The sequence below is a fragment of the Larus michahellis genome, chromosome 1 (genome assembly GCF_964199755.1).
Source record: "Larus michahellis chromosome 1, bLarMic1.1, whole genome shotgun sequence".
NCBI lineage: Eukaryota > Metazoa > Chordata > Aves > Charadriiformes > Laridae > Larus > Larus michahellis.
This window is the reverse complement of record NC_133896.1, coordinates 124,207,026-124,351,204: the sequence shown is the minus strand read 5'-3', so window position 1 is coordinate 124,351,204 and position 144,179 is coordinate 124,207,026. Positions and strand designations below refer to the sequence as shown.

General features: G+C 41.5%; 2 protein-coding genes across 3 annotated transcripts in view; one reads left to right on the top strand and one right to left on the bottom strand.

Annotated features, from left to right (window-relative positions):
- The window catches only part of DSCAM (DS cell adhesion molecule), a 466,019-nt gene extending 414,645 nt beyond the window's left edge, over positions 1-51,374 (top strand). For both annotated transcript variants that reach the window (XM_074602331.1, XM_074602342.1), the window contains exons 24-33: positions 561-659; positions 1,227-1,415; positions 3,781-4,071; positions 9,384-9,560; positions 15,363-15,393; positions 21,052-21,167; positions 23,906-24,055; positions 27,796-27,993; positions 32,113-32,415; positions 50,414-51,374. In XM_074602331.1, the coding sequence (XP_074458432.1) occupies positions 561-659; positions 1,227-1,415; positions 3,781-4,071; positions 9,384-9,560; positions 15,363-15,393; positions 21,052-21,167; positions 23,906-24,055; positions 27,796-27,993; positions 32,113-32,415; positions 50,414-50,754 (1,895 nt within the window). In that variant the 3' untranslated portion in view covers positions 50,755-51,374. The remainder of the gene's footprint in view (positions 1-560; positions 660-1,226; positions 1,416-3,780; positions 4,072-9,383; positions 9,561-15,362; positions 15,394-21,051; positions 21,168-23,905; positions 24,056-27,795; positions 27,994-32,112; positions 32,416-50,413) is intronic.
- A 34,035-nt stretch (positions 51,375-85,409) lies between these two features.
- PCP4 (Purkinje cell protein 4) lies at positions 85,410-139,385 on the bottom strand. The gene is made up of 3 exons (XM_074572863.1): positions 139,269-139,385; positions 119,347-119,398; positions 85,410-87,861 (listed from the first exon to the last, which is right to left on the bottom strand). The coding sequence occupies exons 1-3, from the start codon at positions 139,275-139,277 to the stop codon at positions 87,734-87,736; spliced, it is 189 nt and encodes a 62-aa protein (XP_074428964.1). The 5' UTR covers positions 139,278-139,385; the 3' UTR covers positions 85,410-87,733.
- Positions 139,386-144,179: the final 4,794 nt, after the last annotated feature.

The window sequence follows — 144,179 nt, the reverse complement described above, 5'->3', positions numbered from 1 at the left end:
CTTCTTTATGCCAATAGCGTCAGTGAAAGGCGGTGTGCCTCTGGTCACAGATCTACCTCTGCTACCTAGTTAGCATTCAGTTACACTTGCAGAAACTCTTGGTATGCACCAAAAGTTTGTGGGTTTTGTTTTTCTTTTGCCATAATAGAGTGTAAACACATGCATGAGTGGGACACCATTTGCAAGTGGACATCTGTTCCTGCCACTAAAAATTCAGCTTCTCCCTAAAACAGAAATGAAAAATAATGAAAAACAATGAAAAATAATTACTGGGTAGCTTATATGCCATTTAGGTCTGACAGGACAGATACAAAAAAAATCAGAGAAAAGCAAGGGTTAAAAACTGAAAGACAAAATTGTGTGGAAAATTAAATATAAAAAATGAGAGCTTGTCTGCTCTTGTCTTAACCAAGGATATCAGTTAAACAGACACTTTGACAGAAATCATTTGCATTTTTTGCAACTCAAAACAGTTATTTGATAAATGACTGTTAGAAGGGATTAAGATCATATCTAATTATTTAAATCTTATTTTCTATTTTTAACCATTTCCTATCTAGTTCCACCAGACCAGCCAAGACTCACTGTATCCAAAACTACATCTTCCTCTATCACTCTTTCCTGGATACCTGGAGACAATGGTGGCAGTTCTATACGAGGTAATATAATTCAGGTTAATTGCAACTTCTTACTAAATTATCATATGTTGATAGGATAAGTATATAATTATGAATGGCTACAAAAAAGAAAAACAAAGCATTCTGTATTGCTGTCAGTGCTTAATGTGCACTACCACAGTGATAACAGCTTTCAGTAAATTGCAGTTTCTCTTTGTGGTCGTTTAATCACAGATTTAATCACTTTCTTCCAGCGTACACTCAGCTGTTATGACAGTTAATCTCTCTGATTTTCCAGACATGTAATCTCTACCCATTCATTTTTGAGGGTGCAGGTTCATCATCTGGTCTTTGTTGCTGATTGAAGGGTGTTCAGATATGTCTATCCCTTTCTTTTCCATTTGAAGTGATCATAAAAATGGTATTTAAGCAGTTGTAAGGGTAGGCAAAATGAATTGCCTGGTATTTTTTAGTCAGGGGAGAGCTGTATGTCTTCCTGTGTATGGGATTTTTCTAGTTTTATTAGGTCTTTAAAATTACTTGTTATATTACCTGCAAAATTTGTGGTTTGTGTCAGGCTTATCATTGCCATCTGTGCTTTTCCTCCAGGTTATATTTTGCAATACTCGGAAGATAACAGTGAGCAGTGGGGTAGTTTTCCCATTAGCCCTAGTGAGAGGTCCTACCGTTTAGAAACACTGAAATGTGGCACTTGGTACAAGTTTACTCTAACTGCTCAGAATGGAGTGGGGCCAGGACGCATCAGCGAGATCATTGAGGCTAAAACGCTTGGAAAAGGTATGTTGATTTCCATCCCCTTAGCTCAGCTAAAGCTGTTGCATCCTGCTGTAGATCTTGGTTTGACGAGAAGACAGATTTGGATATTTTAATATTGTTGGCTTTGAAAATATTTCCAATTGTGTCCACGCGGCAGCAGAAGAGGCTGCTGCTGCAGAACTTGAAGCACATACTGGCTGATGTTCTTTCCTTATTTCCCAAATAATTTTTTTCTAAGATGGGTGGGTAAATATTTGGGAGGAGGATGTCTCCGCTATCATAGGCTATATCAATTCCAACTACTGCTATTGCCATTAGGAAATTGCTTTGCCTCTTGTAAAAATTCAGGTTTTTGTTTGTCTTCAATGTTGAAGAAAGATGGGGAGTGTATTTATGGGTAGAGGAAATGGACCCAATGACTCATATCTGCTCCAAGCTGGTATTGCAGGAGCCATTCAAGTAGCATCCTTTGAAGTGTCAAAAATGTCAAAAATAAAGGAAAAGTTTGCATAAAGCTCTGCAAGGCAAAACAGCAAAAATTTGTGGAATTCTTAGCTAACTCAGAAATGGGTCCCATTGTCCTGGTTGCTGAGGGTAATTCCACGTTGCAAGTATGTGTCAGGATTATGAGCAAATTAAAGACCCTCTCAAAGAGGCACTTCAGAAAAGTTTTACCCCAAAATCAACAAAGTGGAGTAGCTTCACATAATGCTCTAAAGATCACCTCATCTTGCATCTCTTCACCAGTTGTAAGAAATGTTCTGATTTGGTAGCAGTTTCATAATAGAGATGGTTTACTGTGATTGATACATCTGCCCTTCTTTATGCTATTCATCATACCTGTGGTGTTGCAAATCTCCTAAGCATCACAGCAAGGTGGACATTTAATTTGACTCTCAGTGGCATAGGGAAGATCTGATATGCAGCAGGTGTGATTGGTATGACTTGCTGAAGTGCAGGGGAGACTGCAGATCAGCTGTGTATATGCTGAGATTATCAGTAGTCAGGGAGAACAAATAATCTGCTGACCTTCAAGAAAGGGACATTTAGAGAAATAGAAGTTGGGTGTTCTAGTTTTCTTTGCATGAAAGGTAGGGTTTACACACGCTTCAGATAAAATCCAAATGGTTCGTGAGAAAGCAGATCTCCCAATCTTTTTATTTTCTCTGGGACTTGATATACATGCCTGGAAACTACCTGTGTTAGGTTTACAGGCTAAACCAGGTACCGTGTGATTTAGAATGCTGAAATCATTCTTACTCATGTGACAGCTCCAGAAGCATCTCTGTCCAAAGCTATTAACAGAGACAGTTGAAATAGTTCATAATACACAGCTGGAATCACCAGTTTCTTTTAGGTTTCTGTAGAATTTAGAGAAAAGAGTATATTTCAGTACATCATGTCAAGGCATAAGAATGGCAAAAAGACTCTCCTTTGATAAGTTATCCTTTATTATGTAGAATAAAAAAGCACATTATAGATAATTTTCATCACATTAGGTGTAACTTACAATAGTAAAAATACTTTGTTTCTGCTAAGCAAATAGCAATAATACTTTTAAGTGCACTACAGTATCATTTAATATGTTACATTTGTTAAAGACCTGTCTTGTCCACCTACTGTCATTATTTCAATTCTAAGGTGCCCTTTTTACTGTCATTACTCCTGTATTACTGTCAAATAAACTTTAATGTATATATCAACAGAAACCAATATTTTATCCCAAGGTAGGACAAGTAAATAGAAATGTCATCCCCTTTCTGAGTGGAAACATCTTAACTTTGTTGGATACAAATTTCAAAGTATATATTATTTTCAAATATATTATGTGCAATAACAACATGTTAATATTTTTTAAAAATTGATTTTTACTTGCAAGTTCTTCAAAATTGTCATTTTCTGTAAATGAAAGTCTCCATACTGTCAAACAAAATTTTGTTCAGTTACACTTCAAAAGAAGATTAGAAAGAAGACTAGAGCACCAGTGGACAATATTCAAGTGTATTTGTCTTCTATGGTATTTCTACATGGTGTTCTGAACCCTTTTTTGAATAGCAGTGAGCAGGGGCATTTACTGATATGAAGCATCTGCACTAGATTTACAAGTCAACTCATGTCAGTCCATGCAAACCGGCAAGTCAGGTCCATGCAGACATGTATGCAAATTTTTTCGCATATGGATTTGAAAATCTAAGTTTGTGAGTCTAGCACAAAGTGCGAAAAAAAAACATTTAAGAAAGCGGGGGGAAAATGTTGAATATATAGACATTGAGTTTAAGATGAAGTTAGGATTGTCCTAGAAATTATTCTCTTAATTTTATATTTTCAAGAGTCCTCTGTCAGTTATACTTAAGCATTTCACTTGAAATTGCTTCATTGCTTCTAGAACCACAGTTTTCAAAGGAACAAGAACTCTTTGCTAGTATCAACACCACAAGAGTGAGACTGAACCTGATAGGCTGGAATGATGGTGGCTGCCCCATCACCTCCTTCACCCTGGAGTACCGGCCATTTGGGACAACAGTCTGGACAACCGCTCAGCGGACATCCCTGTCAAAGTCCTACATACTGTATGACCTCCAGGAGGCAACCTGGTATGAACTGCAAATGAGAGTGTGCAACAGTGCTGGCTGTGCAGAGAAACAAGCCAAATTCGCAACACTTAATTATGATGGCAGTAAGTATATCTTTTTATTTACATGTTGAGATACTGTTTCTACTCTAGTTTCTTAAGTGATTTTTTTGCTTGTCTTTCTTTTTTTCACCTATAAAATCCTTTTTGAGTCTGCTAGCCATGCTGACAGAGGGGTAACAGTCTCAAAGACATAAAATGCCTACTGATTTCATGACAAAAGGCTGCCAGGCAGAAAAGAAAAATTGTTTATTTGTCCTCACTGAGAAAAAGCTCTGGCACCAGAGTCAATCAACCATGAGACACGTAACCATAGGACACTAGGTGTCATTAGTTCCAGTGGTCACAGAAGCACTTGCTCATATTTCATGCATCTCTTCCATGAAATTTTTGTCTCCCATACAGTTGGTTCCTGCAGCTATTCACAGTACTAACTGTCCTCATTGCTATTCCATGCAATGTCCTTGTGACACAGCTCAAAACCCATTATATGACACAACGGACCAGCTAACTAGCTTGTCTTCTGGGAAAGCCTCGGGACAGTGTCCTCCAAGGGCAAAGCAATGGCAATGCTGTTATCCCTATTTACAGACAGGGGAGAGCGAAACTAATGTCCGTGACAGATGGCCCTGTCATGCCCAGCAGCAGGGCACAGGGGATGAAGGAGTTGTTGCATCCTGCCCTTCTGCCAGGGGTTACTGCCTACCCTGCAAAGGCCAGAAAAAGAGGGCAAGAACAAACATGCCAATTTGTCAGTCACTCCAGCTCCTGTCCCTGGCATGTTTATTGAAAGTGATGGTGGCACATGTGTTGTGCCTCTGCTGGCTCTATAGTGGGAAATGGCTGTATTTCTGCCAAAATGGCAGTACAGATGGCTCCAGATGGCACTCTCTTGAATTGCTCTAATGTGAATTGCCAGAGCTTTTCTGGAGACATGCAAAATGTTGTTGTGTAGCCAGGGATATTGTGCTGTATTGTGCAACCACTTGGCAATATCTGTACTGTTAAATTAAGCAAGTGGACTAGTGAGCAAGTTCAAACAAGAACTGCTAATTGTCCAGCAACAGCACCCAGTTGCTGATTGTTCATAACTCTGTGTTGGTAACACATCTCCCTGCCACAGTTTTGTCCCACACAAACTACCACTCTTCAGGACGATACCCATGTATGGCTGAGGGAAGAGCAAGCAATAGGGACCATTCCCAGTCAGAAGTGTGGGACGTGAATCAGGCAGGGTTTAAACCTCAGCATCTTACACATCCTCTAATGCTATCCCAGTCTTTGCCCTAGGTACTCATCAGTTCTTGCAGGTAATTAACGTCATATACCCTCATGGCTCACCCTTTTGCAAATACAACATCCCCTCATGTTTTTCTGAGACAACATCATTTTCGTAAGCTGTCACGCAGTCCTCATGTTATTTTAGACAGTCTAAAAAATTAAGAGAAAGGTTTTGTCTTAGCAGTTTAGAGGCCTACAGGAACCCAAGATTGAAGCAGTGGTTATACAAATGCTGCCAGGTCTTGCCAGGTAGACTTCAGACCTGTTTTACTGAGCAGTACAGATGTTCTCAATAATTACTGTTTCAACCATTATGAGTTAATTTATTTCCACTTTACTTAGCCTATCCTGTTCTCTTTCGAGTCTCTTTATGCAGGCAGCATCCAACTTTCAGTGATCTTTTTCTTACATCCACAGTTATTTTTACATATATATGACTAGGGCAAACAGCCTTAAGCCATACTGTAAAATGAGATTATATGAAAATGCAGGTCCAGAGTCTTAAATTCCCACTGATAGCAGTGAAATCAAACGTATTCTTACAATGAACTGATTTGAAATGTTTTCAGACTCTGCTTTTTGGTTAGGTGATGATACTTACCTTGGTTTCACATACTGTGACCTGCACACCATTTGATTTTGTGTGTTGCTGTATAGCATCTTTGAAAGTGAGAAAATGAAACAGTAAAAATATTTGTAGTATTAAATTTCCTGGGCCACTGGTTATGGCCAGCTGGAAAATTTCTCGTTTATGGCATTGATGGTTTTGTTTGTCAGGCATGTTTTGCCAGGACTATATTGTGCCTTAGAGAGGCAGCATGATCTCAAATACTGACCGCAAGGTTAGGAGAGGAAAACATGGATGGAAAAGCAAATTTCAGTTTTCAAATTTTCTGAATTTGTTACATTTGCTGCAGAACTAAAATGTTAAAATAATAATGATTCTTATTAATAATAATTGTTATTATTATCAGTATTGAAAAATAAGATAGTCTTCATAGAAGAACCATTTCAGTACTTTTTAAGCAAAAGTTGTCCCCACAGAGTCCCAGCTCCCCATTCATTTGTTCCTCAGTAAGCTGCGTAGACTTAAGGCACTTCAGAGTTGGAAAATAGTACCTGATTAGAAATCAACATTTTCTGTCAATACTTCATTGTATTGCAGAGATTTTTGCTTTCATAGAGAGTGAATTTTTCATTTACAGAAAGCATGCCAGTGCAGTGGAAACTTCTTGCCAGCTCCACTTTTCAGTGATAACCCTCTGCCATTGATTTGTCTTGTGATGTGAGATTAGTTCCTTCCAGCTTCTAGGGGTCACAGCTGCCCTTAGGATAAAACAGATACAAGGGTAGTACTTTGAAGATTAGATAATACATGTATGAAAGTTCTAGGATACCAAATGCTAAGAACAAGCTTATGAGCTTTAGCAGTCTTAAGATAAAGCCTTCGTAAACTTTGTAGAAATCCTTGAGTTACGTGGCTTTTCAGACATTCTGTTTGGACTGCAGTAGCTGATTGTTATCTCTGATAGAGCTCCTGAGAAATATCATGGCTAAGTATCCTTTACCTTCAATCTCTTCATGGTGAATTAGGTCAAAAGGTTAATGACAGATCTACGTGCAACTTTTTGCTTTCTGTTCAGAGATATTTCAGCTTACAGATTTTATGACCTTCCTGCCCCTTGTTTTTCAGAACATTTGCACTCAATACTTAAGGAGATATTTTTAGCAATGTGCAGCTGTAGTGTGTAGCGCTGCAAAGGAACTTTCCAACTCAGAGATCAGCTACTCAGTAGCCCTGACATTAAATCGGATCAGGTTGGTAGCTGCTCTAAACTATGCTAATTGATTCTAGCCCACCAGGGAACTTCCTACAGTGAAGAACAGTTAGGACACAGGAAAACACTGTCTCGTCCAAAAGTCACAAGGTGCAATGGGAGACACTCAAAGGGCTGCAACATAGGGGAAACTGGGGTCAGAGACAGTCAAATTACAACTTCTGTGAAGCACTAGTAAAAGCAGGCTAACAAAGGACAATGGTGAAGACCTGGAAACAAAAACAAACCCACCTCTCAATTTGTCTGGGACTTTGTTCTGAGACAAGCTTTCACTTTTCCATTCCTAGCCAACACCTAGCATGACAACAAATGTAGAAATGGTGTTTTCTCAATGGATGGCAGGTTTGGGTTTTGGTAATTTCTAATACAATTGCTGAATATCCACAAATGGATAATGTGAAGGATATATACACTTGAAGTATGCTTTTTTAATTAAGCTTGTACTGCCTGTAGATAGCATTATAAAGTTCACACTTTACTTGGAAGAGGTATGGAAAATGATAATCATTTACCCAAATACTTGAGGTTTAACTAAAATTAAGGCCACTCTTAATTTGATTTTCATCAAACTATTAAGGACAGCAAGAAATAATTTTAGGTAATCTTAAACCAAACAGTCCTTAGGCAATGGTCTGTGGGACTTGAATTCAGAGGAAAATTTGTACCTTTGGTATTCAGGAGGGTTTAGGAGGATTTAGAGACAGTTAGCAGTATTACCTTCAGGAGCTTGAAGTTCTTTCCATTTCTTCATCTAATAATCTTCGTAGCCTTTAGAGTAGTGCAAAAACTGCAACTCACTTAAGACAAGATGAAAAAGTCCTGCGGTGTGTTTATTCCAAGAAATGGAAAATTAGAAAAAGAAGGAAAATTATGGGGAGGAACTGCAATGTAACAGTAGAAAAATATTCAAAATGCAATTGTAAGAAAATAATTTTTCCGAAGTACCTGATATAAGTTTGGATGGTTGGAGCTTTTCTGTTTATCTTCATCCCTTTAGGGAACTACTCTTCTCATTATATGCAACTCAAATAGCTCTTCTGAAAAAAACATGGCTTAAAATTCTACATTTTCACTGTGGTTATGGCACTCACATTGTACTGCATTATATCACTTTTTTTTTCTGATACTGTATGGTACATAATGAAATATAACTATATCACTCAATGCAGCAATTAAAATGTAAAAAAGGACGTGCCTGTTTTTCTATCTCACCCTCCTATCCTTTTATCGAGTAAGTAGCCACTTTTATGTTTCAGTAGCTGGTTAAAATTTAATAGCTTCCATCGAAAGTCATCACAGTTCACGATACTTGCGTATTAGTACCCATTTCAAACAAATCTGCATTTTATAGCCTCATTTGTGGTTGCATTCAGCAGTTTAATAGTAATCAGGAAATGAGTGAGAAGCCTTCCATGACTAAACAGCCTTCCAAAGAAAGTGCTGCATTCTTTTCACGTCCTTTAGAAGTAAAGAAAAAAAGAATTGAAAAGTTCGAGTTATATATATTACCAGGAAGCCAGGTATATTCAAAATGCAAATATGTCCCAAAATGAAAAAGTGAGCTGCCTGCTGATGCCAGTAGTCTGTAGATTCATTTCCCTCATTTCACTCTCAAAATCTGATTGTTTCTATCCAGTGTTACTCTCCTGTTTTACTGATGAGTATAATGTCAGACACTGTTTAGCAAAGTAGCATCAGGTTGGCTGTCTGAATTTCAGATCAGTATCATTGCTGCACCCCTAAGACGTGATATAAGAATGTTTCTGTGCGAAGGATTTACCTGATGTATGTAGCACAAAATGAACTTTGTCAAATATGCTCCTTGTAAAGAAAAGCCCAGCAGAAAGTATGAATATGTCACAGCAGCGCTATTTTCCCGTACTAAGGAGTAGTATACATAGGTAGTAATCCTGAGATCTCTTACAGCATTGTAATGATATATTATGACTTAAAATTAATTGTAGTATTTGACTGTATAATGGGCATTTCTTTAATCAATGAATGCAACTCTTCTTGATTTCTGATAACCTATGAGTCTCTGCAGTCAGTACCTTGTTACCAGTGAGACTGGTTCTGCGTGCACGGCCATTACACATGCAGACATAGCATCAACCTTGAACATGACAAATCCTTCTTAACGTTCTGCATGCAGCTGAAGCTTATAACATGCCATATTCCCTGAGAACTCAATCTTTTGTCTTCATTAATAGGCATCTAATATCATGACACTGTTTCCAGGTACAATCCCTCCACTCATTAAGTCAGTTGTGCAAAGTGAGGAAGGGCTGGCAACCAACGAAGGGCTAAAGATGCTGGTGACCATCTCCTGTATCTTGGTTGGGGTCTTGCTGCTTTTTGTGATGCTGCTGATCGTGCGGAGGAGGAGGAGGGAGCAGAGACTGAAGAGGCTGCGAGGTAAGATGAGAGCTGTGGCACTTATTTCTACATATGCACACCTCCTGAACATGAAAGTACAAGTGGGGCTGCGTGTGACCAAACTGTTCGATCCCCAGTTTGTGTTCTTTTCCTGCAATATGTAACAGACACGAGGCAACAAACCATACGTGTTTTTTACAGAAATTGCCTTGTAAAAAATAACTCTTGTATCCATTGTTATTATTTTGCTTGGAGGAAAAGAATTCTCTTGTGTTGGTGTTTGTTCGTTTTCCTTTTTTTGTTATTACTTGTTTCCCTTGTGAATGGTCTCAACAGCCTAAAATCACATTTTTTTCAAAGGGTAAAATGAGATGTTTTGAAGATGGGGGGATTTTATTTTTCCAGCAGGTGCAAGCCATGATTCCTGAATTAGAAATTAAAGTAGGCACAGGTCAGTAGGCTAGAAAACACAACCAGATGTTTTTAGATTTTTTACCACATCTTTTTCCCTATGATGTTTATAACAGAACTATTACGACAACACTTCATTGTTCACTGACCTTACACTGAAGGTATTTGGGAAAAAGCCTTTCAAATCACACACTGACCAAATAGCAAAGTGATCTATCATCCGCAAACATGAATAATCATTTCCAAGAGCCACCAGATTGTTTAGTTATTTGTATTTTAACCAAAATATGATAATGATATATATTAAAACCAGGGCCAACCCTGTGTATTTCATCTCACCTTAGCATCTACTCATCTCTCCTTTGGGTGCCATTTTGTCTTTTCTAACAAAATTTTGGATGTTTTTGCGAAAAAAAAAAAGACGGAGATACAGGGCTCTTAGGCATGGGCAAATTCGTAGATCAAAGAGGACAGCTAGCCTTATGGTTCATACACAGCTCTGGAAATCAGGGCATCTGGATGCTTTAGCTTGGTTAATAACTTTCTCATTGGGAATCTTTTAAGTCATTTACCTCTGTGCAGTTCTTTTCAATAAAAAAGTGGTGGGTTAAGGGTGAAGAAAGTGTTATCTTATCTTCTCAGAAACACTGTGGAATTTCACCCAGTAACGAGCAGGATATTTTGAGCTCCTTGGCTCCAGGAAATGATGGCTGGGCACATTTAGTTTTTCATGGTTAATTTCCAAGTATTTATAGATTCTTGAGTTATAGTCCCTTAAGGAAGACTGATGATCACTGGCCAGGATGGCTTTGGCATAGCATAAGACTTCTCTGAATTATTTCCTTTCAGAATATAGGGATTCAGAAAAAATATCTGATCTTCACTTAAATGTACACAGTGACAAAGAATTCATCAGTAGTTTTGTTAGTATTTAACTAGTATTTAACTACCATTTCTGTAAAAGTTGCGTCTCACTTCTTATCTGAATTTGTCAAGCTACAGCTCAACATCCCAGCCATCTGGTCCTGCTATACTTCTGTCTGCCGTACAGGGACTGAAATTCTTTTTTGTGTCATATTTTCAGTCTCTGAGGATATTCCTTTTACATGGTGGTAACCAAGTAATTTCCGAATGTTTTCATTGGTAAATGAAACAGATGAATCTTCTTGAATTTTTTGCTCTAGTTTTCCCATCATTTATTAATTTCAAGGCTTTTCTCTGGTCCCTTTGCAGTCTTTCAGTAGCTTTCCTCATCTGTGTGTGCTAGCATACATACCAGCACCAGATTGAGAAGTAACAGCCTTTCTTCTTTCTTAGGGTCTTCTGTCTATGTGTGCAAGGATCACCGTTGTGGGTACAGCATTATTTTAAGAGCTTGCATTTAACACCTTATCCATTGAGATCATCTGACAATTCTCTGATTACAGTGCAACGGGATAACATTCTCCATTGTATAGCTATGGCTTGTGTTCTTCATATATGGCCTTATACTAATACAGATATATTGCTAACTTGTGGTCAACCTACCTGATGATCCAGATTGTTACACCTTAGTGACCCAGCATTTTAATTATATTTTAGCTACCTAATTCTTGTGTCATTTCCAAACTTTTATCAGATATTATTTTATTTACTTCAGACCACTGATAAAAGTACCAAGAGTGTGATGTCCCATGGTGCGTGATGAAAATAAATATTAAACAATGATTCTCTGCTTAAAATTGTATTTTGAATACATTGAAATCATGTAAAATGGTTGCTGTGTTAATTTTTTGCATCATGCTACTATGTTATTAAAATATTTGAGGTACGAAAACTTTGTTTTGGGGAAATATAAATATAATATTTTAATGTTATTTAGTCATATCTCAGTGAGTTTCTCAGTTAATTTTAATCTCATTTTTTAAAAAAATCAACTTTGTTTGACATGGCTGATTGACCACAAGTCTGTATTGATTGGCCTCATTATTCCGTCTCCTTTAATTCATTTCATCAAGCTTCATTCCATTTTTTTCATGATTTTGCTCATTGCCAAGATCAGATTGATAGGACTTTAGTAATTCAGATTGGTTTTGTTCATTCTTTTTGAAGACTGATCCGGTGTTAGCCATTTTTTGCTCTTCTGGAGGTGACTTCATGTTCTAAAAGTCTTACTGACAATCAGTATTGCTGTTCCAGGGAACTCCTTAATAAGTTCCCTTAAAAAATCCTATGTGCAAGTTTTTCTGATCTATTTTTTTTGCTCTAGTGGTTGTTGTGTTCAACTTTCATCTGAATTAGTTTTGAAATGAAATCTTGCCATTATCACTTGATATGTATCACCTGCTGGGGTTTCTTTAAGGCACAGAACTCATGTTTCCTAAATCATGATTCCACCATCAACTTTCCTCTAGTCTACATCAGAAATAATAGTTTCCACAGTGGGACCTTCTAAAAGAATTTATACAAGTTACAGATGTAATTCTTGCTTTTGTGGCTCCAGGAGATGTGTTTTCTTTGAACCTGCTTGACAAAGAGGAGTGGGAATTGCAGATTTATTTGCAGTACATTCTGCCCGCAAACCTTTGTATTATAGGTGTATGCTTATAGACGATGGGTTTGTGGTTCCAGTTTCTGTGGAGCAAATGTAGCATAAGAATAGCAGTCTCTCCATTCTTAATCCTTTTACTCCTTGTTTTAGCATGTAGAGACAGGTAAACCTGTGTCTTCCTCCTGTGTCGTGCCCAGTATGATTTCTTTCTCCAGGAGTACTCTGTTTATAAAAAAAGCACAGTTTTCAGCAAAGCCCTACCTTTTGCCCAGTTTAGTAGTTCCACAGGTCAAGTCACAAGAAGGTCAATTGACTGCTGGAGTTCATGCAGGCATTCAGTAGGTCAGCATATATTATAACAGGGAAACCTGATGACTTACCACTCTTTCTTCTTACTATTAACCTAGCTCCACTACTACCATAATAGGTTTTCTTTTGTTTTTAAATTCAACTCACCCTAATCCAAGCAGAAAGCATCAGCGCGACATGAGAGTTCAGAAGTCACAGCATGCAATTTAAAACTGTATCACGGCCCCTGATTTCCCAGGGGGCAAGCCAAATGTGGTAAGAATTTTAAAGGCGGCTGCCCCAGCAAATGGAAGTGAGAGCTGTCGCTTGGTTGGTGGCTGTCAGTGCAGTCACGTGTCAAACCTGCGGTGAGGAGCAGTTTGTCTTTTTCACTAAGGCACGGGGTGATGCTTGGCTGGGGCAGGAGATTGCCCCCTTCACTCAGTCATTCATGGCCTCCCCAAGCCCTGTTTTCCCCACCTGAAAGCTGGGAGGTAGGACACTGGCAGGGATACTGACTCATTTTATGAAGTATTCTCAATTTGCTGATCAAAAGTGTAATGTAGGAAATACACATTACAATCTGTAGGCTATACGCATTGGTTTGTGAAACTAGGATTTCTCCTGTAGCTGATGTTTTGGACACGCTCTTATATTCAGCTGCTTTTAGGCTTCTAGGTTTTGCTTTGACAGATACATAAGATCCCTTGTCTTCTTGGGACGTTTGTTTTGGTCCAGTGCTACGCTAGCTTGTGTGACCGGTACAGCCATCGCTAACTGCAGTAATGCTGATAACCATTGTAACAATCTGCTTGAATAATTAGTGCATTTAAGCCCTGCTGATGGAGTTACTTTGTTTTTCTGCAGTACTTCCTCATTCAGCTTTTGCCACGTAGCATGATCTTGCATGATGCCTTATGTTGCTTTTGATTTATAATGCACAATCTTCTTTGCATGTCTTTGACCTAGAATGCGTATACGTAAATGTGCATTTGAATGTGCAGCACATACATCCAATGGTGAGAACATAACATTTTTTCCAGATGCAGCATGGAACACAGCTATATGCTGTGCAGCACCTGAGAACTTATGAAGGAGGTTCATTTAATCCTGGTAGACAAATATAAAAAGCAAACTAAATTACATTGGGCCAAGCAACCTTCAGCTTTGTCCCTTCAGCTTTTTTTTGAGTTGTGAATTACTTGCACAAGTATTCATAGTCTTCACTTAAGGAGGCAGCAAGTGGATGGTAGGGTCTTGTTGGGTTTTTTTATGGAAAAAAAAAAAGAGCCCTTTGTCCATTCCTTTTAAAAATGAATACAAATGTAGCCAGAGTGATGCATTAAGACAATGGTTTGTTTCTGCCTGCATATTCTGAATTTTAAAGGCAGGATATTTAACAGGATCACAAGCTAGGAAATTGTTGTAGGGGTAGGAGACCCAAGAAGTGATTAAGAAATGAAAAAGGTTTCAGAAGTGAGATGGTGAAAACAAAGACAAATTCGGTAAATATATTGGCAGTTGCCGGTAGATTTACAAGCGGCAGATAAAAGAAGAAATTTAAAGTTTCACATAATAAGAGAGTTCCTTGAAGACTTAGAATTTGGAATTGCTTTTTTCTCAGATTTGCTTCACTTGGTTGCACAAGAGGCTGCTTTGTTGCTGTGTGATTTACTTAAGGGCTCTGGAGTCAACATTTTTAAGTGAGTTTGTTTAGTGTCAGACTGCAGGAGAACAAAACATAGCTGACTATTTTTGCTGAATAATACTACAGAAATTCTTATATTATGTTGATAAAGTTTTACAGAAAGACACCTGAAGAACACCGGGTGAACCAACCTTCAGCTGTGTCCTTTGGTCTGATACATACCAGAAAAATTATATCCCCAAAGGATTTTATGCTAATAATAACAGCAATGGCAACAACAAGAGGAATATTTCTCCTTCAGCACCGCATCATTTTGCAGGGCTGATCCACCTGGGAATAAGCTACCTCCTGTTCTGTGTATAGGCTGTCCTCTGAAGACTCGGTAGTAGTTTTGAATTGTTGCTAGTGGGAAAGGATTCATATTTGAGAGTAACCAAACAAGTCAGTTCCTTGTGGACCTCCCTTCCTCAGACCTCTGTGCAGTCAGGTTTAGTTTGGAAATGGCAGGTTGGCAATTGCTCATCCAGTTTGGCTTTGGCTCCTGCCCAGAGATGCATGTCAACATTTCTGTCACCTTGCCTTTTCTTCCTTCCTCACCTGTTCACTTGCTAACAGTGGCACGAAGGAAGAGAGATGCCTGCTATTTGTTAAACTGTTTCTACTTCTAATAAATTTCTGTTTCTACTTCTAAGAGGTTTTTTCTAGTTAAGCCAATGGTAGCTTGTACTTCTCTAAGCATTTTTGGTGCAACTGAAGAACAGGGTTCTCTGGGGCAGAAAGCTGTAATGCAGCAAAATGCAGTTTCAGCAGAAGCAGGGACTTTTAGAGGTTATTTTGTACTTGCCACTGATCTGAGAAACAACAGTGGTCTTTCACATGGCTGATTCAAATCACTCTACTTCCTAATAATCCATCTATCAAATAGATTTTAATTTGTGATGACATCTCTTCTATTTTCTTCTAGATGCAAAGAGTTTAGCTGAAATGCTTATGAGGTAAGAATAGATTTAATGTTTTTAAATTGAAAAATGTCTGTCAACTATGGCATCATATTTAAAAATTGTAGGGACAAATGGAGAAGTAAACTTTCTATTCCTAAATCGTTTTTCAAAACACATATTTTGACTGTTTTTTAAGAACTAGGACAGACTGTTTGTTAAAAATGGGAGAAAAAAAGAATTTGTGGACAATGTCTGTGAGGGAATACAATGGTAAAAACCGAGAACTCTTGTGTTAGTAGATTAAATTATAGAAGCTATGGAGGTCCATTTGGACATTTTTCTTACTCAGAAAAATGTTTTCATAATATGTACAAAAGTAATTGGTCTTCAGAGATCATCTGATTAAACGCAATAAGTGCCTGGATGTGAATATTTCTAAACTTCACAGTTATATTTATGTAATTCACTATTGCTAGGTGCTTATACCCGAAGGTAACAGAGGAGCAGGTAAATCCATTTATTATTTTTCAGTTCTGTTCCATCAGTTCAGCATCCAGAAATCTAATTCAGTTGTTGAATTACAACAGAATGACTATTTTGGCACCACAACTCTTTCAAAGATGGGAATTTCATATCTTCAATGTTTATTGTTTTGTCTTGGGGAAAATACTGAACTTTGAAACTGCTGCAGCTATTTGAAAATGGAATCACCAAGGGATTATTTTTAAGTTCAAATGAGTTTTGGTTTGCTAGAAAATATTTTTGGTTTAAGCAACAAACTGGAGAATGTCATAGACTTTTTCCAAATGAACCCTACTCTAAACTTCCTCACCCATGATAAGCTTCACCTGCTATTCTAAGAATATACTTACCCAAGACATGGTGACAGATGGTTTTAGTGTAAACTCAGCTCTACGCCATCAGTCTGCAAATACACCTGAATAGTCCCACTGGTGTTAACAAGATGGGTCATGCAGGTCACATCATACCCTTCCTATTTGCCAGTTAGAAACCCCTGCTAGCAGCAGACTGTAGGTTTAAGCAGCTTCAGGAAGATATGCTCTGATATTTTTTGGTGTCGCAGAAAACAGCACAGATTAGCGTATGCAGCAAGTCTGTTCCCTAAAGAAACCCAGCATGGACTGGATTAAATTCTTGGATGAAGATATGCTGTCCCAGTGACAACCACATGTAACACCTCTGCAAAACTGGTAAACCTGTGCCTTAACCCTGGTTAACTTCACTAGTCTTATCATCACCTCTGCAAGGCCATTTCAGAGTCTCACTCCTCTGACGCTCAGAAAACTCTATCAAACTGCCAACATAAGTGCCCAGTTTTGACCCGTTTTTTCCTCTGCTGATGTCAACTTTCAAATTAAAGAGCTTCATTTGCCCTCCCCCCTTGAGGCACTCAGAGAGCAGTCAGGTCCCCTCCCAGCCTTTATTCAGAGCTGGTTTTCTAGGTAAGTCATCTGCCATTGTTTCTTTTCGCTTTGCCTTTCACCAGCATTGAAATATGATCACTGAGTTTATTAAAAAATAATCTTGTTCTTATTAAATAGTCGTATTTATCTTCTAAAAGATAAAAAACAAAGGCAAATGGCTACTAAAATAGGACTTTAGGGGATATAGGCCCACATTTGCAGACACATCGTAACTTGGAGCTTTCAAAGTGAGGCAGTTTTGAGGAGCCTGCTTTCTACAGGCTAAATGCTCTGTCACTTGTGATAAATCCATGACATACCTCCAATAGAAACCTGAGTTATCCGCCATCACTAGAGATTCCTGAAGATTTAGCACATTAATAATCGAAGGATAAAAAGCCCTCTCCAAAACAATAGTCACATATTATAAAGCTCCTGGTATTTTATATCTTTTAGATTTCACCAAAATCTGCAACTTTAAAAATATCAAAAAAGAAGGTATGCTGTGGGTTATGCCTTGACATTTATTATTGGGCAGAAAGCAGAAAAGATGATTCCCTGCTTGGTAGAAAGGTGTGAGGAATGGACAGAATTTTGTGTATCTTCCCCTTTGAGGAGATTTCCGTGAGCATGTGTAAAGCGGATTAAGAATGGAGCTTTGAAAGCCTTTGCTTTGAAAGTCACTGGCTTTGGTTGTGTAAGTCAAATGTCTGGGGAGCAGGATAAGCCGCAGTAGTTAGCAGTTTAATGGGAACTGCACAACTTGTTGCTGATACCTTAAACTAGCAAATAAAAATCCCTGCTGCCGTACAATCACAGCAGGTTTACATTTCTTTTGGGTGAAAGCATCAGCCCAGCCAACTTCTTTGTAACAGTTCGCTGTGAATTAGTATAGCAATCAACGGAGCTTTCTAATTTTGAGCACAAGGCAAGGAATCTTTTCTCCTCAAATACCCTCTCTCAGGCTGCTTATTTATGTGATTTAGTTTTCCATATGTTTTTACAACAACCAGCTTAGACATCAGGAAACTGTGAGGTGGCCTGACTCTCTGCCAAGGACCCAGAATGACTTTGGGTTTACAGAGCACCATATTTAATCCCTTTACATAACTAGCTTTATAGGTTTAACCCTCTCCTGTGCATACAGTCACTCAAGTAAGTATTTTTTTATTAAAAATCCAGAAAGATTATTTAAAGGGGGGTGTTCTTTTAACTATGCATACTGTACTTGCTCTGGGAAAAGGCCCATTTATCCACAGACTGTACATAAAAGCTGTACTCAATCAGACCCAAAGGCCCATGTCCCCAGCTATGTGTCTTTCACAGTGGCCAAAAGCAGACACCTGGGTAGAGTAAAAGACTACGGCAAATACATACTTGTTCCCCAGACAGGCTCCCAGTCTCTAACAATTTGGACCTCAGAGATTCATTGAACCAGAGGGAATGAATTGTGTTATACACAGATCCTTACAAGGTCTGACAGGTAAAGAACAGCCATAGCACATGTTTAAATTTGGGAATTTTATATCTGTAGGTTAAGGAAAATATAGGTAGATGTATTTCCTCTCTTTAAAGAAAAAATCATTGGACTCTTCATCCACCAGACTCTTACAATACTTTGGTGCCTGAATTTTCCTAGGTTAGAAAATACTTGAGCACCAAACTTCAAAACTGCAATCCTAAAAATCTTTGCCTTGCTGCCAAGTCCTAGAGGCGCTTAATTGCAGTTGACACTTCAGGTTTTTATAACCTGCAAGTTGAGCTATTGTGGTCTGCAGAAAATAATTCAAAATTCCTTCAGCCAGAAAGAGAGAGCATACTAATCAGCAGCAACCCTCTTGCTGCTGCCAATTGCCTGTTCAGTGTTTGGACACTCCATGTCACCATGCTGCTGAACACAGGGGAATTAATTAGGCCAGTAAGGAGGAGGAGAGAGATCACACAAAACGAGGCATAACTCTTGAGCATAGCAGGGATTTTTTCTGAATATAGAGAGGCCTGGGTTTCAATTCTGTCTTGAAGGACCTTCCATGTGTTTTGCAAAAAGCTCTACCTGGAGCCAGGAATGGGATTCAGAATTCTCTCTTGGCAGGTGAGCTATATAACTGCAAACCTGGGGAACTGTCCTCCTTCTCCCTGTGGTCCAAAAAATACTTTCTATGTGGTTGAGTACCTTGCAATAGTAGGAATATAGAGTGTTCATACTGCAGAAGAGCTTGTAGCTCTCACTGGGATTCTGGGGTCTGCATTCGCTGAGGAAGATGCCCGATTTGATCCCTTTGTCTCCTGTGTCCCTGGTGAGTGGAGGAGGCATGCAATGATACATTTATTATACTTAATTATGTATTTCACAGATTCTATATGTATCTGATTGTATGTATCCAATAACTATTGGATTATTGATTATTAATTGAAATTGGACCTCAGAAATTCAATTTCCTACTTTATAACAGGTTTGGTCTATGATCTTGGACAAGCCCAAAGTAGTCCGACTTTTCAAAGGCATGTATGCAAGCATACTTGGCATGCAGATAACATATTAATCTCTGATTCTCTTAAAATTTCAGCAACCTGAGTGGAAAACAATAGAAAAGTGGCATCTAATCCATGCAGAGACTTTGCAGAGACTTTGAGAACGTCAGTGTGGAATTTATCTGCATTTTAGGATCCTAAATGTCTTAGAAAATTTATGTGCTTAATAAAACACTGTGACTACTATTCTCCACTGATTATATATGCAGAAAAGTCTGACAGCCCTTGGGTAGCTCTCCTGATATTTTGCTTCCATAATGATTAAATGAGGCACAAGTTTGTAGGCTGTTTGAATGTGTTTCAGCTGTCCATTTGTACATGATAGCAACAGTACCACCTAACCACCTAGGTAAAGACAGAGGCGTTAAAGTTTGAGATACGTAGATAGTGTTAATGCTGGGGACCACAAAAGCAGGGAAAGCCAGAAGGTGAGGAACAGCCAGAGAGGTGTACCCGTGTGCCTTGCAGATCTCCCTCTTGAATTTGGAGCAGAATTACCCATCATGTGACAATGTAGTTTCTCCTGAAAATGACTCCAGGAGAACGGCCAAACCTGCAATAGTTAGGTCTTGCTCACCTGCAGACATAGCAGGAAGTTAAGGCAAATTGTCTAGAGATGTGGGCTCATCACACATGCATTAATCTCCTATGTAGAGGCTCTCACTCAGGGAAGAAGTGAGCTTATCATCGAGAAGCTTAATAGTCCTCTGCTGATTCCATTAACAACAATAATTCATTGCCAAAGGAGAATTAAACTGAGTGATCTACTGCTATTTTACACTAGAAAATGAGGCTCCACTTGGATTTTAAAGCTCTCTGAAGTGTGAGCACTTGGATCACACTGCTGGCTGATTTGTCTTAACTTTCCTCAGCCTCCCTGCGTAAAGAAGTATTTGCAAATATCTCCTCTCCTCCAAAGAGTAATTACATCTAAAAGGGCAAAAAGTTCCTGGGTTTTTAGTGCAGTCTGAAGGTTTCTTGGTGCAAGCTCTGTACTAGAAATGATTGTAGCACTCAGTTTTACTATCAATTTTCACTTGCTTTTGGTAGACAGCTCATTTAAGAAGTCATTTTCTGGTACACAAACTTCAAAATGAAATTGTTTCTATTTGCATGACGACAGAATAATTGGTTTATGTTCTTTTTTAGAATATTGCATCAATCAATTAGAAATAATCCATGAATGTAAACAAGATTTGCAATTTTAATCTTGGAACATCAATGGGACTAGAGCCTTTATTTATTTTATGCAATTTACTAATGGAATCCCTAGTTATTAATTTGGGGTTTTGTTTATCAATTCTAGTGATATTTGAAATTTATCTAATGAAAAATAATGAAAAGTTAAAAAAATAATTAAAATTACTTAAGACATCATTTTCCTACCAACCTGTTTGATCAGCTGTGTGCCTCTTTATTCATATGCATGAGAAATGAAAGAAAAGGTCCATCTTGCAAAGTGTTGTTACTGATTTAATTATATTAAAACACTTGAAGAAAACTATATGAAATTTTCAGGAGATCCATACTGATAAAGAATAGACCAATTCCCTCAACGCCTCCATCTGCTTGTCATGTGCATTAAATTAATACCATGCACTTGTTCTTAAGACGGGAAAATAAGATGTATGGGTATTTTGCTGATTATGGTTATATTACTTTTTGTTTGAGCTGGACAGATTTAAAATGAGGAAGTTTGCAAGTACCTTTTCATTTAGGCTGAATGTTAATGTGTTCACTTCTCTTTTATTTTTAGCAAGAACACCAGGACATCAGATACACTTAATAAGCAGCAGCAAACACTGAGGATGCACATAGACATTCCAAGAGCACAGCTTCTGATTGAGGAGAGGGACACAATGGAGACCATTGGTAAACTCTTGTCGGGCTTGTTTTCAATGGTTAATGTAACAGGCACTTTCGGTGGACTTCATTTACCCCATCCCTTTTTCCCACTGCACACATCAAGAAAAAAGAGCTACAAATTAACTTGCCACATTTGAAAACTGAACTGATTTTTTTTTTCCACCCTTTGAATCATTCCTCACTTTAAGTAATTTCAGTACAGTATTGAAAATAATGCAGGACATTAGGAAAATGAAGCTGGTGGAAAGAGCCACTTGAAGAAAATGTAAATGAAGACTGGCAGTTTTATGATTTACATTTTGATTTCTATTTTGGCTTTGACTAGACAGTTGGATTACTGACACTACTTATAAGGAAAATGACATTCTGAAACTACAATATCAGTATTTAAAGATTTGCAACAGCCAACGTCTAAAACTTACACATTGCATATTGTACCCACCTGTTCATAGCAACTGCTATTTCAACATTTTGATCAGTTTTCAGCTTTTATTTATCTATGCAAAATTCAAATCTAAACTGTTTCACACAACAGAAAACAAGATTTCTCATGCAGCTGGCACATAGCTGAACTGTCATGAAAAGCAGAATTGTTTGGTGTCAGGCTTTTTCTCAAAATAATTTAAACGCAAGGTGTCTGAAATCTCAACAGAATAAAATACAACCTGATCTTGTGCCTCTATGGGTGCATGCTGCGGCAAGACCCTCCAGAATGACTGATATTGTTAGACTTCCAACTTTTTTGGATCAAAATCTGCGTAGCAGCCTGTGATGGCTGAGAACGTAACAGCATCCCAGGGACAGTGTGGCTGGAGAGGAAAGCCCTGCAAGGTGGGAACAGCAGCTCTGCAACTCCTGTCCGTGCCTGCACTGGGGAGGGACAAGCTGCTTTAACCCCTCACTCTGTCACACTTGCTGTCAGTCTGGCATGGCAAGGTGGCATCAGGGGACATTTCACAGGTTGTGACGCGGATTTGAAAATGAGACCTATGCTTTACCTGAAATACAGACTTTTTTTAATCCTGATTTAAGCTTCCCGAAGTTGGTCTCTGTGATGCAGTCTTTTGTGCCACGCTTCATCCTAAAGACAGCTTTTACTTTTGAGTTATAGTTGCTGAGCAATAGGGGGTTATAGTGGAAATACTGTTAGTGCCTCAACTGTAGCACTAGTTAGGTCCCTTGGTAATAGCCAGCTCTCCACAAAGCACCCAGAATAAGCAGGCACTTTGGCAGTCTTTGACATAGTTTACTGCCAAGAGGCTTTATTCCCAACCTGAATAAGCGCTCATCTTTTGCCAGAGACAGAGTAATTTGATTTCATAATGCTCATTCTATTTATGGCCTTCTTTGGGTAAAAAATGCTGGTTATGTTATTGTGCAGAACTGTTCGCCTTAATGGTCTCTTGTCAAGTTAAAAAAATAAATAATAAAAACCAGGAATGCTTAGAAGTGGATCAACCTTTGCTGACTAGTAAATGCACGGAAGCCCCACTGCTGCCAGTCCCCTTAGAAATTCATTACAAAGCTATATAGCATAACAAAGAAGGAAGTTCTTGTGGCTTTTTTTACTATTATGAATGGATAAAAAGACTGTAAAGAATCCAAGAGAAAGTCTGATAGCATGTAAATAGTTCTGCAAGCACAAAGTCAGTGGAAGATTTATTGCTGTTAAACCTTCCATGATAAAGTGGACCAGATTCCTCTTTGGAGTGAAAGAAATACAATACAGAGATCACAACTGGGAAAAAAAAAAAAAAAGTGCTGTATACCACTGACTTTCTGCAGAGGTCAAGGTCTGTGTAGAAATTTGGTGCTATGTACTGCCCCATAGGGAATCAATAGGCAGCAGAACCAGACAGCAGTAAAGGGTCAGTGCTTACCTTCTCCTCCCAGTCCTTCTCAAGGTCGGGCTTCGCCTCACACCTTCTTCTGCAGCTGCAGGAAAGCCCATAGTCAGCTAGACTGACTATGTTGAGAGAAACTTATACGACTCGCATAAAGATCTCTAAAGCTTTTTCAAACTACAGCAGTGAGGTTTGGTGCAGAGAGAGCTGGTGGGACTTAGCCCTTACCTTCCAGAGCAGCAAAACACTGGACTTAAGGATGCTTAGCTGCCCTCCAAGTATATTTCCATTGTCTTCACTACAGTGCTTATGTGCTTAAAAAGCAGCTCCCTGAGAACAGTCTTGGGTCACGGCCATCCCTTCTGCAATATTCTGTCACCAGAGAAAAAGCTGACTGGTAGAAAGTTAGTTAGCAACATTGCCTAATGACCTCATTTTGGGAAGGCACGGGTGGTTTCACTGAGGACATTATTAATTATGTTTATAAAAATTAAGAAATTGAACATGTTGTTGAAAAGCTCAGCTGAGCTCTCTGAAAATGAAGGGGGAGAGGGCAGTGTTCAAAAGATGTGAGAGGAGGAATTAGGCCCAAAATTAATTACACACAAATTAGTTTTTTGGAAGGATGCTGTCTCAGTTGCACATCTCTAAGTTGAAAGACATGAAAATCACACTTATTCTGTAGTTTTGTATGAACTTTGAGCTTAAACCTGGAGGCTCCCAAGCTGTGGTACCCACTTCAAAGCCATCTTCAGCCCTGCAGAGAAGAGGGAGCTGCCACTGTCAATGGTGACGCCCACCTGAAAGTAAATAAGTCTGGGGACTTCCTGTGAAGCTCTTCTGAAAGCAGACCTGAAATTTGTTAGTCATTTTCTGATTTTATTTTTTTTTTACTTACAGATGACAGATCAACGGTTCTGCTCACTGATGCTGACTTTGGAGAGACGTCTAAGCAGAAGTCGCTGACTGTCACCCACACAGTACATTACCAGTCTGTGTCACAAGCTACAGGACCACTGGTGGATGTTTCTGATGCCCGGCCAGGGACAAGTAAGCATATAAGAGAATATGTTATCTGGAGAGGAGAAAGCTATAAGAAAATGAATAGTGTGTGCCTGCATTTGTATCCTCATGGGGTTTTTTATTCAGTCTGAAAGTTAAGAGAAATCTATTTAGGTCAGCAGAGAACACTTCTTACACACTTTCTTTCAGAGGTTCAATAAGGTAAAAATTGCACATGCATCTGAGGTATAGGTGTAATTTGAAATAATTCATACCTGGCTTTCATTAAACCAAATGCATGCTAGATTTTAATTTCTAGAATTTATTGGGTAAATTAGCTTAATGGCTTTTAGTGTCTAATATATTTTTTTCTAGGTGATCAATCTTTATTGTATTTGAAAATACATCTTCCCTCTTTACCTCTCCATCAGGCAAGAAATGCATTTCTTATTATTGCTTTTCTGAGAAAGTTGTATTTCCAGTTTTAGTAATTATGGTAAATTACTTTTCCCAGATACATTCATGCTGAGTTATTCTGATAGTCATTAAAATGCAATCATAAATTAATATACTGTTGCAATTCATTCTTCTTAGTTCTCTCATGAATGTGTTCCATATGTATGTAAATGGAAAAGAAAATCAGTAGATTGAAGGAATACTTATGAGTTAGGAATATTACTAATGTGTAGTTCACTAGCAGTGTGCAAATCTCTTGGATTATTTCTGTCCTCTGACTGTTTCAGAATTTCTTTACTTGGTGAGTTTGGTGAGCATAAATACTGAAAGCTCAGTTGCTAGAACGCAACTTATTTGAAAAATCTTCATTTCATCTCCATTTCTACCCCCGTCTTTATAAATGATAGCTGTTCTAGTCCTGACCTTGCTGCTTTTCTAACTCTGACAGTTTTAAGATATGATTAGTTATTTCTTGAGGACTAGATTAGTAACACCATTTTTTAACTATGAGGAGTCATGGCATTTGAATTAGAAGTGTCAAAATACGATATTTATTTTCTTTCTGGTACCACCCGTGTATTGCTCCTTTAGTTCATGTGCATGCTGGCTAGCCTGCTTACTAAGAGCAAAAATATCATCATATAATTTTTATCATGTTAGCAGATCAAGATGGTCTGAGCAAACAGACCCCTGCCTTTTCGAATAAGAGGCATCACCCCAAAATTGCATGCCTGTATCATACACAGCGTTTTATAGTACCAGTACCTTCCACACCTAATCCCTTTTTTGTGTGCAGTTATGTGTTTCATTCCACTGAAGTCAGGGAGAGACTTCCTTGAAATTAAACTTGGATTTAACTCATGTATAAGAGTATGATCTTTGTCCAGCTCAGCTTTGGAAACAGAAATCCATCATCACTTTTATTATGCAGTAAAGATCTGATTGCAGCAGTGGACAGGACCGGGTCAAAGACTTTTAGGTAGTGTTCTCTGGATTTAAGGCACTACTATAGCTTTGATAGAGGCTGGGCTATGAGATTTTGTCTAGACCCACAACTTTCTCTGTGAAGAGGCGGGGAGCAGTGCCCAGCTGGGTGGCTCAGAGATTGTGGATCCTCCCATTTGAGCACACTCACACTCACTGATTGACAAATATTCCCTTACAGCACTTTCTAAGTTGTTCTCTAGTTCTTTTGTATTTTTTTATAGAAGAGGTATGCTCCTTTGCCTTGTTCACCTTAGCTATCTACAGTTAAGTTTCAGCCTATGACAGCAGAACTGGCTTAAAAACCGGGGCACCAGATGTGCACTGTTTTCCATCACACGGGCAGCTCTGGAGCTTGCTGCATCTGTGCCACAGAGTCCCTTATGCAGGCACAGCACAGCTGGGGCAGAGCTACTGATCAGCACATGCTCAGCAGGATCAGCACTGACCTCCTGCGTGCTGGCAGCAGGCTCTCCCGCCTCCTTCAAATTGCTGACGAAAACCTACTGAGTCATGGGATCAGAGAACAGTTGAGGTTGGAAGGGACCTCTGGGCACTGGCTAGTCCGACCCCTGTGCTTAAAGCAAGGTCAGCTAGAGCCGGTTGCCCAGGGCCATACGCAGGCGACTTTTGAATATCTCCAAGGATGGTGACTCCCACCACATCTCTGGGCAACCCGGGCCAGTGCTCAGTCGCCCTCACAGTAAAGCGTTTCATGATGTTCAGAGGGAAGCTCTCATGTTTCGCCTTGTGGCCATTGCCTCTGGTCCTGCCACGGGGCACCACTGAGAAAAGCCTGGCTCAATGCTCTTTGCACTTCCCCTTCAAGTATTTATATACGTTGATGAGATCCGCCCAACCTTTCTCCAGACCAAGCAGCCCCAGCACCGAGCTGACAGGTTTCCCACCAGCACTCTCCTTCTGTCCTTCATGTCTTCCCCAAAAGCAGGCACGACGCTTTCTTCTGGCTACATGACAGCCACGTGCCAACTTTCCACAGCTGGTACAAGCGTTGGCTTATACTGACAGGCTGGTCATGTCGTGTCAAATGCGGTTTTGGATGTTATCCATGTGAGGTGGCTATGTGTTGCACTACCAGGAGGATCAGTTATCAATGGCACCGGGTTCATATTTTTCCACTGTTGTAGGGGGAAGATGTGAAATAGGAGATCAGACCTTAGCTGGTATTTGTAAGTAAATACCTTGTCTCTTTGAAGCAGTGGAGTACAAATTCTTACTGGGAATGCTTAGGCAGAAGCAATGCTCAGAGTCATTATCTGGGTATTGTTTTTTTCTTTAAATTGCTTCTGCTAAAGTCTCTTACCTCAAAGACTGACAACTTCACATTTGAATGTCAAAGAACTTTTGAATAGATTTGAATTTTTCATTTCTAATACCCTTTCTCTCTATTGTTAGTAATATCCTTTCAGAAGCTTCGAAGAGAAATCCTTCAGTGCTGATTTAGTCACTTTCTGTTTGCCACATAATGATTTTTCTTTTCCACTTGCTTTGTTAGGGAGTACAAGCCTCACTTTTACTCAAGAACAATTTATTAACAAAGTAATGAGGTCAGTTTTGGCAGATAGTTCTTTGGTCACCGTATTATTTTTAGGATAATAAAAAATAAAACATTGCTGACCTTAAACAAGTAGCAGATGATTTTTAAATATTAAGATATTGTATTTATTCACTAAATTTTTAAAACGGTCAAGTCTTCATGAACCTGTTCCTAGTGAAACTCTGATGGCACTATTACAGGTTATGTTTTGTCTTGTCTACTTGTTAAAAACAATAGGGAATCTGTAGCTGATTAATAATGTAATATAATAAAAGTATCAATAAAATGTCCATAATAGGAAATTACATCACCACATTTCTAAGCATGTTTTTACAAAATGAGACCATGTACCCGGTGTAGGTTGTTTCTGAGGGCACATCTACATTGGCAATTTACCTCAGACTTTGCTTGAGATGTAGCGTGAAGTCCCTGACCAGACCTACTGGCCTTGTGCTCTTTCACATCTCAAAGTGGTTTTGGTACTGGAGGAATGCTTATGTTGCAGTAAAGGGATAATGAATGTGTCGATGGGAGATTGGTAGGGGTCTCAGCTCTTCAGCTGTACCCTTTTATAAAACGGATGCTTTCATTAGAAAGAGGGTATTTCAAAAAAGTGTTAGCAGTTTGGTAATGAACAGCACTTTTACTGTTAGATTTTTTTCCCCACCAAGAATGTTTTGTGGATTTTTTTAACCAACATGATTTCAGTGTCCGTCCCCTTCTGACGGGGCTTTTTTCCTTACCAATTCAAGAGCCTAGTGGCAAAGACCCTCTCTGTTATCCATCGCAGATCCTACCACAAGGAGGAGTGCCAAAACCGGACCCACAGCTCGCAACCGCTACGCTAGCCAGTGGACCCTCAACAGACCTCATCCCACCATATCAGCTCATACCCTCACCACAGACTGGAGGCTGCCCACCCCCAGGCCAGCAGGATCAGTGGACAAGGAAAGTGACAGCTACAGCGTCAGCCCCTCGCAGGACACAGGTACGGAGCTCTCTGTAGGGCTACGGTGTGAAAATGGGACAGCAGTAGCTGCAGTAACCTTCATGGTCATTGAAGTACATCATTTGGTTCTTAGGTGTCATCTTTTTTTCCTTGGTAGGGTGTTTTTCTGCACGCTACGTATAAGGGGTGCCACAAATGCATACGGTGCTAATGATAACAAATATTGTGCGTGTGGTTTCTTGTGCCACACATGCATACTGGAGTCCTATGAACAATATGGTAGTAATTTTTCCTGCAGCTTAAGCGCTGTACTTCCTGTATCTGAAGGAAAAAGTAGGAGACTTTGCTGCATGAAATGGCATTGACCAGGAAGGGGCAGTATTAGCAACCAAGAATGTGTCTGAGTCACAGGTAGAATGGTTTTAAGGTTTGAGCCACATTGAGGTCAGTATTTTCCTTTTCCCATTCATGTAATAGGTTCATAGAGTTTATTCTAAGCAGAAAAAATGAGAGGAAAAAATCTGGAATTGGAGTCCAAGTCAAAATCCATTCATATCACTGAATACTGCAGCAGCTAGCTCTGATTTTCTTGAGAAAGAGCCTAGGTTTTATTCCTCTAGATGGTAAGTGGGGAGCCACTGAATATGTATTCTGCCTGCAGTTTTAATCTCTCCTTCATGTCTTCACATTATAAATGCAATTGTAACTGAAGAGAAAAGCTTTCCTCTCTGCCCTACACTGAACAAGTGACAAAAAAAAAATGGGGCAAATAAATTAGTAAATGATTAAGCAGAAGAATAGTCATGAAGCAAATCTATTAAAGGTTAAATATGACGAAAGGTAAAGTATTATTCAAAGGAATGCCTGGCAGAAGTGAATCCAGGCTTACTCTGGCCTCCTCAGAAGGAATTGTGTACCTTCTGTCCTGATTTTAGGGGAAAAGTATTTGTCACATAAAAAAGCTATGTGTTAGAGATACAAAGCAGTAGATGCGACTGGCCTTTCACCATGAAAACCAGTATGACTGTTTTTATTCTCTTTATAAGAACAAGCATCTGACTTCCCTTACATCCAGTAATTTATAGGTTGGAGTTCTCATCTTTTCACAATTCACCCTCCTAAGCTTGCAGACCCCTATGTTGTCTCCTTAGCATAATGGCACTCAACAGTTACCTCTAGCCGTCTGACAAACTTCATCCTGATTTCTTCAGGTAGAATTATCATAAGGTTTTAAGGATTAACTCTAATAGCTATACAGATGCAAATATTAATGGCAAATGTTATGTCAGAAACTCTTTTTGTAGACATTCCAGATCTCAGGTTCACTTGCATGTGTTCCAATGTTTTGTCACCCACAGATATTTTCCAATGCACGTGGCAAAGGGCAGCGAATTCGGTGAACACACAGTGATTTATGTAAGGGGTAGCAACTTTAGATCATGCTCAAGAAAGGTTTTCTTGTGCCAAAATGTAGCTGTATTACGCCACTTGGTTTCTGGGAAAAGAATAGAGTCAGTTTAATCTGAGTACTTCATAATCACGGAATCACGGAATCACGGAATCTTCAGAGTTGGAAGGGACCTCTAGAGATCATCTAGTCCAACTCCTCTGCTAGAGCAGGATTGCCTAAAGCACATCCCTCAGGGCTGCATCCAGGCGGGTCTTGAAAATCTCCAGAGTAGGGGACTCCACAACCTCCCTGGGCAGCCTCTTCCAGTGCTCTGTCACCCTCACTGTAAAGAAGTTTTTCTGTGTATTTGAACGGAACTTCCTATGTTCTAGCTTGTGCCCATTGCCCCTTGTCCTGTCACTGGCAACCATTGAAAAGAGCCTGGCTCCGTCCTCCTTAAACCCACCCTTTAGATACTTGTAAACATTAATCAGGTCCCCCCTCAACCTTCTCTTCTCCAGGCTAAAGAGTCCCAGCTCTTTCAGCCTTTCCTCATAAGGGAGGTGCTCCAGTCCCATAATCATCTTGGTTGCCCTTCGCTGGACTCGCTCCAGTAGTTCCCTGTCCCTCTTGAACTGGGGAGCCCAAAACTGGACACAGTACTCCAGTTGTGGCCTCACCAGTGCAGAGTAGAGGGGGAGAATGACCTCCCTCGACCTACTGGCCACAGTCTTCCCTATGCAGCCCAGGATGCCATTGGCCTTCTTGGCGACAAGGGCACACTGCTGGCTCATGGATAATTTGCTGTCTACCAGGACCCCCAGGTCCTTCTCCTCAGAGCTGCTTCGCAGCATGTCCGCCCCTAACCTATACTGGTGTTTGGCATTCTTCCTTCCCAGGTGCAGGACCCTACACTTGCTTTTGTTGAACCTCATTTGGTTCTTCTCTGCCCAGCTCTCCAGCCTGTCCAGGTCAAATAAACATTATAATAGGTATAGCTAAATTATGTGTTCAAGAATCAATTGAACTAATGTGCACATTTGATCACTTTTCCAATATGGAGCTCAGATTTATGAGTCTGGTTGATGCAGTTAGAGGAATTTAGCACTTCTTTTCAAAACAATTCCAGGTTTACAAAGTGTTAGCTTTTAAGCTTAGGAGAAATGTATTGCAGCAGTTCACATCTAACTAGAGGCCATTAGAAATTTTCTGTTGAATCTGGGTTTCATGAAGTTCACTCTGGGCTTGGTTGAATTTTCATCAAATCTAAAGTAGGTGTTCAAGCAGATTCTTCCTGGAATAGTCTCCCCAGGGCATGGGCTATGGGAAGCTGCAGGTCTTGACCTTCATGGACCAAACTGTGACCTTTGCATGACCATCATATTTACAGACACTGCTCTATGGCACTGGGCAACTGTGCAGCCTTCCAGGAATTTCCAGTTGATTAGAAATTTGGAAAGACATTATTTTGGTCTGACTTACAGATAAACAGAATTATTTTTCCTGTAGAAAAACAAAACAAAACAAAACAAAACAGTTGTCTAAGTTCTGGCCAGCTCAAAATGTTAAGCAAGTTACAGCATGTTGTAGAAGTACTTTTAAATAATGCATAGTCCTATTTACAAGTGGCAGGAGTGTTGTTCTTTCTGCACAATGAAAACTGACGCAAGGATCCTAGAAACAATAAAAAAGATAAAGATTTGCAATAACAACACAGTTGCCTCTGGCTGCTCTAGGAGTCCCATTTTTATGAATTAGCTATTACATTGTGCCTGTTTATTGAGCATCACCAACAATATCTGCAATTGTACAGATCTTGTGATGAAATATGACTTCTGCCCAAGGAACTTTTGACAGTCGTCTGCTCTTCCAGCCCACTGAAGTAGAAGTGCAATGGGTGCCACAGGCTGGTGATTTGTCCCCGCAGAAATGAGCGATGCATTTCCAGAATGCTTTTTCATATATCAGTAGCCATTTACATCATCAATAATAGTGCTTGTTTAAGAAATTTTGATATTCTCAGAAACTCATCAGCAGAAAAGAACAGCCTGTAGGTCATAATAGCCTCTGTGTCAAATATGAAGCCCCCATTAGCTTCAGCAGCATTGAAAAAAGTGCCTGAATGACTGCAGGCTGGTAGCTGCCAAACAATATTGCTTTCTTAAGACCTTTGCTCCATATGAAATGAGTTAGTATTTTACCAGTGTGTGAGACAGTCTGAGAGAATGCCTGAGAGACACTGCCTCTCTATTTGACCTTTGCCCTCAGAGCTTTCTCAAAAAAAAATATATGATTGTGACAGGTACAGAAAGATTATCCTTTCTCGCCTAGACATCACCTCACAGAAATTTTTCTGAGATGCATTAAAAAGATAACGTAAAGAAGCTGTTCCTCATTTTGCTAACTCTGTTTTGGGGGTTTCTAACATTTTTAAGGCATTTTACTTTTAGATAAATGATTTTTTTGTGAAAAAAATAACCTTTTTCATGCATTAAAGGTCATTTCTTCTAAACCACGAATTCAGTGTTAAGCCACAAAATGCTGCTAGAAGAATAAGACTTCAGTTTAGGTTATGTATAATTATCAAGTTACTGACTAAACCAAAAATTGTGCAGACATGTAAAGTGAAGCAGACTCATTTAAGTCACCTTGATAATTTCAAGGGCTCTGCATTTTATTAAGAAATACTATCACGTTCATAGCTTTTCTTCCAAAAAGGCTTATGCAGATGTTTTCTTTTTCCCATTATTTATGTTTCTGATGTTTAGATCGAGCAAGAAGCAGCATGGTCTCCACAGAAAGTGCCTCCTCAACATATGAAGAGCTTGCGAGAGCATATGAGCATGCAAAAATGGAAGAGCAGCTGAGACATGCCAAGTTCACCATTACAGAATGCTTCATATCAGACACATCGTCGGAGCAGCTCACGGCAGGGACTAATGACTACACAGACAGTCTGACCTCAAGCACGCCGTCAGAGTCGGGGATTTGCAGATTTACCGCATCCCCCCCCAAACCTCAGGATGGAGGGCGAGTGATGAACATGGCAGTTCCAAAGGCACATCGGCCAGGTGAGACATTAGAGGTAACATTTTGGTCCTTGGGGGTGAGCATTTCACTCATAGGCTGGGCAAGAGGAGAGGGCATATCACAAGGAAGACAGAAGGTGCACAATCTATCCTGTCACTACTTACAGAGATAATTGCTTTTTATCCCAGCTAATATAGTGTTTGAGTATATTCTCCCACATACAGAAAAATTAGGAACTTGGAAATCTGGGAAAAGGCAGGGACTATCTAGTCCATCAAGTCCGTTCCTCTACAGCTGCAGCCATCAGGCAATAGACCCTTCTGGGATAAATAAGACCATATGGGATACATATGCCCATCTCCAACTCAAACCACCCACTTATAAAGCGTGTCTTAGAGCAGTATTTTGTGCTTGAGAGCAAAGGTTTGCTATCAGAACAGTTCGTAAAGACAGATTGTAGAAGACATACTATCCCTTCTGCTTTGTAGCTTGTCAAAGATGTAATAACCCTTCGGTGATGTTTTTAAGCTGTTATACTCTCTCTTTGACATCTCCTAATATCGAACTAGGATTATCTAAAATGGGGAGAATTAAAAATGGAGAAACTGAAGACAGTGCAATACCTCAAGGGATATGGAGCCTTCTACCTTCAGTCAAATTTAAAACCTCTCCAGCTTCTTACTGACTCAAGGTGCCTGAGGGACATCCATCTGTTGGGCTCAATCAAATTTTCAGTTCACAAAGAATTTTGTTTCTAGTGATATGCTAGTGCACAATAGCATAGGTAGATTATTTGTGATACTCTGAGCTCAAGTACATGATAAAATAGTCTCGGAAGATTTGTCAGTCTTTGTTACAGAATACATGATGTGACATAATGGAGGAGGATTCAAATGGGAAAAGGGCACAATTATATTTGTGTACTTTTTCTGAAAACATGATTTATTTTATTTTGATTTATTTTGTTTTATTTTATTTTTAGTATATAAATTTGCCGGTGTGGGTGGGGCTACTTATATACACAGAAAGTAATCAGTAGTGCTTATATATGTAAAAAAAAGTAATGAATGAACTACAGTCTTTTGCTTAACATACACCATAAATAGGAAAACAGTTGTTGTGAGGACAGAGAAATGGAAGCTAGTCAGTGGTATCAGCAAGGTCATTCAAAAGCAGGACCTGACACTGAAAAAAAGGTATAAAGGATTTTGCAAAAGAAAGCTAAAAGAAGAACATGGGGAGAAAAAGACCATACATAAGGCAGGAAGTTAAAATAGACAAGGCAGGAAATTAGTGTATCATATAGGTAGATAAGAGGGAAAGTAAGTAGGAAATAAAATAGTGAAAGAAATGACTGATTTCTATGTAGTCACAGAGTAGAACCACAAAACCAGGAGCTGTAGAAATAGATAAAGACAGAAATAATTTTCATTTCTAGCCTGGAAAAAAGTAAGATAAATATTTGTACTTTCTCTGCTAAAGGGAAGCATCTGCATTCACAGCTAAGTCAAAATTGCAGTCCTCTCATTCCAGTCAGTCAACAAACATTTTTTATCATTTCTCTAGCAAATAGCTTACTCTCTTCCTTTCATGTTCCAAATACATTATTTATGCATATTTACTATTTGGAAATATTCTAATATATTCCATATAAAGCTGATTTTCTTGAGGGTATACAGCACCAAAATTTGGTCCCTGCGCTTGAGTTAAAAGTTTCAAGGGTTGGAACATCATCAGAGGCCCTCTAGTGAATTACAGACTTGTAGACACCTTTAGCTCGGTTAGTTTAAATGGCCCAAATTTGTACCTGCTTTTCTTGATTGGCTTTAGCTTTCCTTTGCATTAAGGAAATTAAATGGGACCTAAAAATGCAAAGATTTTGCCATGAAACAATAATGATAATTTTATAAAGAAAAATAAAGCAATCATACCTAATGTCACAGTAAATAGTAAATAAGGAGACAAAGTGATTTTGGCATACTGAATCTGAGACTTCAGACTTCACCAGGACTTCAGAATGATCTACGCATTTGGCGCGGTTATTCTTTTATAACTCAGACTGTCAAATGTATTGCATTGTAGTACACATCTCTACATTTCAGCTGAAGTTATTGCATCACAGAATCACAGAATGGTTGAGGTTGGAAGGGACCTCAGGAGGTCATTTGGTCTAACCCCCCTACTCAAGCAGGGTATGTTGTCCAGTTGGACTGTGTCCAGTTGGGTTTTGAGAATCTCCAAGGATGGAAGCTCCACAACATCTCTGGGTGCCAGTGCTAAGTCACCCTCACAATAAATAAATATTTCCTAATGTTCAGACAGAGCCTCCTGTTTTTCAGTTTGTACCCATTGCCTCTGGTCCTGTCACTGGTCACCACTGGGAAGAGTCTGGCTCTGTCCTCTCTGCACCCTCCCTTCGGGTATTTGTATACATTGATGAGCCTTCTCTTCTCCAGGCTGAACAGTCCCAGCTCTCTCAGCCTTTCCTCACAGGAGAGATGCTCCAGTTCCTTAATCATCTTAGTGGCCCTTAACCAGACTCTCTCCAGTAGCTCCACATCTTTCTTGTACTGATGAGCCCAGAGCTAGACACAGCACTCTCCAGGTGTGACCTCACCAATGCCAAGGGAAGTGTCACCTCCCTTGATCTGCTGGCAGCATGCCTATTGCAACTCAGGTACAGCTGGCCTTCTTTGTCATAATGGCACATTGCTGCTTCATGTTCAACTTGATGTCCACCAGGACCCCCAGGGCCTTTTCTGCAAAGCTGCTTTCAAGCTGGGTGGCCCCCCGCATGTACTAGTGCATGGTGTTGTTTTCCACCAGTGCATGACTTTGCACTTCCCCTTGTTGATCTGCACAAGGTTAGCGTTGGCCTGTTTCTCCTGCCTGTTTCTCCAGCCTGTTGGGGTCCCTCTAGATGGTACAAAAATCATCTGGTGTATCAGCCACTCCTCCCAGTTTTGCGCCATCAGTAAATTTGCTGCGGGTATGTTCTGACCACCATCCAGATCGTTAATGAATATGTTGAACAGGATTGGACCCGGTATTGACCCCTGGGGTACACCACTAGTTACTGGCATCCAACTCGAATTTGTTCCACTGATCACCATCCCCTAGACCTGGCTGTTCAGATAGTTTTAAGTCCACCTCACTGTCTGCTCATCCAGCCCATAATTCATTAGCTTCTCCATGAAGATCTTATGAAAAACAGTGTCAAAAGCCTTACTGACTTCAAGGTAGACAATATCCACTGACTTTCAGGCCAGTCATTTCATCACAGAAGGTTATTAGGTTGGTCAAGCACCTTCTTGTTCTTCATGTGCCTGGAAATGGTTTCCAGGATTAGCTGCTCCACCACTTTCCCAGGGAAGGAGATGAGGCTGAGTGGCCTGTAGGTTTCTGGGTCCTCTTTCTTGTCCCATTTGAAGATAGAAGCGACATTTGCTTTCTTCCAGTCTTCAGGCACTTCTCACCACCATGATCAATCAAAGATTATTGGCAATGGCCTCACAATGACATCTGCCAGTTCCCTCGGTATTTGTAGGTGCATCAAGGCCCATGGGTTTATATATGTCCAGTTTGCTTAAGTATTCCCTGACCCGATCCTTGTCCACCAAGACTAAGTCTTCCTTGCTCCAGACTCTTCCACTGATCTCTTGGACCTGGGATTCCTGAAGGCTGCTCTTGCTAGTAAAGACTGAGGCAAACAAGGCTTTCAGTACCTCAACCTTTTCCATGTCCTGTGTCACTAGGTTGTCTGTTCCATTCAGCAGCAGGGCCACATTTTCCCTGGCCTTCCTTTTGTCATCTATACACTTATAGAAGCCTTTCTTGTTGCCTTTGACATCCCTGGCCAGATTCAACTCCAGTTTGACTTTGCTAACCACATTTCTGCATGCTTGGACAGTGTCTCTGTGTTCCCTCCAGGTTACCTGTGCCTGTTTTCACCATCTGTGTACTCCCTTCCTGTGTTTGAGTTTTGACAGGACCTCCTCGTTCACCCATGCAGGCCTCCTGGCATTTTTGCCTGAGTTTCTGCTCATTGAGCTTGGAGGAGGTGATCCTTGAATATCAATCAGCTTTTTTAGACATGAGGCTACTTCTAGTTTTCAGTACAAGCAGCCGTAGATGTTTTCTGCATCATTGTCTTGACACCAGGCCAAAACTTTCAAGTATATAGACAAGTTGTTATTAAACAGCCTTCAATAAAAAAAATATTTTAAGAAGAGTTGCGTTTTTCTTAAACTTTTCAAAAGTCATAGCTACAGGGAATAGAACAGGGAAGTAAGATTTTTTTAATTAGTTCCTACATTCAGTGTTTTGAAAGCGTGTCTTATGCATCTTTGCATTCTGATCCTTACAACTCCACAGACAGATTTTTGGAAAAACATGAGATTATTTGTAGGTTTTGCTTCAGTATCAAAAATAACATCATTATTTTTCCTTTTATGATAACACATTATGAACCACCAAGCAAACTGAAACTGCTTCTTAACAACAGCTTCTGCATAGCTTTAGAAAAATGAAAGGATGGATGCAGACCTGCACATGGGTTTTCATGGACTTCACAGAGCTGGCAGACCAAATCTGCCCAGGCCTTGAAGCTGACCCACTGCAGATGGTGACATTTCTCAGTAAGCCATAAGAATAGTCATGTGTCCCAGGAGGCACGTTAAAAGAGAAAATTGTAGCGGTAGAAATAGTACAGCAGTATTTAAACATGTGGGATAAATCACATCCTTTAGAAAAGTGGGTCTTCAATTCCTAACCTCTGTGCAGTGTTAATATTCTTCATGGTATAAAAATGACGTCAGTATGTTGTTAGCATTGCATCTGTCTCAGCATCAAAAATCCCAGAAGCTGGGGATTATGATTATTGTTGTCCTCCCCACAGTTGCCACTAACTAGAAGTTTGGTTAGCAAGATCAGGTCCTCAAGGAATGGGCATACTGGGAAATCATCTCAATGGATACTAGGTCCTTCCAGATCAAAACTGAGGCACTTTTTCATATTTATATTCAGAAATTTCAACAATTGTTACCCAAAGTTTCCCTGGGAGGTTGACAAATAAGCCAGTCCTTCATCCTCCGAAGTTGTCATCCAGATCTTCCATTCAGAGGTGTCACTAGGTGGACAGGAACTGGAAAGAAATATACTCTCTTCCTACTTCCCACTGTGCCATCAAAGAGTCTGAAATGTAAAAAAGTGGAAGATAATTGTAGGGGTTGAAAAAGTTTTATAATAACATTTCTCTTTTCTGTTTCAAAAATATTAACCACAAATTGAGTTATCATAACAATTATTCTTAACTGCAATAAACATTGCAGTAGCAGTTTATTAAAAATAGATTCCCGTTATTATAATTTTAAATCTCGATAATAGCCTCAGCCAAGAAGCCTCTTGGGTTTTTTCCTCTCTGTACTCCTAAATTATTGTGCTTGAGAAAAGAGCAGCTATTATCTGGGAAATATTTTGATATTTCTGTGCTTCCCAAGTGCTATTTATGTCTTTTTTTTGTGGACAGACCACTTACTTGCATCTTTTGGCAATAGAATTCATGCTTGGAAGAAATAACATCTGACCAGTGCTCGAACAGGAAATATCTATAAAGTTTTCAGCAGGTCTCTTACTATTTGCAGAAACATCCCTTCTTTCACAGGGGTACTGCAGAACTCAGACCCCGGAATTATATTTTTCTCTGATGATAATCAGCACTAAATAAAACCTCTTCAAATATATGACATTATCCTTAAGAGTTAGCTTGACTTGGGCCAGGCAGAAACTTGTCTACCTGATGTCACAAAACAAGTGCAAGCTCATTTTGACAATCCCGATTCCTTGCCTCTTTGGAGATCATCTTAATATATAAACCCTGAAGGGCTAACAGCATCTCAGGTATGCTTCCAGAGAAGAGATATCATTCACTGGGTATATCAGACTAGGAGATTTTGAAATCCATTTAAAGCATCACAGTTTTTTATATCTCAGAATCTCCTCTACAAACTTTCAGCTGATGAAAGGAATCAGTTTGGAAAGAAGCCTGCGCGTGGGTGGGGAGAACAGGCAGTTGCAGCCAGGCAGACTCGGAAAAAAAAAAAAAAAAAGATCTTCCAGAAACTGATTTCACAGCCACAAACACCCCATTCCTCCATAGGGAATCCTTGTGCTTTCCTGAGTCCTTAACACCTGCACAAAGCAGGAAAACCAGTTTGCTAAGCCCCTGCTCCCTCCTGCTCAGCATCTCCATCCCAGAGGAGGAGATTTGGCTGTCAGCCACCACCTTCTGTCAGCAACCAGAGGACAGTCAGTCAATCTCTCACCAAGCAAGTTTGGACACATCTTTGGTCTGGGTTTTTACAGTTGGACATGTAAGTCAAGCAGACTGAGTCTAGCCCTAAGCGTACTACATATTTACTAGAAAAGATGTGAACACTGGTCTAACCTCTCCAGTGTTGCTGAATGATCAAGTTCTTTCAGTATTTAAGATGCCTTAATTAGCATTCTTGACCCAATTTACAAATTTCTTGCTGCTTTGACTAATCCTGCAGACTTGAATGGTAAAGCCTTAGCTTGTAGACAAGCCTTAAGCTACAGAATACAAATACTTTATTAAATAATTTTTTGCAAGGGTCTCTTAAAATAGAGGCTGGACATCACCTGCAGTGCATAAATGTTGTTTTAAACGCCCAAGTCAAGAAACAAATCTTCTTTTCCAGTATTCAGTCACTACAGCTAAAAATAGGTTGCTTAGCACAATAAGGAAAACATGAAGCACACAGTAATAGAAAGCACAGTATATTTCCAATGTCAGTCGTGTAACCCGAGATAAAAAGATGTGAACTCTTTTCCACTGATCAAGGGTGAAGGAGCTATTTCCCTCTTCTACCGCATGCAGACAAGTGCAACATAGTGATGGGATCTATTTAGAGACTTGCTTTCTATTGAAAAGTTGCTGACAGTGCTCTATTAGCTGCAGCAGTAACTGAACCCGATACAGATTCGGCCACTGGGGATTCAGTAATGGCTGGGACACTTGACTAAGGGCCTCCAGCTCACCTTTTGCCTCCTTTTCCCATGCCTATTATATTATTCTACATTGACTGAAAATAGAATTGTACAGTTCCACAGTTTCCAGATCCAAAACTGAATTTCTTGAAGGTATGGGGAAATCTACGTAGACCATTTTTTGTTCAGAAATCCTCCAGTAAAGTAAGAAAAGGATAACATATGGATGGTTTTCTTTTTTAGTTCCACACTTGTACTGTCTGGTTTCAAATACAATATAATATATACATATAGATATGTATGTATATACACACAACATATATAGTGTGTATATAGAAGGAAGAAATCATCATCTCGACTACACAACTAGTGACCAAGGTCCAGTTCTGAGAAAACAACATAAGGAGACAAATCAAAATAGGCAGGTGGGAAAACAGGAATATAGGCAGAACAGTTGTAAATGGAAAAAATAACTTACTGCCTAGATTTTTACTGTAGTAAATACTCTTAACTTGTATGTTAACTTACTTGTATGTATACTTACTTACACATGTGTGACATATTCTGAAATTACTCCCCTAGATGAGCATCTCTAATGTTTCCATATTGAATTCTCCTGTGCCTGGAACACATTCTGATTATTTTCTGTTGCTCTGTTGGAAAACTAGGAACATGTCACAAGTAGACTGACTGTGCCGTTTGCTTCTCACCATAGAAATGCACATCAGTGGTGAGAGTAAATTGTCTTTATTCTGTCTCAGGTTTTATTTCTGCAGACTATCAGGAGCTTTTTATCATTCTGCCGTGAAAAGCTGAACGTTCTGCGGGGATGAAAACCATTTAGTTTCGCATTTAATTTTATGTGACTACATACTTGAAATCATTGGCTTGCCTTATTTTTCTGGTGGAAGCTTCACACTGCAAGTTTTTTAACCTTGCTAGTACAATGAAAATGTAGAATAAAACCAGGTTCAGATCAGAAGCTAAAATGTTATGAGATCAGAAAGGAAAACTATATCGGTGTGAATCACAAGTTTAAAGAGGGCAGCTGTTTGGTTACAAATAGAAAGTTTCTGTGCAATTGTATTGTGAAAATTCCATTTTAGGTAGTGTACAAGATGTTTGGAAGGTAAATTCAATTCATTGATGAGAAAAGTAATTTAAATTATTTTTACAACTCTCATCTATGAATCAGTGATGCTGGTGTTTGGAAGATTTATTTGATTTTTTTTTTTATTAAAGGCGAGAAACAACTGGTACTAGTTCCTCAAGGACTCTGCTAGGAGTTTGGAGCAGCACAGTTGTCTTTTCCTATTGCTATCTAGTTTATTTGTTATTTTGATTTGAAAATTAACATTGACTTTAGAAAAATACAGTGTCCCAAACTGTGCTTGCTTGCAATACTGTTGCAGGTTTTTTGCTTTCTTCTGATTAGGAGTTGCATGTTAAGGGAAAATACCCTTCAAGAATGCCCATTTCCTATCTTTTTATTACCCCCAAAAAATTATCTTATTAAAAGTGAGATTTTTAAAAATCAGAATTTAATTTAGTTTTTCTAACCCTGATTATTTTCTTATGGTCATTTTTTTCATTAGCTTCAACTGTTAAAATAGTCTACCCGTGTTTTCTGTAGGTTTGGAGGCATCAGTTTCAACTCTGTTCAGTGAAGAGTTTTATGCCTAAAGCAAGGATTACATTTATCAGTAAATTTTCAGCTACTTTCATGTTCTTACCCAAACCACGACACAGTCATAACTGCGATGTTAAATTTCTAAAACTACCAGGAAGTGCTCCAAATAAAACCAAAGATGCTGTGTCACTTCAATTAAAATAATAGATTAGAGCAGTTCTGTTAAGAGTCCATATTTTAGACCTCACTTCTACAAAAACTAGATTTGGCCTGCTCGTGCCATTTTAATTTTGAAAACGTCAAAGCATTTCACTTGATAGTGTTGAGACATAGTGTGTGGTTTCTCTGTGGCCTTTTAGTCAGCCCAAGGTAACCAGAAGCACTTGTTTCCATACAGAGAAGAACTGACCTAGCCTTGCTTTAAGGTCCTTGCGGTCATTTATGGCTGTTATTGCTTTAATTGACTTCACACACAGCAGGCTCTGGTAAGTTTCCTTGTGCCGCAAGACCTGAATGTAATTTGAGATCTACAGGAGATCTATAGGCATCTGAAAATGTAAACCAAATTGGACTTCCAAGAAAGACCACGCTTGTGCTATTTTTTGAAAGCAGTGGCAACTGATATCACTACAGAAACAAACATTTGTTTTAACGATGCATTCTTAATCTGACTGCAATGATAGTCTTTGCCATCCATGTAAGAGCTTCTTTGTATGCTGACCTTTAAAGCACAGGTGTACGTTCATGTGGATGTGTTTCAGTACTGTTCACATTTTCATGCCAGCATCCTTAATTTAAATGGGAGAGCTGAACTTCTGGTCCCAGTGGATTAATTAACAAAAATACAATGATGCACTTTGTCAGCATCACTCAGATGATTCAAACTGATGGACCTGTGGAGGCCGAGTTACGATAATTCATCCATGAATATGTCTTCAGCAGAGCAGCAAGGCAACGCTGGTACTGGTTTCCTTGTTGTTGCTGGTTTTCTTGTTGTTGCCTGACCTCCCCGTAACCATTAGCAGATCATTACACTTATCCGTCGCATTGGCACAATCAGGTTTAGCTGTGAATTCATGGGGATGGTGCAGAGCCTGTTGAGGTCAACAGAGTGACTCCCACTGATTTCAGTGAACCGTAAGTCCAGTTCGAACACCTCCCCTCTCCAGCCTCTGTGCTGAATCTGGGCTCCCAAGATATCCCAGGAATAAACTCATGAAGGATGCCGGTTTCCATGGAGTCACGATCGATTTAACCCTCAACTGAAGTGATGTATAATTGAACAGTTTCCGTTCACTGCACCCAGGATCAGCAAACGGGTCTTAAAACTCCAGCGCTGCTAACTAGAGGCACCTGAGCAAGGGCTTTGGCACGGCTTTCCTAGCTCAGACGGTGGGCAGGAGAGCCCTGTCTCAGAGCATCCTTAAAAATGTATGAAGCAGCTTGCGTGACAAGGTGGAGATGGAAAGCAAGAGCTCCGGTACTTGACATTTCTATCATCATTTCATTATTTATTGACAATTTTTCTGCCTTTAGTTTTGGAGTGCATATTGATTTAACTTGGTGAGGTCCCTTTTACAAGTTTCTATAACTTAGGCGTTGCATTAAATCGAAACAGGAAGGCCTCGGTTCTGCAGGTGCACCGGCCCTGTGAGGCTGAACATCCACGTGGTATCTCCATAGGGTCTAAATCTATCTGGCTTCTGGGAGTTAATTGGTTTTTCTTTCTTTACACTGCCAGCTCAGCAGCAGAGAGGCCCTTAAAAATATGTCAGTTCTCCTTAAAGTTACTTCTGAAAGGTACAAAGCATCTGACAGGTCTTTTAAAAGTGCAGCACTGTATGAAACACCAAAATTCTGCTTGAGAAACACAAATGAAAAATGTGCTTCAATTCCTGTTTCATCGACCTTCCAGAAGTACCCAACAATGTGATCATCAAGTCTCCTGGCATTCAGTTAGACACAGCGTGTTACGTTGGTGGAGTACAGATGTATGATCTCAGTTAAACTATAGCAGTTTATAAACTTCTGCTTTAAAACACATTGATTAAGGCCTTTCTCTTGGAATTAGAAGGCTTAAATCTAAATAACAAAATGAATGATCTTTAAAAAAAAATTACCCACATTAGTTGGAATCCTCATTTTCAGTCATTTAAATCTAATCTCCAGTAAGTATAAATCAATTTGTAGTCCTGCTGAAATCTATATAGCTACTTTGATTTATACTAGTAGCACATTTGGCTCCTGAACTACAGTTTTACTGGTGTTTCTTGAAAGATAACTCCAATTATTGTAGTCAACAGCAACTGTTGGTTTTATTTTGTTGTGTGAAACATACCTGGTATTTTTAATGCTTTTGTGAAAGTGATGACTTTAGCAGACTGCAGCATGCAACATTTAACTAAGTGTTGTAGATCTTCAGGTTATCTATTGAGGTGCAGTTTTCATGGAGAAAGAAAAATGAAACTTGCCGATTTAAAGTACAGCCTTGCAGGGGTGATAGGGAATTCCGATTTCTCCATCTAGCAAGGGGAAACTTGGCATATTTTGGAAAGTGTTTTAGCTGTTTCCTACCTCTGTGCTCACAAACTTGAGCAGCACAAAGACGTGATTTTGTGTCATTGGCCAAAACACTGTGATAAGCCCAAATGATGTAGTGGGGCGAGTGACAAAGCCACGAAGGGCAGAGCTGTGGCGATGGCCCGTATGGCAAAGGGGACCTGATGGGCAGCTGAAATGCCCCCAAACCCGCCTTGTTGGCCTTCTTCAATGTCAACGTTATGCATTCGGTTGGTTTAAAAGTGTCTCATAGAGCACGTCGATCATTTTTCTTGGGCAGCCGAGCAGAGGCTGAAGCTACTCTGAAGAAGGGAGGAATGCCTGCCTGCTCTCACAGCAGCTTCTTTGCTAACAAGAAAGCTGTGCCCTGCCACCTCCCACCTTCTGCCACTTGGCTGCTCGCTAAGCCTGTAATCTAAGGGAATGCTTGGACCTTTTGCCTTTATTCTGGATCACCTTAGAGGGCTGCAGAATTATTAAATCCAGTCTTTGTATTGAAAAAGTGGGCTCAGAAGGCGTCTGTCAGCTCCTGAACTTGCTAATGGTGTGCTCCTGTTGACCGAGAGAGCGCTGAGGTTTGCATTCATTCAAGCAGTCAGTAATTTGCATGGGGAAATTTCACCTCCATTTCCATTACCGATCAATACTGGCTGTAGAGAACGGAGCCCTGTTATTCAACGCATCATTCAGAAATTTTTTACTGTTCAGTTGTGGCATTTCACTGCAACATTTAAAAGAAAATAATAATTATGAAACAAAGAGCATTGGGAAATCAGTTCCACACTGAACAGGTCTTGGGGAAAAAAAACCCACCACCAAACAAAAAAACCAAACACAGGCATAAGTTAAAGTCTACCTACTGCTTTGGTTCTCTTAAATTCATTATGCTCCAAGTTTTCAACAAGTATCCACCTGACCCTTCGAGTCAAGGTGGGTGCTGAGTCAAGGGAGGCACCACGAAGCACAGCTAGATGCGGGGAGCCGCTGCTCCCTGCACCCATCCCCTTCCCTGCTTCGGGGCAGGAATGACTCTGCATCTGGAAAGGATCCACTTGGTTCCCTTTAGCAGATGGCCACTTTTCCCAGCTAACCAGGCAGGAGGGCAGAGCCGGTGCCAAACTCTTCACTCTGCTTGGCTGAGCAGGACACGGGATCAAAGGGTTGGCTTTATCACTTGTTAAGTGTATTTATACCTGATGTTGCAGCGTGCTGCGAGCCTTGCGGGTCTGACTCTCAGCCTCTTGGCGTGGGAATGGTGGCAACGTGGTGCAGACCATTCTGCGTGTTCGGTCTGTGTGTGTCTGCAGGATACAGACAGAAAACGGACAGTGAAGGAGCACCAGACGGTTTCGAACGCTGACAGCAGCAACTGTAAGAAATGTTATTGCTGCTACACGTCCAGCTTCAGATCAAGCTGCCGCTGTCTAAGAAAGCTTTGCCTGCCAGCTTTTAATAGTGTGTCATTCTTGAAGTGACAAAGACCTCCGAACATTGCTTTTACTCTTTTTTCATCAAACCTCTCACCTTGGCCTTGCAGACCCTCCGCCCTTTCCCTTTTCTAATATGAGATTTTCCTATAGGTAGTCTTTTTCTTGAAAAACAGCTTGTGAGTATCAGCAAAGGCTTCACTGATTTTTTTTACTGTGCTAGTGGGCTGGAAAACCCCACTGAACTTTTTAATCAGCGTAAACCTGAATTTAAAGCTCTCTGTCAGCAGCTCTGTCTCCCTTGCTTCCTTTCAAAGGAAAACACAATATCCCATCAGTGCTTCCCCTTTCAAACTCAGGACAAGCCAGGAGGTGCCCAACACAGTGGCATTCTGTCTTTGCCAGCTCTTGTCCACCCCCCAGCACTGCACAAGGTCATGAAGAGTGATATATTTGGGTCCCAAATCAACATAACTACATCAGCAAGACGCCCTACCTGTGCTAACAGAGCTGTTTGGATTCAATTCTGGCATGATCTCCGATCCCATGAGATCGTGCCAGAAAGATCTTCGAGAGCTTTTTTTACCCACTTGCCTAATGAAGTAAGCTGTGTGAATGCACTATTACCCAGTCTTATTCTTACCTCTTTAAATTCTTACCGCTATTACCAAGTCTTATTCTTACCTCCTTACCTAAAAATAAGGACACCTCTTAAATGTCCTGTCATAGTCACCAGTCCTACTTCATAAACTTTTCTAAAATAATCTTTCAAATAGCATGGAATTTCCTTCACATAGCAACCAAATCTTGAAAGTCATCAGGCAGTCATCGTCGCTAAGGGTATCTGTGTTGGAGCGTTGTGAAGACAAATTGCTTTTGCTTTACTGGAAGTTATGATTCATGAGAAAATGCATATAGCTATCATGTGACAACTTGGTAAGAGCATCTTTTTTGCAGTCTGTGATGATCTTTGTATTGAATACAGCACAAAACCTTAGATTTTTCTGGAGCAGATGAAAGCAAAAATACATGCAAGCTCTCCGGCATTTGAAAGAGGTATGAGGTAAATCTTTGGGGAGAAAAGAGTGCATCTCAGCTTGGCTTAATTCTGCAAACAAGATCGCTATCCTGAATAAAATTCCAGAAAAGTTGAGCAGTGATATTTTGCCTTCCATGTAGCCTGTCAAATTCATCCCAGCCCTTCCCATACCTGAAGCTGAGCTCCATAAGGAGGATAAAAATATCTATTCTTTTTGCAAAACGTTTTATATCAGCGCAGTTGTGCTGAAATAAGGGTAAATAATTTTTGCACAGCGCCGCATTAACTCAGAAAATGCTCACTTTGTGGTAGAATGTGTTGCTTATGGTAAATATCATAGTAAGTGTCTTTTAGCATTTGTTTACAAATATTTATTGAAGCTAACATTTTCTTAAACGTACTATACTAAATAATTCATTAGAGGGTTGGCCACTCAGAAAAAAAAGGCTGAAGTAGCTCTGGCTTAAATTGACGCATGCACATTTTACTGGATGTGTATTATTTGTGTACAAACTCAGTGTTTCTAAATTCAGGAAACTTCTCTTTTTGAAAAATGCATCAGAAAACTATAGTTTTAGAATTCCTTTTGTACTAATTAACCCAAAATGCATGAATTATTAAACATGCTCATTTGCCAGTGCTCATGCACTTGAAAGGTTTGCTTTTGTTACTAATAAGGCACACATACAGCTGAAAAGAGGTAATTAGAGCATCAAAGGCAATGAACCATCCTGAAACTTCGTTAATGCTGTGCCTGAAAAAAATTATCATTCAGCTGAATAGCAAGAAACTAAAAAATGCCTATACTGTTGTGTCCAGAAGGGTGAGAACCAGAGTCTTTCCAAGTAACTCCATGGATATGGCAAGAGGGTTTTAAACTTCGCAAAAATACCTTCAGAATTAATATAGGAATGGCAAAAATGAACCCCTGTGGTTATATTTCAGAGGCTATGTTTTTAAGTCAGAAACACGTTAGTTCTTATAAATCAAAGACTTTTTTCATTCTGTGAGACCTTTTCAATTCCAGCAATGAGGGAAAAGTTACATTCCGACAACTTTTCTTTTCCAGTGATTTTAATAATCTGCTTTGTTTTATAAGCAGTTGCAGGGAAAGATGCTTCTTGCAGATAAGAAGGAGCAGTGGCACTTTTTGTCACAGGAAAATGTGTACATCATATCAAATAACGAGTGCTCTGTGTAAGCTGTGTCAGAGATTGTGCGTTGCGTATCCAGCTTTGGAGAACAAGTTACACTCTCTGGTTTCTCATTACTGCAATCCTGTTGGAACTTTGCCCCCAGACGTTTGAAAAATTACAGTAAAATGACTGCATATTGTTTACACAGATTATTGACTATGCTTTCTTATGTAGATTTAGGGAGGAAAAAAAGGCCTTTTTTACATAGCCTGAAGCTCTAAAATACACATGAGAAATGTCTAGACAGCAGCTTGAAAACCAGCCTTCATCTCCGTAAGGTTCAAGACTCATCTCTTTTATACTCCATGTATATCTGTGTCTCTCAAGAAGTAGCAATGTGTTAAGATACAGAAGCAGCTCTCAGAGGCGACCCTGGGGGACTGACAATGAGCCATGCTCCGACTTCTGCTCCACGCCGGCTCCTTCCCAGAAAGCTGACCGTAAAACAGAAAATGAAGCAGTAAGAGGGAAATGACCTGGCTGGTCTTAATAAAGCAGTGGGTGTTGTGCTGCCTGGCAGCAGCCCGGCACGGCTGGTGTCAGGGTGACAGACATCTTTGGGAAAAGGCCCGTTGTTGCGGGAAATAGGGATGGGGGTTCAATGCAGAAGATTGGTCCCCTTCTGCCAGGGCCGAGAACTACTATGATGCGTGGGAGGCAACCATGGGAGCATGAGAGAAGCCCCGCTTTCTGACCCTGGCAGCCTCTAAACATCCCTGACAAGAAGATACTACTTCGGTATTATAATTAGTCACAAAGTTTTCCAGCCTACTGAAACTAGGTCTCAGAGGTGATCTCAGAGGTGTGCTTTTCTGCCCACCTTCACTGGGGCCCTGTGCAGTGATAACCTACGCCCGAGGCAGCCAAAAAAAGGCCCTCTCCGCCTTCATTAGCGGGTCTTCATTAGCAGAGATGGGAATGAGGGGGTGGCGCCATCCGCTCCCACTCTCTGGAGGTGCTCGTCTCTCTCACCACTGGGGAGGAGTGGGTAGCAATAGGGCTTCTTATTCAGGACCCTGCGGTGCCGCAAAAGATACAGCCATAGGGATTAAGTGATACAAGCATTCCCCATCCAGGTTTTCGCCTCCCTGCAGCCCACAGGGAATGGTCTTTGGAGCAAACTGCCCCCACAAATGGGTTTTGGAACCCATTTTGGACCGGTTTTGGAACCTGGTCCAAAAGGGAACCCAGAAGCAAAATGACTGGGGTGCAGTATAGGTGGCCAGGGGATGGGGTCTGCGTGCCAAGGGGGTGGCAAAGCTGTTGGGCAGCTCAGTTTGATGCCTGTAGTTAGGTGGAGCGAGTCGGCCCCTGCCTGCGCCTGCCGGTTCACGTGCCCGTATCCTGATGTACTTTACCCCAGCAGCAGGTACATTGCTGTCTCAGCTGAAACAGGTCTCATACGCTGAATGTGTTTGGCGTGAAAGGTACTGTAGGAAAATAAGGTAAAAGAGTAAAACCAATTAATGTTACCACAGTTCACTTTTCAAGTGGCAGTCAGTGTGATTGTAAGCAAAAAACTCCCCCTCTCTCTCCAGTCTTGCATAAACGTTGCCGTGGTGCATATGTCAGCCTAATCTTGAGATACGCACATCTTACTCTATGGGGGCTAAGTACCGTGTGCCGTGCATCTCTGTTGGAGATCTAACTAGAACAAAACATATGGTGTCAGACAGTGCCTGGCGGATTTCTGTAGGAATAAACAGTCATTCTGTCCAAATGTAACTTCTCAGCAATTCTCTGTCTGTGACCCGAAATTACGGATAGAGCAGATGCTGTTAGTCTTTTAGGTAAGATTTGCAGTGCCTTGACTTACATGAGAAAGCAAGGGACCTGTTTTATTTTAGATCACTGGGAAGCTTGTACCTTGGTTAGGAAAACCAAAATTGTTATACATTGTTTTACTATGAAGAAGTGCTTTCCTGGTCTACTGTTTATGCCACTGGAACAGGTCAGCCTTAATTTCTACTGCTGTAAATAGCTCACGTAGAAACAGGTGTAGTAGTGCCAAGAGACTTCTACTTTAAACATTCAGGATGCATCCCACCTGCAGATGAGGCTACGGTTTTGATACCAGCCATAAAAAGGAAGCTATATACCTGCAGAGGTCTGTAAAGACGGGGAAATACTCTTCTAGAATGCGCCTGTGACTGTGCTTTTTGTCATGTATACGTGAGGTTACTCCATCAAATATTTTTAGAAGGGAATGCCATTATGTGCCTGATTGATTGCCTCTCATTTCCTTGAAGCAACTTTATGAATGCCTAATGGAATAAATAAGCCAATCTGATTTCTGTAGCAGGTCTAATACGTGTACGGATACGTGGAAGGTAACATTCACCCCTGCCTAATCCCAGACAGCAGGTCCGAGGCACCTGTTTGAACTCAGTAGCTTTGCAAAGGCAAACCCTCTGGACTGAGCAGGCTGCCGTCACCGGGTTCACACAGAAATGCCCAGGAATCAGGGAAATCAGGTTGATACAAGAGCTAGGGTGGCAGCCCCAGTGCATCTTGTTGCCACAAAACAGCAGCATATTGATGGCCACGGTGGTAGAAAAGCATTAATGGTTTAAACACTGTGATGATGGATGGCAGGTAAATGTTCTTATATTAGAACAAGAACGCTTTTCTGCTTTATTCAGAAATCTCATGAAGACTATAGCCCTAACACTTATGCATCCATATTAAATGATTCGGTCATTCTACTCTAGATTGGAGGTCATTAATTGTAATTGTGAAAGTTTTCATTCAAAATGGAAAATAAGAAATGGAAATCTACCGAGACTCCACATTTTTCAAGTTTTGACAAATGAAAACCAAGACCTTTTCGTTTAGGATTTTGGGAACAACTTCCTGGTCTTTTCAGTTTATCTTCTTCATGCTGTGAGGGCACGTAAAACACATCACACTTCTCATTATAGTCATTCTACTATGAAAACAAGTAGTAATAGTGAATTGTTATGGATCTGCCCAAAAGGAGTTTGTTGACCCTTGATGCTGTAAGATCATGGCGTGGTAAATGGAAACAATATTTGAATTATGAATGCTACGGCCGGATTGGTTACAGATACTCTGCTTTGGTGGCCAAATCCATCAGCCTGACTCCCCCAGCCAGTTGGGGAGCATGACATAGCGCATGACCATAAGTAAGGACTTGTTTTTTCACTTTTGCCTCCCCAGGTGATCTCATGCATTTGCCACCCTACCTTAGGATGGACTTTTTATTGAACCGTGGCGTGCAGGGCACGAGCAGAGACCTGGGTTTGGGGCAAGCCTGCTTGGAGCCACAGAAAAGCCGAACCTTGAAGCGCCCCACCGTCCTGGAGCCGATACCCATGGAGACGTCCTCCACAAGAGAAGTACAGTCATGGCAACCTGGTGCTGTGGCAACGTTACCTCAGCGAGAAGGAGCTGAGCTAGGACAGGCGGCAAAAATGAGCAGCTCCCAAGAATCCCTGCTGGACTCCCGGGGCCACTTGAAAGGAAACAATCCCTACGCAAAATCTTACACCCTGGTATAACAAAAAGAGCATGGCTGGACAGTGGCTGTAAATATTTACACTGAAAAAAAAAATCCAATGAAAGCTACCTTTTTTTTATTGAATTCCAATATTTATAATTAAAGAAGAAGATTGCCAAAATATTTGACAAAAAAAAAAATAATATGAACGACAGACAGTGCAAAGACTCTCTTGCTTTTTTTCTGTCTGAGTGTGAGCTTCATCTGACTGGACATCTGAATTTTTGGGTAAAAGAGTCCAGTTTTCTGATCTTCACAAGCGTTTGTGTTTTTACTGATTTTCTACGAAGTGCATGGAGACTTAACTAAAACATTTTAACTGGAAGTTCCATCATACAAGATTTAAAAGGGAAAAAAAAATCACAAAAAAAAAAAAATCACCCTATTTGTGAGTTCAACAAGAACATTGATTTGGAAAAACAAAAAGTCTTTTGTCATGTTTGCACTTTTCTTTTTTTTAATTAGAAAATGGGTCCTTGATTGTTCTTTTTTTGTTGTTAATTAGGATGAGTGATGTCAGTGGAGGGGATTGATTTGTTTTTTTTTTTAATATTAATTTAATGAGACACTCTTTGCATTTTGTCTATGCGAAATAAAAGGGTCTTCTGCCTTTATTTGTGACGTCTGCTTCCATTGCCTTCTGCTGTACTTGGTTTTCCCTAAGTGTAATAGCTGTGTCAGTACCGTACTCTGAACAATATCTTCTTGTGCCTTGGGCAGAAATGGAAAGCTGGGGTCATACCTTTGGAAAAAATTGTGGTTCACTTACCCACAGCTTTTTTGCTACCGTGGGTCAGAGAGCCGGAACGGCGCCAGTCCCGAGTGCTCCGAATACAACTCACATGGGACTCTGCATTCGCTTCATCTGCCACCGGGAGGCTTTCGTTCGGCTTCAATATTTTCGGATCGGAAGAAATGTGTTGATGTTACTTTACTTACTCCCTAGGAATGGATCTTTAGTCCATTTGGGAGCAGCACTCACAGAAATTAGTTGCTTACATAAGGACTGGGGAAAAAAAAACCACCAGCTTTTCCCGTAATAGGAGAAAGGGGAGGAAAAAAGTTATTCCAGGTCTAAGATCAATGTGGCTTTCTTTAGAGGAAAAAATCTTTTACGAGGGACCTGTCAGCTTATATTACTTTGTTGCGTCTTTTGATTACGTGAGAAGCAATATTGCTTGGTTTATATAAAGCAAAAATGACTGAATACTACAGTCGGTGGGTTAAACACAACCACATTTGAGCCACCTTCCTAAGTGCCTCCTTGTGTGTGTCCTGGCTGCCGTTGCGTGCCCTGACCAAGAGAGCATGGTGCAGAGCATCCCAGGCTAGTGCTACCACGAGCACGCTGTTCAGCCCTGGCTGGAAATATTAACTGGGGTCTGAAAGCAATAAAACTCGGTAAACTTGAGCAGGCTGAGAACCTCCTGCCATTTCCCTGGCGGGTGACAGTGTGGGCACTGCTAATGCAAACGTTTCTGCTCCGTGCTCAATTCAAGTTGCTTTAAAATAGAAAAATGCAGTTATGTATAATTGTTTCATTACTGTTATTAATGTAATTGTGCTGTTATAAGGGCACTAAGTTAGCAAAGTGCTTAAGTGTCTGGAAATGAACCGAGTTGCACGTGCATCCTTAGCTCTGTCAAGCCAAAGTGCTAAAGTTCTGGAAAGCCCTACAGAGGAAGCCAGATGAAGACATCCTTGAGGTATGTACCTCTTACAGACCTACAGGGGAGTGCTGAGATGTCACTCAGATAAGGAACCATTTCCCATCTAGTCTGTCTATTTGACCAGTATGGTGATAAAGCACATTAAAAAAAAAAAAAGGCACAAAAACCCCCCAAAACAAAACAAATAAACCCCAACAACACCCAACCTTTTGGGGTTAATTAATTAAGAAGTATTAATAGAAGTATTAAGAAGAATTAATTAAGAAGTATTTTCCAACAGAATGAAAAAACTATGTGTTGAAAAAAGATTAAGTTATTAATTTGCTTTGGTTTGTTGTATTGGGTTTTTTTCTCCATAGAGAAATATTATGTTAAAAAGAACCTAATTTAAACATGCAAAAAGAAATTTCTTGTACTATTTCCCATTGAAAAACTCCCCAGAAAACGAAACGTTTATTGAAGATTTCATTTTGGGGCAATTCATTTCTTTTTGATTCACACCAGGAAGAGTCTTTCTGGTGTGCTCAGCTTGAGCTGGATGGGGCATTAGTACTGCATTTACAAATAAAAATTGCTTTTCTCTGTAGCGTTCAGGACTTTTGAGTCTCAGGCCACTTTCATCTTCCATTCAGGCTTCCTTCTTGTCTTCTGAAAAAAGGTGAAAAGCTTTTGGGCAAAACCGAGGCTTGATCCATTTGTTCCCGTGGCTCTTGGCTGCCCTCAAGCACAGGGGTGGCGGGTCCTGCGGCAGCGCTCCCCACCAAAACTCGCCTTCAGTGACAGACAAGAGGGAGCGTGCAATGGAGAGAGGAAATATTCACATTTTAAACTCCCGGTGACTCCTGATAGTAGAAGTATTCCAACATCTCCCTAAATCTACATTTGGCTGACAATCTGGAAAGTGCCAGCCGTCCTTGACTTAATGAGACTTCCTCCTTCATCTGTATTCAACGTGCCTGGGAATATCCATCATCCTTATGAAGTGAAGACGCCTTTGGGGGCCCCATATTCAAAGAAACTCACGGCAAGTCTCCTGCTGGTTAAAATCAGAGTGGAACCGGGCTGCTGCTTAACAGACGGAGGCTCAGACCTGCAGGGTGCCTGGCTCCGTGCCCTGCATCCAGCCAGCTCTTCCGTACGCGCAGCTGTAAACATGTGTACGGTCCCCTTGGCTTGGGGGTTTTATTGGCTTTTAATTTTCCAAAGAGCACTGCAGCGGTAGAGCTAGTTAAACACGTTAACAGAAGCTTTAAGGAAGTGCCTGTCCTACTCTCATCTAGTCAAGGTTTGGAGGTAGAAGTACTCTCTTTTCTCAGATCAGGACAGCTGGGAGCAGTCAAGTCCCTGCAGGATGCATCGGTTCGTGGGACCGAGATGAAAGGAAATGTGCTGATGTGTCTCCACCAGCACCTTTTTTAACACTTCCCTGTGAAAGAACTGTCAAAATCCATGGATTCTATATGTCTGCATCCCGCCACGTGATACACTTCCCCCATTGCACCAAATATTCGTGTAAGTGGAAACAGCAGTTGGAATCAGCATGAGATCTTGAAAGACAAGCTCTGAAGTACGGGAACATCAAGGTATCAGTGCAAGCACATCTTGCACAATGCTGCGACTCCATCTTAGTCCTGAGGGTGACAGGAGACTTTACTTCAAAAGATGAATTTAACAGCTAAAAATCTTGCGTCTTCTGTCTACTAAAAATCATACCTCCTTAGAGAGACTCATTCCTTTTCACATTATACTTTTCCCCATGCCCCAACCTCGGCTAACCCTTTAATGATTCACAGATAGTAATTATCACTCCGTTTTTGTCTCAAATGAGTTAGCAACTCCCTCACTCCTGCTTTTAATAAGAACCCTTTTATCCTTCGTTATTCCATTACTGTTTCACTTAAATTGTCTGATTAACACAATTACATTAAATACAGTACAGTTTTTGCCTCTCCTTTTTTTTTTTAGGTTGGAGCTTGCCTTTCCTATTGAGAACCAGAGATTTTGTCCATTTCAAAGTTTGTCTTTTGGCCAGTTATTTTTTTAAACCGGGTGAGCTCCATCGCAGTGTTACCGTAGCTAAGAGGAGTTAGGATTTATAAGCAAGGTGAGGTAGTATTGCACCAAATAACATAGCTGAAAAACAAACCAACCCCACCCTGGGCTACCATATGGGACAAACGGAGAGGCCAGAGGAGCTTTGTGCAACCAGGCTTCCCGCTTCCCCAGGCAGCTGTGAGGATGAAACCCATCCCTGGCTTCCAGCGGGGGTGAATGGCAGTAGGTCTCTACCTCCTTCCTTGCGTAAAGTCATTTGGGGTAAATGTCTTCAGACTTTCACGCCCAACATCCTCTGCGTGCACAGCCAGGTATGTATGAAGAGGGTTGGTTTTTTTGGTTGGTTGGGCTTGGGGTTTTTATATGGGGGTGGTGGTGTCTTTTTTTTTTTTTGTGAAGAGGTGGGATAAAGCGGTCAGCTGGAAAGGCAAACTCTGCCAGCACACCATTTTCCTGAGTAGGCTGAAAAGCTCTCGCAGAGAAGGGAGCTCTCTTTAAAAAGAAAGGAAAAGTAAAAAGAAAAATAGCCATACAGTTTGGACAGCCCCTTCATAGTTTTAGCGTGAGTCAGGTTGTTTTAGGTCACAGCAGTTGCTTAATGGACTCTTGTGGTCGACTATGAGGCATTCCAGCAGGGAAAAGAGAGTGCTTTTCACCATTAATTTTCTCTGGGCTTGCCTGAGCCTCCCGAGGGGAACCTCACCACCTCCCCACAAAGAAAATGCCTCTGCAGGACGTGCGGCAGCCCAGCACACGCAGCCAACGCTCCTGGGGGTCGTACAGTGCGCTTCCCTGGGGCTTCTTTTTATACTTTCTGAACTATTCTTCCTTTTTTCACAGTGAATGTTACTCCTTTGCATTCAGGTTTTCAGGGCAGGAAGGTGCTAGAATTAACACAAAAGGGATGTGCGACCGTTCCCAGGGCTGACGAGGGCCCTGTGAACTTTCCAGCAGGTCTTCAGCGGGGGAGCGTTTGGAACGCCTGCTCCCCACCCTGCAGCAGCCGCCTCCCGGCCCTGCTTTAAGCACCTCCACCCCACAGGTTGAACGATTTTCCCCCTGGCAGGCACCCGCCGAAGGCGTTCAGAACTTTTCAGGCCTGACGGCAGGAGAAGGGACAAGCGTGAGGGATGACGCTGAGCGCAGAGCTGGCCGGACACAGCCGGGGTGAGAGGGGGAAGCTTTCCTGCCTGATGGAGCAATCGTTCCAGCTTCAAACGAAGACTCGTCTCTCTGTGATCTGCTCGTCAGGAGGAAGGCTGCTGCAGGTATTTGTTCTGATGCTGCTGGACAAGGAACAAACACAGAATTTCTAACCAATGACTTTTTTTTTTTTTTTTTTTAAATGGGAAATACATACATGCATAAGATTTCGAAATCTCTGTGACCAAGTCTGAAAGAAACTGATCTCTACCTTGCCCATGGAAAAGTAATGCCAAAACCAGTTTCTCAGATTACTGAAAACAAAATGAAACAAAAAATTGCTTTGAGATAAATTGTGGAAGTTACTGGTTTTACGTTGAAACTGACAAGTTTTCGTTCTCTGAGTCTGTCAGAAAGCATAAACACCCCCTGACACACACACACACACCCCCCTTGCTCAAGCCTTTGGACTCTTTTATTAATTAAAAACAAGTAAGAGCTGTTTCATTAAAAGGACATCACATAATCATGAGATAACAGAGAAATCCACAACACAACGGGAAAACAAGGTGAAAAACCCTAAGAAAAGCAGTCACTAAGGAAACTTGTCATCAAAACTGTGACAAAGAGTAATATGATTTTGGAATATTGCTCAAGTTAAGTTAAGCTACATCTTTGCACCTAAAGTTTTTCCAACGTGCTTTCTTTAAGAGTTCCAGTCCTGGTAGGATAAGAAAATTAACCTGATTCAACAGTTTCGTAGAGAAAGCAGTGGTTTCAGCGCTGTTTTTAGTGCAATGGAGGCCTTTGGTGGTGTGGGGAGGAAAAGGAGCATTGCAGCTGGGGGCTTGGAAATACCAAGCACGCATTGAAACGTGTTGCGATAGATCTTCCACCAGCTAGAGCCTGGCTATGGATGGTCCTGCAGCTTTACCCTAAAGAATGCACGCCGGGTTCATGGAGAGCTTGAAAATCCCCTCTCCTCCCATCCCCTTGCAAGCCTCATCCTTTCTTCCTGTCCTGACCTGCCATTGATTTTCAGAGGCTTTTGAGGTTGCAGAAACTTGATGTGGCTGCCTCTGGATCTTAGGGTACCTCTTCTCCTTCCCTTCATCTCTGCTGGCAGCATCTCCAGCCTGTCCCAGCCCCTCTCACGCCGTGGTTCCCACGCTGCCCCGGCCACTGCTGCTGCCCCACGCTGAGCTCTTGCACCCCTGCGGGATGTGCCCCCTCCTGGGGTGGCCACCACCCTGTTTCCGTAAAGCCAGAAGTTAAGGACTAAGGGCTTCCCCGTACCCAAGGCAGGTCCCAGGGCATGCCGTTCCCAAACATCTCAGAGCCTCAGGGATGGAGAGCTCAGCTCTGATGGATAGGGCTCAGTCCAGAGGCTTGAAGTCAAACAGCCATCCTGCCTATGGCACCTGGCGTGCCTGCCTTCCCAAGGGCTGCAGCTCCCAGCCCTCCCAGGGGGCTCGCGTTGCTCCCGTGCCAAGAAAAGAGCTCCTGTTATACCGGAGAGGAAAAACAGTCTGGTAGCAGTAAGGACCTCGCCTCTGCTCCCAGGTGGGGGCTGGTCTGCTGGAGCCCATCCATGCCTTTGCACACCGGCGTGCTGGTCCCTGATGTCCAACTGTCAGCTTGTGTCTGCCTGGGTAGCCACAGAGTCGCAGGAAAGTGGGAGCTCACCGGGAGTCTGTTGGATTTAAATAACATTATCCCACAAGCAAAAGTTGGGGATGCTTTTGTTCGTGGAGAAAAGCACTGGAGGGCTGTAAGGCTCTGTCCTGTTCCAGCTTCTTCACTTCTGTGTAATTGCTCTAGCATTAGTAATAGTAAAATTATGTGCTTCCATAAGGAAATTTAAATTAAATGTAACCTAAATCAATTTGAACTGTAGAACACTGAGCTTGTACCACCTGTCTTTCCTATAGAACAAAATGGTACTTAAGCCCCAAGGTCAGGAGCAAAGGGAAAGCTTAATTAAAGTTGATAGCAGACTGCATAATCACACCTGAACCTACATGCAAACAGATTAAGCACCAAAAGCCATTTACTTTATTCTACTCGCCTTGCCTGGACTCTAATAAGATTTCCCCTTTTAAATGGCAACAGCTTCAGTTGCATTTCATCTTACGTGTACAGAAATGAATGGATACCTTGGCAAGCTGCTCTCCACCAACCACAAAAGCTCGTTCATTAGTCTCTGACATGCTGGGCCATAGCTCTTTGCACTTCTAATTAAATCGTCATCCTTGAAGGTGAACCCTTTACAGTATTTATAAGCAGAATCACTTCAGGTGGAGGAGCCGTGGACCAAAGCAATAGGCAACACAAAATTGATGAGGTGCTGTTAAAAATAACTCTGCAGTTTTCCTGTCATTTCGAAGAGAGCCAAGACAAAACTCTAGAGAGCAGGTGAAGATAGTTTCAGGGCAGACTTCATTTGGAGAAGACTTGGGATTTAGCAGCTAAAAGAAGAGCAGACGTGACCACCCGACTGTGCATTTGCTCCCACGGATGGTGTGCAACATGAAGGGTATGTCTGGGATTTGGGTTGCTCTTCGGTGGCCCCGGGGCAGGAGAGCTGCATAGCTGAAGGTGGTTTGCCAGACCAAAGGGAGGGAGTTGGTGCACTGGGAATGGTTGGGATTGCAGGTTATTTCTGGTTGATCTGGCATTACAGAGCCAGCTGTCACCTGCGCCGTGAGCAGATTATCCGTGATTACAGCATGCAGACATGCACGTGCATACCCATACACACACACGCTCTCCGTCATCTGCACAGAGAATGTCAAGATCAACGTGAAAGCTACCATCGCCACCCTTTCCCTACCACGGCATCGCACTTGGTGGAAGGGAGCAGGGAAAGATGCTGTAGCACCATGAAACCACAGCAATCAGCCACTTCTAGTCACGTCACTCTCCAGTGTTTGTCTTCGCATAGGCAGATCTTAACTATCTAAGGCTCACCCTTTAGCAAATATTGTCCTGTCCAGGAGACAATGTCTCCTGGTTATTTTTATAACCTCCCATCTTATTCTTTACTCACAGCAAGAAGTTGAGCTTCTTAATCCATTCAGTACAAGAATACAAGTCAGACGCTTTTAGGGGCTCAGGTCACGGTGAAGGACTAGGATGAAAAGAAAAGAAAAGAGAAAAAGGATTGGTGGAAGTCTGAGTGCTAGAAAGTCCTCCGCATCAATCTTGAAAGTACAGCAAGCCCATGATCCCCCTTTACAGCTGTGAACCGCTTTTCAGACACTCACGCGCACAGGAGGTCCCTGGGAGCTGTGTTCAGAGCTGTCCCATCCCCTCCTAACACAGCAAAACCCCATCCATCGCCACAGGTGGCACCCGGAGCAGATATGGAGATGGTCAGCATTTGCCTCCTCAGGAACATGCAGAAAGCTTTATGCCAAAGCTGACAATGTCATGAAGAATGTGTTTTGTCCAAAAGACTACTGCCACAAATTATGATTATTCTCAATAGACTCGTTTCAGCACAGACGGATGATTAGGGTTCTCACTGGAAATGACCACTCAGTCAACCTAAAATTTTCATGACAGTCTGTCATTTTCAGTAACATCCAGTATAAAAACCAGCCTGGTTTCCTGCCAGTTCAAGCAGTTGGCCCTAGATAAATGAAAGTTACCTAAGTCTGAGGCCAACAAACCATCTACTAAATTAGGCCTGGGCATCCCATGGCATCTGCCTGTTGTTAGCCTCTTTCTCCTGGATTCAGGGTCTAGCAGGGTTTGGTGGGGATTCAGCTTCTAGATAGAGCTTCAGGAATCTCTTCCCGACATGAGGGAAGATCTCCCCCTTTGGGTGACCTTGGCAGCTTCCCTCAATTACCTGGAAGCAGCCCAAGCCACCATCTACAGCCACATAAATCTGAAAACGGGAAGGAAACATTTGGATTTTTTTATTTTCCCTCATAAAATAAAGAAAGGGAACTTTCAGAATTTCCATTCTGAGGCTACACATTCCCCTTGACAGCCCTGGGAGGGAAACGAAAGCTTTTCCAACATTCACATTATCTGAGGAACGGAAAGCGGTTTTTCACCACGTCCAGTGATAATCACACTGACACGTTTTTTCCGTGCTGCGCTGGCTGAAAAAGGGAGCAGCCAGGATGAGGTTGGGCAAGGACCGGGTCTCAGCAGACTTAATGAAATCAGCCAGTAACGAGCCCAGGGTAAAAAAAAAAAAACCACTCGCCTCGCGCTTCAGTGAGGGTTCCCGCGCAGTGCTTCTTCAGCTGGCTGTGCTGGGCCTGAAGGAGGCCTGAAATTTTGCCATGCAAATTAGCCATGGCTCAGCTGACCAGGCAGCTGAACCAGCAGAGCAATCAGCTGGTGCTGCCATGTTTGGACTTATCACAGAGCTCAAGATCTGTGGAAACCAGGGTATATCCCAGCCCCTGGGGCACCTTCTAAACACACTAACAAAAAAGCTCAGTTCCTGAAGAAAAATAGCACGTTACCTGTATGTGAATGAAGCGATTTCCAGCACGAGAACTCTGAAGCAGTCTTTAGAGCTCAATAAAGAACACATGAGAAAAGAGCACATCTAGCCCATTTGCCTAGCAATACATTGACTTGTTTCTTACGTGGTTCGATAACAGAAACTTATCTCCAAAGTCTGCACAGTCCCAGTAAAATACACGCCCAGTTCTGACAGAACAAAATCTTTCCGATTTTGACAGTCACTGAAGTCCCAAAGACTTTAGTAGGGGTTTAGGATGAGAGAAGCAGGCAGATACGTGTGTAACAAAGAAAGTAAGTGTCCTGCTCGGAGAAGAAGAATGACAGAGACCAAGAGCTAAGACCCTGACAAAATTCACCACAACTTTAAATTCACCAGGTCTTGCCATGTAGACAAAATCATGCACAGCTGATGTCTATGTCAAGATGATGCTTGACAGTACAGCTTCCACCTTTTGCAATTTTAATCAAAATTGAAAGCTTCAGCATTTAGTAACAGTGGCGGTGTCAAATATTATCGTGGCTCTGACAGTGACAGGATGTCGCCTCAAAGATGGAAGAATATTAAGGTCAGATGTCCCTGAGCTTTCCATTTAATCCTATTCGCTCTGAGAAGATCACGCTCTCCCCTCTGAATAGGGTAAAGCAACATTTCTAGTACCAAAGAGTCGGGAGCTCTGTATTTCATGGGGGGAAAGCTGTTGGTATAGCCTTTCGTTGGCACTTGTACAGCACGTATCAGGAGTGTAACCCAATAACTCAGAAGCCTGAATGCTTTATCCGCCCCCTGTCATACCTATGAGGAAGGGAAGGCTGCAGGGATCAGATGCTCTCTTCAAGGTCATTTTGTAGACACAAGCCCTCAGCCTTCATTGGTTTTCACACAGGGCTTCATTCTGCTCAACTGAGCTCAGCAGCAAGTTGCCCAGAGAAGTTGTGGGGTTTCCATCCTTGGAGAATGGAAAATACTTGTAAAATACTCCAGATTCAAGCAGACAAGCCCTGAGTCACCTGAGCTATGCTGGCCCTGCTCTGAGCAAGGGAGGGATAATCCCTGAGGTCTCTCTCCTCTGGACTAAATTATGCCGTGATTTCAAAACAGAATTTCCTGTGGGAGCAGAAATGCACCTGGAGTGCCCCAGCTGTAAGGACCCACTTTCCTCTTCATTGTTAATAGCAAAACACTGAAGTTTTTCTCTCCTGACCCTTGGGAAGGCAACAAATGCTTCCACATTTGAAAAAGAAATCCATTTTCCCTGGTCCTTTGGTTGCACACCTTGCTGGGGGGGGGTCATGGGGAAACTTCTGGCGTTAGGTCTGACACATGCTGCTCTCCAGCCACCTACCAAGTTTCACCTCAGATTTTCACATATATAATGCTATAAATATTTCCCCAAAATGGTGATAACGTGGGGTCACAAAAATCAGGCGGAAGTTTCTCCTCCATCTCCCTCTACCTTAGTTTCCTGTGCTAAAGGGTGCAGTAGTTGCTACTTCATCTCACCATGCCCTCGTGCAGAGAAACGCGGGAATGTTTGTGCACCGCTGGGACGCTGGAGACAGCGTTCCTGAAATGAAATTAGACTCACGAAGTCCCCAGGGAGCCAAGGAATAATTTTATGTTCAGTTCGGCCTCTGAACAGTTCTAAATAAAAAAAATTCTAAATAAAATACAGGTAGCATAAAAGAAAACAAGGAGTAATTTCCCACACATAGAAATAGGCGAGGGAATGGGAAGTGGGGGATATAGGCTGATGAAGTCAAAACCCATGTCATAACACATTTCATCACGGAAGAGCGAGTACCATTAGTACTGCAGGGGTATCTAATTCTGGCGTTTCCAACTTCAGATGGTTGACTTTGCAACCTAGTTATTTTTGATGTGCTATATAGTGTGCAGAACCTTTCTGATGTTTTGCTAACCAATGACCTTGTTTGAAAAGAGCATCTATGGTATCTAAATGACTTTCAGATAAATTTAAGGCTGATGTTTTCAAGCAGCGGGATGCTCTTGGGTTCAAACCTAAATATATTCTCTCTGAAGAAGTGTCAATTTAAAAAAAATAATAAATATTTTACAGGTTTACAATGAAGGATGTCGATTATATCTCAGCTTTCTCCAGAGTGCTTGAAAATATCTGCTGAATCAATATATATATATATATGTATGTATATATATATATATAATAGAATCACAGAATAGTTTGGGTTGGAGGGACCTTTAAAGGTCATCTAGTCCAACCCCCCCCACCCCCGCAATGAACAGGGACATCTTCAACTAGGTCAGGTTGCACATACATATTTGTTCAAAAAAAAAAAAATTAAAAAGTCAATACTTATAACACGTATGTTACTCTGGAAAAAAGCTTGCAAAGTTGACTGATTTGTATAAAATCCAAATATTTCCTATACTTTTAGCAAAAGCTTACTATTTATCCCTCTTTTTCTACTACAGTATTTACTACATGATTTGTGCAGGCATTCTTTTCCTTATGCAGGTCATTTCTTGTGCTGCCTGAATATGTCCAGAATGTCAGTAGGTTTTTTCTCCGAGATACCTTTATTCCAACACTCTTCATTCTCAAAATAGCATTTTCACGTGTACAGAAAGTAACCCAGGATTTTCACAAACTAAGAGTATTGGCCGCATCGGAAGATGTCAGGTATAACTTTAATTCTTCAAACAGTTGAGCGATACCTTTAAAAGAAGATTCCAGGGACAAACACGGCAATTTCTTTGACACGTGCAGCCAAAACGGTTTCCAGCCGCAAAGACAAAACTCTAGTTATGGTGCATTTCTACCATTACAAATTGATGGCGAGGTCACGCTGTTAGCTGGCACGTTTGGGGTGGGCTGTGATAGCTTTTCCTGTGTACCATGCTCCAGAGAGGGTGGTGAGGGCCGTGGTGCAAACCCGCTCCTGGTGGCACCCGCTGGTGCCTTCTGGGGACACTCCAGGAGCCACCCTGCCGGCACGGGCTCCCAAGGTCAGGTACCACCACAAGCAGCAGGACTGCGGGCTGCCATGGGGAAGCCACTGAAGGCTGAAAACACCGCCGCGGGCTGGTACATGCACGTGGTGTTGTGCTGGGTTTGGGGGTCTTTTTTCTTTTTTTAAAAATGCACATACATTTTAAAGGTTATGATCTTTTGTGACATTTCGATTTCTCTTTTCTTGCTGGTGGTGGTGCAGCTGACAAATTGAAGCCAAAGTGTAATCCAAATAACTGTTTGCTGAAGTCCTCTGTTTTCTCTTCTTGGCTGCCTGGGAGACCAGGACAGCAGCGCCCATGTGGCTGCTCATAAATGCTTCTGAATGTTGAGTTTGACCCCAGTCGACCCAGACAGCATCTGTCAGATGGCAAAAACCAGCTCCTGACTGACAAATAAAAGAGTAGTATGACTATAAAAATAAGGATGTTAGGTACAGCTTTTAAAGCTATTTGATCATATATCATGAGAGAATATCCCATTAGACAAATCCTAATTGACGCTAATTCCCATGTTTTATGAAACCTTTTTAAATTTTCATTGCACTTTTTGGGGGCTGTTCAGAGCTTGTCTGTCCTAAAGTTCACCTCCAAAGAAGCTCCGACTTCTGCAAGAAGGCGTTTTCACCAAACAGCTCCTGCAGAGAGAGATCCCTACTTTCCTTCCCTGGGTCCCATATAATGAGAACTCATACTATGGGTCACATCCCCAGCTAGCAAAATTGAATACCACCCCTTTTCCAGCTGATGGCATTATATTGATGTACACTACTAATACTAATATCTATTTTTCTTTTTTTTTTTTTGGGGGGGGTGTCTGTCTGCAGATACAGACGTGGTTTCGCATTTGTAAGTATAGCACACACTGTTTAAGTTTCAGGCACCTATGTATGCACACACATTTTAATTAGTGGATTCTGGTAATATAATGAGCATGTCTTCAATTCAAATGGAGGTATTAGGTAATATATGACTTTATACATAAACATAACTGAGGTAAGTTGTATGGGAAATAACATTTGTTAGACCAAAGCCTGGAAAAACAGACATGCTTTCAGGCAGATGAGCTCTTTTTCAGGTCTTTTGCGGGGCTCACGTACCCCAGATTTTTCTTTCTTCCCTTTTTCATACCAGCTATGCTAGCAAATAATTGTATCTTCCCCTGCAAACCTCGCTTCTTCTAGTAGCCTTAGCCCATCACAGCTACACCAGGGCTAGTGTCAGCTGAACACAAACTGCTGCTTTCTCAAAGCTTTCTCTTGGACACATCACGCTGCCCAGGCCTGAAACAGCCCCCGGTTCCTATCTGTGGAAAACCGCTGTTATTTTTCTGGGTTGTGTTTGGGTTCTTTATCCTACCATGATGCCAAGCGCTGCAACGCGTAACATGTCTCATCTATTGGGTGAGTACACGGCGGCTTGAGATCTGCTACTGTCTGTGGTGACTGAGGAGAGAAGGCTTAATTAAACCTGTCCATCGGTAGGTGAAAGGCTTCCCCTTTTTTTTAATAATGGGAAGATACACAGGTAATTGCCTTTTCGATTTATCACCTCCTGTATCAGGGCTGCTGGCACAAGACATGGAGGTGCTGTACTCTGGATGTCAGGAGGAAAAAAGGAGGGAAGGTGCGGGGGAATTTTCTGTGGCAGTCCAATTTGGAGGACCATCTGGGCAGCAGCCTGGGAGCAATCCATCAGCTCTGCAAGATGAAGCTCAGAGGCCAAACGCCTTTTTTCTTCTGTAAGACCTAGCTAAAAGTAAACCAGATTCTGCTGCAATGAATTATTACAAGGAGTTCATTTAACATCACTGTGCTCTGGCCTAAGTACAGACAGGGCAAAGTGGTTTCCCAAATCTTACTGACTTCCCTAAGTGTCCTATTAGAGGACAAAAATGTGTGTTTGTCAGCAAAAATATCTGCTGGAGGAAACCTAACACAAAGCAAAATGGGCTCTGAAGAAGGAAAATAGTTAAATGGGAGCTCCTGGTGCAAAAAAGAAAGCAAAAGCAATGCTTTAGTTTTAAGTGGCTCAATAAAGAGAAATGTCCTCTAACAGCCCTGTGATACACCAACGTCTGTGAGGCAAAAGGGTCTGCGTCTCGGATCACGTATATGTTCTATATAAAAGGTAAACATGTACGTATGTAACAACATAGGTATTTGTGTATAGCCAGCCCCCATAGGTCACCTCTGCACTCCGGAGTCAGGAGAGGCGATTCACCCTTTCCTTTGCCCCTCTTCTGCCCTGCTCAGTATTTCAATGAGTCATATTTCGTCATCTGCCTTAGGAAGGAGTTGACTGTGCAATAACGTGCTTGGTAGAGTTCATAGAATCATAGAACAGTTTGGGTTGGAAAGGACCTTTAAAGGTCCTTTAGTCCAACCCCCCCCTGTAATTAGCAGGAACATTGTCAACTAGATCAGGTTGTTCAGAGCCCCATCCAACCTGACCTTGAACATTTCCAGGGATGGGGCATCTTCCATCTCTCGGGGCAACCTGTTCCAGTGTTTCATCACCCTCATTGGAAAAAACTTCTTCCTTATATTTAGACTAAATCCACCCTCTTTTAGTTTAAAACCATCACCCCTTGTCCTGTCGCAACAGGCCCTGCTAAAAAGTATGTTCACGTCTTTCTTATAAGCCCCCTTTAAATACTGAAAGGCCACAATAAGGTCTCCCTGGAGCCTTCTCTTCTCTAGGCTGAACAACTCCAACTCTCTCAGCCTGTCCTCACAGGAGAGGTGTTCCTCACCTCTGATCATTTTTGTGGCCCTCCTCGGGACCCACTCCAACAGGTCCATGTCTTTCCTGTGCTGAGGACCCCAGAGCCGGACGCAGTACTCCAGGTGGGGTCTCACCAGACCAGAGTAGAGAGGCAGAATCACCTCCCTTGACCTGCTGACCACGCTGCTTTTGATGCAGCCCAGGATGCGGTTGGCCACCTGGTATGCGAGTGCATATTGCCAGCTCATGTCCAGCTTTTCATCCACCAGTACCCCCAAGCCCTCTGCAGGGCTGCTCTCAGTCCCTTCATCCCCAGCCCGTATTGATACCAGGGGTTGCCCCGACCCAGGTGCAAGACCCTGCACTTGGCCTTGTTGAACTTCATGAAGTTCACATGAGCCACTTCTCAAGCTTGTCCAGGTCCCTCTGGATGGCATCCCATCCCTCAGGTGTGTCAACTGCACCACTCACTTGGGCTGGTACACTGCAGCTGGAAAGCATCAAGCACACTGTTCACAGGTTTCAGGATAAACAAGTTCAGTAACCCAGGATTCTGAGTATTCATCAATTGTTTCACTAAAGACTAAGGGAAGCTTTTACATACAATTGTTTTCTGAATGTAGCAGCTAAAGACAATAGCTGAAAACATGAGAAAGCATCAAAGAAAGACAATAGAAGTTAACTTATGAATCCTGCAAATGTTGCATCAATTTTTCTCAGTCCTTCCAGCAGAATTTTTATTTTCTCCAATTGTTCCTCTGTGCAATGCTGTGTAATTCAATTTCTCACAGCCTTATTAGCTTTGTCACCAAGGCTTTTAACTTCCAGTTTTCGCAACCACGAGTCCCAGATCAGCAAGCAAAACGAGGGTATGCCTAGAGCCCAGGCTGTGAAGTTCAGTCTCCAAGGCAAAGCTCCCATTAATTCAGTATGGCCTGTGCTTTTTGTAACAGATCCCACACAAAAATGTATGGGTAGCACACACTCTTAAGTGCTTTAATAAATGGATAATGATGTAGAAATGCTTTCGGGTTCCTCTTTTCCTTCCCCTCCTTCTTGTGTTCTTTAAAATATGACAGAAATAATAGCTATCTCTAAAACAATTAATTGGAGAAAAAAAAATCTGTAAATACACTTTATAACTGAACCGTTTAATAGACAAAATTTAAAAACAGAGTCCCTGAAGACGGTTCCAATACATTTTGCATTACTGATACTTTTAGGAAACAAGTAAAATATGCAAAGAACCGTAATCAGTTCAAATCTGACTAAAGATTTAAAAGGCTCTGTCAAAAACTATCACCAGAAACATTTGTTAAACTTTTTTTTTTTTTCAATTTCCAGCGGGACAGTCCAAAAAATGTCTGTGGAAAGCTGTCGCAGTCAGTGTTGGCACTGGGCTGACCTCCGTAATTGCAGAACTTGGGAGCATGAAATTACTGGTAAGTTTATTTTAAAAGAGCTTCAGGAGGCAGCAAAACAAGGTGTTTGGCGGGCACGTACATGTGCACGTGTGTCAACTGTTGACTTCAGTAAGTCTAGTCATGTAAAAAGGTGCTGAGTTTGTATGAATTATGACACTTCACACCAGCTGAGCGAGAATACCTGCTTAGATTCTCCATATTCATTTCTTTTCTTCCTCATTTTTTCCTTATACCTTACTAATACCTTGTGTAGCAGCATTAAGTGGTGGGATCTGCAGTGACTCCTTTGCTTGTACATCCATTTCTAAAGCATGATGGCTAGTCAGGTTTTTTAACACTTATAAGCAGGAAGATCCTTGGAAAGCACTACAGCTGTAAACAGTATGCTGTATACACTAGAGCTAGGCAGGTAGATGAAAACATAAGGTGTTTTTAATTTCCCTAATGAACATGGTAGTTTCCTCAGTCTCATCAAGAATCAGTGTAAATTAGTTTCCTAAAAGAACTGCAGCTATTCGGTTAGTGCTTGGTTACCGCACAATTATTTCCTAAATGGAAAAAATGCACATTAGCATGAATATTCAAATAAGACTGTGAACCATTAAAGACCCATTTGTTCTATAAATAGAACTGTGGTGATTTTTTGAATAAGTTCTTCCTGAAAAGCAGTTTTCTACAGATGTGAGAGGCCAGAGATTGTATACTTACTCTAAGAAAAGGAGCAGTACCTGTTGTCTTCAAGCAGAGCAACTAAACAGACCTAGGAGATCAATCTATTTTTCTGCCTGGATTTTCAGGATTGCTGTTCTTTACCATTTTCAAAAGAATAATCAAATCCCCAAATGAACTTGAATAAAATTGCTTGTTCTTTTGAGTTTGATGGACTAGTTATTTTTAGTCAGGTTTAGTCACTGGAAGCAAGTTCTTTTTTTTTTTTTTTTTTTTAGAGAGAAAATTTGCACAGATCCTTAAGGATTTTTATAACACTTTAGAAGCACAGGAAAAACACTCTGCAGCACTTCTGATGCTTTTAAAGTATTTTAAATGCTTTAATGAAAAACTCCACAAAATCTCACCAAGAAACAATGTTAAACGTGTCAGAATACTAACACTTGTATTTTAGCCCAGTTACTGAAACGATATTTTTTTTGCTATTTTATCCAAAATCTGGTACTTCACTTGAATACATTACAAAATAGTTTAGCCGATTTTTATTTTGTGTCAGTAGCTATCAATTTTGGCATATATATAAGAGAAAAAAGTAATTTTTATTTTATTGTTTTGTTTTATTTTCCAATAAGGCTTTTAATGGCTAGTGATGTTCCTAATAGTTTTTTCATCTTTTGTAGACACCTTATACCCTTCAGTAACAAGATGCAGAAAGAAAGAGAAGTATATAATGGACCAAGTAACTTAATATATAGGAGAGACTCTCCCTCATACTGCTAACGTGCTCAGCCCACCCCATTGTGTAACTTGCACCAGGTCTAAGAGAGCAGACCACAAAGAAGCTGATCTCACATCTGGAAGGATGCCCAGTGAGGCAAATGCCTTCATTTTTCTCCATAGTGAAGTCATAGAAGGGAAAAAAAAAAAAAAAGGTTCACTATGGATTTGTGAGAAAGACTGTGCTTAATGCAACTGATGGATAATCTGATCCGTTTTCAGCGTTATTTTTGCTCTTTCTAAAAATTGAACCTCAAGTCCTTGATTTCAGCATACTGCTCAGGAAGGAGCAGAACTTTTTTGGTGTATGTATATACAAGTATGTATGAACATATCTGTCTATGCGTATATGTGTGTATATGCATGTGTATGTGTACTTCAATACATAAAAACACATTTAAACAAGAGAAGAAAGAGGGTGGCACAGGTCAGCATGCTCAGAGTAGTTCATAGTATTTTGGCCTGCAAAAATGATCCATTTGGGTTCATACCTTGCATATTAAACAGTCTTTGCATACAGCCTAATGCTGTAGGAGAGGGCATTTTTAAACCACAGCTCCAGCAAATAAACATTGCACAGATTTCTTTTATACCCTGCCCCACAAGTTTTCCTTCTTATTTTCCTTCTTTTTTTTTTTTTTTTTTTTTTTTGCTGAGGAAATTTACGCGCAGAGGCTTAAGCACCAAAAACCGAGGTTTGCTCTTTCTTTCACGCAGGCAGGTTGAAAGTGCGCGTTTTTCTCATTAGATGGCTTTTACAACTTGGAGAATGGATATTGCGGTCTCAGTATGCAATTGATGCATGGTGCACAGATGCAGTGCCTTGGAAAACATTTGCATTGACTATCATGATGTTTTCCTAATTAGACGCCTCTGAATACAGATCTATTTCCAGCATGGTTTTTGCGTCGAACTGCACAACAAATTCAGTTCAACTGGCAGTTTAGCTTACCCAAATGCCATCAACAGAAGTTAGCTGAAATAAATTAAAGAGGCAGTAATGTGCTCGTAGCATTAACATTAGCATTTCATGGCCTTTAGCTAGCTCAGGCAATAAACAAACTTGAATTGTGAAAAGTTTCCTGCTTATGCAGACAGAAAGGCATCTGACGGCTGAAGGCTGATTGCTGCTTCTCATCGGACACCGTCACTTGCCTGTTCTGACAGGGTTTTGAGAACCTTAACCACGGTCATAAAGTATCTTGAGCTCAGAAAGGTAGTTAAAGGTGGGAAATAGAACAAAGGAAGGTAAAATGGGGGAGGGACATAAAAAACCCACCTGCTTTGAATGAGTTGATGGAAGGAGTAGCTGGATAGCTGGGGATGCAGCATCTCTCCCTCCTAGGTTACTGATTGAAGTGATGGAAGTTTGCTGATTGAAAACCAGCCAGTGTGGACTGTGATTAAATTTTTTTCCCTCCAGTCGTCCTTCAACAAACAGCTCATGTGAAAATGGGGCTGTAGAGAGAGCGAGACAATCTCTGTTAGGATTTCTGGTGAAATTCAGAGGAGGTACCTATGTTTTCTCATATCATCCTACTCTTTCCACCACCGCTGGAAGCAAAAATGCTTTTAAGTACCCGGAGCTGCACGTATAAAATACAGTTGAAGGATGATTTTAACCACTGCCTCAAGTTAATTTCCTGGAGCCACAGGCAGACAGGGACGTAAGTGGTTACACTTTAGGAAGTGCTGGGCACCCAGCAGCCTTCCCTGCGGAGGACTGTTTGGTACTGATTGAAAGTGGTTTTTCTAGAAATGAACTATCGTGGTGAGAAACGTGATTTCACCCAGCGATTAATGCCGTGACTTTATTGAGTGACTGCAGAGGAAGGAAAGGGACAGAGCAGAGCTGGCAGCAGGCACAGAAGTGATGGGGGAGCTGCTCTGGTAGGACAAAATGATGCCAAAAGATGAGCTGAGATGGGGTCAGATGAGCTGAGATGGGGTCTGATGAGGGGAGAGGGGGAAAATTAAAATCTCACCTCTCTGGGAGTCCACACTGGGCTGAATTGCTGTTATTTTGTATCAAATTGTCTTTTTTTGTCTTTTTTTATTCTCTTTGAGGAAACATGGATTGCTTCAAGCATTGGGACTACAGAAGTATTGTAGCAGGATAAAAGCTCAAAATGGAGTTATTTAAATAGGTGAACTGTATGCTCTCTCAGCAACCATGTATTGGAGCTCCACACTGGGCTAATGAAGGAAGGGGGCTGCTTTCTGCCCTGGTTGAAGCAGATTTCCTGCCCCGGATTTGATTTCAGATAAATAGGGAGTGAGTTTGCCTCTGACAAGAAACCCTTTAGCAGAAGGGAGCAGGTGACAGGGGCCATGGGGTTTATGGCACTCTGTTGCCTGTGGTTGGCACATTTGACAAAAGAAAAAAATCGTCCAAGGTGGGAAAAAACAGTTCTAGTCAACAGAAGTTCCTCAAAAGAAATAAAATAAAAAAAAAAAAAAAGACACTTAAAATCTGAATCCTTTCCAGAAGCACCATACGGAGTGACTACATCCACCTTGTTTTAAAGGACCACCCTTTATTTTATTCATATGCTACCTGAGCAAGGGGCGAGGAGCCAAATCAACTTTTTAACTCCCTGCTGCAGGGGTTTCACCTATACTATATGCCAACACCTGGGCTTTCACCCATGGTGTTTTCTGGTGGGCTCCTCAGCAAAGGTCCAGCCCAGAGCTTTGCAGACTGCCACCCAGGCTCCATGACCTCAAAGAGCAGAGACCAAGCTGCTGGGGACCTCTTCCACACCCTACTGCTGAGGCTGTAGCTGATGGAAGACTGGAAGACCTGGGACTACTCAGAGAGTGATGGTGAGGGCTTCCCCTGCCTGCCACCACCGTCTGAGTGGCTGAGCTGGCTACCACAAGCTGCTTCATTTACCCCACATGATGTCACTGCTTGAGAGCTAATCCTAAAATGTTATCACAAAAAATTTCTACCTTATCACCAAAGGGCCTTCAGTTTTTCGTCTCATTTATATTTATTTATATATAATTTTGTTCCAGAAGACTGCAGTTGACTTGAACACCTGCTAGCTTATCCTGGCAGGCTAGGCTAGGATTGCTCTGGTATTTTACTGTAGCATAGTGTTGGATGATCAGTGTATTCCATGAATTTCTTTTTCAGACAATAAATACTAGCTGTATGTGGCAAAGCATCTGGAGCCATTTGTTAGTCCAACACACATGGGAAGCAGAATAGTCAGCACAACCATGGTCTAATTTTGAGGCTAGGATTTATTTATGTCAGCTGGTCAAACCACATCCTTTCATGCGCTGTGAGTATAAAAGTAACCGCAGTAGTAATGGTCCATCAATAAGGCAAATTGCACCTCCAGAAAGAAGAAAAGGCATTGCACTTTCTGCAATGAGCACGTGGACGATTTTCCTTGGCAGAGGAGAGAATAGCCACAAGATTTAGTAGAGCTTCAGCTGCAGCCGTTTCCAGTTCCTTGGCATGGTACTGAACCATAGGGGCTAATTGCAAGGCAGCCTGCAGAGCAGTTCATCAGTATAGAGCTAGCGTAGCTTGTGGGAACAACAATTTAAAAACCATTTTTGTTGCTTAGAAATGTGTGAATGCAGAAGGCAATATGACTGCTGTAGCACAAAAATACAGCATGGTATAGTCCATGCTTGCTCTCATCAGTAATTAGACAATGACAAAAGGTTGTTTTCCAAGATTTTTTGCCCCTTAAAAAGACAGACCTTGATAGCAAGTGCATTTCGTGCGTTATCAGCAATATATCAGCCCCTGCTTCAGCCGAGGAAGTAAGCAAAGACTTGTCGAAGAGTAGAGCTTGTTTTTCTGTGGCCACTGATGACTCAAGCTAAAGCAATATCAAAACGTTTCTAAAGTTTGACTCTCGGTATACAATTAGTTCAAAGGGGAACAGGTCTGCATAAATATTGAGGTGAATCGTTAGCGGTGTTTGTAAATATAAACAGTATACTACCATAAAACTGTCTGTAGTTGGACAACATATCATGATGTGCAGCTGGTAACACTAAAGTTAACTTTTGAAGAAATCGCTCTGCCTTCAAAGTAATAGAAAAGGGAATTACTGAATGCTCGTTTAGCTCATACGCTCGAGAAACAGCAGGCTCTCACTGAGACATCAGTTTAACTTTAAAGCCTATCGGAGAGGAGGCTTCCATCACTTTACCCCCTCTGCCAGCAGATTGCTCATGTCAGCCTTGACAACCATGAATTTTTGAGGCACGGAGTACTCAGCTCTGCACAGGAAAGCACAAAGAAACTTAAAATTTTCTGCAGATATAACAAATGGCTTTTAAAAATTAGTTTATATTTGCTAAGTTGTAATTCTTAAGCCTCTTAAAGATGGTGAAGATGCAGATGGGTGAATGCTGCTTTTTAAATACTAAAAACTATGACAATCTTAAAATTAGGACAATCTCATCCTGTATGTGCTGAAGTTTGACATAATGCATTAGCTGAAGGTTAAATTACAACAAAGAACAGATGACAGATTACTTGTTCATCAGAGTAATTCTCTAAAAAAAAATATGCAAAATTATTTAATTCACTGCAGCACACGTTCTCAAATAGCTGAATTCACATTCTGATTTCTGAGAGGAAAATTTTTATTCACTGTTTGATCTACATTTTCTGAAGGAAGGAAAAAGGTGACTTTGAAAACTGTAGATGTTTGCAAAAGGGGAAAGCTTCTGATTGATTTATGTTTGTTTGTACCATATATGATTGGAACTGAAATATGCAGTAAAGGGTGTATGTGTGTTGGGGAGGGCGTCAGGAATTCTGTATTAGAGAAGGTCAGGTTCTATTTTCAAACGTCTTAATTTTTCAGAGTTCTAGCTTTCTCTCACACTTAATAGTTATGGCATTTGCTGCGTAAATTCCTAACTCAAATAGATCAGCAGAAAGACGACCTTGCCAGATTGCAGAAATATGCTAAATATTAAATCCCTTAAGGCTTAGGCTTCGCTCACACATGCAAAGAAGTTTCAAGAAATGATTATGAAATACAAATACGCATTACAGTTACACTGAACTTACATAATATCTTAAACAAGAAAGTAAAGTTTCTAATAACTGAATTTTATATGTCTCAGCCACAGGAAAATTCAGGAAAAAAAGTATTTTGGGATGCTAAGGGACGCTAGACGTCACTTCTCTAAAGGATCCCCTCTTTTTCATGTTGTCCCTTATTTGCACCCAAGAAAGGCAGCACTTCTCTTACCAAAGACCTCTGTCACTCATTCCTCCTCAGCCAGATGCCAAGGCAAACAGATCAGCCACCAATTCCTCTAGCTATTCCTCTCCAGGAATTCAATTAGAGAAAACGACTGCTTGGTGAATATACTTGCCATTAGCTTCCCCTGGACCTTGAACTAAGCTTCATTTGTAAAGCAGAAATAACCCACTCAGGAGGGTTCTCCAAAGAATAATTTCTTTTAAAGGTCACGCACACACTTTTGAAAGAACTGAACACTTGTGCATGAGGAATTATTAGAGCTCTTACGTGAAGTGCAGATTTTGTACGCATCAAAATATCGAATATAAACGCTTTTGTCTTACAGAATTTTTAAAACGTACATGTGTTTGCACCCACATGGGCAATACGTATAGCTAAACACGACAGTTGGATGCTCCGGCCAGAAACTCACCTTGTATCTAAGTATCTTATATAGCTTTAAATTGATCGTTTGTCCACAGAAGAGAGCTTAAAATAACCTGTTCTCTGACTGACAGTTTAGTTAATGAACTTAGCTAGATAATCCTGTAAAGTCTGAAGTTAAATACCATAGCTAAGAAAAGGTATTACCCCTGTTTTTCTCCTCACTCTGACTTTACTAAATGTCAACAGTTCCAAGAAAATAGACAAGGGCTATAGCCCAGCACCCAGAAAAAATCCCAACTGGTTAAATTGTTCCATTACTGGAGTACAGAGACAATCATCCATCAACGTGTCAACAGAGTTTTAAAGGGTGGCTCCTCATTTTTTCCAGGAGAAATAGTGCTTTTGACGTGGCTCTGGAAACTACACTAAAAAAAAAAAAAAAAAAAAGAACTTTTAACCTCAGAGACTGAGATTTGCTTCTTATTTTAGCAATGCGGCTGTTACCAAGGTAAGAAGCAGAGAAGCAGTACACTTTTCTAAAACTTCAGTTGAATGCAAAGCCTCTCTTGTTACACTAAGTGGGAAAATAATACGGTTATTCTGCTGAACAGGGTATTGAGGAAGAAATCTCTCTTAGATCAATTAATTTGGTGGATTGTATGTAGGTGAGAAACAGATTTGTTTAAAGTATTTTGTCCTGGTTAATCAGAGAAGCCCAGTGTCAGGCTGTAGCAATGAGCTCTTTTTCTTTCTTTCTTCTCAGGTTAGAGAAAATAAGATCTTACAAAGATTATCTACTTCTCACTGACGATTTCCAACAGATTTTTGACTGTAGAATGAAAATCCCTAAATTGCTGTGAAATGAAGTCATAAATACCCTGGGTTATATAACAACAGCCTCATCTCCTCATTAAAAGTGATGTCTTCAGTATCATTTACTAATTTCTCATTTTTTCCAAGTTTGGTGAAAACTGATTTGCAAGTAGTCCACCTCCAACGCCTGGCCTCTGTTGTTGAGGGGTTTATTAGATGCGTTTCCAAGTCTCCATTAACCGTGACTTTCCAGTCTATTAACTATTTACATCTGGTATCACATAAGCATTTCTAACATAAGCACTGCTGTAGTGAATGCGGATGCTATATAAATAATGAAGGAGTAATGGATTGGATCAACTCCATCTGGAAGTGGGATAGACTCCTCTCTCTCTCTCTCTCTCTCAGGCAGGAGCGCTTTCCATAGGACCAAACCGAGGTGAGCTTCTCGCTGGAGAAAGGGGCTGGATACTTTCAAGGCTGTGTTGGAAGACGGCTTGTGGCAGCCACTGAAGCCTGCGGCAGGACCGAAACAGGCAATGGATCAGCTTGATTTGCCCTCCATAAAAGGGAACTTCAGCACCAGGAGAAGGTCCCGTTCCCCCAGAGTACAGCTTTAGAGCTGGACCGGACTGAGCAGGCGTATCCCGTGCAACTGCAGAAGCTGAGAAGGATGCGGTCCCTCCTCCGGCTCAGCCATTTCTAATAGAGCAGAGGGGGCAGCAAGGAGCTCTGAGGAGCACACTCACAGGCGTGAAGATTAGCAGGCTGCTCTACTCTTCCCCTGATGAATGCAGACACCTGACACTCATCTCGCACCTTGCAGTCCCTGAAAGACGCCCGTAGCGGCTGTACCTCAGCAATACTATCGCACCTGCCAGGAATTACAGGCGCCGTTGCTCTGTGCTTTCAAGACAAAGAGGGTGTCTGAGATTTATTCAAACAGTAGTGAGGAAAATACCTGTTCCGTACGACCGGTGCTTCCTCAAAGCTCTCCTCGCAGGCAAGTCTTGCGCAACTGCTAATAGATGCAGATATATAACAAGACAGAATTTGTTTGGGCTTATTTTTGATGGAACAGACATATCAAACAAACAATCAGATGTCACTGCAGCTATGTTTATAAACGGATGGCTAATAACTGGAAGCTGGTGCAAATTAAGTCAGATTTATTTTGCTTTAGGTGAGAGCTTGTTAATAACAGTGAAATACACTATGAAGAGAGGCGCTGCTAAACCTCCCTGCTTGGCAGAAGCCTCATCCATCACGGAATTGCTGCAGTTGAATATAGCACATTTACACAGTCTGTGAAGGATTTGCAAAAGCACCCAGGAGATTGAAGTGTATAAGTGCCAATGACTTTAAATGGTACTTGCTTTTGCAAATTTCATCCCCTGAGACTTCAGTAAACCTAGTAACGCACAAAAATACAGTCTGAAGTGCGATCCAGCTTTACATAAGTTGGGCAAGTCTTGCTTTTGTTTTAATTTGACTGATACTGTAAGGTAAAAACAAAAATGACTGCTTTTTCGGAAATGATCAGACTAGAAAAGTAGCATTTGTAATAATACTTAACTTGATAGGCTCACTAATACAAGCGTTCCTGAATGCCAACAGATAAGATGTTTTTCAGTGGAAATCAACAGGTTACTTCATGTCAGAGAAGAGACAAGCAAAGGGAATTAACTGGCCTTGACTAATCATCTCACCTAAAGAATACGCTGCTGATAGAGCACATGAAAATGAATTCACAAGAGGGAATAATGTAGCCTAAAGCACACAAACAAAAGGAACCTTTTAAAGCTGATTTGCATCAGAGGCCTCAGCCTATTGTCTAAAAATAATAATGTTGACTCCAGCAAACCAATCAAGCCTTATCTGTAGAGTATCAACAGAAAAGCTATTCATCTGAGAATATTTTAGCACAAAGCAGAAGGAAAATCAAGAGATGCTGATATTTGGTTGCTAGGACAAAGAAAAAGCAACACAAGTGCGTGCCTGTTCATGCCACAATAGCCAAGGCACTCCCTGAAAGTCTCCCGGCCGCGGAGAAATCAACTTTCTGTGTAAATGTGTCTTCCTTGGCCATGTGGGTTTGTATTCCTGAAATGCAAAACATTTTTTAGTGATGTTTGGCAAGTCTTAGATCCATCACCTACGTATTGTCAGTTGTTTCCAAGGTAGAGAGTTAGAAGGACGCTCCAGAAGTGGCGAGCAGGCTGCTGCAATGTGCATTGCAAAGGGCACGATGTCTTCAAGGATTTCTGATGAATATCCTTTTGAATGAAGCATCCACTTCCCCGCCACGGACACACACTTTGTGACCTGTTTGGTTATCACTTAGGTCTTGCTGAGTGGGGGCACAATGGACCTCACCAAAGCTGCCCGTGGGCTGCCCACCCGTGCCTGCAGGCACACTGCTTCCACCTGCAAGAGCAGGAGACTCTCCGACAGGCACGGAGTGATACATTTTGAGGGGATAACTTTCAGTACCAGCAGTGGGGAAGCAGAGAGCCGAGAGTTTTAGCTCACCTTTATGCAGCGCATCCTCCCTTGTGCTGCAGTCCTGCAGCCCAGCCTCCACGCTGCTGGGCTGCTCGCGCAGGGAGGCGGCACACGACGCAAATAAAATTCAAGGGCAGAAACAAAGTGTAAAAGTAAGTCGCGCTGGTGCACCCAGGGCTGCTCTCCAGTGCCTGCTTTCCTGGGTAGCAGCTTGGCATCGCTGGTGTACGTTTGAGCCAGAGCTCTGACTGTGCATTGGCACTGAAGGAGTGCCGTGCAGATGAAAAAGGGGATAGATACTTATCATTTTGCATTTGTTTCCTCAAAGGAGAATTGTCTGCTTCCATGCAGACAAAAACTGTCATCAAGAGAATTCCCCTTCTCACTGGATACTTTCAGGATTTCCTTTACTCTTTGTAGCTTTACTCTCTTACTTTTTTCTTTGATAGTCTTAATCTTGAAGCTTTGGCAGCTATAAACCATAAATACTATTGAAAGTTACTTATTTAAATTAGTCTTATTGACTGCAAAGCTTGCAGGATTGCAATTTTAATGTGCAGCACAGAATCAAGATAATGGACTTTTAATTCAGATGACGGGCATTAACTCATGTGCATCTGTAAAAATGGAGCAAACGTAGGTAGCTTTCTAATGCCAAGAAAAACTCACATTAATGGAAAGTGCTTCTTTAACTATGAAACGACCATTTACTTCTTTTGTATAAAAGTATACAGAATATGATGCATAATGCATGCTTTTCCCTTGTGTGGATCCGCACGGCAATACTGAAAAGGAGCAGAAACAGAGGAGCAAATCATCCATCTTCTTGCTATGCAGCAGATGTCAATAAACTGGAGTTTGTGTTCCATTCTATTAAAACCCCAACGTCCCAGGCAATAACCTATCTTTCAATAAATGCAGGTCTAATGTCCATTGAGATGTGAGCTAATGCGGAGTCGAAAATGACTTCTGTGTTTACCTACTTCCAAATTGTATTTTATCCATTTTCATTTACCAGTTAAAAAACAATTGATTGCCTTAACTTATCCTTTGTAAAGAAAAAGGCTCTATGATCAGGGGAATATTGATGGCAGAAGAATTCTAGTGGAATAAAATTTCTTTCCCTCTGAACAATTATTTTAACTTCTCCAAACATGATGTCTCCCAATTCACTTTTTAAGCCCTAGATGCAAGAGATGTTTCGGGCATTCTCTAGAGGCTGTAGGTACCATACGTCAGGGAGAAGTCTAGAGGGCAAACTACAGGACGACTGATCAAATACTGAGATTTTTATTTTTAACTCGAAGACAGAATTTACACAGCACAGCTGTGATCCCTAAACGCCTGCCAATTGCCTTGCATAACTTGAACACATTGCCATGCCTCAGCGCTTGCAAAGTTGCCCAGGTATCCCCTAAAGACACCACTATACTGTTTAGTTTTACATAACTGAACGGGAAATATCTCAGTAATTCATTATAGCAGCAAAAGAGTGAGTGGGAAATGAAATGCTCCAGCTCTTCAACATCAGGCAATCACCTCCCTTCCCCCCCGCCACCGCTCGCCCTCCACCCACCCTTCCTGCTGTAATTCTCTACCCTCACCCTGTGCCTCCTCCTTAACGCGCTCTCATTACATACACCCCCTTCACCTTTCCCATAACCCTTCCCTTTCCACCATAGCAATCACCTTCACTCAGCCCTGGCTCCCACACTGTCCTGCCATCTCCCACTAGTGTGTCCGCTTTGTCCTCTTCCCCAGTTGCTGGGCCCTGAGAAGCGGTGCCCATGCTGGGACCACTCTGGGCTTTAGGGGAGTGTGTTGACTTCACAGCCCTGTGGCTGAGCAACTAGAAGGTCTAATGATGGTGCTTATATTTGGCCTGCCTGGTAGTTTGGCAATGAGGGCCAGCCAGGCAGGAAGACGTGTGCTCCCATCAGCTAACGAATTACACTGCAAGCAAGACCCACCTCAAGGACGTGCAGGACTGGCCTGAGTTTTGTCTAAATATCTGATAATCAGAGATTTCAAGCAATCAAATATAACACAGTCCTACAAAGGGGACATGTGTACCTCCATGTGATATTAAAGTGGGGACCAGACACATTTCCCATGTCTGGCTTGTGGGCAGGACAGCATCACCTTTGCAGAAGGAGGGGAAGTGGGACGGCACCAACCCTGGGCAGGGGCACAGCAAAGCAGGGACGCGACCAGCAAGGTCCCTGCTGCTGAGAGGAGCCAATTTGCTGTCACCACAACGACTGCATTTGGCCACACCAGGAGGAGGATTATAGGTATGCCCGTGCCACACAAAGAAATTTGTCACTGTGGCTTGTGTGTGTGTGATCTGAACTATTTTAATGTGTTTGGGAGAGGTGCCAGTCTTCTGCAGGTGTGTCAGTTTTCCCCTTGCTGTAGTTATTGTTGTTGTTATTAATCATTGCCACCATCTTGTGATTCTTTTTTTATATCATTCACTATTTTAAAAGTGGACTTGGCTCCCAAGAAGAAATGACAATGGTTAAAGAAAAAAACAGCGATATCGTTTTGCCAAAAGCTGGAAACTAAGTACAGAAAGTCACTATACTTTGTGTACTTGATGAGGAAACAGATCATCCCCTCATGCACCCTCCCTCTGTCACATTAGTCCTGAAGACTTCAGACGGGAATATTTATGGTGGAAACTACCACTGAATGTGAGTAATAGTATCGGTTTGGCCTTTGTGAAAGAGCATTAAATCACAACGCACTGAGAAGGGGCAAGAGTCCTCGGGCTTATTTCAAGAGCTATTTTTAGATACAGATATTCAGTCAAATAATTAGTCATCACAAGTAAAAGCAAGATAATTTTTGAGAATAAAATAGGAAGTCTTTTAAACCTTTTCTGAGCTTCCAAAAAAGAATGATTTAGAGATCACTGATGCTTCTGCACTTGACTGTAATAATTTAGTAATAGGAAAGAGGAAAGCACAAAAAAGTCTGAACCAATTACAGTTCCTTCTGATTTGCAGGCCAAAGAACTGAAGATAAAGACATTTACCTGGATTTCTGTATCATCCCGGTATTGCAGAGGTGCAGTGGGACTATAAAATTAAGAAAGGTGTTTCACAGCCAATACAGTCTCTTGTAGAAAAGAAGAGGAAAACCCTGACTAGAGAGACTGCAGAGAGGCTCCATATTCACGAGAACTGATGTTCTGACTATAAGCCAACAAAATAATGCTGTCACAAAAAATGCCAAAAGACATGCAAATTTGTGGTAAGGGGATTGCCACTTGTAAAATAGTCAAGATAATTATGCTGCCGTGCTTGGCACTGGTTACGTTTCATTTGGATGGCTGCATTTCATTTCAGGCACACAGATAAATTGGCAGAGTTCAAAGGAGAATAACAAAAAATAATGAAAAGTGTTGGAAAAGGAGACCTACGAGATAAGGTTAGGGAAACTGGGTATAGCTGGTCTGGAACAAATTAATCTAAATGGAAGGAGGGAGGATTTAGGTTAAGTACAAACAAACCTTTATAGCTTTAAGAAAAGTTCAGCCATGGAACAAGCTGCCAAGGAAGGTTTTAGCCTCACCATCACTAGAGATACTAAAAGGCAGGAGACCATCTGTCAGGCAGAGTTTAGGGATTTGAAAAAAACAAAAAAAAAAAAGCACTGCCACAATTTCAGAGTTGAGCTAAATAACCCATTCATGACTAGACTTTCATAAACTAGAAGTGGCATGGCTTCTCTTTTTAGGGTAAGTTCCTAGATCTTTTCACTGTGAAGATTCTCTTGATCGTATAAACCAACACAGGTCAATTCTGCTCATTTCAGATTGGGAAGGATATCCGCGTTTAAGTATTTATAGGAGATAGATCTTTAAACACCAATTTAATCATATCAGTAATACACTCTTTTTTTCCCATTAGGGTTTGAACGTGTGCATAGAGCTGATACTGAAAAAAGAATATTTAATTTAGGTTAAACCACAATTAATATCTGAGGTTTGTCCTATCCCTTAGTATTGCAAGTAATGGACCAGCGCAAGCCCCTAGTGACCTGGGGCTTGTGATAGCCACATTCAAAAAGATTTCGGATTAGATTATAAGTGAGGTGAGTGGTAAATGGTCAGTAATGGATATAAAAGCATTTCTGCATTGCCATGCAATTATGGCACTGAGATGACACTGGAGTCTGAGCACCTCTTGCAGCCTCATGGCAAAGTGCGGACTGTCAGGAGGTGCCTTAGGAAGCTGCTCCTTGCTGCAAGGCATCTGCTAGCTTGGGGGTCTTAAGGAAACATTGAGCAACCCAGCCCAAATGGCCTTCAGTGGTGATTCAGCTGAACTGCTGGGATTTTATTTTGGAAGTTTCCACAGTCAGCTGCCAGGTCTAAAATGGGAGCTGGCAGGTAATGACTGAGGGTAGTGGAGGGCACCTAAGATGCCTCTCAGATGCAGAAACCTCTGCTACGCCTACGTAAGAGCCCCACCACTGAGGGCTAGATGTGCACCACAGCCATGTCCGAAGCGTGGGAGCGTGGGCTGTTATACTGCCTGGGTGAGTATCCCATCCTCCCTCCTCCACACCCTCCTCAAGCTTTGGTTTTCGTGAAGGAAAAACAGTGACGTGCTCCAGCTGGTCTTTTGAGGTGGAGGAGCAGGGACCGTGGCTGTCAGCCGTCTCGCGTGGGCATGACCCCACTCTGCTGCCTGGCTCCCTGGGATCCCGTGGGCTTCGGACCAGTGTTTGGGAAGCGCTGGGCGGTAGGCGGGGATTCACCAGGCTGCATAAACCCCACCTGGCAGCGGCCAGCTTTGTGCCGGAGCTCCTTTGAGGTGTGAGCCCTGAAATAGGCTGGACACAAGGAGTGAATTACCTGAGAAATCACTTTCAGATGACTCAGTAAGTTTCAGCAGCCCTTGCCCTTTCCTTGTTTCCCATCTGTGCTCCTCTTTTGCTCAGAGGGCTTCCTTCCACCCGTCCGCCTCCATCGCATACTCCAGCAGATGCTTACACTGACATATTTGGGCTGCCGTGCTGGGCCGAGGTACTTGAGAGCAATTCCAGCGGGCTGCAAGCTGAGGGGTCGTGCCGGGGCCGGAGCAGATGGTGGAGCCGCCGCTGACACCCGTTTCGGTGAGCGGCCTGGTGGGCTTGCTCTGCCGCAAGGAATCCGGTGAGGACGCTGCTGTACCCGCCCTGGACCTGCCTGGAGGATCCCCCCAGTTTCTTGGTCTCCAAGCACGGCGCTGAGCTGAGTTATATGCAGCTCGGGTGACTGAGGGCAAATAAGCCAGGGGAGGGAAATGTCACTTGTTTCCATGAGGCCCCTGACCTTCACACATACGAGCAAAAGCTCTCTGCATCCCTCCCTCCTTCCTGGCAGGGACATTGGGATATGGGGAAGGACAGAGCCCTAGTGTGGACAGGGAGACCGCAGGGCACCATGGGGCTGGCAGCTCCCCGGGGACAGGAGCATGGGAGGTCCAGCCAGGAGCAGGGCAGCACCAGGGCACCTCCAGCCCCGGGCATTGGACCCCTCCCTTGGGATGGGCCAAGGCCAGGACATGGGACCGGGGATGGGCCCAGCTCGGTGGGGCCGTGGCCAGGCAGGGCGGGGGTGTGGGAAGCTGGAGACTGGCCCTGCTGCGGTGCTGCTGAGGCAGGGGCTGATGGCCTTGGGGAGCTGACATGGGGCCTTGCGCCCTGGGCAGGGTGGCGGAGCCCCAGGGGGCTTAGATGGGGTCCTGGCTGTTGTTAGGGTGAGGGAGTCCCAGAGGTGGGCAGGGGCACTCAGGGCTGTCGGTGCCCTCATGGGCCTGACACGTGCTTCCTCTCCTCATAGGTCTCAAGGAGCCTTCTGTAAAACTAAGGAGCAAGAATGGGATTTTTCATGTAGAAAGCATCAATATAGCAATTTGTCACCTCACTTTTCATCATGCCTCTTTTCAGGTGATTTTTAATAACGCCGCACAACCTAGGCGCTGTTGGAGTCCCAGTGGTGACATCCTGCTCCTGTGAGAACTGGACATGCCATCCCACCCTTCTGGCTCCTGCCCCTTAACCAGTTGTTTTTCTGCAAGAGGACCTGACCATTTGTTCCCAGACGGCTCGACTTCTCTAAGAGGCATTGAGTCCTGTCAAAACTTCTTGAAAATCCAGGTGCACCTGGGTTAAATTACCCAACTGTTCACTCCATCAGCAACCGACAGCAGATTTGTGAATCACAGCTGCTGTCTGGTTGGCATTGACGTATTATGGTTGTATTATGTCATATCGTAGTTTCTCTCGAGCTACCTAATGAAGACAGTCTTTGTAAATGTCTGAATCCCTCTAGAGCCCTTTCTAAAATCCCTTTCTAAAATCTGTTATTCATTCACCACCGTCTATTCCCCTGGAATTGCGGCCAGCATGAGCAAGGGGTTGAGCATGGCAGCCACTGTGTATCTCAGCTCCCCTACCAGATGTAGGTGAACCTCATCCGGCCCTGGCGATCTGTTGTTATGAGTTTTGCCAGGTTACTCCAAATCCTCTTCTACTGGCATTTCAGTTTGACGATGACTTCCTCAGGTTGATGGATTACAAAAAAGACCCCTATACCCCTGTCGTGGGAGTGTCTGCTCTGACCATTAATGCAAGATTCATTTCTACTTTCTGCAAGACCTCCACTTCCCCACATCCCCACAATTGTCTGGTAGGTTACCAGGCAGAGGAGTGTTTGAAAAAAAAATTTTGTTTATAACTCTGTACCTTCAGCAAGCCACAGGTTGGCTTTGACTTGCCTTTCTGTCTTTAACTTGATAGAATTCACATCCTTAGCTGTCTTCCTCATTTGAGCATTCTTGTGCTTTTTGATGGTGTTTCTTTACTTCTAATAGTCTCTTTTGCTGTTTACTTCTACAGGTTATTTTACGGTCCAGGCAGCGATGTGAACAAAGGATTTCTAAGGCTCAGGCAATTGTTCTGATCATTCAACTGCAGGTTATTCTCTTTTGGGACAACCTGACAGTAATGTGGAGCAGAAGCAGTCTGGATGTGTCTGGGGAGGGTGTGGGTGTATGTGGTGGGAGCGATAACCCCGTTTCCTGCAAAATCTACTGCTGTGAATAATCTTTCATATTACCTACGAGAACTTTTGGGTTATCAGCAGAGATATCCACCTAATTTAAATTTTGTTTTCCATTACTTGGTTACTCCCAGATAGGTAGTGACAGTTAACTATACAGCTCAGTGAATGTCTGGAATTTAAAAGATCCACATAATATCTGGACTGTTTAAGTGTCTTCTTTCGCCCATCTTAGTGAAATTCCTGGCTGAATCAAACTCCTTTCCTCACCTCAGCAATATTCAGACAGGTCTTTGAAAAATATGACTTAGTGGTAAGAAAGGAAATTAAAACCTGCCACTTTGGATATGAACAAAGGATCAATGAAAAGCAAGACTCAGAGGTGAGAAAGCTCTCCTCTCCTGGGAACACGAACTGAATCTGTGATGCAAACACATTTCCATAAAAAGGAAATTGTCTGACGGGGCAGCCACAATTAATCCGTTTCATGCCAGTTCACTATTTCCTCATTATGTTTCACTGTATATTAAGACTGTATTTGTAAGATGCACCCTGAACTTCAGATTAAAGAATAGCCCTGCTGCTAAAAGAGCCATAATTCATTCACTAACAGCCCTTGTTGCTGTGCTTCAATAATGTAATTTTTTTCTCCATGTCCCAACCATACGATTATTCCTGTTGTGTAGGAAATTTAAGTCCAAGGAATGTCAGATCAAATATAAAAGCCTAGTGCTTACCCACAGTTTTTATTCAATTAGGTAGCCATTACAGAGCTCATGCTATTTCAAATGACATAATGCAGAATGCAAATGCAGTCCTTTATTACAGATATATGTTCATCTAAACAAAATGGCACCAACACAATCCAAACCCATTACAATTTTTAAATTATTATGCTAAGGCGATTATTATATGGTGAGCAGTCACTGTGAAAGACAAGTGGGGAATCCATGGCCTCCACAAACCACGCTTTGAGCACAGCAGCAGCATTATTTGAGGTTTATTTGTGAAATTCCTAAATGCAGAGAAACAGTGCTGCTAAAATACGCTCCTAGAGAGAAAGCACTGAGCTGCAGCTTGGAGCACTCTGACTTTGCAGGTGGTGTGTCATGCATAGGGTCGCAACGCAGACAGAGGTGCCAAAGGCAGGGTCTGGGCAGCATTTAGATGTTTATCCCCAAACTAAGATCTAAAAAGCCATGACCATTCCCACCCAGTCTTGCTGTGCTTATTAAGCACTTCACACGTTGTCTTGGCACATGCCTTCTATGTCACCCACAGGACCCTTAAGGCTTCCTCTGCTCAACATCTTTGAGGGCTCCTCCTAACCAGCACCGTCCCAGAGTTCCCATCACCCACCATCAGGTTTGGGCTCCTCACTTGCCCAGCACCATAAGTGCCTTAACCCGCAAAAGGCTGGAGGCCTTCCCTTCGCAGTCCCGCGGCCCACCTTTCAGGCACAGCTCTGCACCCCTTCCGTATTGCTGCTATGGTGGGCCCCCATGAGAAATGACTGCCACCGGTGTGAGATCCTTCCTGTCCCTCTATTTCTACCCCTTGGTTGTAGCTTTCCATTTACATGAAGGGCCTGATGATATATATGTCCTCTGCCCTGGTGATGAGAATATTCCTGTGGGAGAGGAAGAAATGAATCTCTCTAGGCAGAGCTGGGAATTATACCTGAATCTCTCACACCTGAAGCAGTCCCAGCTCCAGGCTGCTCAGTTGCAGGCGGGCAGGCTGTCACCACTCAGCATGCCTGCCTCTGTCAGCCTGGAGGGGAGGCTCACGCTGCCTTCTTGGAGAACCACTCAAACACCAGTCCTTCAGAAAAGGCTTCTGTCTCCAATTTCCCTAGAGACGAAGATGCCTACTGGAACCCCTGAAATCTGCTGATGAAGCCAAGAAAAGGATGAGTTTTTTACACATCTCTGTGTAGTGCATTTCCCGCTTGCTCAATCTAAATAGCTCCTTTTTCTGAGTACAAGGTACTTGTTTAAACCTTTTTTGAACTTTCCTCCTGCACTATATGGGCACCCAATTCCTGATGAGGTCTAAAGCCAGGCAAGATCCTTGCTTAGATCCGGCCTTTTTGTTAATCAAAAACTGGGCTAATACAGTGATAAAGTAAGGGGCTCCTATAAAGTGCAAGAGAGAACGGTGCAAATGGATACAGGGAGTCTGTTATGATTTACTCATCAAATACTGAAAATAATATGAAAAGAGAGAGATGGCATAGAAATAGTTACTGACTATGTAGAGAGTGAAAAGCTACATGAAAAAGAGATTTTAGAGGGTTAGTTTCTATTTTTACAAATAAAAAAGAAAAACAACAAAAAACTTCCAAATATTTCTGGAATTGTTTTTTGTATTTCGTGTCCCATTCATTATTTTTTTTTCACAACAGTCAATGTGGTCCAAGCTGGGTAATTCTGAACACTATCATGCAAAGAGGAAGGACAAGGACAATTTCCCCACTTAAGCCACTTTATTGGCATAATTGCAAGACAAAAATAAACTGCTTGCTGCTTCCTACACCTCTTCCCCTCATGCCAGCTTCTGTCTGCAACTTTTTACTCTCAGCTCATTACGAGAAAGTAATTTCATTGTCACATTTGGCTGGCAGCTGGAATTCTCCAAATGAGGTAAGCAGGGCTGAGATGCGTGCTCTCATCCCTCAGCAAAAACCTTGTAACATACGGTGCTCTTATGTCTCCAAGCTTTACGTCAGGAGGAAAACAGGCATCTGGGCTAGGTTCATTTGTAAAGCTGTGGTTGCTGGATTAATATGAAAAGACAGATGAAGGCAGACACTTTAATTACTTCACCCTAACTTTTTATTACAACATCAAGTAAAATGGTGAGTTACAGAGGATAATGGGCGTGAAACATCTGGGATGAAATCACACACAAGCTCATGGTTTGTTAACTGCCAATGGGGTTTTAAATACTGATAATTTCTGTACATGCATCTTTGTGTTATTTCTGATTTTCTTGATAAATCATTTCAGGATTACTTTGTTTTAAGCTGTGAGGTAGCTACTAAGACTGGGACCCCGCTTTTTTCTTCTGGAATTTTCTGAACTGGGACTGTATCGCCACAGCCGCCCGCTCTGTCTCTGGCGCGTCCATGTCTATGTCAAATTCCTCTTGAACCTTCTTCTGCCCATCTGCTCAAAGAAAACAAAACAAAACATCAACAGTTTTTTCAAACAGTGATAACCACTGGACAGCACAGATGAAAAACCCTACCCCTCTCTCCTTCACAGACGCAGCCGTGACGATGGGAAGCATATTCAGAAAAAAAAATGGGACCAGTTTCAGCAAACACAGCTGATCAAATCCCCCCCGCCCCTCAAAGGCAGAGTCTGTGACAGCCGGTTAGTAGCTAGGCACCAAGGAGTGACATCTGAATGACGCAGGCACCAAGCATCGCCCTGATGTCTGAGCAAGTCCCCTCCTGCCTGGGGAGCTACCAGTGAGGGGCAGAGGGGCCCTCCTGTGTCACCTTGCAGGTAAAAGTTACTCATACCCCCATGTTTACTGTAAAACTAAGGCATCTTAAAATATTTTAAAGTAGGGATTAAGACCCTGTTCCTATCACACCTCCTGCATTAGAGGAAGAGATAATACTTCCTAAGGCAAATTTCTATCCTTTTCACTTATTTCCTGCCTCAACCCTTTCAACACGTACTGCTCTTCCCCTTTGAATCTTTTATGTTCAATCTCTCTGCCACTGTACGGCTTCCCTCACTTCTCTTTGGGCTCTGTTGTTGTTGCCTTTCAGCCTCGATCCTTGGCTCTTTGCCTTCCTTTATTCCCAGTCCTCAGCTTTTGATTCGACCGCTTTCGTTCTCCACATGGACAACCCCGCTGACTTCGCTGAATTTTGCTCCATCCACCTACATGTTAACAGTGCAGCCCTGGGAAAACTCCTGCCCTCATTGCAAAGATAACCCTAATCTGCCTGGACCAAAAAAGTGTGAACACACATTCACTCCACTAACCTCGTCCTACCACTGAGTTTCTCCGCTATGTAAACTTGTTTGTTAAACTCACTTATATAATTGTCATATTCCAGAGCTGCAGTGAACGTCATGTCATTCTGCAGACAGCTCTACTTAAAACAGTTGTGGGAATTCACCCATTTTGAACAACTTTGCTTTTTATTCGTGAGATTAATACCTCCAGGATGCTCAACCCCAAGTACTGATAATGCAAATCAAAGGAAATACTTTCAATGTACCATTAAAATGAAAAGAAACTTATTCCCCGCTCTCTCTCTTCTTCTCAGTAGAAAACAGGGATACCATTTCATGATTTTAGCATGAGTCTTGCAGTATTTCTTGTGTTTACTTCTTGTTCTTATTGAGAACTCAATTTTTGCATCCATTTTCCATGACCAGATTCCACTCTATACCAGGCAAATATTTAAAGGGAATGTTTTGCCATATTCCATACTGATTTTATTTTAACTACAATAACCAAATCACTGCAGCTATGTTAACATAAAAGAAATGTTCACTTAATATTTTGTTTTACATTTAAGAAGAAAGATGAACATGTAAGAAGAAAGAGGAAGTCTGGAGAGGAAGAACAGCTTGAGAGCTTTCCAAAACTTTGATTATTCAGTATAATGAAAAGTTAGGCTACCAAAACGAAGATTTTATGGAAGAAAATGAATTATACCAACATTACATCACACTTCCACAGCCATTAAACCTAAGAATCTGCATGTTTTGTATAACTGTTCAGGCAACATAGCCACCTTAAGTACAGAAATACAATTATTCCCTTAATTTTCACGGGGAAAGGGAGGTGAAGGTCAGAAGTGACCTCCTTATGCTCGCAAGCTGTCGACACAGCTAAGGAGAAAACGGAACTCTCCCATTAAAGCCATGTTACATACTGAAACTTAAAGCAGCTTGTTAAAGCAATAGAAATGTCTGTACCAGTTCCTAAACTAATAATTATAACACAGCACTTTGTGAAAGTTTTCCTATTGCCAGCTACCATCTCCTCCACATTGCTGCGTACACAGCACAGAAATGGAGATTATTTTATTAATCACATTTCAAAAGGAATTATCATTTTTATAATGACTTAGTATCTTTTGTTAGTATTTTGGGGGGTTGGTTTTGATTTGGTATTTGATTAAAGGGAACTAAGAAAAGAAACAAGAACACTTTATATACAAACAAACCAAAAAAGGACTTCAGGTCATCCTGTGAAAAACCAAGAATTTTCAATCAGAACATGTAAATATAGACTTTTCATTTGAAATTTTTGAGTGAAAAAAGTCAATAGCCTGATCAGCTAGCTCCAAAAGTAACCATTTTGTGATATCAGTAATAAGAAAATAAAATCTGTTTAACTTGTCCATATGTCAGAAACTCGCCTTTATTAATAGGGTCCTATTAACTTATTCTAAAGAGAAGAGTATCACTTATGGAGAAATGCTCTTATTTCCTATGGAGAAATATTTTATCAAAATGTTCATACTACCAATGTAATAAGCATTTAATCAAGTTGGAAACTGATGAGACTAATATATTCTCATTACTTGACGACTTTAATTTTTATTGTAAAATTCTGAGTTTTAGATTCCACCCTATCCACTGACTACACAGCTGTCAGTCTTAACAGGAGAAAACAAAAGTGGAGCTTTATGCATCAATTTTAACTTTTCAGTATATAAATTACTGTCCCTTGGAAATGTCAATAGGGAAAGCTACATGGATGGATGAGTCGACACAATTGCTTTCATACCTCTTGATGAAATCTGGCTTGTCCAACTCATTTCCTATTACAGCCAAGTCTTAGCAGTATGCTAACTTCCAGCAGTGACTCAGCAATCTTACACTAAGATTTTATAGATTTTAAAAACCCAGAATTTAGTACAATTTTTCTCTAGAATTTTCAGGCCAGTTAATCTTTGCTTGATGTGAATCATCATCACTGCCTTAAAATCAATTGTACTACAGTAGTTTACCATGCCTGAAGATCTACAATAATTTACCATATCTTAAGGGCTGAGTTCCTTTTATTTTTGAGCCATTCTTGTTGAAATCAAAATTAAAATTCCTTATGAACTCTTTTTGTATTTCTCTTTTTCCCACCACTAAGGAGAAATGGTAGGATGAGAAGTTTTCAGACATGATTTAGACTCGTAGATTAAGAAATTAGAAGTGTGCAAAAGGGCCAAGACATTTATACGGGTAACGAAGAAATTCATTGTTAGTTTACAGATGGTATAGAAATATATATAAAATTACTACAAATACATGCATAATGTACATTATAAAAAAACATGCACATCATCTATATATAACATATATGACATACGTGTGTTTTCTTTCTCCCTATGCCCACCTTTCTCTTTCTATATACATCTGAATATATAGAAAAGCTATATGAATATATGTAGAAATACACAGACATATCTGCTTAAAGAGTTTTAAGTCCTGGGTTAAACTGAAAGGAGCTGGATGGGGTATTTCCTAAACGTTGGGAGTGGATTTTCTTGGAGTTCTCCCCAAAACATTTTATATTGATGACTGTCACAACAGAGGTACTTTATCAGATGGATTGTCAATCTGGAGAGAGAATTAAGTGGTGTGCCTTCTTTGGCTTTGTCTGTGCTAAGGGAAAAAGATTTTAGCTTTTATCTTGAGTTGCTTTACTAAAAGTAGCCTAATGATCTAAAATATATCACACCCTGCTAACTACACTGTTTTTTGTTTTCCTGGTTAGTCAGAGTTAAGCACATGAGTTCCAAGCCCCCGTGGAAGGGGGCTGGAACTAGGTGATCTTTAAGGTCCGTTCCAACCCACACCATTTGATGATCCTATGGTTCTATGAACTAAGAATTGACCCATTTAGTTACATTGAAAATCCAGCCTATGCTCAGGACCTGCACAGACTAGCGATGACCTCACTACACCAATATGAGTAATGGAAAGCCTTTTTGGACCCTTCCTACTATATATGCACCACACTAACTTTTACCTGTCAGTAGTTGTTCATATATCTCAAACATGCAGGCTATTGGGTTTGAATGCTCAGATTATGAAATTTATGCAGAGAATTGAAAGCAAGCCCATATTTATGTCCCTCTTTCCTTCACTGTCTCCCACTCCTAGCTTTCCTTTCACAGGGACCACTAGCTTGAACGCGATTTGAAAACCCAGGAAATTTTCACTCTCATTGGGCCAGAGCATACATAAGCACTTGCATAGGCTTTTCTCTTGGAATTGCTTTTTTCTTTCCTGCAGGTAGGGGCCAATGATTCTGTCAAACGACCCACCTTTTTCTAAGCTACCTTTATGTAGCAATAAAGATAGATCTGGATTCCCTCCCCATCTTCAGTCACACATGCACACTTTTGTTAATATCTACACTTTCTCGATTATGCAGATTTCTTCCACGTGGATATTTGAGGATCTCTGGACTACCACAGGCCCACATGAGGAAACTAGGAGAATCAAGACTGTTGTCAGTAAACTTTGATTCACAAGCTACTTGTGATTGTGAGGGACTCAAAAATCAAAAAGCAGAAGATAAGCACTGGCCTGCACTTTCTGCGGGGATTCGGTTTCATTAGCACCACAGAAAAAATCAAACCCCCTAACCTTTCTCACTACACTCAGCTATTTCAAGGCTTTCCCTGAAAGATTTCTTATACTCAGTCCAAATTGCCTCTCCTAGGTAGTGACTCCCACTCTTTCTCTGAACATGCCATGACAAGCCGGGGGAGTCCCTAACCCAGGCCCTGCTGGGTTCTTGATCACTGCCAACAGGGGAGGTGAACAGAACAATTTCATGCCAACAGTCGTGGGTTGGCCATAACAAAATTGTAGTATCTGATGAGTTTTTCAAAATCACGTGTTTAACGTGGACTGACTCTGGTCATGTGTCAAATCAGGCAAATCTGAGTTGTAGTGGAAAAAATTCCTTGAAGCGCAGCCTCAACTGCTTGGTGAGTCCCACCATCATAAGGAGTACTCCATGGCCCAGCACCAGGCTGGAGCTACAGACTACTTTGCAGGACTAAGACTAAGACAATTTGCAGGGTGCAGGTTTTACTTCAGTATATGCAATAGTCATCCCAGCAGGAGAGCCTGAAAGAGCATATAAACATATAATTAGCTGTTTTCCAAATCTAACATCCTGAAAGTTCATTTCACGTTGTTGCAATTGAAAAAGATCTATTTATTCCATTTCCAGATGAAACATTAGAATGCTGTCTCCGTAATCTGCTACAGTGCCTCATAATCCATTGCAAACACTGGATGGATAATGAAGCTGCCTGTAACAAGGAAAACAATCAAATCTTACACACAAATCTACCCAGCAAACTCTCAAGAAATGTGGTGCAAGTGTAATTATTCACAAATATGCCTTCAGCTATTTCTTTCATTTACTTTTCAACTATAAAGTAACATGAATTGTGACAACACTGGAAAAGAAAACACTGCTTATTCCATATGGGCCAAAAGCGTAAAGCAGTCTTTTGTGGTCTTTGAACACAGGCGAAACAGACTAGTCTTTCCCAAAAGTGTTCATGGAAGGGCAAACGTTAGTGGGATGGACCTGGGGGAAAAGAGGACTCACTCTTTATTCTCAGAATTTCTCCATGCTTCAGATGAAATAGAGATTACTTGTCACCTTCTGGAAAAACATTCAGCATGAAAAATTGCATGGGCTGGAACCTCTTACTGGCATTTCATGTCTTAAGTGCTATCCTCCGCCCCTGCTCACCCAGCCTACATCCACCAGGAATTATGGGACTATACTGAAGATGGAATATACTCCTAAAAACATGGCATTTTTCAGGGGCTAAACTGCAGCATTTGGAAAAAGACTAAATGAAGTGTGGGACAGAATCACAGTGTCCCATAACATGCCAGAAGCGGTATTTTGCCTCAGGCAGGATCATTACCTCCCACTGCTCAAAAGATCATTCAAGCTGTGACAATCTTTATGCTACTCTGATTCCAAGCTATTACACCAGTCCGTCCAATGAGGCAGAACAGTCCCTAATTAAAGACGACCAAAATGGGCAGGAATCTCATGGATGCTGACATTCATATGGAGCATTATCTTTATGCGATGGGAGGAGTCATTTTATCTGACTGGACTCCACAAAGCAACCAGTCGGCTAGAGAAAACATATGGTTGCTTAGGTGTATGAAGGCCAGGTTTAACTCCTTGCAAGCACCAGTTTTGAAAGACAAGAACTGATGTGACCATTCTTCTCCCTCTGTATTCAACTGAGGGGTGAGGAAGTGAAAGTCAGGGTCTCATCTTCTTCTAGGGCAGTCAATCTAAGCTTTTCCTTCTGTGCAAGATGAGGAAATATAACACCATAACTAACCTTATGGCTGAGGAAAGGAGGCAGCCTACTTCTCAACAATAAATACTCTCCAGTCAGTCGCCAGGGCCACACTACCCAGCAGGCTGGCTCTGAGCCTTTGTTTCGGGCGCCCTGCTGCTTCCCAGCAGCTGCTTCCCAGCAGACTCTCACTTGACAAAGCAGCTGAAAAGATGGCAATGTTGGGACAATGGACTTTGCCCAAGCCCAAGAGAAGAAAGAAAGTAGTACTGGCATGCAGAAGAGAGCCTGAATCTGACCTTGCCTCCTTTCATTTATTTCTTAGCCTTTTCTTCTCCTGAATGAAATGCCAAGTAGAGGCCTCTCTGAGATCATCAGCTCAGCAGCTACAGTTTGTTGCTCTCTGTGGTATCAGGAACAAACATCTCCCAGAGCCTTGAGCACTGCACTGTTTTTGCGACCTTACTAACTTAGTGTACACGGCTTGCAGCTGTGGTCTGTGGAAACAGGCTGCTGTGAGGACTTTGTCTCAGCACCCCTCCAGTGATGGGATAACCCAAAAAGAATTATTTATATGAGGAGCCTGTTATAGCACAGTGGGCTGATGAAAGCTCATTAGTACAGTACTTATACATTTTGAGGGACAGACTCCACGGTACTGCTGGTGTGATGCAATATCCCCATTGTCTAGAATGACCTTACTGCATTGAGGATATTATTGGCCTTTCTGTTAGCTCTGTCTGCCTCCCAAGTTAGTGTCTAGGCACAAAACTCTCAGAGATTACTTTTTTCATACGCATGTTCCTGATGTCACAAAACAAAACTCTATGAAATTTTGGTACAACTTTCCTAGATTGATGCAGTAGTTTAAACCTATTGGTTCTTGTGATATTACTGGCTAATCTCCAGTTTGGTGGTCATTTGCAATAGACCCAAATCCCTGGGAGCCTTGTAATTACTTGCTTGACCAACACGTTAGCATAATGCTAACACAGTATCAGGCTTCTGTGGATATACCTCAGTGTGACAGTCTTGTGGTCCCACAAGCTCCTCACCAACAAGAGGCACAATCCCTTCAGTCTTCTGAGCAGCAACCATGGAACTATGCAAGACAGAAATTCTGTCTTCTTCATCTTCCTATCCATATCTGCACAATGTGGTATCACTATCTGACTGTTGCATGGATAATCCAACTCAAGTTCAGCTACTTCATTTTTAAGGACAGAAATTTTCTCTAATTAGCTTAGGAATAACACAATAATTTTTCTTTCTACTCATTAAAAATGCTGCAGGGTGAGATAGTCGTTTTGTGACAAGGGCTACATCACTACATTTGTTCTTGTTTCTTCACTCCACAATGAATTCAGACATTCAAGGGCCACCTTCCAAAGTGAACGCCTGCCTGTTCTGTTTGAGTGTCAGTAGGGAGGCACTCGATGGTGAGGGAGGTTATGGGTTTATAGAAGAGTATTCATTTTCCATGGTTAATCATTTGACGATGGCAGGTGCTGGAGAAACACAACGTCCACACAGCAACCATCTCTGAAACTGAAGAGCAAACTCTGGAGCTCAGCAGCCTCCTGTGACTTCAAAAGCACAGTGTGAAGGGAAATAAAGGTTATCATTAGTGATCAGATTAAATGTAACAGCTATTTTTATCTGAACCACCCCAACTGGCCCCTTAATATCACTCAAAGCAAGCCAGAAAAGAATTATCATTCGACTCAACTGTACATTACAATTTGGTATAAAGAAGATGACTTCATTAGGGAACCAGAATCTTTTCTTCTTCAAATTGACCTTTACTTTTGTAATGCAGTGTTGTTATCTTGAATTTGAAAAATTAGTTTTGCTGTAGAAAATAGTGGTTGTTCTTTTATTATTTTAAAAACGTTATTTCAGCATGAGACTTTTGAAGTGTCTGATTGATCTTTTTTTTCCTAGTTGTAATAATGTTGGAGAGCAGCAATGCTATTTCTGACATAAGATAAATGAAGTAGCACAAAATTGTGTATGTACGTATATTGGGGTAACGTAATGAAACAGAAAGGAATAGCAATAAAATTCTGTTTACAAAAATTATATTTTCAACTAATTCATAGCCAACTACAGATGAATTGATTTTGCTCAACAATTAACGGAGACAAACATTGTTTTTATTTAAATGTTAATATTATTTACGCAATTATTCCTCATCTTCAAAATAATTAATGTATCACAGACTTTTAAAATGGCTTATAAATGCATAACTGATGCATTGATAGGTATGTAAGTGCTAATGGGGATCTACAAGGTATTCTGGGCATGAAACTAGAGGCCATAATTCACATCCCCATATGGAGACTAAACTTTGTGGAAGTTTAACTAGGAACATAGCAGATTAAAATGGTGATTTTACCTGTATAATCTGATCTCTTACTAGCCAAAGCTCCATCTGAGGAGCGCTAGACTGACTGGCAAATGCAATAGAAGCCTCTGGGAGGTAAAACAAAGTGGTTCTGGGGATCAAGTGCTGGCACAGTCAGGTCCCTCTGTCACTGCAGAACAACGCCCCACCAACAGGGATAATACAGTGACCTCTAAGTCCTCTCCTCCAGGAAAGAATGCCATTATCCGCCTCACAAATTCAGTCCAAAGTTATGGGAGTCTCTGTCTGCAGCTGCATGCATGTGATCCCCAATGTCCCAGCCAAATTTGAAATGGGAATCATTACGATGTGTTTTTAATTTCCTGTGCAATTTCCAGTCCTCACTTCCTCAGTAAACACTGTGCCTTTAAACAGCTTTGCTGTTCAACTGTGGAAAGAGCTGCATTTCAGCAGTGCGTGAAGCAAGCCGCCCTCTTGCCTCGCTAGTCAACTGCTTGATTAATACATGATCAGTTACTTTCCTATTATGGTAGCATTCAGGCGCTCCAAGTCATAGCTGGGAACCCTAATGTGGTTACAAATGCAGAACAATAAATTCTCCCCCCTCCACCACTCCTCAGTACTATGACCTTCGCAAAAGTGTCTTCAGCAATGAAGTTTAAAATAACAACAGCAGAACTTCCTCAAGGCTGCCTCCTAGGCTGTGGCTACACCAGCACTCTACCCAAGGCCACAGTATGGCTCAGGCACCATCCACGGCTTCTCTACAGCATGTAACACTCAGCACAGCCACTGGCATGGCTGGGACTGTTCCTGCCTGGCTGCTGTGGCCACATAGCATGGCCAGGACCCTGCCTTGCAGGCAGGGTGAATGAGAACACCCTGGGGTTTTGAGGGAGAGTTTAGCCCTATTGATGCAAGCCATGCTGCGCCACTTTGCATCAAAGTCAAAGAAAAGGGGTTAGCCCATTTTATTTTCTTATAGAGATGTAGTCTTTGTAGCTCTAGAGTGCTAGGAAACTGACTCAAAAATGAGTTGGCAGTTGCCATTAATTGTGCAATGACCAACAGTACCTGAGAGCCCTTGCAAGGAAAATGTGAAATCTTCCAACGTGGTACTTGGGTTGCGTAACGGCCTCGCTTTCCAGGAATGCTTCCCCCCTACACCCCGTTGCAGTGTGTAAGAGTAGCTAGGGAATAAGCTCAGAGAAATGGCAGTGATCACAATATGCCACGCAGAAGAAGCAGAAAAGGGTGCTCAAATTCACGCACTGCCAAAGTGAGATGAGCTGGGGAAGATGGCATAGGTTACAGAGGAAAACCTGTCAATCAGAAAAAGGAGGGTAGTCAATCAAAAGAACTGTGGCATGGAGTCAGAAGGTGTTTCTCTTCACACACAAAATGAAGAAAACGAAGAGCGAGATTTTGCCCTGCTTATCTCCAAAGTGGAAAGTAAGGGCAGTTTCTAGGCATCACTGTATACAGGCAGATCTCTGTTAGCAACTAACGGGACAGCTATTTTAAGTTTTCACAGTAACTTTAATAAAAACTGTTACCTGAGAGCTTGGAAAGTCACAGTGAGAAGATGTTCTCCTCTTGTAAAATCCATCACCAGGTTTTAATTACAAAGTATTTAACCACGCACACAGCAGTGGACAGTGTAAAGTATAGGGATGGAGCTTTGCCATTCAACATTGCACTCTTAAGCAAAAGACTAATTTCAGTATCTACCATGCCTTATCACACAGTATCAAGAAATGTCTTGTAAATAAGATTACCTGTAAGAAGCATTTACTTTACTGCATAGATTAAATGCAAGAAACAACATCTTAAATTATGTCTAAACACTTCTATTGCACAAACATGGGCACTGTTCTGTGTTGGTAATAGGATAATTACTTTGGCACAATCCCATCATGAAAAAGCCACTGCTTTAACACAGGTACGTACAGTGGGTTTTTTAACATCTTGCACTACGTGCCACCTTAGGGGTGCTTGTGGAGGCAGTTGGGCCATTCTCTGTCTTGCAGATAGAAGTGGGGCTTGCAAGATTAAAAATGCCCAAGGAAGCATGTGGAGTCCTTTGGAGACAGAACAAAATTGTCACAGGGTACCTGATCCAGCCCACAGACTGAGTTGAACAATTGTGCTCTAAGAGATTCTGTTGGGAGTGTATTTGGCAAAAGAAAGTTTGTCACCCCTCCATAAAGCCAAACGCATCCCATGAGTAGAGCCCCAGAGATGCGATGGATATAAACCCTAGGCTTCTGGAGTAGCTCCAAGGTAGTTTAGTCATGGTCTGAGAAAAGACCAGCATACTCTGATAGACATCTATTTACCATGAGACTTGGCCTGCCAGTACATCTTACATTTTCCTACACCAGTTGGCTTTGTAACTTCTACTCCAGCATCCACAAGTGCAAGCAGATGTAGTGCTGGATTGATGCAGTCTGATTCGGTCTTACTGAATGTTCTGTATAGTGAAATTATCTCACAAAAGGTACACGTTTTTAATGTCTTTGACTCCTGAAAGCAGTTACTGAGCTATAGTTTTCCACCATAAAGCAAAGAAATTTTGTTGCAAGAGCATTCTAGGAAATTTCCACTGTTTTCTTTTGCTTGGACTGTTACCCGAATAGAATCATTAATTTGAGTTCACCATGTCTCCATTGAACACAAAAAGCCACATTATATGTTTATTTCCCCTGCAGGCTGGTTTGCTTAACTTTCTTAGGAAGAGAAGGGCACCTCAGGAGAATGCATGATAGCGTTGACATAGCAGTAAGGGGGAGACAAATGAAGATTCTGTGGCAATACGGCTCTGAAAGAGGAGGAGAAGAAATTATATGATGGAGGCTGTTGTCAGTGTATTGCAGGCTGTCTTGCCCAGCAGCCATTTGGAAAGCCATGTTACATGTTGTGCAGAAGCTCATTAGGTCAAGCATTTAAAAACTGGATTCTATATAAAAAGCTCTGTCCAGATCCTGAGAAAAATTCACCTAACCTAACTTGCAGGTGTTTACATCAGAGCTCATCAGCAGCTCACTTTAGAAAGAAACCAATGGAGAAAAATAGGCAGTTTGAGGGTGCAATTTATCTGACCTACTTTAAGCAGACATTTTAGGATGAGTCTCACCCTTGAATACCCTTCCTATATTGGCTAGCTCTCTATTAGCTGTAAAGGGAGCTCAGGGTGACTAGTTCAGATGTAGATACTGATACTTAACCAAACGAGTAACATTCCCTGAGCCTGAGTGGTATCTGAACTACACATTGTAGAATTTCATATGAACACATTTTCTGCTATTTCATGTGGAATTCTTTCTCGTCAAATAAATTATTTAGCCGTTATGAAAGGCACCACACTGAAACTGTAGCAGCTAAGAAATCTTATTTGCTTCAGGAAGGAAGACAATCAGAGAGAGAGAGGCATACCTTCTCACACTACTCCATCTGTGTGCTTCCATCCTATTCCTAGCAAGAAGAGAACAGCTCACCTCCAATAGAGGGTCAAAACGAACATTTGTTCCCTCTGCTGAGATTGCCAGTGAACCTGCCAGTTGTGCAGCTGATCTGGATCCTCTCGTGTTCCCTCAGGAGCAGACTGAACAGTCTGCTTACGTTTCTCTTTTTATAGATATATAGTTGAACAGACAAAAAAACTGTATCAGCACCTCTTGCTATCCTTTCAATTTATTTCAAGGACAGTGAATTTTTGTGCATGTATGTGTGTCTGCATGCTATGGAGAGACTATTTCATGCTCAAAAGCCTTTTATTTTAAGTGTACACCAGTACGACTTCTTATATTTCCCTAATAAGGGATTACAGTTAACACCACGACAAGCAATATCAAACGCTTCATATGAACAAGCAGACAAATGACAGTTGCTGTGAGAACTACAATTGAATTTGCAGCTACTGCAAACACCAAATCTCTGCTCTGCTATTTAGCTAATAATGAGCCAGGTGATGGCTGCTGCCATTCTGCTGAAGAGTGGAGATGCTCAAAGATACCTTTTTGCACCTAGCATGTGTCAAAGGCAGCCATTACTTGACTGCAGGACTGAGACTACATAAAGGAGAAGAAATAAAATGGATGAGTCAGATGCACTGGATGTGCTGAGAAGACGAATGCCTTTTAAAAGGTATTACTAGCCATGCTTCTCGTTGCTGATGCAAGCCAGGGAGGGTCCCCACTGACTTGAGATTATAGTCTGCATGAAGTGCACAGAAAAGCATAGTGACCACCTCTTAGTACATTTCCTCAACGCAATTTCCCTCTCCTTCCTTCCTGGGTCCCGTGCAGCACCTGTGAGTAAGGAGAAGGCATGGCTTCTGCACTGAAATATTAGCTGATGTGCACTCAATAGAGAATTCAGATTTTACAGGATAAGTATACACACATGTTCTTTAAATGCCAAAGCACACAACTTACTGCTTCATCATTCCTTAACAGAAGAAATACAAACCCCCCCATACATCCTTGTCTTTTTTTTTTCCCCTCTCCTACTGTAGAAACTGATACTAATGTGCTGACTAATGACTATTGGTTCTGAGAGAGAACATGAGTATAGCTCAGGTCTTTCACAAATTTCCTGTCACGGAGTAATAGAAATGACCTTATTGTCACATAGAACAATTTACTGTTTTGCACAAGGGAACAAAAAATGGCAATTAACAGATTCTCTAAAAGAGTGGGGAATGAATTCAGAAGGGCAAGGTGTCCTTCACATCAGCTTGTTCATTACTTATAGACAGTTACTGTATTGTGAGGCTAAAGCCTGGAATTCTAACAAGTCAATACCAAAGCTCTGTGGGATTTCTCGTCCCTGACTTTAGTGTCTGTATTTATTGAGTGAGGACTGATGGTATAGGGTAATGTAATTTTCCAAGCCTTTTCAAAGTAGCAGAGATTAATGAGCAAGGTCAGGCACCAAAGGCACTAGACAGTACTTCAAACCCTGCTTCTACTTATTTTTTTTCCTTTTCCCCAACTCATAAAAAAATAAAATTCCAAATCTTCTAGGTCCCAGGCACTGACTCAGCAACATCCTCTTCTGAACTTGATGCTATTTCAGATAAAGGGTGGAGGGGTTGTTCTCCCATAAGAATGCAGTTATATGTTGTGACAAGTGTCTGACTTAAGTGACATTAAGGCTGGGTTGCAGTGGGCTTATTCTGAGGTGTGTAGCAAGGAGAAGGAGCATTCACCTTTTTATAGCCTGTGCATTGATTAATCACACCTGCATCTCTCTCTCTTATTTTTTTTTAAATGTTGGTAAAAGCAAGCATGGTTTTCCAGTAAAGTCCCAGTGGAAGGAGAAGGTAGGCCAATATTCCTAGCTCTTTATATATATCAGGAGGTTATGGAGCAGGGAAGGGAAAATGGTCTCATTACCCTGACAGATGGTGCACTTAACAAACCCACACAGTACACTGAGAACACAAAGGAAGGTTGTACATGCTTGAAGCGCAGTGCATTTCTGAACTGCCAAAGTGGTGACTATGAAGTACCACACTGGCCCACCAACCAAGCTGCCTTCCAACCCTCAGAGCGGTAACAAATTACTTTTGTCACCTGGAGCATTCCCTGCCTCCTCCTTCTCCATCAGGGACTGTCCCCACCCTTTTTTCCCCTCCCACCCTATCCCAGCAGCACCTCTTTTTGCTTGGCAATCCCACCTAACAGGGTTCACGCACAACAACCCCTCAGTGCAGCCCCATTCATTTTTACCACACACGTGGCCTCAAGATGGAGGAATAGGAGGGTGAGAGCGCAATGGTGGATCTGTATGCAACATGTTCCCCCATACGTCTGTGACTGGCTTTGTCCTGCCTGTAGGTCTCTGCCTTGTGCTGAAAGGACTTACAGTGACAGTGAAACAGAGAGAAATGGCATTAAGCCGTGCAGGGATTTTGGCAGGTGGTCATTGCAAATGTTCCTTCATTTGTGGGTTGTTTTTTTGTGTGTTTGGGTTTCTTAATTAAAATTATGGGTGGGTGTTGATCCTTTTTGTCAAGCACAATTACAAAAAAACCTCACACAACTTCCAGGCAATAAATTGGGAAGTGCTAGCACAGTAAATTTTCACAAGGTTCAAAAATACATTCTTTGCTATAGATATATAGTAAATGTTTTGTACTCTTGCAGATTCACAAGGTCTCCCTGAAACTCAGAAGGTGATAGAGAGTGGTTTACTTTTAAGTATAACACATTTTAAATACAAAAATTGTAAAAATATTTTGAAGCAAAAAACCAAGCTTTATTGACAGGAGGTTGTCTGGAAGAAAAGAAGGCTTCTTCTTCATACTAACTTTGTTTTCACCTGGCACCTTTTAACAACTGCTATTTAAAAACAATTGTATCAGGAAGGGTGGGCATTGATTTAGCAAAGTGCTGCAATTGCAATTAGAGAGTTATTAAACCCAGTGCCAGATAGTCTAATTGACATGAAAATCTAAGTGAGGCCAGGGAATAAAGGCTTCTCTCCTGCTTAAGTTGTATGTTGTACACATAAAGCTATCTTAAAAGAATATTAAGGTTGCAAAGTTCAGCATGAAAGCTTTAGCAAACAACAAGCCACATCACTACTATCATGCAATTAATTCAGTTAATTTTCCACAGACAACTTTAATTCCGGAAAATCCTTTTTCAAATTCTTGACTTTGCAACCTTCATAGTCTTAGGAGCACGTCCTGTTTCCTAGATTTAAAGAAAAAAATTATATTCTGCTGCAACATATGGACACCCACATGGTTTCTCAGCACGACTGCTTGGAACTGTTAGATCCACCACATAGACCCCTTGTTTTAATGAAGTAACTGACAGTGGTAGCTGGCTGTTGTCCACTACTTGAATCAGCAGGAAATGGGATGAGTTGCATATTTTGCTGGTGGGTTTCATACAACTGACAGGAAAGGAACAAGACAATGGAAGGTATGGGCTGCAGGCTCAGAGCTTCATCGCTCAATGATGCCTTCAGATGTGGTGGCCATTTCTGTACCACCTCATCGGTACAAACTCAGGGCTAGCCCCATCTCTTCCCTATACAGATCCTCATCATGGTTCCCAGTAGACCTCAACAATGCTGCTTCTTTATTTGGCTAGTCCTAGTCCCCAAAACTGTACCAGGGCATCCCCTAATCTCAGAACTCCACCCCAGCCCCTTCCCACACTAGCTGGCTCCCAGCCTCCTCCAGTTCTCACATCCCAATTCATATTCCTCCCTCCCACTCCCAGTTTCCATTCAAAAGTATCAAACCGTCCCTAATACTGTGGGGTTCTAGTTTCCTGATGAGAGTTACTGAACTCCTTTGCCATTCCACCCTTTGACCTTCCTGCTCCAGCTTCTGTGGAAGGAAGGAGGTACATTTCCTTCTAAGCCACTGTGGTGTCTTGGGAACATAGAAGGGGCACCGCCACACTCTTGGTTTCAGTTCCTGGCCAAAGTGTAGCTTACAGAAACATGTCGCAACAATTAAGGAAAACTACAATTTCCTTAAGCCTTGCAAAGACAGTGTTGGTTTAGTTGTTTCAGTGCTTACTATTTGGCCCAGTGATGCTGAGTTTTTATTAAAAAAAATAATTAACCGCTTCACTGAACACATGCAAGTGTAAGACTTGTCCTTCTAAACATAACTTGGCCCATTTTGAAGATAGAAAAGTCACATCCCAGATGGCAAGTCTAACATTTCTGTTCAAAATGACAAAGGCTCAGAACAGTCAAAAAAAAGGCCACCAGAAAGTGTTTTTAATTGCTAGACGTGCTAGCATTTTGTTCAAGCCTCATTTTTGGAAATAACTGGAATGACTTTGATGAACCCTTCCAAAATACTTCTGCTTGAGGCAAAGCAATCAGCATGACAAATTTCAGCCTAAGCAATCAGATTTTGGCAAGGCTGTGTACAACTGAAAAGGGAGTTTTTAACCACCAGAGTTCAGCACCTCTGTTAATCAGCCTGGCCACCAGTCCCAATTGTAATAAAATAAGTGTATATGAGTAAAAGAATGTAAACTAAATGAAATGAAAATAAAAGTTACGGATAGATGGAAAATCTTAAAAAGGGGTTAAAAAAAAGGAGTGTGAATATTCCTGTGCTGGTGTTTTCAGAGTTGCCAATGATTTCTTCAAGTTTTAACCTCAGAAAAAAACCCCAGAAAATAATTGAGACACTTCAAATGATTACATGGAAGACAAAAATTAATCAAAGCTGCTCCTTATACATTCTGCGCCTGAAGATTTCTCTAGCACTTAACTCTGCTACTCATTGAAAACTTCTCTAGAAAACATTTTCCCTTGTGTGAATTTAAGCTTTGACAGGCATTTTTGGAGTTCTGTTTGGATTTACAGACACGTCAGATCATCGATACAGCTGATCAGAAACAGCATCTTAGCTGACACACATGGTTGACCAACCGCAGATCATTACTCCAGTCCATATTTTTTAATCTATATAGATTCATTTTTCCTTCCCCTATTTCTGAGGATCACAAGTCCCATGAGCTTACAAGGTTAGGATGCAGAAGAAGGACTAGAAATTTCATGCATTTCCTCTGCATCAGTTAGTGCAATGAAGGATTTAAGGTAGGACTTAAATCCCTAACTAACACAGCAAGTATTGGCATATGCAGAATGCACAGTATAGAGCACACACCAGAAATGGTCCCTGTTGCACTAAAACCCACCTTATTTTCTTCACTGCTAAAATTTTAGACCTGAATGTAAACAGAACCAATTAAATATTCTTTTCTTCTCTTTCACTCAGGAAACCTGATATTTACTCCGTCCTTCCTTCCCAAGCTAAAAAGGCAGACAGAGAGAACAATTAAAAGCCTTCTTGTTTCCAGTCCCGCTATTTTAAAGACTGTTTTGTCTCTTTCTTAAATATGATGCTTTTCTTCAAGAAAAGCTTAGCAGGCTACTCACCTGGTCCTTGCTTAAATCTAGTCTGGGAAACAGTAAACATTTTGTGAGTCAGTAACCTTCCTTTGGTAAATGTATACTCTTTATTAAAGATTCAGACCAGAACTTTGCCTGGGAAAATAAGAGGAAAGAAGAAAACTAGGCAGTTAGAGGGAGAAGTAGCACTTGACCTAGCTGTGCTGAAAAGACATGAAATTCTCTGAGGGAGGAGAACGAATGAGGAGTGAGACGGAGACACAGCATGAGGGAGACAGTAAGAAAGAAAGCCAGAGAAGAAACTGCTTGTGCAACAGATCAAAGGAAAACCAGTTTTTATGAAGGTGGGAAGAAAGTAAGGAATAACTAACTTGACCCATCATAGCATCCTGGCCTGCCTGGCAGAGAGGACCAGTAGCTTGGAATCACCCCAGAACATCCTACTTCAGGTGCTTCATCCCACTCTCATGGGCACACTCACTTGTTGCCTGTGAGAATAAGGGGTCTCACTGGCAGAAAACAGTCTACTTATACAAGACAACGACTGCTTAAAAACTTCAGTATAGTGAATACCTCTTGGGCCTTGCATAAACCAGCAGAAATCACTGCCAGCATAGCGATGGCAATTTGCACCAACTGAGGAGCTGAGTCTTTGTTTTCTGTTGCTTAACTCAGTCTGTGCAACCTCTTCTGACTAGCAATAACCAGAACAATTTTTTTTTTTTTTTTTTTTTTTTTTAAACCAAATCGATCAGACTCTCCTGAAACAAGCCACTAGGGGGATGGAACACCTTTTTTTTGAACTGTCTGAACTGAAAGTCTTTTTGTTTTGTTTTCTGGCACGGTTGGTCAAGCTTATCAATTGTTTTGTCACATCCAGGCAGAATCACTTACAAAAACAAAAGGTATCCCTGATACTGGAAGAGAAGGCTGGCAGCTCTAGGCTGGATCACTCACTTTCTCAGCAACTATACTGAAACTTTAAGCTGTGATGAACAAAAGGTGGAAGTTGTACTCTGCCTCTTGCTGCTAGGCCAGAAACCTCACAAACACAGCAGAATAGAAGCAGCTGCTCTCTATCTCAGCTCAGGTTAATTAGATACTAGTTTCTATTTTGCAAGTACAGTCAAAAGATCTGCACCTAAATATGCTTCATGGTACTTATGGTACTAATCCTGGAGAAAACTACCTACAGGCAGAGAAAATTACTGTGATATCCTAAGAGTTGTATGAAGCTTGAAACAAGGGTCGGATTTATGTCAGTTATAAAATCTTTCCATGCAAAGTTTCAAGTAAATTTGGATCTATTTATACTTTGTAGAGGAAAACAATAACTTCTTAGTGATCTTGCAGAGTATCCACTCCAAAAATAATGGCAGTTGTGGATGTGCTTACGTTTAGGTTCATTAAAACCTGAAACTTAGAACCAAATGCAGCAGGAGTTACAAGCTCACACAAACAGATATAGGGGGGAGAAACCACAAAGAAGGACTAGTATCCCTTGATGCAGCTTTCTTCGCTGATTTTTCTTTTGTGTATGTGTGTAGCATCTTCTACTCCAAGAAGAAAAAGAACTAATAAAAGGAAGAAAATAAGTATTCTAATTCCAACTCACTCTGGACCTCAGCCAGTCCACCATGTAATAGAGAAAAAGCTAATGTTAGCAGCAGTAATCGTCTCAAGATGATGAATAAAGACCAAAAATCTACACTAATTCTGCTGCAACTGCGAACAGCCTCTAGATTGCATTGTTCACAAGGTCTGCCTGTGGCATGAGCAGAATGAAGAGAATAGCCAAAAATTACAGTTTCTTTTTGATGTTCTTCCATAATGTAGTGGTTTTTAGCTGAGAGACCTCCAGAGGACTCCATCTTATGACTCACTCTCTTGCTTTTTATTTATGTGGTCCCCCATTCAAAAGCCATAAATACTTAAACAACAGTTGTGACACTTTCCTCCGGCATAGAGCCACAGTCTCAAAGAGGTCCAACAGTCAGTGCAGACTAGGTCCATCAAACCTCCTGGACATGGGCAGAACAGCTCCAAGTCTCGCACCTGTTCCCACTGGGCACATGACACAGGCCTGTCTGCTGGTGTGCTAAGCATATACAGTATTGTTTATGGATCCTTAATCTCCAGATTTCTTTCTACTAGAGTCTAGCAGAACTATTTCTCTCTCTTGAATTTGACAGGCTCAAGTTTGCCTGAGATGAGACAAAGTGGTGCTGATGGACAGAATGACAACTCATGACTGATTGGCAAAGCCTGTGTCTGTGCCCTCCACCAGCAGCATCTATCACCCATTGATAAAAGATCCAAAACCACACATCTTCCATTTTTGTTCTTACTTTCTTGGCTAAAAGAAACCAGGAATGCTTTTTTCCAGCGTCTCCTAGGCAGCACAACATGTCTTTGCTTCCCAGAGGCAGACCTCACAAGAGATACACAGAGTTAGTTATGAATAGATTCATTGTAAAGGTCACCATGAAATTTTTGCCACTGAAAAACACAGCTGTCTGCTTTGTGAACAATATCATTAGATGAGATCATAATACACCTGTGCTTTGCACTGTCTGCTAGTAATTAGTCTGCTGGCTTCTAGACCAAGAGGTAGATGCTTCAGGATGCCAAACAGCCTTGAATCCAGCTGCCTCAGCTTTATCTAGATGTCCTTCCCTGTGTGGGTTCTGCATCCTGGTTATTTGACGTGAAAAGAAAAGGGGTATCTGATTCTTATCTGTGCTGTATGAACAACCATCTGTATAAACCAGGATGGGGCATATACACTCCCATCATACCCCAAGATGGGGGCCAAACATAACTAGAGGTCTGGTATTACATGTGTATCCACATCTTTTCTCAAAGCTACAACATCTGATAACCTACATTCAACTCGGTGAAATCAGTATAAGGTCAGAAGAATAAACATATCTGCAAGCTTTATTAATCTCTCCCCTCCTACCTTCTGTTTAGCTGTACCACATCTGCCACAAACCAGAGAATCCAGACCAGAACTTTCTCCATAGCTAATTCTTGCTTCCTGTCAGAAACTCGGGATAGAAACTCTCTGCAGTGTTGATAGGGACCTCAGCCACAAATTCTTCAAGTGCTACCAATTTTAATGAGAATTAAGTTATTTTATGAACACTGAAATAGAAAATTGTTAGTAAAAATCATTTACATACAACAGTGCCGCATTGTTTAGCTGGAGGAAACAGTGCCTATATAAAGCGGTCAGAATGAACAGAACAAGCCCTTAAAAAACCTACAGAAGTAAAGGAAAGGACTGAACAAGGCTAATCAAAGCCTCAAACTACAGAATACCAAAGTCACAATGCATGGGAATTAAATGTACCACCACTGTGCAATAAAGCTAAAGATGTTCAGGTGAGGGCCTCTGTCCTACACATTGTGTTTGAAAGAGAGAGAGTTGTTACAACACATTCTCAGAAAGGAGCGCTTCTGAACAACCTATGAAAGTATAAATTACTTAGAGTAAAGAGGTCATTAGCAATCCAAAAGGCTAACTCTTATCTATCGGCTATGAGATCTGTAACTTAGATTAGAAACTGTGGAGCCAGGACAGTTACTGTTGGATTAGTAGAGACACATAAAGAATTCCAAAATCCTACAATAATGTATTGTTTTTCTGGCTATTAGCCTGGATTTTAATTAGTTTGTGCTAATGAATACATTTGTACATGTCCATTTTTTATTGGCAGCTTTTAGAGGAGCTAGTAAATTGGTCACTGTGGAGTGCCAGTGTTTCACTAAAACCGAAAAAATAATTAATGCTTTCCCCACCTAGAGTCAATCAGCAGTCTCAGGGGGTTTTAGGTATAAATTAGAATGAAAGATGAGATATTCAAAATACAGTTAAAGTACTCATTCATCAACCGTGATTAAATAATGTTACTGTGACTCTAGAGAAGTGCCGAAAGCTGAGTTCCAGTCTCCAGACTACCCATGATATCCCAGGAGCTGCCGGAGCATCCTGCCCTATTTTCCACTGTGGCTCTTGAAATGCCTTTTCCATATCCAGTGTTAGCCAAGTTTCTTCTTTTCTTGAGAATTCCTCCTTGGAAAATATGTATTTTTCTCAGGCCTTCCTGTTTGCAACCCACCGTGGTCTGGGGAAAAAATGAACCAATACCAAGTGTGCTTGACCAAAGCAAATGCTTTCATCAGATCCAGTATCCTAGCTAACAAAGACCTCAAGCCAGGAAATATTTGGATGTTTTCACATCCTGATTCCCATAGAGAAGATGGCTGGAAGACATGACATGAGGTGGCCAAGATCAGCCAGGTCTAAATAAGGATGGAGTTGCCTGAGATAGGATTAAGGAGAAATTAAATACCTAGGTCCAAAACCGGCATTCTGAAAAACTCTGTTGAACATCCACTTAACTCCAGAGATATACAGGCTCTATAGGACTTCTATTTTAGTATTACCCAAAAATTCCTCAGCCTTGATAGAGCTGATCAAACGAGAGCCGTTTTATACCTGAATCAGATTAGGATCTATAAACACCAGGCTCTCCACAGAAGCTCATTCTGATAAGTTTCATGTCACAAAAGAAAATGTGTCTATTTACAATAAATGGAGCTTTAGGTTTCTCACGCACGCGTACACCAATACTGACAGGCAAGAGGAATTTCACCCCTAACCTATAGAGAGGGACAGAGTTTACTATTATTAATTCTAAGAGGTCCTGTTCAGCATAGGAACCCCAGATACATGTGGGCTGAAGTCCCATTTTGAGACATCCTTCTCTTGCATTTTATGGGCAACTTCGGCTTTTTACATAAGGTCCTGAAACCCACTCTAAACATCAAGCCTGAAGGTGCGGTATTGTGCTGGTTCACGCTGTAGCATCTAATTCCCTTTTGCAGTCTTAAATGGTCTTTGTTCTGGTCACTAGTTCAGCTAAGGACCAAATTTTAATCGTGTCTGTAACACTCCAGCTGTTCTAAATTCTGATGACTGCTTACACAAGGGAGCCTGATAACACGAAATGACAAGCTAATTTTGGAGCAGCTAGCTAAGTGCATTAAGACGGCTGTGTGCTGTAAATTAAAATCTTAAAAACTTTCAGAAAAAAATGATTAATCATTTACCGAATTACTAACAGACAAGGAACTCGTAAGTGGAAAAGCATTTTAATTTCATTTACAAAATCAAGTCTGCTGGAAAAGAAACACAACAGAACAAAACAAAAGCCTATCATATGAAGGCAAGCAGAGAGTGTATACAGTCAAAAAGAAAAGTGATGTTTCTGCAACAGTAAATACTGGTAACCACTGTTGTGCATTGATTGTGTTCCTCTTTCATTTTTCACTTCCACTAAATTAAAAAACATGCTGCTGAGCTACATTCACCTCTTGTAGCCTTTTAATCATCTGTTGTTAGAGTCCAGGAACATGTAGAGATAGATATGCAAGTCAGTCCAGCTCCATGGACTTCCAGTGTAAATATGCTAAGCTTACACATGCCAGCTTACATATGCCATTGACTCTACTTACACATGCCAGCTTACATATGCCATTGACTCTAGCGCTGATACAGCCTCAAACGATCCTTGATGATGTAGGGACAGATTAATTTCAGAGGTAGCGTTATTGGTTTTTACTAGGGTTATCTAGGGAGTGGCTTGACCCAGGTCCTTCATTTGGGTTCCTACCAGCAGTAAAGCAGAACTAAATGTTCCTCTTTCAGAGTATTGATGACAGCAGAGTTTCAAATGAGTGCGCATTTGTGGAGGCAAGCCAATGCATGTCAGCTACGTGCCAGTCATGGAAAGAAGTCTCGTTCTCCCTGGTGCACAGTCAGGCAGCACACTGATAATTACAGACTGATTTCCAAAAGAAATATGGCACTTGTCAGAGGCATAATTTCAGTTCCGCCTTTCCTCATTAGCGCCTGATGGGAACTCCAGCATATTTATGAGTCATCTAAAAGGCAAAAACCACCAGCATCACCAAAGCTTTATCATCTTTTTCTTAATTTACAACTGACTTTTTTTTCTTTTCTTCCCCCTAATGACCTAGCCTGATCTTTACAGACCAGCCTCTCAGAAAGGATCAGGGCTTCTACCACCTTTAAGGTGCTCAAATGCCCACTGAATTAGGCACCTCCTAAGTGCCAGAATGCCAACGCTGCAGGAAGCTGGATCCAAGTCACATTGTCATTGTTGAAAGGGCAAAGAAACCAAGACAAAAATCTTACTGAACAGGGAAGTAGTGGCTGTCAGTTAAGGGCAGAAACTAGGAGTCAGAAAGGCCAAACACAGAATGTAACGCACCACAGTCAATGCAAATATCAAAAAAAACTAAGGACAAAGGCACATGTCAAGGTCCTTATGGATATCCTTAAGAGCCTTGGGTCTCTGAATTAAACAGTGATCTTTATACTTTTAGTTTCACAGACTTTATTCTTTCAGGCAATTTCACTTCTTTTCCATGTTCTCACAACCTGGTGTGCCTGACAACACAATAAGCTTTTTTTTTTTTTTGGAGCAGAGGCCCACACCATCTAACACAACAGGTCTGTGACCCTCATCTTGACTAAAGTTAAAAGTGAGCTTAATTCATGAAGATTCCCTTGGGCTGCTTCTAATCTCAATACTGTGGGAATGCTGCAGCTCTATTAATTTCTACCTCCTGCAAAGGTGTAAAGGAGCAGACTGTATGAGTGACCATATATAAATATATATACTTATACACATGTGTTCCTTTCTCACATTTTTAGAAATGCAGCTGACCTCTCAGTTTGAGAGCATCACATGTAAGTAGGCACAAAAGTTTCCCCAAGTTGTATGCAGACACTGTGTGCAAAACAAAGATCCCATAAATTAATCAAGTTATTCTCGTAGCAAGCTGGAAAGAAAGAGATGGACTGAGGCAAAAATTGTTATTGTTATCTCTATTTTTAAATACTTGGAAGACACTCAGTTACTACGGTGGTGAGGACCATATAAGTACCTAGACATACTCATTTGTAGCAGGAGCATTAAGTGTGAGGGTTTTTTCCATCTCAAAGGTGCCAGCTAGCTGGGACCTCTTCCTCTAAGGGAAAAAAGAAGGAGAAATATATTTTAAAGTAATTTCATATTTTTAAATACTCAAAAAGTGAGTTTAAAAAGCTGAAACTGTTCTTCTATGGATGTGCGATTCTGGGGGTTTTTTTGTTTTTGGTTTTTTTTTTTTCTTCCTATGGGACTTCTGCATTTAATTTGCTCTCCTTGTCCTCTTTCATCAGATAGAAAATCATTCCTTTCCTCTCCAGTGCAGTCCTAGGGAGGGAAAAAAAATCCAAACAGCAAGAAAAAGCTGAATAATTAACATTATATACCAACATACACACAGACAACCCTTCATGTGCATATGCTATATTCTTTGTATCAGTAGATGGACTTATTTGGTAGTCATAAGAGTAGTTATAAATGACACACAAAATGAAAACTTGCAGGGGATTCCAAAGACAGGACATTGGCCAGACTACATGAGCACTGCTGACTCTGCTAATTGATGAAACTTTTAATACAACACTATTTTTTTTAAAAGATATTTCTGCCTAAACATTTTAAAATTAAAGCTTCTCACTACCAGATGAAGTGCAGCAGTAATGCACAGTGTCAGCCAACTTGTCAGATAACAGAAGAATAAGAACGGTATCTGCTCTCTTACAAGTATTACTCAAGTTTAAATTAAGTATATTCATTACTTTAAACTCCACCAGAGGATCCTCTCCATGAAACCAGATGGCCACTTCATGTGTACAGACACGTGTGAGGGTAGATGAAGTTTCAGTACAGCAGGTGTCTACTTTATCTCAAACACAGATAAAAATTGTTGCTTTAAATTTTTTTGTTGCTAGATAAACATCAAAAGTTGTTAATACAAGAATTTTTGTGAGCAATCCTTCATAGTCATCATTGCCCTGAGTAAACAAACACACAGTATTCCTCTGGAAAGGACTTATGCATATCCCTGGCCTCAAGAAATGGAAATTCACCTAGGAGAGGAAATTAAGTTCATGTATAATTCCCCTCTCTTCCTTCAGCATCCTCTCTAGGGAAGCTCTGCAAACAATCTGAAAGCCTTGTTATTAAAGGCTCGATCTGTCTTCAGCTGAGACATGTTGGCTGCCTGAAGAGATGAATGGACTCCTTAATAAACAGACCAGCCTAGGCAAAGAGAGAGATATAGGCCGTGAGAGGACCTGAGACATATTTGGTTTGGTTCTGGGTAAACTTTATGTGTAACTGTGCCCAAGAAAGTGCCTGAAACGAAACTCAGTAGATAAGGTTGCCTGCAGTGTTTTTGCCATGTATAGCTATGCCTTGAGATGAGATTTGTCTAGAGCTGTTTGCTTTGAATTTTTCTCCTAACTCTCATCTGAAACACTCTCAGCTACAGATCATGGTGTTTAGTTCACACAGGATTTTTACACCTTCCTCTGAGCCTGGGCAATCTGTACATGACCAAATACAACTTACGTAACTATGCTGAGTGTTCAAACACTTTTGTATTTAGGCTTTGTGAAGGTGTTACATTATTTGATGGTTGCATATACATCTAGGAATGTTGCCGAGACAGAGACTTCCTATTTTAAGAGATGGGGGATGAGGTACAGCAAATTATTCTCATCTCACTTCCTAAATACCCACTAGTACCAGCTAGGTTGCATGAAATAGGACAGAATTTGGCTCTGGACAGATTGAAAGAAGTGGAAGAGAGAGACTGTATTACTGACTGGGAGATCCTATTCCATGAAGGACCACTTTCAAGGGACAAGAAAATTTTAAACAGAACACCATAGTGAAAAGACACAAGCAGGCAAGATAATTTTCCTCCCAACACTCAACCTAATACCCAGGAAAACTCAGTATTAATTAAATTTCATGCAATACTCACCATTCTAACTTCTGATTAGTGCTGTGGGACTGAAATATCAGAAAGAAGCAGTCTGAAATGGTAGGGTTGTTTTGGGTGTTTTTTTGGCTGTTCGTTGTTGGGGTTTTTTTCCCCATTTTTTTTTGTTTGTTTGTTTTACATTGATTCAGCAGTTGCTTGCAAGACCTATTTCATCTTCTGCCACACAAGCAACGTTTTGTGGGAAGGACAATATGCACAAGGCATTGCAATGCTACAGCTCAGTCACTGTCCTTCCCTGTGACTAAGGAACTCTAGACATGGGCAGATAGAGCAAGCCATGTTCCATGAGATCCTTTGAATATTTATACAAATTAGCCTCATGTGTTCCTTCCCTTTTCAAAAATTTTTTCCACAAGTAAGTTTATTTGTAGGGCTGTTCCCAAAACCAGTATATTTTTACATAGTCATTGGAGAATATTAATGGAAAATTAATTCCAAGTTCTTAAACAGATATTTATATTAGACCATACTACAATAATGATCCTGGCCTCTAGCCAGGAATTAAAGCTCTATTAAGCCAAGCACTCTGCATAAATAACTATGAAGATGATTATTCACTCTGTCGGACCTAGCAAGATTCTTTATTCCTCAGCGCAGCATGCAGAGAGTGCAGAATTTCACAAATTTCCTTGAGTAGATGAAATGGGTGAATGGACTGTTGATTGCACCGCAAGATGTGTATCTATCTACCAGGAAAGTTTACCAGAGAGACATCTCTATTATACCATGCACGAATGTTTTACAATTCTTTACCATTACTGTTAATGTTTTCTAGAAGCATTCAGATTTAAGTGAGTTTAGATGACTCCATCTTAGATGTAAAAGATAAGAATTTACATTATTAACTCTATTCTTTCTTTATCCTTATGTAGAGGCATCCCATGGTGTAGCGTATGGAGTGGAGGAAATGCAGAACATTTATTAATTTATAGTTTTCTGACCATCCCAAAGCAGAGCTCATACACTGACAAGACAAATGCTCACGAATGACTAGAGACTGAAAAGAAAGGCTTCACTTTTTCAATACAACTGACCACCTTGCCACAATTGTGTACGCCTAACCCACCATGACATGTAATCTCATGCAAAACCTATTCATTTTCATTTCAGTCAGACCCAGGGCATTATAGAATTCATCATATGAAAACACATATTTTGTTATTATAAGAATTCATACTGCTGAATGATAAACCTGATTTTCCAAGGAAATTATTAACAAATATCAATTAAGAATCCCATGGCCTTACGTGCTTTCAGAAGAAAGGGTGGGATCTATTAATAGGAAAAAGAGTGATTCTAAATTTGAAGATAGAAATAATTGGTTCTGGTGCAATTATTTTCCTGCCAGTTGTGCTAGGCTGTAAAGTAACTAGGATGATAACAGCTTGCAAATTACATAGCAAAAAAACACAGGGTAATGTGAAACAGAATGAGAAGTGACAAGTGTTAGCATACAAAGGAACTTTGTGACATTGCCAAGGTAGTAAGAATAGTAAGGTAGTAACATCCTATTTTCATTTAGGATGCATTTGCAAATATGATAGACCAGATTAATCTAACCATGTGAGCAAAAAGGAAATTATGCCTTCTTATCCCACACTGATTCTATTAGACCAAGTCAGATTCATATAGGAGAGGATGCATGGGGATAGTACTGCTCTCTTTTCTTCGGATTTTCTACTATACAGAACAGCACTATATAATGGAGTTTACAAGTTCATAATGGCATACACAAGTAAGTCTATCTTGGCTTTCAGATAGACTGAAGTCCTTCAAGACCCAATGAGGATAGGGCAGCTACAGTTACATCGTTACGTACAAGTTCTTTTTATTCGGGTGCTTCTGTACACATAGTATTACTGCTAATTACTAGTGTGGTGTTTCTTGAAAAATAGTCCTTTGACCAGTTTTCACCCAGGAAAACTAGTTTATGTAATTTACTCACAATAATATTAATGTTCTTCCCATTCTGACAACAGAATGAAATTACATAGACTTTCCTGACAGCAATATAGTATGTTTTGGATGGAAACGCCACTCAGCATTGTACAGTGCCCATTGACTTCATTAGCCACTGATGTACCATGAGAGCACATTGTAATGTAATAGTCACTCTTCCTTAGGAAGACGTTAATCACCATCTGATTCTTATAATAACCTGTAAAAGGACAAGCTACAACTTGTTTAAAAGGTCAAGACAGACAAATGTCATCTAGGGCTTCACCAGCATCCAGTGAGGTCATTGAAGGTTAACAGGAAAACTCCCAGTGAGTAAATGTTTCTGAAACACAAGTGATTATTCAGTTTTTATAATACTGACACAGCTGCAAGAACTACCAGGCTTGCTGCTGTATAAAACCCATGAAGATAGTTATATATATTATACAGAATCACACAGAATGGTTCGGGTTGGAAGGAACCTTAAAGATCATCTAGTTCCAACCCCCCTGCCATGGGCAGGGACACCTCCCACTAGACCAGGCTGCTCAAAGCCCCATCCAGCCTGGCCTTGAACACCTCCAGGGATGGGGCATCCACAACTTCTCTGGGCAACCTGTTCCAGTGCCTCACCACTCTTACCGTAAAGAATTTCTTCCTAATATCTAATCTAAGTCTACCCTCTTTCAGTTTGAGGCCATTACCTCATGTCCTATCATAACACTCCCTGATAAAGAGTCCCTCCCCATCCTTCCTGTAGGCCCCCTTCAGGTACTGCAAGGCCGCTATAAGGTCTCCTTGGAGCCTTCTCTTGTCCAGGTTGAACAGCCCCAACTCTCTCAGCCTGTCCTCATAGCAGAGGTGCTCCAGCCCTTTTATCATCTTCATAGCCTTCTGCTGGATCCATTCCAACAGGTCCATGTGCTTCTTGTATTGAGGACTCCAGAGCTGGATGCAGTACTTCAGGTGGGGTCTCACAAGAGCAAAGCAGAGGGGCAGAATCACCTCCCTCGACCTGCTGGCCATGCTGCTTTTGTCTGCTAATGACCAGTGGTCTGAAAGGGGAGCAGCTTTGTCCCCTACACCTTACCACCTAGCAGTGTGGAAGACTACTCAAGGCAGCAGCTGAGGGAAGATAATTGCTGATGAATGAAGGTCCCGTGTAGGTACAACAGTCCATTCATCACCTTGACAACCTGCAGAGTTTGTGTATGAGATTTTCTTCTCCCATAATCACAAACTCTTGTACTGTGGTATATCACTGCTCCACACTACTGTCTTTTCTGAAGCTCAGCTTTTTCCATTGCTCAGCCCCCTGAGCCACCAAGAAAGGCTGCTAGAACGAGGCAGTGCCAGTTCAGTAGAAACTGGGACTAAGCCTGCATTTTATGTGATAGAATCCTGAAAAACTGGAAGGGAAGCTACCTAAGAGAGACCCCTGCTGTGGTGGTAAGAACTAAATACAACTAAGAATTTAACATTGCTATCTAACAAAGGTCAAACAAGAACATGCATTCAAAAATGTTCACCAGAACTATCACTACTTTAAAAGGAATTTTCAGAGATTTAGTTTCCGCAAATGCTTTACAGTGACAGCAGTGCCACACACGTCTTCAAAGAGGGAGAATGTTGATTGCCATAGTCATTAGTTTTATTTTCTCCAGTTTTGAGCCATCCTAGAGATGGGCCCAAAATTCATTTTCTACAAACAATGCACGAACAAAACTTGTCCCACAGCAGTGTCTCCACTGTGTGAATCAAAAATGCGGATAACAGACAATTGTCTTTATTTGTTGTTAGGGCTAGTTTTCAGCAGCTTTTCCTGATCTTGTAATCAAGAGCAAGGACAGTGACCAGACTAGTTTGCCTTTGCAAACATTTTCATAGGATGACTTTTTTCTTTTTAACAAGATTAAAGGGTTTGGGGTTTCTCCCCTCACTCCCCCACTTTCAACATGAGGGAAAGCTTCCTTTTGACAGGGAAACAAACATCCAAAGAGGCCGATAACAACCACAATGAAAACTTAAGACATGGACATATTGCAGACTTCTGGCCAAAAAACACGTAACAGAGGATTTATTGTGTATGTTGTGTATGTTGTGTATTATTTTGTATTGCACACACCAATTTTTAGAGGAATAAATCACTTCTGCTTGAGTTCTAACTACATAGAGCTAATAAGAACAAATAGCTATACATTTATGCTTCTTTGATTTAGAATTGAATCTCAGGTTCAAAGTTTGGATTCTGCTTTATTTTCATGCAAGCATGTGGATTGGGGAGATCAGAGGACTCTATTCCATCTCCCCTGCTGCTCCTCTGTTTTATGTAGGTGACTGTTTTTTTGTTATAACTTCATTACAAAAAATAATTGGTATCTATTTGTCTAAGATTAACTGTGCATCAGCCTGTTTATATTATATTAAAAACTATGCTACAGCTAGAACCATATGTATTTGTTAATCAATGATGCAGCCCTTTCTCACTCAAAATTCCCTTTGAGAAAAAAAGAATTTGCTTTTAAAAGGCTGCAGGATCAGTAAATCTAAGCTAAACTTGACAACAGGACAATTTTATTTGTGAAGAAATTCAAGGCAAACGAGTTCAGTTCATAATGTGCTCAAGCAGTAAAGAGAAATACATGCTTCCCATGCTGCCCGAATGGCTGACATAATTTTGCTTGCTTTCCTTTCCTGTTAACTTGAGAATGCAAATAGCTTTGCTGTCAGGGTACATTTGTTCCCACTAATTCAAGACACTATAACAAGCCAAAATATTTATTTCTTTTTTCCACCCTAATTTGTGGTTTATCATATTGGGAACATCATCTACGGATTTCATTTACGGTAACATTATGCAAACAGCCCTTATGGGAAAGTCACCTCTCTGTAATAGGAAAACTAAGCATAAAGAAGTCTCTCAATGTTTCAGGATGTGTTGCCTCAAAGGGCACAAAAATTCAGTTCAGACCAACACGTAAAGGCCAAAATGCATATCCAAAATAACTGCTCAAATATCCCATCTCTGAAAAACCTTGGTTTTCAGAGAAGATACTTTTCAGTACACAGGACAGCCTACCAGAACGTATTCTTGTAATTTGATCTATCATTACAGTAAAAATATTTTGGCTCACTTTGACTCAATATTCTCCATCAAGAAATAAAGTCTACTCTTACCGTTCTCACCAGCTGTCTTATCTTTTCCATTTGTAGCTCCGGTTCCTTGTCTCTGTTAGGGGAAAAGAGAAACAAACAAGTGGTTGGAACAAAACTTGAACGTGCATTTTCCCCTTGGAATTACAAGCAGTTACAGCCTGGTTTCTCCTCCATACCTTGGATAGTCATTTACCCTCAAGCAATATTGCTTTGAAACACTACCCGTCAGAACAGGAATGCGTGGTGCCATGATTCAGGTACAGCTGTATAACTATCACTATGTGTGCAACTGTATATAATTATCACATGTTAGAGATGGCATATGTGTAATCAAGTTTCCAGCAGTGCAACGGTATGAGCTACAGTAGAACATCTCTTCAGGTCCCTGCTGTGTCTCCATTTCCATGATTCTTCTTACCTGACTTTGGCCAGAAGACTCATCTTTCCGCTTTGGCCACAAGTGGAGATGGAGCTTCCAACTTCAATCCACTTTGTCCAAGGAATAGCCTCATGACTTTCCGTGAAACAAACTGATTTAAGTCACTCCAAGTAACATGTGTCAAACACCACTGCAGTCCAAATAAATATTCACAGTGGCAGAGCTGTATTAGTGTCATTACACTACTAGGTAATTTTCTAGCTTAGGAATGGGCACTCTATGAAAATTATGCTGCATCTCTCAGAGAAAGCATCTCACAGGTGGAATTAAGATACTTTAGCAAGTATGGCAAAACTTGCATTTCTTATGCAAAATTATTCATACTTGTCTGTATTACTGAAATAGACTAATTCATCATCTAGGGTTGTACATGTCAAAAAACAGGAGTATTAAACTAAGTGAATAAATCCAGCTGCATTCAGCCAACAGAGGCAGCACACCCTCATGCATCAGGAAAGTTAACAGCCGCAGTAGCACTGCAAACCAAATGGTTTGTACCAAACTATGGACAGTCATATTGATTCTCTTACGAAAATTCATACAGGCATACTTATCTGAAGTTATTTACTCCAGAATATCTACTTAAACCCTTCTCTGCTGCTCTGGGTTCTGTCCTTTATCTCCCACAGTGGTGTATTTTCAGGGTATTCTGTGTCTATGGACGTAATCACGATATAAGTACAAAACCTTCATGTGTACTCTTGGCTCTTATTATAGAAGCCAAAGGGGGAAAGAAAGCTCTTCAAACCCCTCAGGAGAATGCAAAAGAGCTACATATAGTCTATTGTGCATCCACATGCCAGTGGTGGGGTTACTCATCTTCTCCATGGCATACTTCAGTGCATTTATCTCTGCTCTACTGGGTCTGCCTCATCTCTCACTCCGTGCAATGAGACAGAGCATCCCTAGAGAAGACAACTCTGAGTCTATAACCACAGCTACAGTCTCCCCATACGTTGAAAATATATTGTTTCTCCCTGGAGCCTCAGAGCTAAGACAGGAGAGAAAACTTGGCCAATAACACCAAAAAATGGGATTCAAAAGGGATAAACATCTTTTACAAAAGTGTAAGTTACCAGCAGCCAGAAATCAATAAATCTACCCAACAACCAGTTTTGCTAAATATATTAACCTTTATGCCTTTATTTAAAGTTTAGTTAATATTTCCATATTTTAATCCACATTTGAAACTAGGTTTTATTGTTAATCTACTGGGACCTCTCAAAAAAACAGAATACTGGATTCTTCCTATCTATATGGCAGCTATATTGCTTTTCCTTCCCTGTTTTTAAAGGCTTTTTCAAGTTGTCTTATTTCATGTTTCAGGCTGTGCTGCTTAGCCTTTATGAAGGCTTCTCTTTCCTCCCTAGGCTATACCTGTCAGGTTTGGTCTACTATTGATGGAGTGCTGGAATATGGATCCACACATTTATTTCATATCTCAGGAATACCCCTCAGGGAGAGGGGAAAGTTGTCAAAGAAAATGAATGAAAACTTCGCTTTGGTCAATAAAGGTTTTTCTATTCATGGGGTCAAGATTTTTCTTTAAGTCTGAAATCAGCCTAAGCATTCTACAGCCATTTCATTTGATGGTGACCACTGGACATATATAGAATGAAGCCTGAAAGTCTGCCAAACAAGCTAGTGATAGCTTTTCCTTCAGTTATATACATATTTTAATCTGTAAGCACTGTGCTGTCTTCCAAGTGAGTGCAATGGATTTGAAAGTACAAATCAGTTTCTCATTAACAAGGCATTGAAACTTATGAAAAAGCCATATACAATGTGATCTATACCTGCAAAGCCTTTAGCCTTTTATTTCAATACATTCAGTGAGCCTATTTTTAAAAACATTCTCAAGATCCTGGTATTATTAGCAGCTGGAACTTCTTGCTCCTTTCATCACATTTCATGATGCTACCAAAGGCTGCAAAACAAAGCTTTGCTTTTAGTGTCCTTCAGAGCACAAGAGGATTAAACACGAGGAAGAGTTACTAGGGGTATTTTCAAGAAGCAATGGATGAAAGCCCTCCAAAAAGCAACAGATGAAAGCCCTCCAAGAGCTCGTATAACAGATATTGTCCTCAGGTGCAATAGATCAAATTAAAATCAATGAAATACAAGAAAAACAATATTATATTCTGGGTTTTGTTTCTAAAGAGAAAATCCTCAAGTTGTTGACGATATTTTAAGTTATAAAAGCAGTCTAATGCTTTCTGTTTCCTATAACTTCTAGCCAGCTTCCTTCATTCAAAGACTGCTTCTAAAATTCCCCAGCATTTCCTAAGGCAAGTACTAGGACAGAAGCATTGAATAAACTTTCCACTAGGCATTGAAGAAGAAACATCAGGGCCAAAATGAACATGAGTGCAAAACCATAATGACTATCCAGTAAAACAAGATAAACAATTTTGTTGCTATGTGGCGTAGGAGGAAACATAGTTTATGACTGCTTGGGGCTATATTAATTTTTAACTCAGTGGTTTTACAAAACATCAAAGGCGCATCATTAAAAATGTTTCCAAAATCAAAGTCACTCCCAATTTGTCAGAAGAGAAAGGCAAAAGGACTACTGCCATATGCCCAAAATCCCTATAAGAACAGAACAGGTTTACTTTCCTGTTAAATTCTCAGTGCTATACACATCAGCTAGCTAATGTGGTATGAAAAACTGTACTAAATTAGTCCCCTAGGTGTACAAACTAAGGTCAAAAGTGAATTTGCAGCCCAGAGGACTTTTCAAGAAGAATGTTAAATTACTGCAGCAGCTTTTCTACTCATTATTCTAGCCCCTCCTGCACCCCCAGCCTACTTTTTGCCTTTAATCTTACAGTCTGTTCTTGTCTTCAAATAGCCTGACCTTTTCAGTTATGCTTCCAATTAGCACCTCAGTGTTAGGCATTGTAGCCAGGTGTTGACTACAGAATTTTGAGGGGCAGAGGGGTTGTTCGGTTTTTGATGAGCCACAGAAAGCCCAAGATCAGGGACATGAAACTGCCAGAAAGTTCTCTGACAAATGTGCCTTTACAGTAATAACATTATTCTGCCACTTCATCTGAGTGCAGGACCAACAAGGCACAGCAGGCTGCATCCCAGTAAAGCAGTGGCTGTATATTTTCAAAAGTATATTGTTTCTACATCAAAGAATGAAAGAGCATCCAAGGGTAGAGTTAAGAGAATAGAAACAGCAGAAAGTTTGTAAAGTGAACAGCAGGAAGAGTCTGTATAGACTTGACTCAGGACAAAAAATTTCATTGACACATGTGAAATGTTATTAGGATGTTTGTACTCATTGACAAGAGGAACAGCAGTGAAGTCTGTGCGTATCCTAAGCTTTTCTTCAGCGTTGTTCCGCTACCAGATCCATCCCTGACAAGAAGCATTACATGTGTGACAGAAGGAAACACATGTTGATACAACGCAGCACAAAAGTGGCTGTGGGTCAGCCAGCTGTGTGCCAAGCAAGCCTTTATTCTGCATCACCATCTGTTCTCCATACAAAGTTTTCTCTGTAAGAGATAAATTGAATCAAACCAAACTATTTCATAAGGGCCTTTTTTATAGCCTTCTGCCTTAATTAGAGAGTTCAGCTGCTTTAGCCTTAAAATGAAGAGCACTGAAAAACACATTTTTCAAATGTATAAAGTTTATAATCTTTCTGCAAATAAAAGTGTCACTGTAAATATCTGCTAAAGGACCTTTTATGTTTTCCAAGTAAGGAAAGCTTCTTAGTCAACAGCAGAATGATCAGGAGATACAGCAATTTCTGCCTGCTGTTTTTCAGGACTAAATACCTCCTATACAGTTCCTCAAATTAAGACAATTAGGGCTGACTTTATCCAGGAACAACGCAAGAAATAAAGTTCTTACAGGCTGATCTTTACTTAGTGTTGGTTGATCTTTGAAGATACTGAGAATTTTAGACTACTGAAGCCCCAGTTGAGGTTCATTAGACTACAGGCATAGGTAGATGCCAAAGCGTACTTAGTATGTAAGGATTACTGCCTGAAGGCTCATAGTACATTTTTTAGTTTCATCTAGGTGGATTTTTGAGGACATTACATTAGCATGCACACTTCCTACAAACGAAAAAATGAATTTGAGAGATCTGGATTGAAAACACAGAACAGCAGACTATCAAATGTGGAACCAACATACTTCATAGTCTCCTTTTACAGGTACCTCCTGTCCAGGCACATTATATTCAACTCCCCTGATTCTAAAAGCCCAGAAATTTCTATGCTTTTTAACACCAAGTATAAATTTGCTATCAAAAAAACCCAGAAAGACAACATACTCACTTTAAAAGCAATCAGTGGGCACTGAAGGAAACATTAAGTATTGACAGTAGATCAATACATTATGCATACATGCCACTTGAAAATAATTATGTGATGAGGTGATACCCTGAGCTCACTGAAATCAATGGGAATTCTGCAATTGCTTTTCTTTCACACTCTAACAAAGAACACAAGCTGTGTGTCAGAAACTAAATGAAGATTCAAAATTTAAGTAGGAGCAAGAACAAAGCAGCTATGACCTGTGAGGAGTGAATACACTCTGCCGAATTTGGGATTTCAATGTGATTAGTTAGGTTAAACTCTTCTTTACCAGAGACTTCTGTTTCAGTATGTTTGACAACCTCTTTCTAATGTCATGTATTGACTTGAAACTCTAGCACTCAGCATTTCACATATTTAAGTGTGAAAAACATTACTCTTAACTACAACACAGTAAATAATTTGGTAATAAGAAGGACAAAATATATTACCATGTTTAAGATAAAGAGTAGGAAAAATGATGCTGCTGTGACAGAAAGATTTCTGTTTACTGAAGCTGCAAGGGATACCTGGCCTCTAAATAATGGGAATGGAATTTTAGCACCACTGTTATTTTTTGGCATTATATATCAAAAAGCATGAAGATGAACAGCTGGAGAGACAAAGTGTACTGCTGAAGAGCACAAGTGCTGCCATTTTACTCGTTCTCTCCTATTGTAAGTCTCAAAACTGGTCTGCAATACAGTCAGATGGTAAATCCCAAAACAACTTCTGCGACATAGAGGTTCACTGACATCAGTAAGAGCTAGTCACCTAAAGAACATCTGCAGACAGAACTTAATACTCCCAGAGAGAAGCTTGAATATAGTACTGAAAATTGCATTAGAAGCTACACAAGTAAACTTCCCTCACTAGTCTATTTGTGCCTCCTTTACAAGTTCCTCCACTTTTTTTTTTCCTACATTTTTATAGACATGGTACTGAGTATTTATGAGATTAAAGTGTCTTTCAAAGCCCACATATAAGGTACTTGCATCAGGTACAGAACATCTAGCCAAAATTTTGTCTGAATGATGGGTAAATCTGATAATGTGTCTGTTACTTCTGTCTCACACATCATCTTAAGAAATCAAGACCACATTTTCTGGGCACTTGACAGAAAGGAGAAATATTTACGAGCCCATTCCTGGTTATGACCAAGCTTACATTTCTGGTAGAAATAGCTTTCTGGAAACTACCACTTTTCCTTGGCTGCTCTCACCCTAGAATCTCAGTTCTTTAGGATATGGCCTCTACTCTTGCCTACATAGCACCTTCTCTGCATGCTCCTTTACACAAAGGGAATTTTCTACAGCCAGTTTTCTGGCTGTCTTGCGTTGGCAGGGCAGGGTAATATTGCCAGAGCAAGAGTGCCAGAATCCATCTTTCAATACTGGCTGTCAAAACTAAACGATCCCTGGCACTCTGATGATTTCTTTAATTATCTTCATGGGTCAAGCAGTGTTCTACTTGACTAGCTCTTGATTGTCCTTAATTTTATTAAGGCTCTCCTATAGCTATTTTAATAAATTAAAACTCCACAGGTGGGCTGAGATGAGCTGATGGGATTCAAACTGCAGTGGCTAAAAGTTGGCACGGTGACCAGCACTGGTTTTCTATGACTTTCATAGTCACTGAAGGCACATGCTTATGTACACACATGCACACTGTCATCCTAGAAACCACAGTGATATTTGTCAGAAATTAACAACAAGGCTGCGGATAACTATAGATTATTTTCCTTCTAGACCCTGTGGACCAGTGCCTGGCTCTTGCTATTGCAATGATCTGGGGAAGATACAATGTCTCCGCAATTCTCTTCATCTTTCTATAAAGGACACAACCTGGATCTCAGCATTCATATCCTTGCATCTTTGACAGTCATTTACACTGGTGCAAATTAAATCTCAAACACAGAAGGAAAGCACTGTATTCAAGGTGTAGCCGTCCATACAAACCGCAGCCTGTATGAATTGCTGACAGTTTACCAGGTTCACTGTTGATGTACTGGTTTCTCCAGGAAGGAGGACATGCAGGTGTAGGTACTGTTTACTCAGGGTGAACCCACAACGCCCACAAGACAGCACAGGGAGGCAAGCTGGTGGAATGCACTGGCCCTCCTGTTGATCCATCGGACTACCAGGCACAGAAAAAGCAATGGGAACCAAAGGAATAACCCTGATGCTGGGGCTTCTCAGAGCAGTTGAAAGACAGTTGCAGTCCCTGGTCCTGGGTTATTTTGTTTCTAAATGTCATTGTCCATGTAAAATACACATTTTATTGACACGTCTATGCAAAATGCATACTCTACCACACAGAGAGAGTGCATTAATCACAGGGTTGCTCACAGAGTTAGGGCATTTGAGAGGTTGTTCACTTCCCTCCACATAGAGCTTTTGGCTCGAGCTAAGTCCTCAGAACCGGCAGTTCTGAGTGTACACAGAGCTTCGGTACCCAGCACACTTCCAGGTTAAATAAGGAGGCACATGATGGAAATGGGCAGAGAGAATCAGTCTGGGATACAAGAACTGACTTAGAACGCCATTTTAATATATTCCAATAGCACGGAGAAGAACTTTCACTGTGCCCCACTTTTGCCAGTGCTGGGCTGTAATTTATAAATCAGCACAGTGAGAACCTGCTGATTTTGTATTCAGATCCAATATAATGTTCTAAACAGAATATTTACACCGACACCAAATGTAATCAACATAATTAGCACAAACAGTAGCTTGCTTAATATTTAGGTTATTAGCATATTTTGAATTAAAACATTATTAAGCAGATATTTCTCCAAAGACATTGTAATCACTTTTTTTCTGAGGCAGGGATTAATGGAATCTTTGAAGTTAATTTTGAAAGCAGCTGCAAGAATGTATTTCCCAAATCCTGTTAATTACCATGCCAGCCATGAGAAGTAATCCCCCTTTTCTGCAGGAAATGGAGGATTTGATCCTGCAAGGCTTATTTACAGGGGTAACTCATATGTGGACAAGTAATTGTCTTCAACTCAGCAGAATTACTTGCATGAGTAGAGTTGGAACCTCAATGTGGTATTGTGTAATTTCTCTAAACTGCATGTTAGGTTTTGTTTAGCAAAGGGCAGAGAGGGTAAAATCAACTACACAATAAGCCTTCTTCACACCACTTGCCAAAAAATTACCTCAGCTCTCATTTGGACACGGATGATACAGCCCGTATCCTAATTACACTGGAAATTGGTAAAGAGAAAACATCAAGGTGACCCAAGAGGAATACTTCAATTACATAAAAATTGATCAAGCTAGATGGCATAAGTGAAGTGACTGAGGTTCTGAAGGTGGTCTCTTCCTTTCTCCTATTATTTCTTATCTATTGGTAGCATCAGCTGCAGAAAGGGCACTTTTGGGCAGGAAACCTGCCTTAAGAGCTCCTACTTCCCAGTCTAGCCCTATCCAGCCGCACATTCCATTCCCCAAGGCCTTGTTTGTTTGGATACAATTGTTTGCAAGGTCATACAAAAAATGGGAGCACTAAACTTATTGAAGTTAAAAATAACTCTTCAGCAGAGCTGTGTTGAAAACAATCACTGGAAATGATCCAGCTGAAAGACATAGTTTAATTGTTTCTGTTGATCACTTCAGTAATGTAGTTGATATCTCTGATCCACAGGGCAAGGGAACAGGCAACAAACAATACCATGCAACACTGAAATTTTGTTCTGGGAACTGAAAATCAGAGCAAGTCAGAGCTTTATACCACAAAACATAGCATGCTGTATCTTCCTGTGATGCTGCATTACCTCCTAACAATCTTTACTCTGCAACAGGTCAAAACATGGAGCAACACAGGTACATCTACACAGCCTCAATTGTAAGCCTTGGCCACCGGTGCAGGCAATACTGATAGTTAATGGCAACTGACTGTCATCTGATAAGGAGCAAAACAGAACCTTGGGAATCTTGGAAAAGCATTTGGATTGACACAGTATCTTTGCTATCCTTTAATATTAGCATCGCCAGGCAGGAAGAGTGCCCTTAGTCAATTAAGGGGTCAGGGTCCTTGCCTAGGCATAATATAACTGATTATGGATGGTGTTTTTGTAACAAATGCTTATTTTATATTTCATTCTTCCGAACCCTTCTGAAGTTTAGGGTAATTTAATTTGCTGAGCTACAAACTCAGCTGTAATTGAGTTAGAGGCTGTCTTCAAGGGACAGCTTGGGTTATTAATGGCAAAAGTCTGCACTGACAAATTGCTTCATATCTGATCATATTGACTATCATTATTAAAACAAGCTGCTTCTCCCCAGACTGCAAAAATTCTGGCTTTTTTTCCTCTCTTCATTTTTTTTATTTCCAGTTGTACAATTAAAATTTGTTCTCAGTTTCTTTCTATTTCCCTACATATTTCAGAGGTATTATTACACTCAATTAGACTGCACTAGTAACTGGCCAGCCAGCTTTTAAAAAGGTATTAATTACGGTAGTTTCAAGTTGCCATGCAAAGGAACTTTCTGCTTTCACCCTAGGGCAATGCCTTCTGATTTTCCAGACAACGTCAAGACGAAGCTGCAAGGATATTTATGCATCACTTACTCTGCTCCTCAAACCCCCAGGCAGCCAGCCTGGTCACGGATAGCAACTCTGAGCAGCCCCAGAGCCATCTGCAGTTATGACAGTAACTTCTTTAGGGCTATTCCAGTAGCAGGGGAATCACTGGACTGAGAGCATGCTGCAGCCTTGGCAACGCACCCTGCCCAGGGGCTGCACAGAGGGATGACGCAAACCTGTTATCTCTGGCTCTGTGCCACAAGGCGATTCATGCAAGGGGAACCCTGAATTGGCGGATGAAGCTGCCTCAAAATGTGGCCTCGCTTGACAGAGGATTTGTCCCACATTGTTCAAATCGGTATCAGAACTGACCCGCTGAGGCTTAGGGGGAGCTGCTGTGTTCAGAGTGATGCAGTTCACAGCAAAGCTGTCTTGGTACGCTATGAGTCTGAACAGCAGCCAAGCGATCAGAAACAACCCTTCCATACTATAAAGGAAAATGGACAGGGTGATGCACAAGGTCACCTTGATTGCCAGGAATCAGGGACAACAATCAAATACGCTCACATACAGCAAGCAGAAAAGCCAGGTCACTCTGTCCGAGAGCTGGCCAAAAATAAAGGTTTACTCAAATCAGGAGCTCCCAGGACCCCGCAAGTTGCTCCAGTGAAATTGATGCTGCCATCAGCTTCATTGTTAATAGCAGCAGAGAAAAAAGCAATTTTCACTGAGCAGCTGCAGGTAGTTCCCAGGGTCCCTGGCCCCAGGACAGACCCACTAGGCTACCTACCCTAAGACTAAATGCTCTACAGTTTCTGCAGTGCCCTAGCCATGGAATAAGTCCAGGGGATATGTGGTCAGGCAGATTCAGCAAAAGCCCCCCCCATATTGTTTCAAACACACTCCCTCCACAGAACTGTGTTTTCCAATTCAAATTCAGTGAAAACTTGCAAGTTTCTCCACTCCAAGTGGTCATCAGTCATTCCTTCTGTCTTCGGTCTCCCATTATGTATCAGGCTCCATTCTGCACTTTCTGCCTTACATATGAAGTGAAAGAAATTTTTACCCACCTAGACATTTTCACCTTATTCACATAGGAATGTGGCAAACCATTATTCAATGCCATTAAAAAGGACCCTATGTGCTGTTCTCCTCCAGAAAACAGTCATGCATTCATTTTGATAATATTCTAACATACCCATCCCACGACTTGACAGAAAAAATAGGTTACTCAGAAGTTTCATGCAGAAAGCAGACAATAACATTCACTTCAATCCAGCTGTGTGTTGCCTGACACACTGCAGTCAGACAAAAACATCTATTAAAGGCTTACATGGCATGACCACAAAAGCTATTGCTAGAATTCAGATAATTTGAAACTTGGGGTTGGTTTTTTTTTTTCAGTTTACAACATTAATGCTAGGTCCTTTGCTACCAATGTTTCAGCATCTTCAGATCCATCCCATAAGTCCAGTTGCAGTGGAAATGCACCAAGCTTTTAGTTCAAGCAAAGAACACAAGGCAGCGTTCAGTATAAAACCCCTGTGAAACAAGGAGAGGGTCTCCTGTAATCTTATTTGAGATGTTCATTCAACTTGGCCTTGATGTTAGTGCTGTCCAGTAGCTTGCAAAATATGCTGAAGGAAAGAAGTGATAGCTTGCCAAGTCTGACTGGCAAACTAGGATTGGCACAGAGCTGGCCTGCCTTAGGCATTTGGCTGTCCCGCTTAAACTGCGGCACATGTGTGCTGGCCCATGCATTTTAAAGTCTGCCAAGCCAACAACGTGTTTGCTCTCTTTTCCAGTGGTAAATGTGTATCTGACAGATCTGAGTGGAACAGTGATATATAGGAAGCAGCTATGAAGCCACATGTCTTATTTTTCTACCATGTCATCTTCAGAAAGCTGCCTGCCTAGCCATCCCCTCTTGCCTAGCATGCTCTTCTCATTCCTACCAAGTTAATGCTTCTGATTTGTAGCAGTTTCAAGCTTCTGTCTCCCTTTTACCTCACATTTTACTAATATATGTTTGGAATTCAAGGAACCAGATTTTGATGTTATTCAGATTCTTTTCCTGAACACCACATAGTGTGTAATAAAATACATTCTTCATAAATAAAATACATTCTCCAGAGTATTCAAATTAGCGTTAAAATTATGTGCTTAAGAAGTCAACATCCAGACTATTCAGTATCTTAAAACAAAGTAATTTAATTCTGGGGATTTGAAAGAAAAGCATGTTTTCTACAAGAGAAAAGGAGAGACAGCAAGAATCCCATTGCTTGAAACATCCAAGCTAGGGTATGAAAAGGCCCAGAATTCAAATGAAAGAGATGCTAGTGATTTTTATGAGAATTATTTTTCAGCCTCTGTACCTCTCCCCTACAGCCCCACCCAAACTTGGACTTTAGCATTTTCAGATGTGTTTTCACATTTAGCTAGGCATTACATGCTGGTTCATCACAGGCAGGCTTCTCTTTCACCAGATTATGCTGCATCTGTCTGATGGAAGTCTGCACTCACCTGGTTTGGAATTGTTTGGTTCCTTTTGAAGGAAAGTCCACCTTGGACATCCAAAGCTCAACTCCCACATCCCATTCCCTCTGATCAACCCAAACTCATCCTACCGCCTATTGAGGGCTTCACTGAAACACACAGCTTCTTAGTAGGCAGGCAAAGGTATAGTAGTCATGTGGGTAATGGCACCAGTCAGGACAAATCAGTTGAATATATCTGGCTTAGAAATAGCAACTCGCTAAAGCCAAATTATCTGGGGTAAAGTGCTACAATGTCTATAAAAACATCCCCACAAATCACTGGTCTTCCTTTGCATCCCAAGTGTTATTAGGAAATGGTCCAATATCACCAAAATTCAAGAAATCGAAAATGTCTTCAGATCTATTCAGCTTTTCATCATCTGCTTAGTTACCCGCTTGCACTAATTTAGGAGTTAGTTATGATCTTGACAGCCTTTTCCTTGAAATATATCATTTCCTGTAGTCAGAATGCTGCCAAGTACTATTTCAATGACTGGTAATCCCTCTAGCGTTAGATTCATAAAGAACGAAGCATCACCAAAGCAGTTTGTCAGCCAGGTGCCCTGACCAGTGGTACTTGTTGGGTAACAAGGCTTACTTTGCAGGTCACAGAAGACAGAGACACAAAGCATCCATGGGCATTAGCAATGGGTACTGTCTGCTTTCCAGCACTCTGCCCAGTGATTCTGAAAACTGTGCAGATCCCTAGTTTCCTTGAAAGTTCTCCTCCACCCCTTACAAAACTAAGACACTTTCTGTGAAAAACTGCTTCTTGTGCAATGCTACTAGTTCTTACCCGAGATGCTGACTTAACAGGACTGTTCCAGCAGCCTCACTGATTAGCTCTAGAAGAGCCTGCTAACTCATGTTATGCTAAAGCTTGTTAATCCTGACAAGGAGTTGTCCCGTTTCCAGGGATAGCCCTAGTCAGCGCTAGCTTAGGCATTTCTGGACGGTGCTCCATCATTCCCAGAAAAGGTGCACCTAAAATCCCTACAAATACATCTCCACCAGTATGTACAGCTAGCCAGGATCCCTACAGGTCCCTTCTTCACTTTCAGGACACTCGTATTGTGCTGCGATACAACACAACCTTCCCTTGCCTAAGTGCACAGCAGTGCATGCCCCTTCCAAATTTAAACCACTATAACGTGAACATTTGTTTCAAGTTTTTCTGTTTCTACTATTGCAGTTTTCTAGTCCTGCTGGCACAACCTGGCAGCTGGCTCCAACAGCACAGCTAGAATCAAACCTGCCAGCCAAGGAGCAGCAAACAAGGCTGGCAACAGAACAGCTCAGACCTTTCTGTCAGGCATTTGGACACTAAGAATATGTTAAAGACACTAAATATACACTTGCTTGCATTTTTCCATAGTTATAGCTCTGTCTCTCCACACATCAGAAAATCTGAAGCCCTCATACCTGGTGCCATCCTTCTCACCAGCTTGCTGTCTCAGTCCAGGTATCTTTGAAGTCTCCAAAGGCAGACAAGGACATCACCTTTCACAGTTCATTGCTTTTTTTTTTACCTCTCCTTTTTCTCCTTTTGTTTCTTACTTTCAGCTTTAACAAAAAAAATCTCTAACATCATTCTGTCTACTGTCAGTACTCAGAGTATCAGCTGCACCACAGTTTCAGGTCATGTTTCATGCACTATATACTAAGGTGATAATGTAAGAACATTCAGTGTCTGTAAAATAATACTTTTCTCTAAGAGGAAAGACAGTTCAGCTGTAACTAATATTCAAGGCATGTAGGCAGACAATTTTCATTTCTTCTGACTAAACTTGTGCTTCCTCCTCCAAATTCCATGTTACTGCATAAATAAGTCTATATCCCACTTGGTATGAATTGATCAGGTGACATAGCACCAGCCAAAGACCTGGCCTATGTAACATTTGCCCAATTCACCTCTAAGTAGACTAGTCTGGTCTCAGAGAAAGCAGACATGGAGAGCAGGGGTAAATTGTGACCTCAAATCCTGTCATTAATAATAAGTTCCACAGTTGCAACTCTTCTGCAGCTGCTTACTCTGAGCTTATTCCATCAAGATTGCCATCCATTTTCCTATTAGGAGAAAGGTAGCCTATATAGTCTGTCTCTTCCATCTCTTTCCATAAGAGAAACAAATACTGATTTTCTTAATTAAAACTAGAGGAAGAAGAGGAAAAAAATGATTTGTTAGTTATGATTTGATCTAGTTTCTACTTATCCACGATGTCTTTTTTTTAATTCAGAAACTCAACATCCAAACAACTGAAGGAAAAGAAAAAGAACACCTTTTCTTAGAAAAAGGGAGAATGTACGTTATTCATCTTGATTAGAAGATCCTATGCCGTATAGAGAATAAAGCATTATACAGCTCACTGAATTTAAGGCTCTGTTGCAACAGACAGGCTGAAGACAGGCATAGCTTTCCTCTGATGTACGCAGCTGCCTTCTCCCAGTTCTCTTCAGCCAAGAAGTAGGTGTCTCATGATTTACATACCCAGTGCCTAGGCCTAGCCGCTCTATTACAAGTTCTTCTGTAGCAAAGATACAGAGAAGAGGTAAAATGTAAACACTGAGGCACATTTTCCAAGTCATCCCTAAAAAAAGGGAAGACAGACAATGGCAAATAGTGGCCTGGAAAACAAATATTTTATTCAAATCAATAAACAAACACCCAAACACCTTTGAAAGGGCCACCACTGTTCCAGCTGAAGTTAACTGCTACTATACACCACATTTCATCATAAGCATGACCTAGTTAACGCAGAAGCTGTTGAAAGATGACACTCAAACTTGCCAATGCATTACAAATCCGGGACATTGGACTAGAAACTAATGTGCTTTTGCAGCCTGAAATGATATTCTATTATCAAATCAAGTACTGCAGTATGAAGGTTGGAGTTTTCCTGTTTTACAAAGGCAGGAGGTTTTGCTTCAAGTTACTCTTTTACAGGGAACATGGTGTCTGAGGCATATTACTAAAGTGTTGTGTTGGCATTCTATACATTGCAAGAAAACTAGTGTGCTTCTCCCTAAACAGTATGTCTGCCAGTTTCCCCAAATTAGGAAGTGATGTTGGAAATTGATCTAAGTGCTATTTTAGAAGATGCTTGATCCCACTGAAACCACACTGATGGAAGGAGTAGGCAAAGTGACAGATCTAAAACTTATTGTTCTCCCTCCTCCCTCCTCTTTTGAGCTGCAATTTACCACTCAGTAATAAATAGATGTGAGTTAAAATTAAAAACTGATGCTCATGTGCCTTATCTGTCCCACCCCCACCCTATAACAGCAGCAGAATTTCCTCCTCCACCCTGCCATGTTCTTGCTGCACTTTTTACATCTATACAGTTTTGTACCTGTTGTGGGTATAACCTCAGTGAGGCCAGTAGTTAACAGCTGGGGGTCATGGCAGTATCTGAAAAATGCATCCAGAAGGGCCCCCTAAGACCACCATCTGGCTCAGATACCTCCAGGACCACAAGCTCCATACAAGAGCACAGGAATGCCTTTAAACAAACATGGCATGTTTTCCCCCTATAAACACCAGCTCCTTGATTTAGTGCTATCAATCAGCATTATTGGCATAGTATCCTCCCTTCAGTGTTTAAATAAATTTGATTCGAAGACCCTAAATACCATTTCAGCAGAACAGATTTAACTGAACTCAGGAAAGCAACCCATGAAAGAATCAGTTTTCCCATTTAACTATCTGAAGCAGTTACAGTTTCAGGCAGAAGCCTCCACGCATGTAATGTTTCACAACTGGCCATGCCTCCCTCCTTTTCTAACAGCCTCCTGGTGACCACACTTGTCCAGAGTGATAGAAACATGTTCCAGGTTCTCCCTCGACCTGAAGAGAAGCTGATAGATACCCTCCATTACTCTGACAGCTTAGGGGTATGCCCAAACCACCAGGCCATGTGGTGCTACCAGTTTTGAAAATAGCCATTAGCAGAGATTGCCTTGGTAATTAGTGTTACCTCCCTCCACCCCAACTGGTGAAGGTCAAATTTCAAAGTCTTTGACCTTAGCATTAGGCTATGTCACCTGGCCAATGAAGCTTCCATCTTTGAGTTGGCTGCTTAAGTCCTCTCACTGAAGGTGAGCTGAACTCCAAAACAGATTCAGAATTATCTGAGCTCCAAAACAAAGATTCAGTACTCCAGGCTGCAGAGGAGAGCTGTCTGCAACTCATCCCACATGAATGCCCTGCACACCCCTGTTACAGGTCACAGGAGCACCCTTCATGGTCATTTTGAAGATGGACACAACATAGAGTTGCTGTAGGATTCAAGAGCCCAGAAGTAACATAACGCAAAGGGAAAGAGCTTGCTGTAGCTCAAGGAAGAAACAAGACCTGATGTTCTTTGTATTCAAAGCCCAACAAAAATACCCTCTACATTTATGCAGAGATCAAGATCCCAGTTCTTAGCTCCCCAACTAAGAGACCTACACACTCTACAGAGTCAAGCCCATGACGGCTCTCCTCTTCTGTCTTAGGAACTTCATGTGCCTGGTTGTTTGACACCTGTTTCAAAAGGAAAGCTAGCATATTCTTGCTAGGTAGCTAGGCTGCTCCTCAAATATAAAGAGCTCCTGGCTCAAATCCTGCCTTAGGTGCTGCGCATCAGCACCCTGGCAGTCAGTACAGAGCTTCACTTGCATTGTGTAAGGCTCTTCCAATGCAAGTTCTTAAATCACAGGTGCCTCAGGCATGTGGGCTGATTAGGTAGATTTCCTGAATGGCTCTCCCAAAGTCAGTCACCTAAAAGCATGTTAAAGCTGAATTCCTCCCCTACCCCAGCAATACCACTTCAATATCAAAAGGACAATTTAATATCAAAAGGAAATAAATACATCCAACAAGGCAATCTCTGCTAATGCTATTTTAAACTGCAACTCCTTACAAATGCACTTCATCCCCAAACCACTGGAACAGGATCCAGGACAGTAACACCATACTACCTAAGTGTGCCCCTTCCCAAGTCCAGACGTGATTCCTGATGACAGGCAGAATCATTCACAGGAAGCAAGAGTGGCAGTGACCACTGTAAAAATGTTTGTGGGATGAAATGCTTCTTGTGAAATGCTTCATGCCAGGAGAATACTGTCACCATGACCAGACATCATCTACAACATGTCAGATAATTAAAGAACTGATAAGAGGACAGTATTCCCTGCGGTGAATCAAGTTTATGCCAGTTGTGAGTCTAGAGGCTCACTGGTAAAACTGCTGTCTGTGAACAGTGATTTGGCATTGGTCTATAAGCCCATCACCCAAGATTACTTCCTCCATTTCATCCCATGTGACCAGAGATCTTTAATGGAAGAAGGGCTGCATCTCACAGGGGCTAACTGACAGTACCTGATATTTTCCAGCATGGCCCTTCTCTCTAGACTCATTAAAAAAATAACAGAACACACCTAGAGACCTAAAGAAAAGGCTTTTCAGTCATTTGAGGACGAGATTTTCAAAGCTACTTCAACACCTAAAAATGCATTTCAGTATATAGTGATGTTCCTGAGGAGTTCCCCATTCAGCTAAGTGATCTATCTGCCTAAGTGATCAAAGCCTCCAAGCAGCAGGAAGCACTCACCATATTATGCAATGCTACCAGGTACACTCTTTTACCTCAAGTTCCCTATAACTAGTTACAGGACCAGACTTCTGCCCAGCAGACGGAGCATCTTAAACACATTTTCAGACAAACATTGCAGAGTAAGAAGTGTAGGGTTTTTCTGTAGAAAAGTTCTTTATCCTTCCTGAAAAAAAAATGTTAGCTGCTAGAAAATAGAAAAGTACTATAGTCAGATGAACGGCTGCTTCCTGTTCAGCTTTCTCCACCAGGAGACTGGTAATCATGGCCCATAAACAGGAAATAAATTAATTTTGCTTGAAGCAGTAAAATATGAATCCATACAAAGTCTCAGGAAATAACTTGATGGATATGAAAGCTCTCTTCAGAGATTTCTGTAACGACGTTTCAAGCTCCACTCAAATCCCGGCAATTGTTAACATAAAGCAAAAAGCCTTCCCACCCTCCCAACACCATTCTATTTGGGATAATCTTTTGATGGCTCTAGATGAGCTTCTTTTCAATCACCCTGTCCTCAGATTTTCTAGCAGATTAAAACAAAGAAAATAAAAATATTTTTCAGTTACAGCACTACAAGTGAAATCCACCAAGACCCCCGTCCAAATACAGCAAACAGATGTCTAAGGAGCTTGCTTTCTGATAATCTTTTTTGCCTCATTTTTTAACAACAGTCTTTTGCAGTGAGGTGGTTTGGGGTGGTCCAGTTGCTTCCATTCGCATTTTGGGAAAAGAATCATCTCTTGATTAATAGCTGATAGGCAAGTAACAGCAAGGAAGCTTTTCTTCATTGGTGCTGCGAGTGACAAACTGATCAATATCATCACTTGAATGACAGTAGCACCAAAGACATTGAGTGCAGTGCTAAGTGTCATATGTACAGGGCTTAGTGCTGCACCAGGAAAAAGACACCATTTCCACCTGTGGGGGTTTGCTAGGAATACTGTTTCATGAGACTCAAGGAAACATATTATGAATAGAGAACCCCTAGGCTGGTATTAGGGATGATCTTGGTGTTTGTTGGGACTTTTAAAATCCACAAGGCACGCAATCTAATTTAAACTATGAAGGAATAATTACTGAGCAAATACAATCCAACACAGGACTATCAGAAGAGTGCCTTGCACAGTTACAGTAAGTACAGCAGTATCACCCAATCATTACTCCTCACCAGAAGATTTTTCCCCAAACACTATCTTTAAGCAGCAGAATAGCAGTGCTGCATCTTACCAAACACTTCGGCTAGCCTGGGTGACAAAGGGACAGTGACTACAAAAAAACCCACACCACATGAACTCTATCTGGTTGATACAAATACAGGCAGCGGCTGAAAAGAAGTCACAAAGAGCCTGGTGCATTACACCTAGACTGACCAGCCTCTGGAAGCAGCAGAAAAGCACAATGAGGATTTCCTCTGCTTCCCCCATTTAGCCTGGCCTGCAAGCCAAGATGTAAGCTTCTCCTCCTAAATCCCTGAACCAGAGACCATGCTACTGCGCTACTCTGTCTCAGGTTTACACCTCATGTAAAGATACAGCAGAGTAACACCCGCACAACAGCTAGTCAGAACTTACTTGGTGTCACTCTTAATTTTACTCTTGCTGCTAAGAAAGGAATACCCATTTGTTAATGAAGCAGCAAGTCTTTTATAACAGAAAATAGCCTCCAAAAATAGGTGCTGGTTAAGGCGCAATTACAGGTATCCCTACTGATTCCTACAGAAAGGGTTACACTAGCGAATGTGGGATCTGCTGGCTGAACCTCCCCAGCATTTGACTGACTACACTGCCAAGTAGTCATCCTGCCTGATGACACTTTTAATAACAAAAATACTAGTTTGCCCCAGAGAACTTTTCCACTAAAAAAAACAAAACAAACAAAAAAACAAAACAAAAAAATACAAGCCAAAGTTTTCAGCTTATTTATTTATAAGGGTACAAGTGATCATTACATGCTTGGCACTATTTACATTTTTTCCTTAATTGTAATCCTTCCCATGACACTATTTATAAAGTTTACATCAGCATCCAACTACAAATAGGGCATTTTTTTCCATGAGCTCTAGCAGACAACTTCCATGCAACTTACTAAATCCTTCTTTCTGCACAGGAAAGCATTACATACATCTTTAAATTATTAGGGTTTCTTTTATCTAAATGATTCTACACTGGTGCACATGGTCCTCCAAAGGGTAAAACATCACCTTGTTTTATGCTTTGAAGGAGCATGCACACCTGTGGAGACCTGTTCATCAGGAGACAGGGTTTATATTTGACGCTATGTATTTCAGACTCCCCACGCAGCAAGGAGACACCCCTCACTCAGATCCACCAGCTCTGCCGGGAAGCACAGCAGAGCCTCAGCGGGCTCCCAGGGCGGGAAGCACCCACCCCTCGCCACCCGCCCTCCGGAAGGGGACGGTTACGGTCAACGCCAAGCGCTGCCCACCCTCCAGGGCCGCTTTCCGAGGGGCTGTGGCGGTTGCCCGCGCCCCAACGGCCGTTCGCCCGCCCCAACGGCCGCTCACCTCGCTCATGTCGCGCGGCAGCGGCAACCCGGCTCGCAGCAACCCGCCCGGCACAGCGCTCCCGCCCGCCGCCACGCGCCGCCCGTTAAGAAGCGGCGCCCCGCGCCCGGCCCGGCTCGCGCCAGCCAATCAGCGCCGCGCCCGCGATGAGCCCCCTCCACCCGCCCCGCTCCCCCATCCGAGAGGGCGCGGCGCCCCCTGGCGGCGGCGGTGGCGGCGGCGGCTGAGGCCGTGGCTGAGGCGCGGCGGCGTGTGCCCGGGCCCCGGGGGCGTCCCTGTTCCCTCAGGGGAAACCCGCCCCTGCGTCCTCCTCCTCCTCCTCGGCCGAGCGGGCCTGGAGCAGAACCTGCCTTAGGAACTACTGGGTCCAGAGCCCCGCTGCACGCTCGTCCGCGGCAAATAGTGTTTAGAAGCACCGGGAGCGCTGCTTTCCCCACAGGCCCCGCAACCAGCAGCGCTCCCCGTAACAAGCAGCGCTCCCCTTCTTTTTTTTTTTTTTTTTTTTTGGTGGGGGAGGGGGAATCCTGGAGCATCCCTGCAGAGAAAAGGGACCGTCACCAAGGTCGCAACTGCTACTTCAGCCTGGGAGCTGTGGACGGAGTCCGATGCCCTGGTCGGGGTGGGAGCGGCCCTGAAAATGGTGTGTGCTGGGGGTAGCCTGAAAATGCGAATTAATGCTTACAGATGGCATTAAATAGTCAAAGTTTTGCTGCTGTCTTTACCGCCTGGCTTTGTTCTTTGTTACTGAGGAGCTCAGCAAGTCATAATGTGAGTCTCACAGCCATTTCTGTTGAAATACATAGCATGTCTTCATCAGCTGCTTTTGCAGGTATATGGAAGAGAGTACTTCTGATAATTTTCCTAAACAAGCAACTAGAACAAAACTTTGGGAAGTGTGCTGTTATACTCCAACATCCATCTTTTGATGGAGCACAATTACTATATTTGGCAATACACGTTCAGATGCTCTGACTCATGTATCTGTGGAGAAATATAGATTCAATTTGCTCTGGGAATGCATTTAACTCCCTCAAATTTTTATCAAATCAATAAAAAGGTTAATGCGTTATTTTGGAGAGCCTGAGAAACTTGCCAAACCTTTCCACTTCCAGGGACTACCTTGCAGCAGCCTCTTCATCAATACCTATGTTTGGCTCCAATCTCAATAGAGACGGTGAAATAAAGTTTGTGAGATGTTTCTGGAAACCACCTTTCCCCTTTGAGTTGCAGAGGCACAGGCACTGCAGCACAGTGACAGTCAGGTGAAGACCCTGGTGACTGGAAAAAGGGAAGCATCACACCCGTTTTTAAAACGGGTAAAAAGGAAGATCCTGGGAATTACAGACCAGTCAGCCTCATGTCTGTGCCCTGCAAGACCAGGGAGCAAATCTTCCTGGAAGATATCAAAACATATGGAAGACATGGAGGTGATGACAGCCAACATAGGTTCACCAAGGGCAAATTGTGCCTGAATCATCTAGTGACCTCCTACGGTGGATTTGCTGCATCAGTGGACAAGGGAAGAGCTATGGATGTCATCTACCTAGACTTCTGTATGGCCTTTGATATGGTCCCCCACAACATTCTTGCTGTTAAGTTGGAGAAATATGGGTTGAATGAGTGGACTGTTAGATGGATAAGGAATTGCTTGAAGGGCCGCATCCAATGAGTTACAGTCAATGGCTCAGTGTCTGAGTCAAAACCACTAATGAGTGGTGTTCCTCAAGGGTCCGTACTGGGACCAGTACTATTTATATCTTCATCAATATCATAGACAGTAGGATTGAGGGCACCCTCAGCAAGTCTGCAGATGACAGCAAGCTGAGTGGTGCAATTGATTCACTAGAGGAATGGGATGCCATCCTGAGGGACCTGGACACGCTCAAGAAGTGGGCCCATGTGGACTTCATGAGGTTCAACAAGGCTGAGTATGGGGTCTTGCACCTGGGTCGGGGCAAACCCTGGTATCAATACGGGCTGCGGGATGAAGGGATTGAGAGCAGCCCTGCCGAGAAGGACTTGGGGGTACTGGTGAATGAAAAGCTGGACATGAGCAGGCAATGTGTACTTGCAGCCCAGAAAGCCAACCACGTCCTGGGCTGCATCAAAAGCAGCGTGGCCAGCAGGTCAAGGGACGTGATTCTGGCCCTCTGCTCCGGTCTGGTGAGACCCCACCTAGAGTACTGCATCCAGCTCTGGGGTCCTCAGCATAAGACAGGAAAGACATGGACTTTTCTGACTGAGTCCAGAGGAGGGCCGCAAAAGTGGTCAAAGGGATGGAATACCTCTCCTATGAGGACAAGTTGAGAAAGTTGGGGTTGTTCAAACTGGAGAAGAAATACTCCAGGGAGACCTTATTATGGCCTTTCAATACTTAAAGGGGGCTTACAAGAAAGATGTAGAGAGCCATTTTACCAGGGCCCACACAGGGCTGTGGATATGGGGGTGACAAACTGGGGCAGGGATTGGTAGCAGGAGGGTGGTAGATGTGTGGTTTGCCTCCTGCTTCTTTCAGGGTGCTAGGAAAACGGAGGAAGTTGGGGGCACGATTGGAAGATGGGCACTGCAGTCCGCAGCCGGAGAGGGAGGTAAATTGCCTCTGAAGAAGAAAGTGCTACCTTTTATTTTTCTTGATTTCTCTGATTGGCAAAACCTAACCTGCCTACCTTTGTGAATCCATCCATAAGCATTTACTTGGACTGATAAACATCTTATTGTATCAGCTCAGAAAGTTGCTGGCCTGACTTCTGGGAAGGAATAAAATGCTAAATTGTGATTTATCCTTGCTCTGGAGAAACTTGCTGGCTCCCAACAAGGTAAGAGAGGCACAGTTCTCGGTCACTGATGTGATGACTGGTCTGAGCCAACCGCTAGGACTTTCACGGCCTTGATTTTCAGTGAGAATATCTGGGATCTCAGTCTTGCGGGGAAGTAGAGCAGTGGACAGCAGTATGTGAACCCGTGCAGTATTGATCCAGCAGCAGGAGGAGGACTTTCATTTGCCCTGTTAAATACCATGGCATATTTGCAGTTTGTGACATGATTCAGCTAGTATTTGATCTTTAACCTGAGCCAGTGTCGTGTTTGCAGATACGCATAGTTCCTTTAAAAAACAGTTCACAGCATGAGGTGGTTGGAGAAGAATCACCTCACCAAATGCACGGATGCATGATTTTTAGGTATAGGTTAAGGATGAATCCTGCCATTCACAAGTGGGGATCACAACACTGCAGGGACTCTACTTTTTATTAATTTGAAGCCTGAACAGATACAGAGGTTATCTTTTCTTCTTTTTTTTTTTTTTTTGAGGCTTCCCCAGGTTACTAGTGATAAAAAAAGAGCGGAAAGACCCCACTTAAATTATCATCTTTCATCCTCTTTTATTATGGTGATATTCCCAGGACTTCCACCAGCATCTGTCATTTTTTACAGTTTACATTAATTGTCCCAGCTCTTGTTGTGAGTAGACCAAGTGGGCAATAAGCATAGTAAGAGTTCATTGCATGAGTAGCAGTTTGTTCTGCAGCTTCAGGAGTGTCAGTACAGTGTAAGAACCTGAACTAAATATGATGAAGTTCAGCCCTTGAAGAAGCTTTTGTATTACGTGATGACATTTTCCAGTGAAAAGGATTGTGCATACATTGCATTAGTATTCATGTTCTGTGCCATCAGTCTGTCAGCTTATGGGTACAAGGAACAATGCTAACACAAATTAATTATTAAAGGAGCATTTCTGACGAAAGGGCTCACAATCACATGGTAAGTGATACAGACCACTGAGAGAAAAATCTTTTCAGTTCCCATTGCCATTGATAGGAGTCCTATTGGTCTCACGTCAGCATTAAAATAAATGTGTCAAATTCAAGCAGCAAATCTCATGGTGGTAATTCAGGCCGTACTCCACTATGCACAGAGAAGCATGTTTGCAGAGAAGGCTCTTTGCACTAGATTCAGTAGGGGAACATATAATGCTTTTATTTTCTGACCTGTTTTTGAGGAGTTCACAGCTTCCGAGGGAGGGCACCCTGGAAAGCACACTCAACTGCGTCTGGGGAAGCCCAGAGGCCCCATGGCACTCAGCCCCGTCCCCTTACTGCAGCCCCCACCCGGTGCGGGACATCCCTGCAGTCCCAGTTCAGTACCTGTGCACAGGATTGATGTGAGCTGACATTTTGAGGAATGACCTGCCCAAATTAGCTAGTGGGGAAAGTGGAGGAGGGTGAAAATCCCTCCCTCCTCAGGGCCCTGTGTTAAATTTGAGTTCATGGCCAGGTGCCACTCTTTTCAAACACAGCACCAGGCATGGTCTCTTCTTCCACAACAATGATACTGATGGTGATGGCAGTGCCTTCCATGCAATGACTCACTGCTCTAAGGACGACTTGCATATATTGCAGCATGCAATCACAGGATAAGATGCATAAGCTGCCCTCAGACAGGTTCCTGAGTGAGCAGAGGACTCCCTCCTCCCCAGTGAAAGCCCTTGACCTTCAGAGATGCATCTGTTCTCTCTCTCCCTCTGAACAAATATTGTTCCCTGCCTCACAGGTTTGCAATTCATATGCTGGAGAAAACTTCCACAGCCAACCAAAGCAATCTAGGTATAAACTGTGGGCTGAAATGTTATGTGGCTCTCCTGCTTCTTAGTGTGGACCTACTGAACTTAATAGCTCTTGAACAAACAGACACACAGATATGTCCTAATCTTGGGTACAACATGAGCTCTGACATTTTAATTTATGAGCCAGATTAGTTTGACATATCTTGGCTTCTGGAAATGCAGCAGCAACTGGAATTTTTCAGAAGGCTTTTAGAATAAAGCTAACCTTAATATTTATTTTATTTATATTGTGTCATTTATGCTGTCTGATGGCATCAAGTTTTAGTTTTGAGGTACCCCTTTGCTGGCAG

Bases quoted from the DNA above. Each gene is read 5' to 3' on its own strand.
- PCP4 (XM_074572863.1), bottom strand. The intron at 87,862-119,346 runs GTAAGAGTAGAC...TTCTTTGAGCAG, and splicing joins TAAGACAGCTGGTGAGAACG to ATGGGCAGAAGAAGGTTCAA.